This window comes from Vulpes vulpes, chromosome 12, assembly GCF_048418805.1.
Source record: "Vulpes vulpes isolate BD-2025 chromosome 12, VulVul3, whole genome shotgun sequence".
NCBI classification, from domain to species: Eukaryota; Metazoa; Chordata; class Mammalia; order Carnivora; family Canidae; genus Vulpes; species Vulpes vulpes.
The window spans coordinates 54,216,522-54,338,417 of record NC_132791.1 but is presented as its reverse complement, the minus strand read 5'-3'; the positions used below and the strand labels follow the sequence as shown (position 1 = coordinate 54,338,417).

The 121,896-nt window shown below is 42.7% G+C and overlaps 2 protein-coding genes across 16 annotated transcripts; both read right to left on the bottom strand.

The window, feature by feature from the left end:
- Positions 1-3,825: 3,825 nt before the first annotated feature.
- On the bottom strand, positions 3,826-48,181 carry MEIKIN (meiotic kinetochore factor). 3 transcript variants are annotated; one of them, XM_025994961.2, is made up of 11 exons: positions 48,079-48,181; positions 47,644-47,738; positions 46,674-46,791; positions 46,480-46,567; positions 45,836-45,923; positions 43,892-43,949; positions 36,399-36,533; positions 27,140-27,259; positions 18,409-18,448; positions 10,860-10,924; positions 3,826-7,069 (listed from the first exon to the last, which is right to left on the bottom strand). In XM_025994961.2, exons 2-11 carry the CDS (start codon positions 47,674-47,676, stop codon positions 6,978-6,980), a joined length of 837 nt encoding a protein of 278 aa, XP_025850746.2. In that variant the 5' UTR covers positions 47,677-47,738; positions 48,079-48,181; the 3' UTR covers positions 3,826-6,977. The 3 variants fall into 3 exon arrangements, with proteins under 3 accessions (XP_025850746.2, XP_072587937.1, XP_072587936.1); XM_072731836.1 differs by lacking the exons at positions 46,674-46,791; positions 48,079-48,181 and having other exon boundaries at positions 47,644-47,739; XM_072731835.1 differs by lacking the exons at positions 3,826-7,069; positions 10,860-10,924; positions 18,409-18,448 and adding an exon at positions 26,594-26,736.
- Positions 48,079-111,314, bottom strand: ACSL6 (acyl-CoA synthetase long chain family member 6). 13 transcript variants are annotated; one of them, XM_025994959.2, is made up of 22 exons: positions 111,159-111,308; positions 109,764-109,874; positions 93,949-94,169; positions 91,683-91,797; positions 90,932-90,996; positions 90,551-90,652; positions 89,943-90,042; positions 89,184-89,362; positions 88,136-88,168; positions 86,747-86,798; positions 78,481-78,554; positions 76,859-76,936; positions 75,316-75,450; positions 74,773-74,907; positions 73,591-73,686; positions 72,493-72,565; positions 70,430-70,518; positions 69,314-69,430; positions 66,273-66,416; positions 64,976-65,077; positions 63,824-63,895; positions 50,406-54,099 (listed from the first exon to the last, which is right to left on the bottom strand). In XM_025994959.2, the coding sequence occupies exons 3-22, from the start codon at positions 94,141-94,143 to the stop codon at positions 53,962-53,964; spliced, it is 2,094 nt and encodes a 697-aa protein (XP_025850744.1). In that variant the 5' UTR covers positions 94,144-94,169; positions 109,764-109,874; positions 111,159-111,308; the 3' UTR covers positions 50,406-53,961. The 13 variants fall into 13 exon arrangements, with proteins under 13 accessions (XP_072587935.1, XP_072587934.1, XP_025850744.1 ...); XM_072731828.1 differs by lacking the exon at positions 76,859-76,936 and adding an exon at positions 76,724-76,801 and having other exon boundaries at positions 111,159-111,299; XM_072731829.1 differs by having other exon boundaries at positions 93,949-94,214; positions 111,159-111,290.
- Between the last annotated feature and the right edge of the window lie 10,582 nt (positions 111,315-121,896).

The window sequence follows — 121,896 nt, the reverse complement described above, 5'->3', positions numbered from 1 at the left end:
CAATTAGGAATTGGAAGGATTTTAGGAGCCCTGTGTGAGGGATGAGGCAAAAAACACTAAATAATAAAACAAGAGATGCTCCTGGTGTTCTTATCACTTAGGAAATTACAAGTGTTTAAGAGCCCGATGCCAGGAAATGGGGACAGAAACCAATGTATATTTTTTTTCTTATCTCACAGAATTGCTTCATAATTTGTTTCAAATAGTTTCATGCTAGTGTATAGAAACACAACAGATTTTTGTATGTTGATTTTGTATTCTATAACTTTACTAAATTTATTTATTCTGGCAGTTTTTCAGTGAAGCCTTTAGGGTTTTCATTAAATAAGATCATGCCATCTACAAACAGATAATTTTGTTTCTTCCTTTCTTATATGGATGATTTTTATTTCTCTCAGAGCAATCACCTAATTGCTCTGGTTAAACTTGCAGTAAGTACCATGTTGAACAGAAGTGGCAAAAGTGAACATCTTTTCTTATTCCTAACCTTAGGCAAATGGTTTTCAGCTTTTCACTGTAGAGTATGATGTAAGCTGTACACTTGTCATATATAGGCTTTATTATGTTGATGTAATTCCTTCTACACCCAATTTGTTGAACAGTTCTATCATGAAAGGATGAACTTTGTCCAATGTTCTTCTGCACCTATTGAAATGATCATATGATTTTTATCCTTCATTCTGTTAATGTGGGTTATTATATTAATTGATTTTATGTTGAACTATTCTTGAATCTCAGGGATAAATCCTATTTGATCATGGCATATAATCTTTTCATCATGCTCTTGAATTTGGTTTGCTAGTATTTTGTTGAGGATATTTACATCTATTGTTTATTAGGGATATTGGTCTGTGATTTTCTTTTCTTTCAGTGTTTTTTTTTAAATTTTATTTATTTATTCATGAGAGACTCCAAGAGAGAGAGAGAGAGAGAGAGAGAGAGAGGGAGAAGCAGGCTCCATGCAGGGAGCCCGATGCAGGACTCAATCCCAGGACTCAAGGATCATGCCCTGAGCCAAAGGCAGATGCTCAACCACAGAGCCACCCAGGTGTCCCTCTTTCAGTGTTGTTGCCTGGATTTGGCGTCACAGTAATTCTGGCCTTGTAAAATGAGTTTGGAAGGGTTCCTTCCTCTTCAATTTCTTAGAAAAGTTAAAGAAGGATTGGAATTAATTCTTCTTTAAACATTTGGTAGACTTCACCAGCGAAGTCATCTGGTCCCTTTTATTTGCTGGGTGGTTTATTATTACTGATTCAATTTCCTTGCTTTTTATTGTCTGTTCAAATTTTCTATTACTTCATGATTTAGTCTTGGTAAGTTTCTGTTCCTAGGAATTTATCCATATCCTCTAAGTTATCTAATTTGTTGGTATATAATTATTTATAGTAGCCTGATATGTTTCTTTGTATTTCTGTGGTATGAACCATAATGTCTCCTCTTTCATTTATAATTTTGTTAATGAGCCATTTCTTTCTTTTTTAGACTAGATAAAAGTTTTTCAATTGTTTATCTTTTAATAAAACCAACTCTTACTGAGGTGGGCACTTGACGGGATGAGCACTGGGTGTTATTCTATATGTTGGCAAATTGAACACCAATAAAAAATAAATTTATGAATAAAAAAAACCCCAACTCTTAGTTTTGTTAATGATTCTTTTTGTCTTTTTAATCTCTATTTCATTTATTTCTTATTTTTGTTTTCTTCTGCTTTGGACTTTGTTCTTTTTCTAATTCCTTCCCATAGAAGGTTAGGTTGCATGTTTGAGATCCTAATTTTTTCTTAATATGGATATTTGTCACAACAAAGTTCCCTCTTAGGTTACTTTTGCAGCATCCCATAAGTTTTGGTATGTTGTATTTCCATTGTCATTTGTCTCAAGATTTTTTTTTTTGATAGCTCTTGATTTCTTCTTTGACTCATTAGTTGTTCACAAATGTACTGTTTAATTTTCACATATTTGTGAATTTTTCTCCTTTCCTTGTTATAAATTTCTATTAGCACACCATATGTCAGAAAAGATACATGATATAATTTCAATCCTCTTAACTTTGTTAAAACTTGTTTGGTGATGCAACATGTGATCTATCCTGGAGCATGTTCCATGTACACTGACAAGAATGTAGATTCCACTGTTGTTGAATGAAATGTTTGTTATATGTGTGTTAGGTCCACTTGGTCTAAATTGTTCAAATCCATTATCTCCTCGATGATTTTCTGTATGGATATTCTATTTATTGTTGAATACTAGGGTATTAAAGTATTCTACTACTATTGCACTGCTGTCTATTTCTGCCTTCAGACTTTTTAATATGTTTAGGTGCTTTGGTATTGGATGTTTATATATTTACAACTGTTATACCCTCTTGATGAATTGGCCCCTTTATCATTATGTAATAACATTGTCTCTTATTATAGCTTTTAACTTAAAACCTATTTTGTCTGATATATTAAGTATAACTACTCCTGATCTATCTCTTCTATTTTCCACTACCATGGAATAATTTTTTCCATACCTTCACTTTTAGCTTAATTATTTTTAAACCTTAAGCAAATCTATAAGACACCAGGGTGGCTTAGTTGGTTAAGTGTATGATTCTTGATCTCAACATCATGAGTTCAAGGCTCCTGCTCACAAAATAAAACAAAACTTAAATGAATCTCTTGTAGGCAGCATATAGGCATATAGTTGGGCTATTTTCTTATTCTCCCACTTTTTGTCTTTTAAATGGCAAATTTAAATCATTTAACTTAAAGTAGTTCTTGATAGATAATAACTTATTGATAGTAAGGACTATCATCATTTTTTAATTGCTTTCTGGTTGTTCTGTACATGTTTATTCTTATCTTCCTTTCTTGCTGTCTTTGTGAATTGATTTTTTTTTTTGTAGTGGTGTGCTTTGACTTTTTTCTCTTTACCATGTGTACGTCTCTTTAAGACTTGTGCTTTGGATTGCCATAGGGCTTTCAAAATAGTTAGGATGGTCTATTTTAAGCTGATAATTTCATTTGCATAAAAATGTCCTACACATTTACTCCCCATCTCCACATATGTTTTATGCTGTTGGTATCCAAATTTAGTTCTTTTTATATTTTATATTTCCTTCTTTTCTGTTAACTTTTCAATCTATTCCAATCTGGCTTGCCTCTCAGCAGTCCACTAAAATTCTTACTAAAGTCAGTTTCCTTCTTGACTCTGAATGCAACTGACTTTTTAAAATTTAACGAATTTTTTAATAGAAGTTTGAGTTTCACAGCAAAACTGAGCAAAATGTAGAGTTCCCATATAGCCCTTGACCCTACATGTACAACCTCCCTTATTTAACATAATGTACCACAGTGCTACATTTATTAAGATAGTTAAACCTATACTGACATGTTATTTTCCTTCTCCCTGAAAAACTTCCTTTAATATTTTTTAAAGGCAAGCCTACTGGCAACAAATTATAATTTTTGTTCACATTAGAAAGTCATTAATTCTACTTCACAATTTCATGGGTATAGAATTCTATGTTGGTGGGTTCTTCTCTCAGGACTTTAAATATTTCTCTTCACTCTTCTTGCATGATGGTTTCTATGGAGAGATCTGTAATTTTTACCTCTGCTCTATTTCTATAAACAAGGTGTTTTTTTCCCTCTGGCTTCTTTCAAGACTTTTTTCTTTATGTTTGAATATGATAAATCTAGGTATAGTTTTGAAAGCATTTATCCTGCTCGGTGTTCTCTGAATTTCCTGAATCCATTGTTTGGTATCTGACATTAATTTTAGGAAATTCTCAGTCATTATTGCTTCAAACATTGTTTCTGTTCCTTCTCTATTTCTTCTCTTTCTGGAATTTCAATTATGTGTATGTCATACTTTTTGTAGTTGTTCCATATTTTTTTAATATTCTGTTCTTTTTTTTTTCAGTCTTTTTTCTCTTTGCTTTTCAGATTTAGAAGCTTCTAGTGTCATATCCTCAAACTCAGGTATTCTTTCTTCAGCTATGTCCAGTCTACTAATAAATCCATCAAAGGCATTCTTCATTCTTGCTATAGTATTTTTTATCTCTAGCATTTCTTTTTTTTATCTTTCTAAGAATTTTCAATTCTCTGTCTATATTATCTACTTGTTCTTGCATGTTGTCTACTTTTTCCTATAATGCATTTAGCATATTAATAATAGTTATTTAAGGGCACCTGGGTGGCTCAGTTGGTTGAACATCTGCCTTTGGCTCAGGTCATCATCCCAGGGTCCTGGGATAGATCCCTGCATTGGGCTTCCTGGTCAGCAGGGAGTCTGCTTCTCTCTCTCTCCCTATGCCCCTCCCCCTGCTCATGTTCTCTCTCTCTCAAATAAATAATTAAGATCTTTATAAAAAATAATAGTTATTTAAAATTCTGGTTTGATCATTCTAATACTACCACCACATTTGACTCTGGTTCCAATATCTATTCAGTCTCCTCAAACTGTGTTTCTTGCCTTTTAATAAGCCTTGTAATTTTTTACTAAAAGGTAGACAAGATGTACTGGGTAATGGGAACTGTGCTGAACCGGCCATTAGTAATATATTGGCAAGGTGTAAGTCATAGTGCTATGATTAGGTCTTTTTTGTTGAGCCTGTGCCATTGGAAGGTAAAATTCAGCAGTATTTCCTAGTCCACACACCTCCTTAGGTGGGACAGGACAACTAGACAGAGCTGTATATGGGTATTTCCATTCCCCCATGTGGAAAGCTAGAGGGAGCTGGAATCAGAGTATTTTCCTTTCCTCATTTGAAAAAACAGAGGTGGCTGAAGTTGAATATTTCCCTTCCCCAAGGTAGGTTAGACTCTACTAAAACCCCAACAAGTTAGACTCTAGTGAAACATTTTCTTCTGAGGGAAGACTTTGTTAAGAACAGAATATTCTAGTATATTTCAGAACAGTTCTTTTCCCCTTCCCACTACCAAAAGCATAAGGGGATTTTTCTCAGACATGACTGTGAGATCTGGTAAAGGTCCTTCCTAAAGATAAAAAACTCACAAAAGTGTCAAGGCCCCCTGATGACTGTGTCTGTCTTGTTTTTAACCCTGAGTGGTGTCCTCACTGAGCCTCCAGCAACTCATCAAATACACCAGCAACTCATCAAATACACCCAGCGCTGGTTCTCTGGGAGGTTTTTGTTCAAGTGTTTTGGCTCTAATAAGTAATGATTCTCTGCATCCACCTGTCTGTTTTTCCAAGTATTAGTTCAGCACTTTGACCTAAGACCTTTTTTAATCTGACATATCTAGAAAGTCTTGTTGGTTTTTAACTGTGCTCAGGTTTGTTTTTTTTTTAAAGATGTATTCATTTATTTTAGAGAGAGAGTATGCAAACAGAGGGTGGGAGCAGAGGGAGAGAGAATATCAAGCATGGATCCTAGACCCCAAATCAGGGCTGATCGACGATCCCAAGATCACTACCCAAGCTGAAACCAAAAGTCAGACACTCAACCAAGTGTACCACCCAGGTGCCCCTATGTTCAGATTTTTACTTGTTAGGCCAGAGTGGTGACTTCTAAGTTCCTTACATGCTAGACCAGAAACTGGATGCCCTCCAAGTTTGCAAAGTTCTTTATAAGACCGGGATTCCAAGCAACATTCAGGATTGTTAACCACTCCTCCTTTTAGAAGTAAATGTTCTTGTCTCTTGGCTTCTATGATACTGCATTCTGTTTATTTTCCTCCTTTTCTCTGTCCACTCTTTTCTAACTGAATATAGAGTATTCCAAGGAATGATCCTGGACCCTTTTCTCATCCTCACTCTGTAGATACTCATTCTTTCTCTGGTGCTTTCATGTATTTCTATAAACTTAAAAGTATCTGTTAACACTGTATACTCCTCTTCTGCTTTCCTAATTTGCAGATTTTTATTTTAGATTTTATTTATTTATTCACGAGAGACAGCGAGAGAGTGGCAGAGACATAGGCAGAGGGAGAAGCAGGCTCTCTGCAGAAGCCCAATATGGGACTCTATCCCAGACCTAGGGATCACGCCCTAAGTCAAAAGCAGACGCTCAACCACTGAGCCACCCAGGTGTCCTTGATTTGCAGATTTATAGCCAATAGTTCTTCCAACATTTTCATTTTTGTATACCCTCAAACCTCCTGCCTCTCCTATCACTCTAAATAGTACTTTTACCCACCAAAGCTGCTTAAGACAGAAACTCAAAAGTCTTTTTTGACATCTCATTCCTACATCTTCTATCTCTAATTGATGGACTCTACAGGCAAAATTACTTTGAATTCATGCATATTTACCATCTCTCCTACAAAAAATCTTCATCAAAGCCACCACAATCTTGCACCTAAAATATCTGAAACTTCCTACTGGATTCTAGACCTTTTCAATTTTTTTTTTACCCAATGTATATAATGACAGTAAAGTGTAGTGGAAAGAATACAGGCATTTGATCCAGAAACACTGGCCACAAACTCCTCAAATATACTAATTAATATCTAAATCTCATTTTTTTTCAGCTCTAAAGTAGGTGAAAACAAAGCAAAACAAACCAAAAATTCAGCTGGTAGGAATGCTATAAGGAAAAGATATGATTTATAAAAAGTGCTTAGAATAATGGTTAGCATTGACTAGTCACTCAAAGAGTAGCTCCTAGTATGCAAAATAAAGCTCAGTTTTTTCCCCAAAGACCTCTAGATTCTAGGTCTAAAGTAGTAAATCACAAATTCTCCTCAGTATAAAACACTGCTCTGGTTACATAGCAAGTGTCTTATTTTTACCTTAAATTAATGTTTAATAGACATCCAATTATCCAAAAGGAATTTGGAAAAACTGTAAACTTTAATTCTCTTTCATTAAACTTATATAGAGTATATATTCATGCAACAGTAATATAATATAATTACTAAATTGAAAAACTGTTTGAAATTATTGACTCAAATAGCTGGAAAATAATTCCTATAAAATTGTTGGTTAAAATATGTCCTGTATTAATGAAATTTATGATTTATGTAGTTATTCCACTTCAACACTTGCTTTTTTCTTTGTTTTTTCAGGGGCTGAAGGATGAGTTTTCTCAGCAAGTAAAACTTCACAAGCTGCATTATCTGTAAAGAAAAAAGATGTTTCAATATTTTAATTATCTAACCTCCACTAACTACAAGTACAGAAAACAGAACTCAAATTTGGGGAAAAAAAACTCACCCTGATTTTAATGACTGTGTCTTTGAAATAGTTTTAGAAGAAAAACTTATATATGTCTTGAATAACCTGTTGGTATAGACAGAGCTTTACAAGAGCTCCAGGTTTCACAGGAGTAAATAAGCTCTATGTCAAATATTTAGTTTTTAATTAGCACAGATAGTTGCATGTGATTAAAATTCTTCATTAATTATCCTTCCATTTCCACTCTCCTATATTTTCAGGCTCTCTCTTTATACTGCAAAATTTCGATCAGTATATAGAATATAGTCAGAACTCCTTTATCTTATCAAAAACTTTATCTGCATCCCATACTCCTTCCTGCTACATCCTCTCTCCCTCTTCTCCACAGGCATGTTTCTTCAAAGAGCTGTCCACATATACTAACATAACTTCCTCTCCTCCTGTTTATTCCCAGACCCATAGCAATCTAGTTTCAGGTCCCACCATTATGAACAAAACCTTTGTCCTAACTTACTGGACAACAGTACAACAAACATGAACATTTTCCCCTCTGGTCCCTTCTATGGCTCCTCTTCATTCCTGACTTTTTTTTTTTCACTCTCCAGGCTCTATCCAAGCAACTAATATCTAGTCTGCTATGTGCCAATGTTACTAAATACCGCAAATTTGGCTTTTCTTTATTTTTAACACTGGTACCTTGCTTTAAGTCAACATGAGAATTCCCTTTGAATTATTTCAATAGCTTTTCAATTCAGCTATTAATGTTGAAACCAAATTCTCTTAATCATTCTCCCAACTTGCTCTGTACTCCAGTGCTCCTATTGCAAGAAATACCAACATTCTTCCACTTGCTTAAACCAATTATTTTAGACTCATCTTTGACTTCTATGTTTCTCTTTTATCCAATATCCAGCATCATCAGAAAATCCCGGCACATCTGCTTTAAGTTGTATTCCAAATCAGACAACTGCTACCACTTAGTCTCATATACTATTTTCTGACCACCACAATAGTTTAACAGGGTCTCTGCTTTCACTTGCCCTCTTCGTTTATTCTCCATATGGTAGCCACAGTGATAATTCTAAAATATGTATCTAATTAAGTCATCCCTTTGCTCTGAGATGTGTTTCTTGTCACACTTAGAATAAAATCCCTACTTCTTATGATAGCATAGGAGACTACATTATACCACTTGATTACCCCCCTAAACACAAATGTACTCTTTTTTTTTTTTTTTTACTAATTTTGTTCCAGTCATAGTCATACTAATCTCTTTTCTATTCTTCAAACACGCAGAGCTCTTTCCCATCTCCTGGCCTTTTCTCTTGTTGTTCCCTTTGCCCAGCATGGTCTGTCACAGATTTTCACATGACCCACTCTCTCACTTCATTCAAGCTCTATACAAATGTAATCTCAGAAAGGCCTATCCTATTACCTTGTCTAAAATAGCATCCATAGTCACACTCTGTTTTTACCCACTTTACCTTTCTTCAATACTCATATTTCTGATGTTGTTGTATATGTATTTGTTTAACTGTTTAGTGTCTTTCTTTCTCTACTATAACATAACTCTGTTAGGGCAAGGACTCTGTCATTTTCCCCAGCAACTAAAATACTTTATGTCACACTATAGGTGATTAATAAATACTTGTTGAATGAATGGAATTAATGAATGGTGTGATGAGGTGTCTCTGAAACAACCAAGAGGAGATGTTGAGGCAGCAGCTGCATATAAGGGTTGTAGTCTCAGAGAAGAGTCTGCATTGAGAGAAAACTTGGAAACTTTGCTTTTTGTAGGACACTATACATATCAGGGAGTAAATTTTTTTTTAAAGATTTTATCTATTTATTCATGAAAGACACAGAGAGAGAGAGAGAGGCAGAGACACAGGCAGAGAGAGAAGCAGGCTCTATGCAGGGGGCCTGATGTGGGACTCGATCCCGGGACTCCAGGATCACGTCCTGGGCCGAAGGCAGGCGCTAAACCGCTGAGCCACCCAGAGATTCCTGGGAGTAAATTTTAAAAAGATTTATTTATTTATTTATTTTAATTTTTATTTATTTATGATAGTCACAGAGAGAGAGAGAGAGGCAGAGACACAGGCAGAGGGAGAAGCAGGCTCCATGCACCGGGAGCCCGACGTGGGATTCAATCCCAGGTCTCCAGGATCGCGCCCTGGGCCAAAGGCAGGCGCCAAACCGCTGCGCCACCCAGGGATCCCATTTAAAAAGATTTAAATCTAGGAACCAGCCTTGAAGAACTCCCCTATGTAATTGCTAATAGTGGTAGATAAGATTGAAAAGGAGCAGGAGGTACCTGAAAAGTAATTTCTTATTTATTTGTTTGTATGATTAGACTATTTTTTAACATTTAGTAAAGAACGTGACACACAACTGGAATAAAGAGGGATTTGTTGAATTAAGGAGGTAAAAAATACCTCCTGAGCAAGATGTGATTTAATTTTAAATTTCAAGTCAATCAACCGCATAAAAGTAATACAAAAGCATACATAATTCCAGAATCACTATTCTCCCTTACTATCAGGCCTTATAAATAATATTTTCTACAGCCAAAGCAACTTTTTATTGGGCAAGACCTAAGTAAAATCATGATTGTTTTTAGTACCCTTACCACTTTTCTTTTTATAACCTCTCCTTTTGTTCACAAATGCCCTTTACTCTTGCTATAAAACAAATCTCCCTTCTAATGTTCACCCTCCAGAGTAGTAGATGCTAGCCACTCCTTAAAAAGATGTGTGCTTTTACAAGTTTAGTTTTTATCACTTATTTAATTTACCTCAAAATAGCAATTATTTTAATCATTTTTACTTAGAATTCCTAACATGGGATCCCTGGGTGGCGCAGCGGTTTGGCGCCTGCCTTTGGCCCAGGGCGCGATCCTGGAGACCTGGGATCGAATCCCACGTCGGGCTCCCAGTGCATGGAGCCTGCTTCTCCCTCTGCCTGTGTCTCTGCCTCTCTATCTCTCTCTCTCTGTGTGACTATCATAAATACATAAAAATTTTAAAAAATATATTAAAAAAAAAGAATTCCTAACATAAGACCTGGTATGTAGGGAAATACTCATTAAGATAATTTCTTAAAGTGAAGATTATGCAAAAAAAAACTTTTTAAAGTTTATATTAAAATACCTATTAAAAAAATAAAATACCTATTAAGAGTAAAACCAGTCATTCTTCCAGTTTACCCATAAACAGATGCTATAAAACTTGATTTGGGAAATAAAAATAGCAATCTGAGATATAACATGGATTAATAAGGTTGGAAATGTTTGGCTAAGTTATCCTAATAATAAACTAAATTATTGAGTGTCTATAATGCAAGGCATTGTGTTGACCCTTTTATTTTTAATCATTACACATAATTCCAATATATTTATTTATGTATTTTTTTATATTTATTTATTAATTATACTTTTCCCACAACAGAAACTTGGGAGGCAAGGAATTTATATTACTTCTCACCAGTATATATAACAATGCCTAATACAGAGTGTATACTCAGTAAATGTTTATGAAATGAATTAATGATGGGTATTGTAGGGATAGCTAAGACCTGCATCCTACCTTCACATATCTTCAATTCTTAAAATACAACCAAGCTAAAAAGCGCTCAATTTCCCAGGCTACCAATTTTCTCAAAATATACTGCACTGTCACAAAAATAAAGAAATACAGAATTATGAAAATGATTAGTTTCACTATTTATTACCTGATTCTGAATGTGAAGTATTCTTTGGTTTTGGAGAAATATTTTGGCCTGCTAATGTCATCGCTCTATAACAAGAACAAATTAATGGTTATTCTCTTAATCTTCCAGTAACTTTTGGAATCCTCAAATAATACTTATAAAAGCATTTATAAGCTATCAAATATCCTGCAGGAAAAATATAACTCATTAAAAAAGTTTCCATACGTATATGAAAAAATAGTTTAATAATAAAAGGCAATATATTCATACATTTTTCAGTGTGAAACAATACATATAGAGGACAAGGTATATGTTTACAATCAATAAAGTCCAGTTCTGCTACTCACACTTGAGTGGCCTTAGAAGAGTCACTCAACCTGACCTGATTCTTGGTTGCCTCATTCATGTAAAAAGAATGGCAATCTTGTTTCCTAGGGTTGTGGTCATGATTTCAAGTAACATGAGAGATAATACTTTTTAAAAATTAATATCCTTTTCTCTCTTTTTAAAAGATTTTATTTATTTATTTGAGAGAGTGTGAGCATGAGTAGGGGGAGGGGCAGGAAGAGAAAGAGGGGAAGAAGCAGACTCCCTGCTCAGCAGGGAGCCCGACACAGGGCTCAATCTCAGGACACTGGGATCATGACCTGAGCTGAAGGCAGACCCTTAAGCCCTTAACTGACTGAGCCACCCAGACAGCCTTATCCTTTTCTCTTTTACGAATGACACCACCCCCAATTCTACTGAAATGTGTATTAGAGAATTACAAGAATACAAAAGGGTCAAAGCTCAGCCTTTGACAACTAAAATGAGATTTCTGAGTCCTTACCAAGACAATGGTGTTAAAAGTCAAATGTGAGAAGATTTTCTAAATTCCTTTGCTGATTTATTGAACAATTGAATTCAGTAAGCAAAAACCAATTTTATTCTTTCCTAATTCCTCTCTAAATTCGCCCTGCCAAAAATAGTACTCTCTTACCCCTGAATGAACTTTTCGGTGTATTCGATCATTTCTGTTAACAGTCATTTTGGGGTAATAAAGAGCCCAGCGTAATACCACAACACCAAACTCTTATTATCTGATTCAAATTTCTTCCTTTTCTCAACTTAGGACAGAGTTAGACTCAAAAGCTGCAGTGAAGAAATCAGCCATGGTTGGTTTCTTCTTCATTTCTTGTTCTTTTTCCTCCCCAGTTTGATAACTACTCTTTGGGATCTTCTGCCATTGGAATAGGGGAAAGGAATTATAAAAAGGGATAGAAAGAATCTTTCTTTATCTTGACTGATACTATTATAAGATGCCATTGGTTACTTTCTGGGTGTGACAGATAACCAAATGTTGACTTTCAAATCTGAAGTATTTTGAAGGATTCAGTGATAAGGTTTACCTAGGCTTGGGGCTCTCTCACTTGCTGCTATTTATGATCTCAGTTTTTGAATTTGATGATAGAACTTTCAGCCTCTTTCAACTGAGTTTACCTTGTCCTTTGCAAGAAGTCATACTGGGCATGATCCTTTCCAAGATGATCCATAACTGACCCTCTTGTGTGGGATCTATACCTGACCTATAGGTATTATGCACAAATTTTGTTGTCCCAAACTCCAAAAGTACATCTAGCTTCCTGTTTATTCTCCCATTCCAAAGCATCTAACAGACTACTAACAGATCTTGCCTTTAGACTTTTCAGAGTTAGAAACCAAGTTCTAGGAAACATATGTCAAACTTCTCAAATGGTTCTCTTGGAGCTTCCTCTCTTATGTTGAGGTGAAGGAATAAGCCAACCCCTCTCCTTGCATATAATACCAATAATTCTTATCAAAGAAATATATGTTTGGTCATTTCATCCCTTCAGCACATTCTTAGCTATTTCCTAAATAGTTTGGAGCTTGGTGATGAGCAAAACCATGAGGGATTGATTTTTGATCCCACCTTTTACAAACTGCACATAGATAAATCTACACTGATGGGGATGGGAATAATTGTCATTTTATTTTGTTTTCATCTATTTTCATCACAGTTCAAACTCTAAGGCTAGAGTTCAAACTGAAAGGCACATTTAGCATCCTACTACATTCCTAGAGTTCCTCTTAACATGTAGATGAAAAACACAGAGTTTTACTATTAGCTACAGAATGTAGAAAAAATTCAGGATGTGATCAAACATAGATTCCTGCTCCATGCCTTCTATACTAGAGGATTATTACTAAGAAAAGGGGGACAGAGCCTTGGGAAATAAGCAGTTTGACAGAGGGAAGTGACTTCTCTCCATCAAGTCCTAAATCTGGAGGTGGGGGTACTAGGTAGGAAAATGACATTAGAAGAAATGCAGAGAAAGCCAAAAGCAGAGGGGGCATGTGCCAAACTCACTCTAGGTAGAAATATCCACACACGGTGGAAACGCAACATCAAAATAAGAGTCTGGACTACTCAGAGAGGAGACCTCAGTTAGCCCTCCTTGAGAGTCCCTTAATTCCTGTAGATTGTGAATGAGTTCTCAAGGTTCCAAATACCAAGGGCAATGCAGAAGGTGCTCACACTAGAATCAAATACCTGGCATATGCTCTGCTGGTGACTCTACCACAAAGGTTGCAGAAAGATAATCAAGTCAAAGTCTGCATTGAGGACTTCAATGACACTCAAGGAGTTTTGGGTAGCAACAAAAGCTAAGGTGAGAAAAAATCAGCAATGGAGGATCTCGGGCCCTAAATAAGGCTATAAGTTCACCAAAGGCTTTATTAGCAGAGTCCAGCCTAGGTATAGAACCAGTCTTTAAACCTGCAGCATAAATTAGTACAAGTCCAAAGACAACTTTTAGATCCCAGACAAACTCAAAGCCCCAACTTCACCCCTCCCCCAGTTCTAGCTTACTCCTATTACTATACACCTATATTTAGGGTGACCATTTATCCATATAGGCACCTTTCCAAGAATAAAAGGGAGTTCTACTAAAATTTATATCAGAACAATAGACACATACCAGGACTGTCCCAGGCAAATCAAGAGGTATGATAATCTACTTATATGCCATCCTCAGGAATATGAAATGGAGAGAAAAACTATAAAATTTAGCATTCACCCAAAAGAGACTCTGAACTGGAAGTAAATAGATGGCATTAATAAGTTTAACTCATCATTTCCCAGCTAAATAGGAGAGAACAGAGAGGAGACCCTATGAGAAGCTGAGGTCAGTTATTTTGAAAAAATAAATAAATTACACACAAAAGTAATATTACACTCTATGTTCACTAACTGGAATTAATTTTATTTTTTAAAAGATTTTATTTATTTATTCATGAGAGATAGAGAGAGAGAGAGAGAGAGAGAGAGAGAGAGATACAGGCAGAGGCAGAAGCAGGCCCCATGCAGGGAGCCTGATGTAGGACTTGAACCCGGGACTCCAGGATCACGCCCTGGACCGAAGGCATGCGCTAAACCGCTGAGCCACCCAGGGATTCCCCACTAACTGGAATTTAAATAAAAACTGTAAGGGGCACCTGCGTGGCTCAGTCTGTTAAGTGTCCTACCCTTGATTTCAGCCCAGGTCATGATCTTAGGGTCCTGGGATTGAGCGCCATGTCAGGCTCCCCACTCAGTGGAGAATCTGTTTGTTTACCCCTCCCTCTGCTCTTCCCCCTGTTTGTGCTCTCTCTCTTAAATAAATATATCTAAATCAAAACATAAATACTTTTAAAAAGAAAAGAAAAGAAAAGAAAGAAAGAAAGAAATAAAGAAAGAAAGAAGAAAGAAAAGAAAAGAAAAGAAAAGAAAAAAGAAAAGAAAAGAAAAGAAAAGAAAAGAAAGAAAGAAAGAAAGAAAGAAAGAAAGAAAAGAAAAGAAAGAAAGAAAGAAAGAGAGAGAAAGAAAAAGATGAACTATATTTTCTTTGCATATCCAACTGGCACATTTTATTTTTTAAAGATAGGGCAACAATTAAGGGAGACAGGAAATAAGATTAGATACACATAATCAAGTACTGTATTACATTTGCTCCATACAATATATAGGCAATACTCATTGAACAGCGTTTACATGTATCTTTCAACAATATAAACAAAACTCCCTTTCTTTTAGATACTATGTCAAAGTTATAGGATTTTAATTTTGTGAATGTGCTAATTAAAGAGAATGTCAAAAAAGCTAAGAGTTAACAGCTGTTCAAAAATGGTGTCATTATTATCCAAACATTTCTCCTTCCTTCTTAAGAATATATTGCATTGTAGATTGTTAAAGGGATTTAAAAATCATCAATCATCATTTCTCTCTACTGACATTAATTATTTACCTTCAGAATTTTCAGTTACCTTCAATTCGTAAAAAAACAAACAAAACAAAACTCAAAATCAGTGAAGCACAATACAGTAAAGTACAAATAAAACGAGGTATGCCTATAAGAGATTTCTTTTGCTTCAGAAATTTTTTTACCTCTTAGACACAAGCATATTTATAAGGAGGCTTTCACACTAATGCTATTCTTTTCTCACTCTACACATTTCCTAGGGTGACAACTATCCCTTCAGTCCAGGATCTTTCCCTTGCTATCTAGGCTGGAATATCCAACTACCCACCTGATATATCCTCTTCAAAGTGCTGTAGGTATTTCATTGTTTTCCAAACTAAAATTATCTGCCACCCCAACTCACTCCTGCTTTTCTATTTGTACCTTCATCCAACAAATTAGTAATCATTCATCCAGTTTCTCAAATCAGAGGGCTGGGGGCTGAGTTGGACTCTACCTCCCTTAACAAATAAACATGAAAAATTACTGATTATCCCTTCTGAATTGTTCTGAAAGTTTTCCTTTTTGCTGTCCTTGCTGATAAAGTTCAGGTCCTAATTATGCCTCACTTGAAATGCTACAATAGACATTCCTTCAACCTAATCACTTCTTCCAATCCATCTTTTTCTTTGTTGCAAAAGTGATTATTCTAAAAAATATTATCATGTATATGTCTGTGAAGAGGTGGTAACAGGCAAGAATTTTAGTTGGACAATGTATAAGTTCTACAGAAATCTACGTTCGAAAGTATAGCAATCCTTACTCCCACAAACTCATCAGCAAAGAATACCTAAACCATTAATCCCCACCAAGGAAGATAACATATTGTACCATCTACTATTTAACGCTGGTGAGAAAAATCAATTTATAAGAGAGTAAGACTTGCAGATAATTATTTGACAGACAAAAAAATCTATCCTTCTATCTCAAAAAGCTGAGAGCAAAATATTCTTTTACACTCATGGCTTATTTATTTTTGGTCTATTATCTTTCCTGCCTATATTTTCTATTAAAAATTATATTTCTTTGGTTTCCTTAGTCATAACTTTCTTAAGTTTTATTGATATAATTCACATATCACACAATTAACCCATATAAAGTGTACATTAAATGGCTTTTAATATATTCAGAGAGTTGTGTAACTGTCATCACAATTAATTTTAGAACAATTTCATCACCTCAAAAAGAAACCCTGTACCCATCAAGCAGTCAGTTCTTATTTCTCCCCAACCACCCTAGTCTTAAGCAATCATTCACCTGCTGTCTGTTCAGATTTATCTATTCCGGATACCTCATATAGACACAACCATAAAATATGTGATCTTATGTGACCAGCTTCTTTCATTTAGAATATGTCCAGGGTTCATCCACATTGTAGCATGTATCAGAATTTAATTTTTTATTATGGAATAATATTCCATATAGATATACCACATTTTATTTGTCCATTCATTAGTAGATGGACATTTGGACTGTTACTACTTTTTTGGCTATCATGAGTAAAGTTTCAGTCAACATTCATGCACAAGTTTTTGTGTGGACATGCATTTCTATTTTTCTCAGGTATGCATACCCAGGAGTTGATTGCTGGGTCACATGTAACATTATGTGGGACTGCCAAACTATTTTTCAAAGCGCCTTCATTTTAAATTTCCACCAGCAATGTACTGGTTTTCCATGCCTCACACGACATGTTATTACCAGTATTTTTAATTATACAATTTTTCCATGCCTCACACGAAGTTACTACCAGTATTTTTAATTATAGCCATCCTAGTGGGTGTGAAGTGATTCTCATTCAAGTTGACTTGCATTTCCCTAATGGATAATGATATGAGCATTTTTTCATGTGTTCATTGGTCACTTATATATCTTCTATGGAGAAATGCCTGTTTGGATCCTTTGCTCATTTTTAAATTGAATTATTTTTCCTTTTATTATGGGTTGTTAAGAATTCTTTACATATTCTGGATACAAGTCCCTGTCAGATATATAATCTGCAAATATTTTATCCCATTCTATGGATTGTCTTTTCATTTTCTTGATGGTGTCTCCTCACTTTGCTCTTAAACTTGTATGAATTTTTTGCAAATTTCTTTCAAATTTTGAATATTAAAATGTTTTAAATTTTTGTTATATTTTATAGTCCTACTGAAAATCTTTCAAACTCTCATCACATTCAAGAAAATAAAAATGCCAGCCCTTAAGACCATTCATGATCCAGACTGTGACCATCTCCTTCAATTAAGATACTCTCTCTCTCACATATGCCTCAACCTTCAGTCTACATGCCCCAATCCAAATTCTTGATCTTTGCCCCATAATACTTCTCAATTTCTCTCATCTTAATATATGGCAACACCATCCTTCTAGTTGCTCAAGCCAAAACTGTGGAATCAGTCTTGACTACTTTCATGCTCATTCAGTACATCAGTGAATAAGAATCCATCCTGTTAGTCCTGCTTTCAAAATATATCCAAAATCTGATCTCTCTACCTTTACTCTTACCACTCTGGTCCAATATTAGGACAATAGTCTCCTACAATTTCCCTAACGCCTTGTCTCTTCATAATCTATTCTCAACACAGTAGCCAGGGTGATTCTTTTAAAACCTAAGTTATATTGTCACCCTTCTAAATCTTTGAAGGCTTTCCAATCCACTCATATTCACCTGAAATATCTTCTGTGATATGTCCTCTGGTTCTTCTGTCACTTCTCCTTTCTCCTCTTCCCACACTCTACTCCTAGAATCTAGGCCTTCTTGCTTCAGGGCCTTGCTCCAGCCATTCCCTCTACCTGGAATACTTTTTTTTTCTCCTGTGAGTCACATATCTTGCTCTGTCTCCTTCTTTAAGTCTCTGCTCAAATTTCAATTATGACCTCACTGACCACACTACTTAAAATAGTGAACCTCCATTCCAATACTCTCTTGCCCCCATCTTGCTTTTTTCCATACCATTCATTACCATACAGAATACTATAAATTTACTCACTTATTTATTGTCCACCCTTCCAAATGGAATGTGGACTTGATGAAGGCAGAGATTTTGTTTTATTTATTGTCCACCCCTTCCAATTAGAATGTGGACTTGATGAAGGCAGAGATTTTGCTTTTAATCAATTTCGTTATTACAATATATCACTAGCAATTAGAATATGTTGGGCACAAAATGATTCCTCAACCAACAATGAATAAATGAACACATGAATTTGTGGGCTAACAATCATTCTAGCTACATAACTATTAGAACACAGGGTTTTGAAAAGCATAACTTTAAAATGTTAGATCTTACATTTCTCTATGGCATTTTTGAGAGTCTCCTGAAGAGGTACCTAGGAAAGAAAAAAACAATCTATTAGAAATACAATTCAAACACAGACCAGAGGCCAAAATTAGGAAAAAAGAAGTATTTTCCTCTAAAATATGTGGTGATAATGCAGTTTATTTTCTATAATTTTATTATTTTATATTGCTTTTATGTGCCACTTAAATTAGGTAGAAGTATTCTCAAAGTTACCAAAATAAAACAAAATTATTAGGAAATTTTAAGAGATGCAGGAATCTATCAGCCTATATTTATAGTTAGTTATAATTTTTGAAATGCTTTCCAATATTTTACTTGATTCTTAAAACAGGCATGTGAGGTGAATATAACAATTTACTATTCATATGCTACATAGCTACATATGTGAAAAAAATAACTGGTTGAATTATAAAACTAACAGCTGCATACTTGGAACCTAAACTCAGATCTCATGATTCTTAATCCGGTACCAAGTATATAGATATGCATATTAGTAGACTACTTAGCCAAGAAAATTCCTACTAGTTAACATTTGCTGTCTAGGTTCACTATGATATTACTTAAGAACCAAGAGAATAGTCTTCTGAAGAAGTTATGACTCTAATCCCCACAGAACTCTGCTTGTGTTTAATTAGAATTTTACAGTTAAAAAGAAGTGAAGTGAATGGTATCTACTAATCATGGAGAAGCATTTCCCTGAAAAGGAGGTTCCCAAAATATAAAGGAGTGGACAACATCTACTCTCTGCTTTTGCTGATAATAGTCTCTTGCTTTTTCTTCTGATGTAAATTTTTTTTGAATTGAGTATAGGTAACAGACATTAAATTAGTTTTATGTGTACAACATAATGACTTCAGTTCTCTATACATTATATTATGCTCACCACAAGCCTAGCTACCATTTGTCACCACACAATGCTATTACAATACCATTGATTATTATTTCCTATGCTGTGATTTTTATTCCCTTGACTTATTCATTCCATAACTGGAAGCTTGTGTTTCCTACTCCTCTTCACCCATTTTCCCACACCCCTATCCCCTTTCCCTCTGGGAACCATTAGTTTGTTCTCTGTATTTACAGGTCTGCTTCTGTTTTTTGTTTTAAAATTTAAGTTTCATTTATTTAAGTAATCTCTATACCCAACATGGTGCGCAAGCTCAAGACTCTCTGAGATCAAGAGTTGCATGCTCTTCCAACTGAGTCAGCCAGGTGCCCCTGTATTTTGTTTTGTTTTTTTTTTATTTGCTTTTTTTTTTTTTTTAGATTCCACACATGTGAAATCATATTGTTTTTGTCTTTCTCAATCTCACCTATTCCCTCAGCATATGACCTGCTATGTCCATTCATGGTATCGCAAATGGCAAGATCTCAACCTTTCACATGGCTGCATAATATTCGTGTGTGTGTGTGTACACCATATCTTCCTTATCCATTCATCCATCAGTGTATACTTAGATTGCTTCCATATCTTGGCTATTGTAAATATGCTGCAATACATAGGGCTACATATATCTTTTCAAATCAGTGTTTTTATTATCTGTGGGTAAATACCCACTAGGAGAATTATTGGATCATATGGTATTTCTATTTTTAATTTTTTGAGGCATATCCACACTATTTTCCACAGTGGCGATACCAATTCACATTCCCATCAAAAGTGGATAAGAGGGGGCCTGGGTGGCTCAGTGGTTGAGCATCTGCTTTCGGCCCAGGGCATGATCCTGGGGTTCTGAGATCAAGTCCTGTATCAGGCTCCCTAGAGCCTTTTTTTTTTTTTTTTGAAGTTCCAAAACATTCTTTAATGAAAAGATTTTTGGCAAGGGGAGGCCTGGCTGGGTGCCCCAGTGTGGGCTCGGCCTCAGCGGCGGCTGCCACTCACATGGTGGTGATGGAGCAGGTCATCTCCATCCTCATCCTCGTCGTCCTCGACCACGGTCACGGAGCGCACCAGCTTGCGCATGGCTACCTCTTCCCCAGTGGAGTTGATGAGAGCCGTGCACAGGCTGTTTCCGCAGCCCCAAGTGTTCTGTGCCTTCCATACCAAGTCAGTAGGGGGACTATGGCCCAGGGCATGATCCTGGGGTTCTGAGATCAAGTCCTGTATCAGGCTCCCTAGAGGGAGCCTGCTTCTCCTTCTGCCTATGTCTCTGCCTCTTTCTCTCTGTGTCACTCATGAATAAATAAATAAAATCTTTTTTAAAAAATGGATGAGTCATTTTTTAAAAAACAATTTTGTATTTAAGGGGCACCTGAGTGGCTTAGTCAGTTAGCATCTGCCTTCAGCTCCAGTCATAATCCTAGGGTCCTGGGATTGAAGTCCTATGTTGGGTTCCCTGCTCAGTGGAGATCCTGCTACTCCCTCTGCCCCTTGCCCTTGCTTGTGCCTTCTCTCTCTCTTTCTGTCAAATAAAATCTTTAAAAATTTTTGTATTTAAGTTCAATTTAACATATACTGTATTACTAGTTTCAGAGATAGAATTTAGTGATTTGGGCAGCCCAGGTGGCTCAGTGGTTTAGTGCCGCCTTTGGCCCAGGGCGTGACCCTGGAGACCAAGGATCGAGTCCCACATCAGGCTCCCTGCGAGGAGCCTGCTTCTCCCTCTGCCTGTGTCTCTGCCTCTCTTTCTGTCTCTCTGATGAATAAATAAATAAAATCATAAAAAAAAGAATTTAGTGATTCATCAGTTCCATACAATACCCACCCATCCTCCAGCAACCCTCAGTTTGTTTTCTAAACTTTAGATTTTTCCTTCCCTTCCCCTATGTTTACCCGTTTTGTTTCTTAAATTCCACATATAAGTGAAATAATATGGTATTTATCTTTCTCTGACTTATTTTGCTTAGCATTATACTCTCTAGTTCTTTCCACATTGTGGCAAATGGCAAGATTTCATTATTTTTGATGGCTGAATAATATTCCTGTGTGTGTCTGTGTGTGTGTGTGTGAGAGAGAGAGAGACACACACAGAGAGAGAGAGATACCACCTCTCCTTATCCATTCATCTGTCCTTGGACATCTGGGCTCATTCCATAGTTTGGCTATTATGGACATGGCTGCTATAAATATTGTGATTCATGTGCCCCTTTCAATCACGATGTTTGTATCCTTTGGATAAATACCTCGTAGTGCAATTTTTGGGTTGTAGGGTAGCTCTATTTTTAACTTTTTGAAGAACCTCCATACTATCTTCCAGAGTAGCTACACTAGTTTGCATTCCTACCAACAATGTGAGAGGGTTCCCCTTTCTCCACATACTTCCCAACCTCCATTGTTTCCGGAGTTGTTAATTTTGGCCATTCTTTCCAGTGTGAGGTGGTATCACATTGTGGTTTTGATTTGTATTTATGACTGTTCCTTTTTCCCCATATCCTTGGCAACAACTGTTCTTTCTTGTCTTTTTATTTTAGTCATTCTGACAAGATGTGTGCTATTGATTTCCATTTCCCTGATGATTAGTGATGTGGAGCATCTTTTCATTTGTCTGTGGGCCATCTGTATGTCTTCTTTGGAAACATGTCTATTCAGCTACTCTGTCCATTTTTAAAATTGGATTGTTTGGATTTTTAGTGTTGAGTTGTATAAATTCTTTATATATTTTGGATATTAAACCCTTATTAGATATATCATTTGCAAATAGCTTCTCCCATTCAATAGGTTGCCTTTTTGTTTTATTTATGGTTCCCTTCACTGTACAAAAGCTTTTTAATGTAGTTCCAGTAGTTTAATTTTGCTTTTGTTTCCCTTTTCTCAGGGGGCATATCTAGAAAAATGCTGCTATGGCTAAAGTAAGAGAAAGTACTGCCTGTATTCTCTCCTAGGATTTTTATGGTTTCAGGTCTCACATTAGGTCCACAATCCATTTTTTAAAATATTTTATTTATTTATTCATTCATGAAAGACAGAGAGAGAGAGAGAGAGAGAGAGAGGCAGAGACACAGGCAGAGGGAGAAGCAGGCTCCATGCAGGAAGCCTGATGTGGGACTCGATCCCGGGACTCCAGGATCACACCCTGGGCCGAAGGCAGGCACTAAACCGCTGAGCCACCCAGGGACCCCTGGTCCATAATCCATTTTGAGTTTATTTTGTGTATGATATAAGAAAGTGGTTCAGTTTCATTCTTCTGCATGTAGCTGTCCAGTTTTCCCAGCATCATTAATTGAAGAGGTGGTCTTTTCTCTATTGTATATTCTTTCCTCCTCTGTCACAGATTAAGTGACTATATAAGCATGGGTTTATTTCTGGGCTCTTTATTCTGTTCCACTGATCTATGTATCTGTTTTTGTGCCAGAACCATGCCATTTTGACTATAGTTTTGTAGTATATCTTGAAGTCTGGAAGTATAACACCTCCAGCTTTGCTCTTTCTCAATATTGTTTTGGCTATTTGGGGTCTTTTGTGCTTCCACACAAATTTTAGGATTATTTGTTCTAATTCTGTGAAAAATGCTATTGGTATTTTGATAGGGACTGCATTGAATATTTAGATTGTATTTGCAAGTATGGGCATTTTAAAAATATTAATTCTTCCAATCCATGAGCATGGAATATCTTCCCATTTGTTTGTGTCATCTTTTTAATTTTTTTCATCAATGTTTTATAGTTTTCAGAATACATGTCTTTCATCTCCTTGGTTAAGTTTATTCCTGGGTATTTTATTCTTTTTTGTGTGATTATAGAGTTTTTTTTTCTTATTTTCTCTTTCAGCTACTTCATTATCAGTGTATAGAAATGTTATTGGTTTCTGGGTATTAATTTGCATCCTTATACTTTATTGCGTTTATTTATTACTTCTAATAGTTTTTTGGTAAGGTCTTTAGGGTCTTCTATGTACAGTATCATGTCATCTGCAAATAATGACTGTTTAATTTCTTTCTTACTGATATTGATGCCTCATTTATTTTTCTTGTTTGATTGCTGTGGCTAGGATGTCTATCTAGAACTATGCTGTAGTACTAGAAAAGTATTAAGAAAGGACATCCTTGTCTTGTTCCTGGTCTCAGAGGAAAAGCTCTCAGTTTTTCACCATTGAATATGATATTGACTTTTTTTCATAGATGGCCTTTATTATGTTGAGGTATGTTCCCTTTTTAACATGAATTGATGTTGAATTTTGTTAATGCTTTTTCTGCATGTACTGAGGTAATAATCATATTATTTTTATCTTATATTTTGTTGGTATGGTTTATCATGTTGATTGATTTGCAAATACTGAACCATCCTGCATCCCCAGAATAAATCCCATTTGGAAATACTGAGTGATCCTTTCAATGTATTGTTGAACGTGGTTTGCTAATATTTTATTGGTGATTTTTGCAACTATGTTCATCCAGGATTTTGACCTATAGTTTCCATCCTTCTTTTCTTTTCCCTTCTTCCTTTCTTCTTTCCTTCCCTCCTCCCTTCCTTTCTTTTTTGTGTATTTGTCTGGTTTTGGTATCATGGTAATACTGGCCTTGTGGAATGAATTTGGGAGCTTTTCTTCCTCTATTTTTTTGGAATAGTTTGGGAAGAATAAGTATTAACTCTTCTTAAAATGTTGGGTAGAAGTTACCTGTGAATCCATCCAGTCCTAGACTTCTATTTTTTGGTAGTTTAAAGTAATGATTCAATTTTGTTACTAGAAATTGGTCTGTTAAGATTTTCTATTTCTTTCTGATTCACTTTGGAAGATTATATGTTTCTGGCAATTCCATTTCTTCTAGGATGTCCAATATTTTGGCATGATTTTTCACATTGTTCTCTTATAATCTTTAAATTTCTGGTGTCAGTTGTTCTCTTTCATTTCTGGTTTTATTTATGAGTCATTTCTCTTTTTTTCTTGATGAATCTGGCTAAGGGCTTATCAATTTTGTTTCTTTTCAAAGAACCAGCTCCTGCTTTTATTGATCTGTTCTATTGGTTTTATGTTTTTGTTTTCATCTGTATAACATTTATTTCTTCTCTGAACTCCATTTTTTCCTTCTTTCTACTCTCCTTGGGCTTTGTTTATTCTTTTGTTAATTATTTTAGGTTTAAGGTAAGCTAATTTATTGGAGCTTTTTCTTGCTTCTTGAGGTAGATCTGTATCACTATATATTTCCCTCTTAGAACTGCTTGTCTTAAAGGTTTTTGGACGTTTATGTTTTCATTTCTCGTATCTCCATGTAATTTTTGATTTCCCCTTTGACTTCTCTTTGACTCATTGGTTGTTTTGTATTATGCTGTTTAGTCTCCACATGTTTGTCTTTTTCCAGTTTATTTTTCTTGTGATTCATTTCTAGTTTTATATTGTGGTCAGGAAAGACGCATGGTATAATTTCAATCTTCTTAAATTTACTAAGACTTGCTTTCTGATCTACCATGCAATCTATCCCAAAGAACATTCCATGTATACTTCAAAAGAATGCATATTTTGCTGTTTGGATGAAATGTTTTTGTATATATCTGTTATGTCCATCTGGTATAATATGTGTCATTCAAAGACACTGTTTCCTTATTGATTTTCTGCCTGGATGATTTATCCATTGATGTAAGTGGGGTGTTAAAATCCCATACTACTATTGTGTTACCATCAGTTCTCTCTTTATGTCCATTAATATTTGCTTTATGTATTTAGATGTTCCAATACTGGGTGCATGGATATTTACAACTGTTATATTCTCTCATTGGATTGATCCCTTTATCATTATGTAATACCTTTCTTTGTCTCTTATTACAGTCTTTGTTTTATATCTATTTCGTCTGATATAAGCATAGCTACCTCGGCCTTTTTTTTCACTTCTATGTGCATGTAAGTGTTTCTCCATCCTTTCATTTTCAGTCTGTTTGTGTCTTTAGATATGAGATGAGTCTCTTATAGGCAGCATATGGATAGGTCTTTTTTTTAAATTCCATCCTGTCACCCTGTGTCTTTTGATTAGGGCATTTAGGGAAAGGCTAATATTCTTAATATCTAATGAATCTAGAAATGGAGGGTAAAGATGATAAACAGATAAAATTGGGGAAAAAGTATGAAAAGAAAATTCACACACACACACACACACACAGAAAATAAAAAATACATGAGGAAGATCTCTATAAAACCAGCCAGAGTTATTTCTAGCATATACTATTATATTATGTGTAGAAAAACAAAAAGAGTATCTATAAGCAAGAAAGAAGAGGATATAATAAAATATATCATAGAATATAGAAGAAAAAACCATAATCTAAAGAGACTAGTTACTTATAAGAGTTGAGTGGGAAAGGGGTAGAAAAAAGAGGGGAATAAGATCAGGGTACTAGGAAAGAGGAAGTGATTTTTTTAAAAAAACAATGTATTTCTTATAGCTTTGATTCTCAGAACCATAACAATGTTTCACACACCTTCACATAGCACCTTCTCCCTGAATAAAGAAACAAACAAACAAACAAAAATCCAAACAGGTTAGGGAAACAAATATTGAATCCAACACTAACAGATGAATCTGAGTATATTCCAAGTGAACACTAACTGCACTGTAAGGGAAGGGGAAGAAAAGAACTAACCTATATAACTATGAAAAACAGCATTTTGATTGATAATAGTAATAAAAATAGTAATAGTAATAAGCAGAACTGTACATAAATGTAATTTATTTGATAAATGTATTTCTCAAAGGGATCTGAGTTAATAATTCTGCAACTTCTTTTTGTGTATACTAAAGTTATATAAATAAGTAAATAAAAAATGAAAGTATTGGATTTTAACACATAAAATAGATATTCGTGACTTCATACTGATATAAACAACTGAAAAAAATAAGTGGCAGAAACAGGACAGTTCTTTTACAGCCAGCATTCCAATTAGTAAATGTAGCAGCAAAGTATAAAATAGAAAATCATCACTAGGGAAACACCCAGAGTAATAACTGTCAAAGTCAAATCCCTCTGATGACTACCAATGAATGAAAGTTGAGGAGAAACAGGATTTACAGGGTCTCAAACTATCATTCCATATATTTATTAAGACAAGGGGAAACTAGTAACTTAACCATGCAAAAAACCACAGATACCATGTTAATCAAATGACAAAGTTTAATATCACCAGTAATAAGATATACTGACATCAAGAACTTCATACAATGTACTAAAAAGGGCATAACATCATTTCTGCAGCATTCTCAAAAAAATTGAATAAATTCATTCCAATCATGAGAAAACATGAGACAAATTCAAATTGAGGGACATTGTACAAAATAACTGATCAGTAATCTTCAAAAGTATCAAGACTATGAAAGACAAAGAAAGACTGAGAAACTGTTACAGATTATAGTAGATTAAAGGAGAAATAACAATCAAATGCAATGTTGGATCCTGAAATGCAAGATAAGAGACTGGTAGAAAAGCTGGTAAAATGTGAATAAGTTCTGCAATTTAATTAGTAGTTTTATACCATTGTTCATTTTCTGATTCTGATCATTGTACTAATAATGTTATATAAGACAAGCATTAGGGAAGGCTGGGTGAGAGACACATAGGAACTCTCCATACTATTTTTGCATCTTTTATGCAAGTCTAAAATTAGTTCAAAATAAAAGTTTTAAGAAAGGAGACCCATATGTGCTTGAGCTGCTACTAATCAAATATTATTCATAGCCAATGTAATCCTAATTGATGAACTTAGCTTATAAATCATTTTAAAAATTACTTTGTTTTTTTCCAACATAGATGAGGCATTTCCCCTGTGACATGAGAAAAAAAGATTGTGAAAACTCACCTAAAATTGCAGAGAGGTTTGAAAACTGTGGTACCTTCTCTATTGCTACTGCTTTACTGGTATCCAGAAGAGTGGAATTCTTGCATCGCATGTGTTCTTCCAACTTGGGACATTCCCAATCTAAAATAGCAGGGAGGAATGGCACACAACTTTTAATAGCACATAAGTAGGAGGTTACATCCCCCAGGCCCAACTTAAGTCCCCATAACAGCTTAGGTCCTCATACCAAGCTGTAGTAATTAAGGAATTTGGGTAAAACAGATAAAAAAGACAAGACTTGATGGCATTTAGGACAGTAAATAATTTTTGACCTATTTCAGGGCTCTAACCTACTTTCTTTCCTAGATTCTTGCCCCATAAAAATTATTGACCTAAGGGCCAGACAGAATACACAGGAGGTTCCTCTTAATATTTTATGTATAAGTTTTACCTAGATCACATTAATATCATATCACTAAATAAAATACTAGTATTACCTCATGTCGTTTTAAGGTTTCCATTGACTTACCACTATGGAAGAATGAGGTTATTCTTTTTTTTTTAATAATAAATTTATTTTTTATTGGTGTTCAATTTGCCAACATACAGAATAACATCCAGTGCTCATCCCGTCAAGTGCCCCCCTCAGTGCCCATCACCCATTCACCCCCACCCCCTGCCCTCCTCCCCTTCCACCACCCCTAATTCATTTCCCAGAGTTAGGAGTCTTCATGTTCTGTCTCCCTTTCTGATATTTCCTACCCATTTCTTCTTCCTTCCCTTCTATTCCCTTTCACTATTATTTATATTCCCCAAATGAATGAGACCATATAATGTTTGTCCTCCGATTGACTTATTTCACTCAGCATAATACCCTCCAGTTCTATCCACGTTGAAGCAAATGGTGGGTATTTGTCATTTCTAATGGCTGAGTAATATTCCATTGTATACATAAACCACATCTTCTCTATCCATTCATCTTTCGATGGACACCGAGGCTCCTTCCACAGTTTGGCTATTGTGGACATTGCTGCTAGAAACATCGGGGTCCCAGAGTTTCATTGCATCTGTATCTTTGGGGTAAATCCCCAGCAGTGCAATTGCTGGGTCGTAGGGAAGGTCTATTTTTAACTCTTTGAGGAACCTCCACACAGTTTTCCAGAGTGGCCGCACCAGTTCACATTCCCACCAACAGTGCAAGAGGGTTCCCTTTTCTCCGCATCCTCTCCAACATTTGTGGTTTCCTGCCTTGTTAATTTTCCCCATTCTCACTGGTGTGAGGTGGTATCTCATTGTGGTTTTGATTTGTATTTCCCTGATGGCAAGTGATGCAGAGCATTTTCTCATGTGCTTGTTGGCCATGTCTATGTCTTCCTCTGTGAGATTTCTCTTCATGTCTTTTGCCCATTTCATGATTGGATTGTTTGTTTCTTTGCTGTTGAGTTTAATAAGTTCTTTATAGATCTTGGAAACTAGCCCTTTATCTGATACGTCATTTGCAAATATCTTCTCCCATTCTGTAGGTTGTCTTTTAGTTTTGTTGATGGTATCCTTTGCTGTGCAAAAGCTTCTTATCTTGGGGGATCCCTGGGTGGCGCAGCGGTTTAGCGCTTGCCTTTGGTCCAGGGCGCGATCTTGGAGACCCGGGATCGAATCCCACGTCGGGCTCCTGGTGCATGGAGCCTGTTTCTCCTCCTCTGCCTGTGTCTCTGCCTCTCTCTCTCTCTGTGTGACTATCATAAATAAATAAAAATTTAAAAAAAAATTAAAAAAAAAAAAACAAAAGCTTCTTATCTTGATGAAGTCCCAATAGTTCATTTTTGCTTTTGTTTCTTTTGCCTTCGTGGATGTATCTTGCAAGAAGTTACTGTGGCTGAGTTCAAAAAGGGTGTTGCCTGTGTTCTCCTCTAGGATTTTGATGGAATCTTGTCTCACATTTCAATCTTTCATCCATTTTGAGTTTATCGTTGTGTATGGTGAAAGAGAGTGGTCTAGTTTCATTCTTCTGCATGTGGATGTCCAATTTTCCCAGCACCATTTATTGAAGAGACTGTCTTTCTTCCTTTATCGAATATTAGTTGACCATAAAGTTGAGGGTCCACTTCTGGATTCTTTATTCTGTTCCATTGATCTATGTGTCTGTTTTTGTGCCAGTACCACACTGTCTTGATGACCACAGCTTTGTAGTACAACCTGAAATCTGGCATTGTGATGCCCCCAGCTACGATTTTCTTTTTTAATATTCCCCTGGCTATTCGGGGTCTTTTCTGATTCCACACAAATCTTAAAATAATTTGTTCTAACTCTCTGAAGAAAGTCCATGGTATTTTGATAGGGATTGCATTAAACGTGTAAATTGCCCTGGGTAACATTGACATTTTCACAATATTAAGTCTCCTAATCCATGAGCATGGAATATTTTTCCATCTCTTTGTGTCTGCCTCAATTTCTTTCAGAAGTGTTCTATAGTTTTTAGGGTATAGATCCTTTACAATGAGGTTATTCTAACATCTCCATCCCCCTTTCCACAATTCCCATTGGTATGATATTATTATATTGCATATCTAGTTAAATCAATATTCAGTATAGACATTATGATAATAAACTGCTATAAAAAATGCTTTTTACTCTTGTGGTATACCATGACAACCATTTATCCCCCACAAAGTCAGTAAGTCTTTTCTGTTTTAGTTTTCTCTGTATTTTTCACCTATTTAATCCCAAACTCTACCAAATTCTATAAATCCATTCTTTTTTTTTTCTTAATTTTATTTATTTATGATAGTCACACACAGAGAGAGAGAAAGAGAGGCAGAGACACAGGCAGAGGGAGAAGCAGCAGGCTCCATGCACCAGGAGCCCGATGTGGGATTCCATCCCGGGTCTCCAGGATTGCGCCCTGGGCCAAAGGCAGGCGCCAAACCGCTGCGCCACCCAGGGATCCCTAAATCAATTATTTTAATTCCATTCTCCGGTCTTCTAAAGTTGCATAATGCTCTATTTTGGTGTTTTTCATCTACTATGCTAGGCACACTGTGGCCCTTTTAATGCAGAAATCATACTCTTTAGCTCTAGGAAATGTTTTTGAATTATAACATTGATAATTTTCTTCCCTTTGTTTCTTTCATTATCTTTATCTAAAACTCCTTTTATTTAATATTGGATTTCATATACTCCTCCTCTGATTTTTCCCTCAAATTGAAACCGATTTTCTTCATTTTCCTTCTGACTTTTTTCTTCTAAATCCTAACTTCTAATCCTTCTACTGAGTTTTTCACTGCTATTGCATTTGCTATCTGAATATCCCCTTTTTTATAGCATTCTATTTTTTTAACAGATACAATATATATTTTACGTCAGTTAACTATTTTTTCAATTTTTTTCCTCCTTGTGTTTCTATTTCTGCTTGCTTCCTTTTATTTTTTAATTCTATTATGGTAGGAACACTCAACAGGAATCTACCCTCTCAAATTTGTAAGTTTATAATTGAATATTGTTAACTATATAACATAGTGTGTATAGGAAGTTTCTAGAATCTATTCACCTAACAAAACTGACACCTGATACCTGTTGAATAGCAATTCCCATATCCATCTCACCCTAGGTCCTGACAACCAACAGTCTATGAATTTGACTATTTTAGACATCTCATGCAAGTGGAATGGTACAGTGTTTATCTTTCTGTGACTGGCTTATTTCACTTAGCATAACATTCTCAAGATTCGTCCATGTTGCGGCATATGGCAGGATTTCACTTTTTCTGAAGGTTGAATACTATTCCATCATATGTATATACTATATTTACTTTACCCATTCATCACACACTGAACACGTTGATTATTTCCACATTTGGCTACTGTGAATAATGCTGCAATAGACATAGGAGTGCAAACACCTAAGACCCTGATGGCAATTTCTTGGGATAAATAACCAGAAGTGAGATTGGTGTATCATATTGTAGCTCTATTTTTTAAATTTTTTGAGGAACCACCAAACTGTTTTTCATAATAGCTACACCATTTACAATCCCAACAACGGTGTACAAGGTTTCTAATTTCTCCACTTTTGTCAATACTTACCTTTTTTTATTATCATCCTAACAATTGTGAGATCTCATTGTGGTTTTAATTTGCATACTCCAGAAAATTAGTGATGATGAGCATCTTTTCATGTATCTGTTGGCCATTTGTATGTCTCCTTTGGGGGAAATGTCTATTCAAGTCCTTCAGTCCATTATGAAATTGGGTTATTCGTGGTTTTTTCCTACTAAGTTGCAGGAGTTTCTTTTACATTTTGAATATCAATCTTTTATCAGATATGTGGTTTGCAAATATTTCTCCCTTTTTGTACTTTGCCTTTTTGCTCTGTTTTTTTTTTTCTTTCTGTGCAACGTCTTAGTTTTAGGTACTCCCACTTAATGAACTATTTTAGGTTTTGCTGCTTTTGGTGTCATATCCAAGAAATGACTGTCAAGACCACTATCATCAAGATTTCCCCGTTTTCTTCCATGGGTTTTAAGGTTTCTGGTCTTATGTTTAAGTCTTTAATCCATTTAGGTTAGTTTTTCTGTATAATGTAACATAATTGATTTCATCCTTTCATATGTGGAAGTCCAGTTTTCCCACTTTAATTTATTGAAAAGACTACTCCTTCCCCATTGTTTATCCTTGCCACTCTTATCTAAAATCAAGTGACCACATAAGAATGGATTCATTTCTGGGCTCTTCATTCTATTCATCTATAGGTCTATCTTAATGTCAGTACCATATTGTTATAATTACTGTAGCTTTGCAATATATTTTGAAATAAAAAATTGTTGATTTTTTTGTGTGGATGTTCTATTCATTATTGAAAGTGGGAGTAATGAATCCTCCATTACCATATGGATGCCTATTTCTGACTTTAGGTCTATCAGTGTTGATATGTCAGGTACTCTGATGTCAAGTGCATGCTTATTTATTATCATTATATGTTCCAGATTAATTGACCCTTTCATCATTATACGTGTTTGTCTATTATGATGGTTTTTGACTTAAAGTCTGTTTTATCTGATATAAATAGAACCAATTCTGCTCTCTTTTGGTTACCGTTTGCACATAATATCTTTTCCCATTGCTCCATTTTCAGACTACATTTGTCCTGCAATGTAAAAGGAGTCTTTTATAGACAGCATATAGTTGGACCTTGTTTTTTTTAATCCACTCAGCCATTCGTTGTCTTTGGGGAATTTAAACCATTCACATTTAAATTAATTGCTGATAGGGAAAGACTATTACTATTTTGTTAATTATTTCCTATCTTTTAGTTCTATTGCCCCTTTTCCTCTCGTCATCTTCCTTTGTGTTTCATTGATTTCTTTTGATACAGATAGGCTTTTATTCCTATTTCTCTTTTGTGTTTTTTTTTAAATTAATTTATTTTTTAGAGACAGCAGGGGAGAAAGGGCACAGAAAACGGACCCCGTGCTCAGTACAAAGCCCAATGTGGGGCTTGATCTCAGGACCCTGAGATCATGACCTAAGCTGAAATCAAGAGTCAGATGCTTAACCAACTAACTGCACCACCCAGGCACCCCAATCTTTTGTATATCTTCTATAATTATTTTCTATATAGTTACCATGGTGCTTATATAAAATTTTAACAATGTCTTTTAAGCTCATAGAAACTTCAATCATATACAAAAACTCTATACTTTTACTTCTCCCTTTACACACTTTGTTACTGTTATAATTTACATCTTTTTATATTGTGTATCCATTAACATATTTCTATTATAGTTGTTTTAATACTTTAGTCTTTTAACTTTTATTCTGGAATTAAGTGATTTAAATACCACTGTTGCAGTATTAGGTATTTTGTACTTGTCTATAAACTTATTGGTAAGTTTTATACTTTCATGTTTTTGTGTTGCTATTTAGTCCTTTGTTTCAACTTGAAGAACTCCCTTTACCAATTTTTTTTTTGTAAGGTGGGTCTAGTGATTAAATTCTTCACCTTTTGTTTGTCTAGGAAACTCTATCTCTTCATTTATTTTTTTCTTCAAGCTTTTATTTCAAATACCTGGCGCTCATCAGGACAAGTGCACTCCTTAATCCCCATCACCTATTTAACCCATCCACCCACCCACCTTCCCTCTGGTAACCATCAGTTTATTCTCTATAGTTAAGAGTTTGTTTCTGGTTTCTCTCTCTATCTCTCTCTCTCTCTATATATATATATATATCTTTGCTCATTTTTGTTGTTGTTGTTTCTTAAATTCTACATGAGTGAAATCATATGGTATTTGTCTTTCTCAGACTTATTTTACTTACCATTATACTTTCTAGCTCCATTCATGTCTTTGCAAATGGCAAGGTTTTATTATTTTTTATGGCCGAATAATATTCAATTGTTCTTTTTTTTAATGATGGGTTTTTATGATAGTTTTTCTGGTTATAGTATTCTTGGTTGACAGTTTTTCTTTCATCACTTCGACTGGATCATTCTGCTTCCTTTTGGTCTGCAATGTTTCTGCTGAGAAATCTACTGATAGTCTAATGGGAGTTCCCTTGTACACATCAAGTTGCTTTTCTATTGCTGCTTTCAAAATTATTAGACTTTTGCTAATTTGGGGGGGGGGATTGACTTTTTATGATTTCATTATGACGCCTTGTGTGGATTTCTTTGGTTCATCTTATCTAAGATTCATTGGGCCTCCTAGGTCTGGACATGAATTTCACTCCCCACATTTGGGAAGTTTGCAACCATTATTTCTATGAATAAACCTGGCAGGCTCTTTCTCTTTCTCCCTCTCTATCTTTACCCCCTTTTACTTTCCCCTTTCCCCTTTCCTTCTCTTTCCTTTATTCCTCCCTTTCTCTCTCTCCCTTCATCTTTTCTCCCTCTGAGACTCCTATAAAGTATATATTGTTCTGTTTTATTGTCTTCCATGAGTCTCTTAAGCTTTCCCACACCATATTTTTGTTAGTGGCCAACAGTCATCTAGAATATACCAGGTCCCGGGTGAGGGGTGGGGGTGAATGGGTGACGGACACTGAGGGGGGCACTTGATGGGATGAGCACTGGGTGTTATTCTATATGTTGGCAAATTGAACACCAATAAAAAATAAATTTATTAAAAAAATATATATATACCAGGTCCATTAGCACTCTGAGACAGATGAGACAGAAGCCATTCCCCTGGGCAGCACTATGAGACAGGCAAGAGAGTAGCCAATCCTTTGGGAAACTCTCAGCAAATTTACATTTCAGACACAGTTCAGTTCTTTTCTTCCCTCCCCAGGGAGAAGCTCAGACCTGGGGGTTTCCTGCCAATTATGTGGCAATGAGTTATGGGTAGGGATTATGGTGAGAGAGTGTCTTGAATTTTCCTACTGGCTTTGACATCACTAATCTCATACATGCCTGGGTGCAGGAGTTCCTCAAATAGTTTCCAGATTTAGTGGACTATATCACTATTTACTTTATCACTAAAGTAATAAGTCCATGTAGTACTGTTGAATCTGTGTGTCCATGGGGAAGGAGGGAACAGGGCTTCTTATTCCAACATTTTGCTGATGTCACTTCTAGATCTTCATTTGTTCTGATCTCTGTTTTTTATTAGAAGCTTTCCTGAGAGGTCCAGTGATTCTTGGCTTTCTATTCGTATTTAAGAGGGTGCTCTGAAAGGCTACCTGGGATCTCTGTGGCCTAGTTGGGGTCTGTCACAGAGTTGGCTTCATGGTAAGGTGTTACTGTTAGTTTCATTGAAGCACTACTGAGGTCAGTATCATTAGATATTTTCTTTAGGGTTGCTCAAATTTGTTAGGAAAGAATCTTGCATTCTTCTGTGTGGAAGGTTCAAGTCTGGGTGCTAGCATTCTAGAAGCTGAGCAGAAAAACAGAATTTTGGGTTGGGATGGTACAGGCATTAGGTGAGAAGATACCACAATTCAGAATGTACACTTTAATTCCCTCTCTTCTTCATTCAGTACAGTATCTGAAACAGTTGACTTTTTCTATTTGATAAATAATCCCAGAATCTCATTGGCAAAAATGAAAGCATTTATTTCTTATTCCCATGTCTGATGGTTGGCTCAGGCAGGTCTGCTTCAATTTACAGATCTGCTGATTAGCTGGCGCAGCTCTCTGCAATCTGCAGGTTGCCTGTGGCTGTTCTGTTCCATACCTCTCATTCTGGGGTCCCCATGGGAGAGGTAGATGCTAATTAGGATATATTCTTCTCACAATGTTAAAAGTATAAGAGTACAAGCTCAATCATTTAAGCATATTTCAAAGATCTGCTTATGTTTCACTCACCAATAGCCTATTGCTCAAAGCAACTTACATTTCCATTGCTTTTCCAAAGCACTGGACCTACACTGTACCTACTATGAGGATATGGCAAATGTATGGATGTATAATACTACCACAGAGGAATGAGTAATTGGACCAACATTTCAAAATATCACATATCCTTGCTATTAACAGTGCCTAGTATCCTACAGTCCAGAGTTCCTGTGTTTTAAAACATCCCAAAGAATAAATCTCCATGTTTCATTTGAGTAAAAAAGTAGTCACTACATCTTTCACATTTCAGACATATCTTTTTACAAGTATCAGTACAGCCAAATTGTGAGCATCTCTGGGATACTATCATGTAAACTGGCTTGTTTCTGGGGCATTCTCCTAATATCTTCATCCTTTTCTTATCTGGTAGCTTTTATTTATTTTTATTTTTTATTTATTCATGATAGACATAGAGAGAGAGAGAGAGAGAGAGAGGGATCCCTGGGTGGCTTAGCAGTTTAGCGCCTGCCTTGGCCCAGGGTGCGATCCTGGAGACTCGGGATCGAGTCCCACGTCGGGCTCCCTGCATGGAGCCTGCTTCTCCCTCTGCCTGTGTCTCCGCCTCTGTCTCTCTCTCTGTGTGACTATCATAAATAAATAAAAATTTTAAAAAGAGAGAGAGAGAGAGAGAGAGAGAGAGGCGGAGACACAGGCAGAGGGAGAAGCAGGCTCCATGCAGGGAGCCCGACGTGGGACTCGATCCCGAGTCTCCAGGATCGCACCCTGGGCCAAGGCAGGCGCTAAACTGCTAAGCCACCCAGGGATCTCTCTGGTAGCTTTTGATGTATAGTCCTATGTGATTAAGCACAGAGTACAGTAGTGGGCAGGGGAAGGAGGTTTTGGTGAGGAAAACAACCACACCTTCTCAAAAGGAACATTACTCATTGGAGGATTTGTGGAAAAAGGAACAATTTCTTTATGAGTCAGCTTTAGGTTGAAATTATTTTCTTACCTAAATAATCTGATCCTCTGAAGAGTTCAGGTGATGGAAAACTACTTAAGCTCTCTTCAAAACTCTTGTATTCTGTGTAAGAGTCTGTCAATGAATAGCTTGGAAAAGAACTAGAAATATGCTGCGAAGTTAGTCCTATAGAATAAACAAAAAGTACAATGTTTCAATAGTAAACAGATTCAAAATCCTAGAAATTCCTATTTGTAGTAACATACATGCAGTTATATAGAGAGAATGTAAAACTATTTATACAAACAACTGAAAACACATACTACCGTATACCACTGTAACTTCAACCTTAGAAAATAATTCTGATTTTGATGTAAAGGAAGCATTATAATCTTTTTCCATTGCTTTCCTAAGTTTATAATTTATTCCTTCCCGTCTTTGGTTCAATTGTGATTTTTTACCCCCAAACTTAAGTTTTATATATAAGTAACCCACTAATAGTAAACTAACTAGCTAAGAAGAAAAAGTATTCTAGTTATTCCATTTAAAAAACAATGAGTTTTAACATAGACAAATAGATCAAAGGAATTCAAGAGAAAGCCCAGAAATAGCCCTCAAACTTATATGAGCAACTGATTTTTTTACCAAGATGCAAAGACAATTCAGTGGAGAAAGGACACTGTTTTAAACAAATTATCTTGAAGCAACTACGTATCTATTATGCAAACGCAAAACAAAAAATTTGCACTCATATCTTCCATCACATAAAAAATTAACTCTAAATGAGTCATTGACATAAATGTAAATCATAAAACTACAAAGGTCCTAGGAAAAAAAAGGAGAAAATCTTCATGACACTGAGGCAGGCAAAGATTTCTTATAATACTAAGAGGATGATTCATAATATAATAGTAGTGATAATTAGACTTGATCAAATTTTAAAACTTCATTTTGAAAGATACTGTTAAGATGAAAGGATAAGCCATAGATAAAGAGAAAACATTTACAAATGGGTTGGCATCTAGAATATAAATAACCCTGAAATCTCAATAATAATAAAAAAACTTCTCAATAAGAAAAGAGGCAAAATATTTGAACAGAGAATCTCTCAGACTAAGGGGTCTGAAAGTTATCCCTCTGAGAATGAACTACAGTGAAGAACTTTCAAATAAATGACAGGGATAGAAGTTAATACCAAAACTTAAGAAACAGGTTTAATAAGAAAAGGGAAAACATAGTCTGCTCCAGTCAGCATTTATTAAACACTTTCAACTGAAAAAATATATGTTAACACTAAATAAAAATTGACAGGGTGGGGGTTAAGGGATAAAAGGGGAGCATGACTCTGATAAATTTATTTTTCCTGCCAGGAGGCTGACTTAGAGCCTATCTCTCCTCATCCATTACCTACCTGAGGCACAACTCTGTCCTTCTCACTCTGACCTCACCACATCTTTCCACTCCAATCCTATCCTTAAAGTTGACAATGATTTCCTATCTGGCCTCATCTTCTAGCCACCACTCAGCACTTAAATTGATTGACCCAATCTAACCTCCTCTTCACCACATCAGATGTCAGAGGTAGGTTATCCCTCTGAGCTCTTTTCCTTCCCCTTCTCCAAGCACCCTACAGTGTCTTGGCCTTGTCCTTACTTCTTTTTAGTCTTCTCACTGTTTTCATCCTCCCACCACCATGTGTGGTTACATCTCTCTTGCCTTCTAGCTTTCAAAATTCCACGAATACCACACACTACTATAGAGCCATCCCTTACACCAAATCCCAGAGTTCAAGTCAGGCTCAGAAATTAGGAAAATTGGGCAGTCCGGGTGGCTCAGTGGTTTAGCGCTGCCTTCAGCCCAGGGCCTGATCCTGGGGATCCAGGATCGAGTCCCACGTTAAGCTCCTTGCATGGAGCCTGCTTCTCCCTCTGCCTGTGTCTCTGCCTCTCTCTCTCTCTCTCATGACTAAATAAATAAAAAAATTTAAAAAAAAAAAAGGAAATTAGGAAAATCCCATACTCACCATCTGGATAGTAGGGTAGAGAAAAGAATAAATAAATATTCATGATTATAGCAGTGGAAGGTTGTTCTTAGAGCCACAAGTTAGAAATGTAAATGCATTTAAAGTTATATTTATATCACATTATATGGTCTCATTCATTCAGGGCATATAAAAAATAGTGAAAGAGATTAAAGGGGAAAGGAGAGAAAATGAGTGGGAAATATCAGAGAGGGTGACAGAACATGAGAGATTCCTAACTCTGGGAAACAAGCAAGGTGTAGTGGAAGGGGAGGTGGGCGAGGGGGTTAGGGTGACTGGGTGACGGGCACTGAGGGGGGCAATTGACGGGTTGAGCACTGGGTGTTATGCTATATGTTGGCAAATCAAACTCCAATAAAAAATATACAAAAAATAAAGTTATATTTATATCAAATTATACTATATACTTTTATAAAATCAAATTGTTCTACAAGGCTGGTAATAAAAACAGCAACCTCTTGTCTAACACCACCCCAATAATTCCCTAATATACAGAAACAACTACTTTCAACTTTATTGTTTCTTCTAAAACCCCCCTTTATATTTCTAAATTAAAATTTATTCAACAATTCTACTATTATGAATGCTCAAATAATTTATACCTAAGCTATGTACTATGAGCTATATTCAGACCTTTTTGCTACAAGTTGGTTTATTTCAGTTATTGATTATCCAATTTTAAAATTAGTTTTCCAAGTACCTATCAGAATTTTATCCCAAATACTTGCAGAAGTATAAATATCTTCTCAATAAAAATTCCAAGTTATCAGTTCCTTTTTTTTCTTCTTTCTTCAAATTTTCATTCCCTCTTTCTCTTCTTTCCTTCTTTTTTTTTCTAAAGAAGTATTGCTATTGGAGATCTCAATATGCTTGCTCAAATTCAGACTTCTTGTCCTCTAGATGAGCTGCACAAGTGTCTTCTTGGAATTAGCCTAAGAAATTCTTTCACATATTGCTTGTATTAGAGCCTCTGATTTCAAGATACCCTAATTTCTTCTTTATTTATTTCTTCTCTAGTTTTGTTGGAGTATCTCCTTTGTTTCCTGGGAAAAGGTAGACCTGTCTAAAAATGTCTTTATACTATCTTCACACTCGAGTGTTTTGGCAGAGTATTCTAGATTAATATATTAAAACAAATTATCCCATTTTATAATATTTAACAAATTTAAACCTCACTGCCGTCTCTTCCCCTTCTGTCCCACATCTGGGCAAGCTGATAAGAAAGTCCTGATGTTCCATCTTTTGGCAATGGCTACAAGGTAAAAACCATGTCTAGGAAACCTCATTCTGGCTCCACTTAACCCACCCACCCCCACCCCCACCCCCCCCACCCCCCGGTTTCTTCTCCCTGCTCTCTCAAGCCATTTTCAGTCCTATTCAAGAGATGCTCTTCTCTTTAGAAAGCTTCATTATATGAGCAACAAACCTTTCCCTACCCTCTTGCTTATATGGGTGACATCACCAATCTTGAAACCAAATTTTGGCTGAAGATCCATTCTATCTCTGAAATCAGTTTGCTTCAGTTTTAAATGCATTTTCCTACCATGTTCTAGCTTCTGGAGTTGCTTTTAGAAACTCAATGTTATTCATATTGTTCATTGTTTATTTGTAATCAACAATTTTTTTTCTGGAAGACTGAAGGATTTTTCTCTTTATCCTTGAGGATTTTAAGTCACATTGTGTTGTGCCTTGGTATGGGTCTTTTTTCATTCGTTGTAATGGGCAGTTGATAGGTTCTTTTGTTATATATACACATGATCATTTTTTACTCTACAAAAATTTCTAGCTTTATGTGTTTAATAATTTCCTTTCTGTTTATAATGTCTAGAACTACAATTTCTCAGACGTTAGAATGTCTGAAATCATTTTTCTTTTTAAAACAGCATGTAATACATTGCATACAATACAATTCATATTCCATAAATCTCCACCTTTTAAAGTATACAATTTAGCTACTTTTAGTATACTCACAGAATTATGTCACCACTGCCATTATTTTTATCTTTTAATGTTTATTCAATTTTTGGAATATTTCCTTAAATTTATCATTCAATCCTAAACATCCTAGAATGTTTTATTTCTGACTTCGTATTTTTATTTTTTAAGAATACGTTCTGTTCTCTAAGTGCTCCTTTTCATAGTACCTTGTACTCATTTCATGGATACATAGTTTCATTATGTTCAGAATTATTATTATTTCATTATCCCGAGGATAATGAAAACATGGTTTTTAAATTTTTTCATTTCCTTGCAATGTGTATGTCCTTCAAGCTTCTTTTGTTTAGGTTTCATTTATTTAGTGATCATTTAAAAGCTTTCATTAAATGCCCTGTAATTCTTCAATGTTCAAGAATGAGGCACTAAAACAGCAATTAGAAACTCTAAATTCATGAGGGGGGTTTAGGAAGTAGTGGGCTTCACTGATGGGTATTTAGATAGGGAGCAGGGCATTACTGCTAGAATATGGTGTCTTCTCTTTTTCTCTACCTTGTGGTTTCATGCTCTTTTTATCCTTTAATTGATAATTTAGTGAGGTTTCAAAAGGGAGAAGTAAATGTCTATGTTCAATCTTCCATCCTAAATATAAAGTCCTGAATTAATTTTCATCATGTTGCAAAATTATTACATTCCAAGGCAGAATTAAAACAGTTACTTACATATTAAATGGAATTCTGTAGGCTTTTAAAAACCTAATCATCTACATTTTATTATGGGAAAAAAGTATTCCAGGTTTCAAATATCAATCAACAAATGACACCTTAGAATACAACCAGTTTGCAAATTGGACACAGTCCACTTTCTATTTCCTTCTATCTTTTACACATCAACTTGATAAATATAGTAACCAAGGACATATACTGTGTATTTAAACTATAATTTAAGAAAATAATAATTATGGTTAAATAGGTTATTTTCTCTAAACAGCATATAAAACTCATTCAACAAGGATTTGAAATTATATCATGTCCCAAACATGGGCATAAAAGGTAAGGCTTATTCTCAATGGCTGTAGAGCCAAGAGTAACAAAAGCAATAATACTGTTGTTTTGAGTCCTAACAGAAGTATACAGAGAGTACCACAGAATTCCCAGGAAAGAACAAATTCATGTAGGAAGAGAAAACTCTGGTTAGGAGAACTTCCCAGTAGAGACAGCATCTAATTTTTTTTTCTTAAAGAACAAGTAGAAGTTAAACAGGTAAAGAGGGGAGAGGGCAGGAGACACATTTGTTGAGCACATCTCTTATTCTTTTGTACTATATTCTAGGAAATGTTCCTATATTCTATTTTCTAGCTATTTAATTTGATTTTGAGCTGAACTCATTTCAACATTCAGATCATTTAATGAGGTTTTAAATTTAATGATATTTTTAGTTTCTGGGGACTATAATTTTTGTTAAAGCAGACAGTTATATTATAGATCCAATGGCCTCTTGTCTTTAAAGAGATATTTAAAGTTTTTCACTACTTCTCCATTTGTTATTGTTTGCTCCATTTTTTGCCTCTCTTCCATGCCACTGCTTTTATTCAAAGGTTTGGCTGCTCCTGGTTGTTCTCTACTTAAGAATCTTTACTTGTATAGCAGTGCATATAAATTCTGAAACAGCAGCCTACTTCTGGAGATTTTTAGAAGAGTGATGAGACATTCTGAGAACCTATGTTCTACATGATGATATCTTCTTGTATTTTCTGAGTATTGTAGGTTACTTGGGGCACTGTCCTAATTGGTTAATATATATACTACAAGATTCCATTATCAGAAATCCCACTTCAGAGAGCCATACTATATCTCTATCCTGGGGTTAACAAGCATAAGCATAATCTATCTCTTTTACCTTTTTCTCCCTCTGCTACCCTTGTGGCAATCTGTATCTTCTTCAGACTCTCTTCTGGTTCTCACTCCAGCCCCAAAATCGACACATATGAGCCAAACCCTTAGTTCACTTTGTTTAGGAGAAGTTCCCAGGGTTTATCCTGGCAGCAAGTATTGTAGCTGTCAACATTTCCAATGTAAGAAAGGGATGAGGAGGAACCAGGCCACATAGTGGCAGAATGTAGTGTTTAATTCATCACCTTGACAATTCCTTCAGGGTCCTTTTATTATAATAGTTTGTATGTGCATGTGTGTGTGGTGTGTGTGTGTTTGTATTTATTGAACAACTGTTTCAAATGTCTCTAGCGCTATTCTTAACTCAGCAGTGGTTTTTCTCTGCTCTTCAAATATTCAGCAATCTGATCTCATCTGGTTTTTTTTTTTTTTTAAGATTTTATTTATTTATTCATGAGAGACACAGAGAGAGACAGAGATACAGGCAGAGAGAGAAGCAGGCTCCTGGCAGGGAGCCTGATGAGGGACTTGATCCCAAGTCCCCAGGATCACGCCCTGGACCGAAGGCAGCACTAAACCGCCAAGCCACCCAGGGATCCCTGATTTCATCTGGTTTTAAGAATCCCTCAGTATTTCTGGTGTGCTGATGGAATCCTTTCTTGTTTTTAAATATAACTTCAATTACACCAATATGTAAATGGCTCATAAATTTCTATCAGCAGCCCTCCATATCCAACTGCCTATTTGGCATTCTACTTAGTCATCTTAAAAGTACTCATAATATATTAAAAACATAACTTATGATCCTTCCCTCAAGCAATATTTTTTTCAATAAATGATACCACCTTACATCCAGTTACACAAGCCTGAAACAGATCTCTTTGATTTTGATCCCTCCATCTCCTTCATTCTTCATTTGCCATATTCTGGCAGTTTCAGTTCCTAAAATAGTCATGAGCTATGCCCACTTCTTTCCATATATATCCTATATCATATTTTAGTACAAAGTGCCATCAATTCTCCCCTAAACTACTGTAATAACCTCCCATCTGGTCTATTTGCATCCATTCATGCTTCTTTCCACACCACAGCCAAGGTGATCATATATTTTCCTATGTAAAAGACTTCAGTGGCTTCTTGCTGCTCCAAATACAAACAACAATATCTTTGGCATGGCCTACAAGGCTATGCAAGGCCCCTGTCTGTTCAACCTTGTCTTATTATTGCATTTCCCCCTCCTCTCTGTACCACAGCCACACTGGCTTTCTTTCAGTTCACTGAACACATAAGTCTTAGTCCCATATTAGGGTCTTTGCACATGCCGTTCCCTCTGCCTGGATGGTTCTTAACTCAGTTAATTTGCAAGGTATTTTCTCCTTTTCTTCCTATCTCAATTCATTTGCTGTTCTCTCATGGAAGCCTTCTCTAAATTCTCCAATTAAACTCAATTAGTTATACTCAACTCAATCTCTTTTGTAGTATTTATCTCAATTTTGATTTACTGGTGTGTTCTTGAAGGCTTTGAGGATGAGGTCCATTGTAAAGGCAGAAGGATTCACCTTGAACTAGAAGAAAGACACCTCTTCCACTGAAATGGGAAGATGAGGCAAAAATCTAGATGGATGCTTATATTTGTAAGAAACAAAGCTGAGGGAGTTCACATCTGACAGTCTTACCTGATACTAGCTCACTATTGGATGAACTGTCAACCTGGAGGTCATCAGGCACTGACTCCTAAGGGAAATAAGAATTAAAATATAACACAAATTATGGGACTGAATATTTTCATATTATACTATTTTATCATGTTGATTTGGTTATTTTGATAGAGAAAAACTAATATCAACTTTGTGTGTCAGTTTCATATGCAACAGATTCTTTCAGCCTACTGATCACAGACATGATCTGATATTTAATATTAAATTAAAAAGTAGATACTAAAATATAATAATAAGACATATCTACAGAGTCAGCAATATGCTATCAACTACCTACTGTGGGATAAACCAGCAACCAGAAGTTAAAAGTGAATATTCTTCTGAACTCCTAGAGAAAAAGGGCTTTTCTTTCTCTAAATATGAAAGCAAAAGAAATCACAAGACTGATAAGTCTAAAATACCAGAAATATGATCAAAGGCAAACACAAAAATATAAAAATATTTGTTATACATGTGTGTAAAAGAGTAATTATCTTCAACATATAATGAATAAGCAGTTCACAGAAAAAGAAACACAAATGGCTAATAAAATGAGGGAAGGAAGTGTTTACTAACATTCAGAGAAATGAAATATCAAATAACAGGCTACTTTTCATCTTTCAAATATATGTATTTTTTAAGTATCAGGTAAAATGGTGCCAAGTGGCCAACACAAATCAGAAACTTTAAACATGATCCAACCCCTGATTCCCTACAAAGTTATTTGCCTTAGGATAACAATTTTAAGGTACACAAAAACTTCTGTGGTACAATGTCCACTGATATCTAAAATGGCAAAACCTGGGAAACAATCTCAATCCTCCAACCCCAGGAAAATAGTTATATAAATTACTGTACATCTATCTTTAAGACAAAAAGCACTATGCAGACATTAAAAATCACATCTTTGAAGACCATTTAATGTTAGAGGAATATACAATAAAGATAAAATTTTCTAAAGTGAAAAAAAGGCACAGAAAAAAGCAATGTAAAGAAATACATTAAAATTAGAAGAAACTTTTTAAACTTTTTTTTTTTTTTTTGCATATTCTGAATCATCTACAAGGAACACTTAACACTGTTAAAAATCTGGGGTAAAATCCTTTTGAATAAATGCCTTTTGTTGGAACTGCCCACCCCCAAAACACATGTTTTAGAGAGATATGTAAGCTAAAGCACTGGAACACGACTATTTAATGCTAATGATAGATGAGTCACAAGCAATTTTTAAAATCTGAGTTTCGGGGGATCCCTGGGTGGCACAGCGGTTTAGCGCCTGCCTTTGGCCCAGGGCACGATCCTGGAGACCCGGGATTGAATCCCACGTCGGGCTCCCGGTGCATGGAGCCTGCTTCTCCCTCTGCCTATGTCTCTGCCTCTCTCTCTCTGTGTGTGTGTGACTATCATAAATAAAAAAATAAAAAATTAAAATCTGAGTTTCTCCAAACTACTGCTATATACCTTTAAAATATTATATGGAATCCATATTACATACAGTAGACCAGGAAGTTCTATAATATTCTGATGATAATAAACAGTTTCTAGTTGTTAATGGAAAGTCAAATGAGAATGAAAATGGTTTTAAAATGGTTTAAGTGCTATTAAACATTACGGAGTTACCAAGAAAACTTAAATATACCTGTTTCATAGAAAATTAGTCACTAATGGGCATTTCTCAAATTTTTGTCGAGGAAAACTAAAAAAGAAATATATATATATATGTATATATATGGCTATGAATCCACAGAATCAGAAATTCAAGGCCCTATCTAAAGAGAAAACACCAACGTTTATAAAAACGCTAGGAAGCTATGTAGTCTTTACTGAACAAAAACCTTATTGTACTTTAATCTGAAGGCACATTGGTTACCGGTTGGTCTCTGCTTTAAGTATATCAAAGGTCCATTCAAGGAACATACATACACTCAATGGTGCAGTCTTCTCATCCGCGGGCTCTTCATTAGTGATATTTTCTTGCAGGCTTTTCTGTCCTGTAACTCTTAACGGAGTGCTAGGCAAACAAACAACACAATTAATTTTTCATGGTGTGGACTTGGCTCTCCGCGTCTCTGTTCACAGTTCACACTGGAACCTTAAAGGCTATTTGGGGACATCATTAAGGAAAAGTAAAGACCCCAGTGGACTACCTGTACCCAGTACTTGCTGATGGTATGAATGCTTTCCTGAAGGTTTTATCTCACTTGCTTTTAAGTAACTTGGCAAAACTGCTCTTAAGAAAAAGTAATAAATCTTTCCAAGGGCACCTGGGTGGCTCAGTCAGTTGAGCTCCCACTAGAGATTTCCGCTGAGGTCATGATCTCATGGGTCCTGAGATCAAGCCGCATTCCCCAGGGCGTCGGCTTGGGATTCGCTCTCCCTGGGCCTGCTCTCTTGCTCGCCTTCTCTCTCAAATAATTTCTGGGTCTATGCTCTGAGAGGAGCCAATTCGTCAAGAGTATTCCACCTATTTTCTTCCTTGACTCTTAGAATGAGAGGCTCCAGGCAGAAAATGAGGACTAAGTTTCGAGAAGGCAGAAGGCCTGGGCCAGGCACTAGTGGCTACGCACCTCCGCGGCCTAGGGCCGCCACCTCCCCGCCCACTGCACTCGGCCTTCTCCGAGATCTTCTGCAAACGGTGCATTTTCCCTTTCAGGCCTAAGAAAAGACGACATATTTCAGGGCAAAGCCTGGGAGGCGCGCTTGCCGCCCTTGAGTGTCTGTGGGCCAAGACCTCGTCACCGGCCTCCCAGCTGGGGCTTACGGTGCGCGTCGTGCCTTCTGCCTGGAACCAGGGGAGGCTCTGCCTTCGCGGTGGGGCCTTGGTCCGGTGTTGGGGTTAGGTTGAGCCTCTGGCCGGCCCGCTTCTTGCGGGTATAGACCTGCAGCGACCACATTGCCACCTCACCCCCAAGGCCTCGGGGACCTCTTGGCCCCCCACAGCCTGTCCCTTCGCCTTCCTGAGGAAACGAGCTACAGTCAGAGCGCGCCACCGTCCAGGCAGTATGGCTGCCTGCGGAGCAATAGGAGAGGAACGGGGCGCAGAGAAGCAGAAAGCCCACAGCGCCAATGCCCGACTGACTGAAGCCGTTCGCCGGACTCCCGCCCTTTTTTTAATCACTACCAAGCCGCGCGATGGCTTCTGGGAAACGGCGTAAGGAGGCGGAGACTCCGCCCCCCTGGAGGCCGCCCCGCCCCCTTGGAGACGCGGCGTTCGGGGCCTTGAGGGTGGGCTCGAGTGGTTGTAGGACCAGTGGCGCAGGCTCCGTCCTCTCTGTGTGGAAGGGAAGCGTATGCGGAAAAGCCATTCAATTCTCCAGAAGGTTGCTCCTTTCTCATTCTTTCCTTAGTGTGATGGGCCCGTCACGCGTACGCTAGTGGTGGCCCGGCCCCTCGTAACATTGCAGTGAACCCTTGGTAAGGGAGTTCAGGTGTTCAAACGTAGGGCATCGAGCGGAGGGAGAGGGAACTGGGGAGAATGGAGGCTGTCACCGGACTCCGCGCCCAAAGGTCAGCCGGGAACGACAGCACATTAGTCCAATGGGGAATATCCTCCTGAGCAATCAGCTTCAGTCGCAGGGCCACCAATATACGAGGGGAGGGGGGCGCTGAGCATTCAAAGATCTTGGTTCCACGATATTTCTTTTTAAGGAAAGCAGAATCCCTTAGCCCTGCCCAGGAGCTATCTCCTGGACATCGGGGCAGCCTTATAACCAAGGGAGAGAATTTCTTACCTCTTGGGGCTCAGCTAGTTTGCTCTGCCTCATTGCAGGGAAGTAGGAATGACCTCGCTCTCTCCATACACCCTGGATGAACCATCTGGCTGCATCTGATAAACATATTGTGCACATAATAACCATTTTCCTATTTTTAAAAATGACATTTCACAACATTAAAAAGATGCATTTATAGAAATAAAATTACAAAAACTTAAAGGACTTTTTTGTGATATTCCAATATTGTATGTGTGACTATAGCACACATGCAGCCACAATATTTTCATAATGAAATCACTCTGAATTTTTTTTAATTTAAAATATGCTCATAGAAAGTCATGACAGTTGATTCAATATGTAATTAATCATTAAAACTTAGCTTTGTAAAGAGCAGAAGGTGATTATCCTTACCTAATTAAATATAATGCTTTGAATCCCTGAATCAATACTTACCCAGCACCTTACTCTGTATTAGACGTTGTGGTAGGTCCTGGGGATACAGAGGTGTGTTAGAAACAGTCCTTTGGTCTAGGATCTCATAGTGGTGTTGCAGTGCAAAGCAATTATCATATTTCAACCTCCTTTTCTTGAGTCATATCCATAATATGCTCACAGGCAGTCTCTAGTTTACAAGTCAGGTCTCCAGGCTCTCCTTTTTCCCTTTGGGGAGGCTGTTGTGAAAAAAAACTTGGAGTTCTTAAATGACCTGTGGGAGGTCTGGGTCCTTCCATGCCCTACACCTAGAAATGGAAGAAACAATGAAAAAGGAAAGCAGCTTAAAGCAAAAGCTGATCTGTGCTTTGGTGACCCTATGCCCTACAGGTCTGTCTCACTCTGCTGATCTGCATTTACTGAAATGCCATCAAGTAAAGATTTATGGGAGTTGATGCATAGGGTTTCAAAACTGGAAGTAACCTTTGGAATGATTTCTTGAACCAAAAGAGGTCCTTGGAGATAATCTAGTTGCCTCTTCGTTTTGCAGCTGAGGGAACCACAGCCTAGGGAGGAGGCTCCTTATGACAGATGATCGGCATAAGTGGTATGAGTCTCTCCTGGCTTTTGGCTAGTGTGTTTGTCATGACCCTGTTCCTCCTAACACATAGCTGGGGAGTGAGTAGGGAGGACAAGGAAAGGAGTTTGAACCCCTTAGTAGCAAGGAAATGAAAGAGACTACAGACAGACTTGGTCTGTTTAAAGCTTCACCCAGAACCAGCCTATAAAAGGGAAGGAGATGTGTCCCTTACAAAGGATGAGGTAGGGCAGACACATCTCAATTCAGTTATCTCTTTGTCTCCCCACATTCTGTCCCCAAATCCACAAATGCCAGTGCAAGTATCCAGGAGTGTTAAATTGAACCTCTCCCACTTCCCTTGGCACTCCTTCCATATCTACACTCAGAATTCTGTTCACTGTTTCAGTTCAGTCATGTGATTGGTTTGACTAGGTTTGGAACAGTTAACGCAGTTACTAACTTCCATGGGAAAACAAATTCCAAATTTTGAAGAGATTTCTCAAGAAAGTTTTTTTTGAAAACAGCCAGCTTGTGGCTTTAGGATTCCTTGGAGCCCAGAAGAAATCTTTCCGTAGGCTTTCTTATGGAGTGATCCAACCCACTGATCAGTTTTATTTGTGGTACTGTCACAGGTTTCAAGGTGCAATTGAAAAACCAGTTTAGTTTTGCTTATTTGACAAGAATGAAGCAAACAACCACAATGATAGATGAAATGTATTTTCAGGAAGTGCAATCATAATGGACATGAACATTATGCATGAATACATGAAAAAGAGCCAAGTGGATTTTTCATTAAATGGATATTTCTTGAGCATCCACTTATAGACCAGACCTTCTGCGCTGAGGCTACAATCTCAAGCTACTCAGTTGAGTGGGGGTGTGGCAGAGGGAATCTTCTAAGATAAAAGGATAGTTGAGCTCTTATAAGACCGGCATGATAGAAGTTAGCAAGGAGTTAAAAGGCTATGGCATTCTATGAAAAGGGGACCATATGTGCCATGTGGAGGCACAGAAAAGCGTGATGTTTTTAGGGGACTGCATAAAGTAGATGGTATGACTGGAGCCAAGGCTCCATGGGGGAAGGGCAGGAGAAGATGCGAGGCCTTGTGCGCTGAACCAGGGAGTTTGAACTTCATCCTGAGAACTATGGGGAAGTCATTGAAGGAATACTAATCAGGAAAGTGGCATGACCAAATTTTCAATTTAGAAAGATCACACTGACTAAAATGTGGATGGTGAAATTTAAGAAAGCTGCGGTGGAAACGAGAAGACTAATTAAGAAAGAATGGTAATATTCCGGACCAGAGATGAGAGTCGCCCAACTCTACTAACAGCTGTGAGAAAGAAGGCGTGGGTGACAGCAAATATACAAAGAAAGAACCTGCGTCACTTAGCATGGCAGAATGGACCATTTTAAGAAAGTCTGACCATTAGCTTGGATATGGGTAGAAGACATTATAGAAATACTATTTCAGGGGCATCACAATGGAAAATTTGAATACGGTTATTTGTTCTTTCAAAAGTATAAAAATGACTTAAATCCAGGACACGTGATAAAAGCAAATGTGCAAAGCAAAAGAGAGCGTCTCTGGGTGGGGACTGTAAATATTTGGAGTTTGGGGATCCCTACAAAGGATGCAGAGTATGCTGACTAGTGTGAGAAAGCTGGACATAATATTTACCATCGGCACTATGATCAATGATGACTAATATACTAACATCAGGGGATTATGCTATATAAATATATAAAATAGTAATTATAAGCAACTTTGAGAAATGAAAAATCTTTATTTTTTACAAAAGTTTTCATAAATGCATTTTATATTTGATAGGCATGCTATTATAACAAAGCAACTAAAAATATAATTACAGTTAAGATTACTTTAATGCGTATTTAAAAGGTAATATTTTAATCTCCTCAGTTTTTAGAAATTGAAAGTAGGATAAGCAATTCTTCAAAAAATATCAATATCCTTCTCCAACCCCCACCCCATGCCATTGTTGCAATGACTTAATAAGGAAAATTAGTCAAATGAATGTCTAGAAGCCACTGTCAACCTCATCAAAACCTTTTCAGTTTGGGACAAGGTTTAGAAATGCTTATATTCCAGGTATTTATCTATTGCCTCTAGGTTATAACCATTCATTGTTCTAAATCAAGAATTCCTCATTTAGGGCTTTGTCCTCGCTTGAATGTTAATCCCATTCTTCCTGCAGTTAATTGTAGAATCACAGAAAGGACTGTGCGCATACTTAAAAAATTCAGACTATCAGGATTGTTTTCCTTTTCATGTTTATGCTTCCTTAAAATAAAAACAGGCAAGAAAATATAGCAACTTAGTTCAACATATAATTTATCAATTTATCAATATCAATATATCAATCTTATATATGGTTATTCATTCTTTTTTTTCCTGAGATATTAAGCAAGTTTGTAAGCAATCTGTTTTCATGCAAAAAATACATTTTTCCATTGTTTACATTCATTTCATAGTATTTTGTATTCTAAATAACTATATCACCTTTGTGCTTTATACATTTGGAAAATAAAGAATAATTCATTTTCCTTACTGCAGAAAAAATAAAAGATGATCAGTTCATTGATGGGTAATACAACCCAATTAAGCGCTACCTTCAAGTTGCTGAAACATTACCTGACTATAAAAATTGCAATGGGAAGTTCTATTTTTCCTCATGCATCCAGTTTTACTTAAATTTAGAATGAAAGTTTGACTAGCATATATGAGGGAGACATGGTATGTTTATTCCTCGGATTTGTGAGTTTGTGAGTTCCTAAAATGTGGAACTAGACCTCCACACCATACCTCATTTTCTCTCACTGGAGGGGAATCACAATATAAAGATGTCTTTTATGGAAAAGGAAAAAAAATTGGCATATATATTCTATTTTAAAAAATACACAGGATTAGTTTGTAAAATGTGAAAATTCCTAATTTATCTTACTAATTATATTATCAATTTACATTTGAATGAAAAAGATAAAAGGCCAAAGAACATGTTTTCTATAATTGATCTCTGTTATACCTCTAGATTTATATCCAATCTGATGTCTACTGTATATGTGAACATGTTAAGGACATAACCTTTTCCCATATTCATTGAAGAGAAATACAAAAATTTCCCCCCAAAATGAAGTTGAGAAATCTGAAGCAAAATGGATTTTTCCATTAACATATATTGTTTTATTTCTCCTTTATTAAAAAATTCAGCAGAGTTAAACAGAGGAATAGATAAATGTACCTGCAGTATATTTAGCGCCCACTGTCTACTTTTTTCAGCACATCTGCTGTAACCTATTTATTGGCCCAAATGTGATGCTTTTCACACAGATCAGGAAGGCCAGAAGACACATGAAGATCTTTAAAGTGAGAAAAAGAAGAAATGCTTAAGCTGTCTATAATCAATCATATCTAACTACAGACAGTGAGGTATAAATAGAATCAATGTAAGTTTTAAGTTATTTGCTTATGTTACATTGTCCAAAATCCTTTTGGAAATGAACAATTATGAAATTTTGGTTGAGTAGAAAGAAAATGGGAAGCAGCTTCATTTTTTTTCAGATGTGAAGCTATTTGCCTTATTTAAAATAGTATGAGTAATTCAGGTAATGATTTTTAATTAGTCAGACACTAAACATAAAAAATTAGTGCCGTATAGACATGGCCTTGGACATTTTTTTAATTTGTTCTTTTCAGAACTGCCTTTAAAAGTTAATATGCAAAGACTAGCACATATACTCAAAGTCAGATTTATAAGTGTAAGTAGAAGGTCTGCAGAAAGAATATGCCAAAGGAACATGTAAAAATTGGATAAATGCATCAAATGAAGGTGTGATCCATTTTTGCCAAGACTGAAATATAAGTGTATAATCACTTATTCAAATTCACCATCGGCCTGTGTGATAATGCTTTTTATTTTTTTTTAACCAATAGCATTTATTTACAGCTTGGATTTGCTCCAGCAGAGAGGAACTTCTGGACTGTGAACACTACTCCCACGTCTGCTTGCAGAGTCCTGTCTCTATAGAAGAAAACACTTGTCTAGGGATAGTTCCTTCTGCAGATGCACAGTCTATAGCTTGGAACCTAACTGCTGTCCATGCTGGGCTTTAGTTATATGAAACTGTTGGCACTCAGGTGCAAGAAGTATCGAAATACATAATGCAAGAAAGGACGTTTCCATGGTTAAGCTTAGAAGCATTTAAAGATTTTATGAATGGAATTATGCACTATGAGATATTTATCTATCTATGATGAACTTAAGTTTTCTAAGGGTATTTTGAAGAGGTTCTTCAAAATTAAGTTGTTGAAAAACTATTTTCTTTGGAAATAACATCGCCTCTTCCCATTGTTCAGGACTATAGCCATATTGGGTTTTCCAGGCCTGGCATGGACATATTGAGAATGGAAGGCCTGAAGAACCCAGCAAGGAACATAGGTACATTAATTGCTGCCTATCCTGAGAAATACTTCTGGGTTTCTTTTCCCAAGTCTTCCCCAAAGGTCTATTCATTGTACAGTTGACAGACATCTTTTAGAATTCATGTGTAAGAAGTCCATGGATATACACATAGTATCCTTGAAGTCATACTTTTTTTTTTTCTGGGTAGTTCCTGAATATTTTAATGAGCTTAATAAATGAAAAAATGTATTGAAAGATCACTGTAAAATGTTATTGTAAATTAAACATTTGTTTCAAGAATATCTGACTTTGCATTTTTCATGAATAAAAGTATAAATGAGAGGGAAAACTTGTTTACACCAGTAAGAATTGTCATGTATAAGGAATTTGAAGTTATGTAGAATGTGCATTCATTATGTCTCGTTTTAGCATGATTGTGTACACATGGTTTTAATTTTTTAAGTCTGATTTAACTGTGATTCTGACAGTTATTGAATGAGGTAGTCCATATTGCCTAGATAGTTGCTGTATCTGGTTACTATTCCACAAATAATTAAGTACAATATATCAGTTATATTTTTCCTTTATGTTTAATAGGAGTTCTGTGAACATTGAGAATATATTACTTTTAGTGGTACACAGTCCTTGAGAAAAGTCTTGATTTTTACATTGCCATTTGTGATATTTTTAGCAGCTTGTTACAATATCATTTTAATAAAAATAAAGTGTACTCAGTGATGATAGAGAAAATATTGTTAAAGACCTCTTGGGACAGGAAAAGGCTCAATCATAAGGTCACGTGCTTATTCATTTTCGGCTGCATCATTCTTATTCATTACTTTCAAGAGTAACTATAATATTGCTACACAGTCCATTATACTGAGAAGAACTTTCCTTGAACTTCACATGGAGATTGAGTAAAGCTCTTCTATTTGTTTTTTGAAGTACTCTCTCAGCTCAGGTCTCTTAGCCTTTAGTGTTGGTGTCAGCAAGCCATTCTGAACTGAGAACATGTCAGAGTGGATGTGAATGGCTTTAACCTAAAAACCAAATGCAGAATATGTCTTTATCAGGAATATAACATAGCATTTATAGCACACATGATAAAAGTAAACAGGCATACAAGAATAGATATATTGATACAAAAACAGTATGCTCATTTAAAAAGTCAAAATTATGTTAATAACATTTCAACCTATTTATTAACACATCTGCAAGCCACCTCTTTCCCTTCCTATTTCTTCATTTAGCCAGTCAACAGAAATGAACTGGCTGCTTATTCTGTGCCAGGCTGAGGACACAAAGAAGAATCATGAGTGTCCTTGCCCTTAATGGGTGCACACTGGCATCCAGCAGGGCAGGCACAGAGTGACAGGTGCCAAACGCACCAGTGGTATTGAAGGAGGAGCGGTCAGGGAAGCCTTCCCAAAGTAGATGAATGTTAAAGAATGAGTGAGAGTTAACCAGCAAAAGAGGCAAAGTGGGTGGTGGAGGGCATTCTAGGCAGAAGCAACCCTAACAACAAAGCTATGGGAGTGAGAAAGGAAATCTAAGTAGTTTCTGGTTGTAGCTATATGAAGTAGGAGAAAAAGGGGGTAAGAGATACAGCTGAAGTGGGTAATATGACAGTTTATAGAGGAGCTCCAACTTCGTGCTAGAGTCAGTAGGAAGGCACTAAAGGTTTTTAGATATGGCTGAATGATATGGCTGAATATACATTTTAGAAAGACCTCTCCAAGAGAAATGTGAAAATGGTTTTTGAGAACATGAAGGTAAGAAACAGGGAAACCAATCTGAGGGATCTAGTCAATCCATGGGAGACAAGATAAGGACCTAACTATGCTTAGAGCAGTGACAGAGACAGACACAAGCAAGCAGCTCGAAGAACCATTCAGTGGGCAAGAGGTAGTAAAGAGGAAAGCAGCCTCCAGGACGCCCGGATTTCTGATCTGGATGGATACATGAGGGTGATGCAATTCACAGGACGAATATAAAGTCTTGGGGGGGACATGATGAGTCTATACTTAAAAAAAAAAAAAAAAAAAAAAGTCCTGCCATGGCATTTTATCACATCTACTGGGAGGAGGCATGCATGGAGGGATTAGGTTTAGAGTTGCATACTTTCTATTCCTATGAGACAGATCCTAGGCCTCTTTGTGCAAAGTCCCTTTGCAATGCTGAATTAGGGCCAGAGTCAGGTGAACTAACTAGGAGGGCCTGGGTAGACTTGTACCACGTAAGGTTCCATCAGGGGTCACTGACAGTTCCATGATAATTTTATGATCTGGGCTTGAGCTTAATCCTTGAATGATACTGCTTCCAAGAAATTGTGTCCTGACTGATAGCTGGGTCTAAATTAAGTGATTCTTATTAAGATAATAGACCCAAATCATTAGATAGCAAATAGGGTTATGAATTGCTGTGGTAGACTTTCTAATAAGAATTTTTTATCACAGTTCTAAAAAATAAAATTGTCATGGACCTGAAGCACAGACACACAATGTGACTACAAATATCATTTGCTAAACATTCATGTCATTTGTCCTTACATGCATGTTATTCAAAGTCCAAAATGAAATTTTGAAACTGAAACAACAAATCTCTCAGAATCTTGTGGAAGAGAAGCCCAGCAAGAAGTGCACCAAATCCTAAGTGCTCCCTAGGTATGTACCGCTGACCCTTGAACAACAATAGGGTTAGGGTAGCTGACCCCCTGCACAAATGAAAATTCATGTTTAACTTTTGACCCCCCCAAAACCTAACTATTAATAGCCTATACTGATTGGAAGCTTTATCGATGACATAAATGTTTGATTAACACATATTTTATATGTTACACATATTATATACCATATTCTTACAATGAGGTAAGCTAAAGAAAAGAAAATGTTAGAAAGAAAATCATAAGAAAAAAAGAAAAAAAAACATAAGGAAGAGAAAACACATTTACAGTACTATACTATATTTATTGGAAGAAAAAAAAAGCCACATCTAAGTGGACCCCTCCAGTTCAAACTTGTGTTGTTCAATGGTCGACTGTCATAGACATTTAGAAAATTAATTCAAAACATATATGTTAAATACACATATACGTTCATTTGTTGTTTTCTGTAATTGACATTTATTGAGCAACTCCTTTGTATTAGGTCAGGCATTAGGGATAAAAGAATAATAAGACACAGTTACTAACCACATGAATTTATAATCTAATGATAGATACTGCTATATGACATTGTGGTGACAGTATGATATTGCTACTATAGGGACAAGCACAGAGAAGCACCTTTCTCAGGCAGAATCGGTTGCTCTGCCAATACCCAATCTTGACTTTTTCCATGCTAATGAAACTCTAATTTTTTTTAGGGCCAAAAGCATCTAAGTCAACCATGACAATCACCTTCCCTAATTTCCCAGCCACACTGGCATCTAGGGGACAGCCATGAGATCTATTTTTGGCTAGTGAGAAAGGAAACTTTTTGCTTTCTTAATAAAAGATTCAGCCATAGCCATCTCCACCACTCTCCTTTTTTCCTTCCTTAAATATGGACAATGTCTAAAGCTGTAGAATCCACCCTGTGATAAGTCAACATACCAAGAAAGGAGAGTGGGAAGACAGGTAGAGCCTAGGTCTCTGAGGACCTGCACCTTCCTTGGACCACCTGTCATCACACTTATGTGAGAAAAAATACAAAAACACACCCAAGTGTTTAAGACATTGTGGCTTTTCTGTTAGAGCTGAATGCATTTCTGATATAGCACCCAACCCAAACTTGGGAAGGGTTCATTGAAAAGAGATGCCTGAGTTGACTCTGAAGGATAAGTCAGCTTTAGCCCAATGAAGATAGCAAGGGGAAAAAGGAGTGGTTGCTATGTAGCCCAAGGAAAGTAGGGTGCTCTAGGTAGAAGCTACAGATGCCAAAGCACATTTGGGGCATTCCATGTGTAGGCTGAAGCATATGATACAGGTGGAGAAGAAGAAAACAATCGGGCTGGAGAGATACACTGGGGCCAAGTTATAAAGGTTAATACACCAAAGAAGGGAGTTTGGACATGATTCTTTCAACAGTTTTAAGGAGTGAGAGAAAGAATGGCTCTTTAGAAAAACTATTGTGCTAATGGTGGACTGAAGTGAGGTAAAAGTGGAAACTGTAAGACCAGCCAAAAGGCAAGAATAAGAGTGACTTGGGCTATAAAAGTTGGCTGTGGAGATAAAAACAGATTTTGAGGAGAGAAAGGACAGGACTTGCAATTTGCTTGGGTAAGTGGTAAAGAAAGAGAAATAATAAGAATGACTCTAGGTTTCTGCTTGAGAAGAAAAACTGGAGGAATAAGATAATTCTTTGGAGGAGGGAAGATCAAGTATTTGTGTTAAAGTCTGGAATGCTTCTGAGACAACCAAGTGGTTTTTGGATACTGGATATCAGTTATCAGTATGTAGGACAGAGCAGCAGCCTGGGCTTGAGACAGAGGAGTGACATGATGAGTAGAAAGGAATTGGAGTGTGGGTTACAAAAGCCAGGAGAACAAAAAATGAGAGGTCACTCTGTTAGATGCTACTGTCATATAAGAATTGTTCCTAAGGGATGCCTGGGTGGCTCAGGGGTTGAGCTTCTGCCTGCAGCTCAGGGCGTGATCCCAGGTCCAGGGATTGAGTCCCGCATCAGGTTCCTAGCGAGGAGCCTGCTTCTCCCTCTACGTCTCTGCCTCTCTCTCTCTCATGAATAAATAAATTAAATCTTAAAAAAAAAAAAAAAGAACTGTTCATAAAATCAGTGGGCACAATCAGGAAATGACTTATTTCAAAAATCAATTTATGTACCACCTCAATACCCTTAGGATAGCTATTATCCAAAAAAACAGAAAGTAACAGATGTGGAGAAATTTGAACCCTTGCACACCGTTGATGGGAATATAAAATGGTGTGGTCACTGTGGAAAACAATATGGAAGTTGCTCAAAAAATGGAAAATAAAATTACAACATGACCCAGCAATTCCACTCCTGGGTATATACCCAAAAGAATTGAAAGCAAGATATGGAAAAGATACTGGTACATCCACATCCATAGCGGCATGATTCATAGTAGCTAAAACATGGAAGCAATCCAAATGTCCCCTGACAGACAGAGAAGCAAAATGTGGTTATAGGCATACAGTGGAATATTATTTGCTCTAAAAGGGAAGGAAGTTCTGATATGTGCTACAACATTATGCTAAGTGAAATAAGCCAGTCACAAAAAGATAAATATGGTATGATTCCGCTTATATGAAGTACTTAGAATAATCAAAGTCATAGAGACAGAAAGTAAAATGGTGGTTGCCAGAGGCTAGGGTAGTGTGGGGAAACTTGGGAGTTATTGTTTAACAGGCAGTTTCGGTTTTACAAGATGAGAAGAGTTATGGAGATGGATGGTAGTGATGACTGTATATTACAAATATATCTAATAGTACTAGACTTGTACACTTAAAACGGGTAAGCTGCTAAATCTTATGTGTATATTACCACAAAAAAAAAAAAAGAAAAAAAACTTCAGTGTATGCAAATAGTTGCAAAATGTTGAGTATGTCCATGATTGTTTTCAAAATCTCTGATGTTAACAGTCCTGTGTCCTGGGAGGTGGGCTTTTTGAGATGGCAAAGAATTCTTTACTGAGAAAACTGCATTATTCAGATAGAAAACTCTATATACAAGGAAGACTCCTAAAACAGCTGTACTATCAATTTCCGAAAAATCCTTAAAGAAAAATTCTCACAACTTCTGGCATTTTTAAACCCATGCTTGTAATTTAAAAATGTGAAAGTTTTCAAATGAGCACAACATTAATAAATCAGGTTCACTCTGATTCTTAGATTTTGTTCAGATGAAGGACTCACTTTGCTCTAAAAGAACAACACTTTAAGGGATTTGAGTGTGTAAGGGAGAGTTGAGGAGGGAATGTTAGGCTAAAACTAGAGCTAGCATGATAGGTAGCTGCCTCAACTTTACTTCACACACAAGGAATTTCTACTTGGATATCCAATATAAATAGCTGGAAATCTGAGGCTCTTGGCTAAAAAGAGGTACTGTCAAATGTTTCAAAATTAGTTAAGTTTCTTGTAAAAAAATGTTTTGTTTGAAAATTCAGTGTTCTTGATATTCAAAGAAGCAAGGATTTGGTAAGGAATACGACTGCCCTTTTTTGGACCCTCTGAAATATTCTTTCTTTCCTAATTTGTTCTTATTAAACACAAACCATTCTATTTAAACAAAACTCACTGGAAACTGGTCCCAAGGGAGACATTCACAGACACAGTACACTGAGAAGTAGGGGTTCTGTGGAGGCTACTGCTATGGGTGGTGTGGTGGTGGAGGTGGATGTAGATAGGTGGGGATGGGATGAAGTTGGGGAGAAGCAGAGGTGTGTGGAGGTGGAGTGGAGGAGGGATAAAGTGAGGTGGTTGGGTTGGGAGGCAGAGGGAATAGAAGCTCTGGTTCAAGTCCCTATCCGACTGGCACAGCAGTGCTCTGATGTTTGGCATGAGCTGGACTTTTCAGATAAGACACCATCTAAGTTGTGCTGCTTAAAGAAATTTGGAAATCACCACGTGACAACAAACTAATTAGCTTGAAGAAAATATGAACACAATCTGAATCAAACTTAATCTTAGATACTGTGAATTAACTTAGTAACTAACTCATGTTTATTATTGTAGTTTCCTGAACTTTTTTTTTTACGTTCTCTTCTGATAGAAATGGTATCATGTAAAGACTTTGGGTAAGTGCAAATGATCTCTCCAACCTTCTTTTGTAAATGAATAAAACAATATAATTTTAAAAGGAGGAGCAAATGCCAAGATAAATAATATCTGCGGTATCTGTGCAGCCTGGGTTTCAACTCATCTGAGCACCTCACTGCTGGTGCAGAACACAGTAACTGTGATGAGATATATGTTCAGTATAGGGACTTAGGGTGAGCACCTCTGAAAATTTAGAAGCTACTGACAATAAACTACAGGGAAGATAAATCTCATAGGGAGAGCTATGTAATGCTATTTAGATGCTTAGTAGACAATAAAAGAAAATGCCCTGATTTTAGGAATAAGGGACTGAACCAAGGGGTAGATTTCACAGCAAGCCTAAAGGCTGACTGGGGCATTTGCAGTTGGCGTGGCTCACTACAAAATAGTCTCAGTTTGAGGAGAGGGAGCATCAATCCCTAAATACAACTTTACAGGAAGCCAAGGCATTTGGCACCCATCTTATCTTTAACACTCTTAGTGAGTGCATTAGAGTGGCTCTGCTGCCAGGCTGCCAGTCCCTGCTCCAGTCTGACCTACAGCTCTGGGTCTGTTTGAATTCTTCCAGGAAAATACCTATAGATACAGCCTGAGTGGCTAAAAATCTAGTCAGTAAGTGGGGGAAAAATGAGTCAAACCAGTTCTCTAATACCGACCTTAACTGTGGGTCCCAAACTTACAGTTTTTTAAAAAAAGTAAACCAATATTAAAACCAATTTTCATTTCTTTACGTATTTTCTAATAAAAGCAAACTGTCAATTTGTGAAAAAAAAAGAAAAAAGGAATGAGAATCTTTCTTCTCTCTATACATCTAACACAATGTGAAACTCGTTTCCCAATTTGAAATGGGCAAAAAAAAAAAAAAAAGTTTTAATGATTTATCCATTTATTTGAGAGAGAGAGGATGTGCATGTGCACACACGTGAGTGGGGAGAGGGGCAGAGAGAAAGGGAGAGAGTTCCTAAGCAGATTCCTGCTGAGCTCAAGGCTTGATCCCAGGACCCTGAGATCATGATCTGAGCCAAAACCAAGAGTCAGCTGCTCAACTGACTGAGCCACACAGGTGCTCCCATAACCAAACTCTCTGTTAAGGAAAGAAGGAAATGTTAAATGTTAGCTTCCTTTCTGAAACTATACTCTAATCATGGAAAAGTGATTCCAGGGGTTTCTTTTGTTTGTTTGTTTAGAAATACTGTAACATTTAAATATTGTGTTGGAGTAAATTACTTCAAAAGTGTCAATTTATGCCAACTCATTAAAGCACAAAACTCTTCATAATTTTGAAGAAACATAATATTTTAAATTTTCAATGGTATTACTGAATGAAACACAATTGCTTGAAGATAATAAACACAGAAAGAATAATTAGGACATTACAGGTAAAGTAAAAAAAAAAAAAAACACTTGAATTAGGGAAATGCTCAATTTTTTTTTTTTTCCCTTTCTGATTTTAAGGCAAACTGGTTAGGTAAGTATTCATTTCAGTGACAGAAACACAAAAACATTTTTATTGAGAGTTTTGCATCAGAATTTTAAAAATCTATCAAGTGTCAAAATTCACTTTGTATTGTCTATACAAACTAATAAAGCTTATATAAATATCAAGAATATGGCTAAATCATGGCTAAGTATGCTCAAAAACTTCCCAGTACTTACGTATTTTAATTATTGATAGAGTTATTTTAAATGTTTCTTATCTACTCATTCAAATTTACCTTTCAAAGATCTCTATAAATTAACAATGATTGGTTAATGGACATTAAATTACATTAATTTTTTGAAGACTAATTTAAATGTTAATTCAGATTCAACCCTGACCAGTAAACCTGAACTCCTAAAGCTTCTGGTGAATGGTTTAAGCCTCAGGCTTAGATTATCTATTTGTGTTTGCATGGTTTTCAGAAAATTAGTGTTAAACCTTAACTAATGGCTCATTTTTGAGGAAAAGAGAAAAGAACAGGCTGACAATGGATTGTAGATTAATTCAAATATCAGGAAGGGGGACAGAACATAAAGACTCCGAACTCTGGGAAACGAACTAGGGGTGGTGGAGGGGGAGGAGGGCGGGTGTTGGAGGGGAATGGGTGATAGGCACTGAGGCGGACACTTGACGGGATGAGCACTGGGTGTTTTTCTGTATGTTGGTAAATTGAACACCAATAAAAATTAATTAAAAAACAACAACAACAAATAATCTATGTTGATCTTTGGAACACAACCGGGAGCACACCCATCTCAAGGCATGGGGCTCCCTGCTCAGTGGGAACCTGCTGCTCCCTCTCCCTCTGCCTGCTGCTCCCCCTGCCTGTGTGCACTCTCTCTCTCTCAAATAAATAATTTAAATCTTTAAAAAACAACAACAACTCAGTCCTTTGGGATACCTGCATGGCTTCCCTATATTTCAGGTTACCATGGTGAGGGCAGATTATTAGCGCAGAAACTGCTTAAGGGGTATGGGAAGACAAAAACACCTCTCCACTCAGTCAAGGTCTAATCTGAGCACTGGTTAACACCTGAAACTTTACTAAAGGCCCCCTTTCAGAGTAATCTTATGAGTTGATGGTCTTTTCCATGAAGAAGAATCTAAATGTGAAGATTTTCCAGGTTCTGGGGCAGGTCATGCCTCCCCAACCCAGCAGGGGGCGTGCCACCCCTAGGAATCACAAGGTATTGGCTGGAACTAATCGGCTTAAGCAATGCACTTACTGCCCTGATGGCTCCCCATTCAGAGGAACACGCAGGCCCAGAACAAATGTCTTGGACCACTGGGTCTACATCATCATCATATGATCCAGTCACACAGCTCCCCTTAATGGAAGGACAATGAAGTCAGTCCTGGCAAATTTAGAAATTTGAATTATTATGCCAGGAATGACCTTTCATTCAGAAAGATAAATATAATTTGCTTGAATGCCTCTGATTTTATAATTTTTTTATGATGAAGATTTTGTTCATCCAAGCCTTCTGCTGTAGATGCTGGCAGATAAGGGTAAAGCAGTGCTTCTCAAACTAGATTAATATAATCTCAAAATATATCTCAAAATATAATCTCAAAATATGATCTCAAAAGAAAACAATTCTGAAACTATGTTTAGATTTCACCAGTTTGAAACTTAAGAAATTAAAGTCTGAATCTGTGGAAATGGTTTTTAATTGCAAATGCTTTAAGAGTTTAAATTTGAAACTGGTTTTAAAATGTTTTTAGGTTATCATCAAAGTGAACATACAAAATTTAAAATTCTCAGAAACCCTGTAGATCCCTAACACTAACACTATATTTGGGAACCCTATTGGAGAAACGCAATTTTATTAAAAGCCATTAAGTTAAAGACAGGCTGGAAATTTTAGAAAATCAGAGTATTATTATTTCTCTACTTGAAGAATTTTTCTTTTTTTGAGTTTTTGACTAAAGAGGACATATAAATGGTGTAGGTAGGTAGGACCAAGTGTGCTTATGAACTCAATTACAGTAGGAACCCCAAACTTGAAAAGACAAAAAGCCTTAGAGAACTGCTTGCTGTGTCATCTAATACATTCTGTGTTTCCTCCTCTTTGTGGTAGACATGCTGGGCTGACAGATCACTGGCCCAAGGAGCACGATCTTTCCGATGTCCTAGCAAGTAAGCTTGCCTGCTGCAGCCAAGAAGACAGTTCCCATAAAAATAAAAATAAGAGAGGACGCTAGTCTTGAGTATTGCAGGCAGCTTGTGTACATACTCTGCTTGTGACAGCTAGGGTAGTATTTCAGCTTTATGAACGTCTGTGATTACGAGGACAACACAGTCTCACTCAACATACAACCTATTTTAGTTCAGGATACAGGCAGGCTGCTGCAAAGCCAGCTTGGAACAGGCCTTCAGGGGTCTGTCAGTACACAGGCTGTCCGCTGGCCACAGCACGGAGGGTGGAGAATCTAGGTCAGGGTCACCATGGGTGAGTTAATTTTTGTCACAAGGGGTTGTAACAAGTATGGGGAAGGTAATAGTTACCTGTTCAAATGAATGGAGTCCGCTCTCTTTTCCTAACCTCACCATATCTTCCAAAATGGCTTTTTTCAGCTCCTGAATTGAACCATATAGGAAAAATTACAAGGCAAAAACACATTTCAAAATGGAAGTAGAGGAAACAGTGAGTTTTGAGCAAAGTACAACTGGTGGTTGTGCCAACATCAACCCCAACCCCCACTCCCCTTACTGGGGCTGACACTCCCTGGCAGCACACTGTCACCACCTCTCATTAGGTAAGTGTGTGCCAGGAATGGCCAAAGGAGTGACCATGAACAGGTTAAGGGACTATTTCACTTTTTAAAGTGGCTTTCTGATCAGCCTAACACTAACACTATATTTGGGACTCTGGTTAGAGTCCCAGGGACCCTGTCACCCCCAGAGGAGCTAGGGTCCATGGATGCTGCCGAAAAATGAACCATGTGCCTGGAGAAGGTGATGTTGAGCCAGACTGCAGAGATCTGTTCCAAAGGAACCTACACCTGCCTGAAAAGTTTCAGGCAGATGTGAGTGGCTAAAGCTCTAAGTAGGAAGAATTGAGTTATTTTTTTCAATTCCATGACTATTTAAGTCCAGTATACATAAAAGCCACCTCATATTTGGAAAGAGTGAGATCAATGTGTCAGAAGGCCTATACTCGCACCTGACACTGCTGTTAACCAACTGGTGTCAGCCGTGTGGCCTTGGGTATGCCACCACCCTCTCTGGACTCTATAGCAAGCTGTAGAACAGCAGGGCTGGACAAACTTTCTGTGATTCAATAGTTCATCAAACTTCCTAAGAAGATATCTGCATTCCTTCAACAATAATAACAAAAAGACAAATCTCTAGTTCAGGATTTCTACCATTATAAAATAACGTTAGAAATTTCCCTACAGGTATGCCTGGGTGGCTTAGCGGTTGGGCGTCTGCCTTCAGCTCAGGGTGTGATCCCAGGGCCCTGGGATTCAGTTCTGAATCCCCATAGGGAACCTGCTTCTCCCTCTGCCTATGTCTCTGCCTCTCTCTGTGTGTCTCTCATGAATAAATAAAATCTTAAAAAAAAAAATATTTCCCTACATGTTCAAGTTCCACTGCTTTACTGTGTCTCTGCCCTCCCATTACACAGTATCATAGGAAGTCCAGTAACCAAGGTACCTTATTCGCACAGAGCTCTGTGTATGAGCCTTCAATTCCTCTCTTCTGGGCCCATGTGGGCATGACCTCAGGGTCAGGCACAACAATACCCACCAAATAGGCCTGTAATCCCAACCAAAGGAAAACACAGTCAAGACAAAAGCTTTTAAAGTGGTTATTTGTGGTCTAGCATTAAAAATAATCTCCTGGTATTTTCAGACTCCATCCTTTTCTAAAAATAAGTATATGCTTATGTTATGAAACATTTCCATCAATACAGCATACATTCTTGACTGTTTTCTGGTATATTTCCTCAACTTCATAAAAGAAAATTAATAAAGGGTAAGCTTAAGGAAGTAAAGAATCAGTGAAGTTTGGTTCTCATGTCAATCTTAAATGAGTACACCTTTAAGACACTCAATGAACCCAACCACATATATTTCTCAAGGTTTCCCAGACCATTTTGAAATTGCGTATTAAGATGGTCCCCATTCATGAAGAAGTCTATTTAAAAATTTTAAAGCATTTTTAAAAGAAAAATTTAATACGGGATGCGTACGTGGCTCAGTGGTTGAGTGTCTGCCTTTGGCTCAGGGTGTGATCCTGGGATCCGGGATCCCACATCGGGCTCCCTGCAGGGAGCCTGCTTCTCCCTCTGCCTGTGTCTTTGCCTCTCTGTGTCTCTCATGAATAAATAAATATATCTTTAAAAAAATCTAATAATATTTGCTTAATGAGTGCAATGACAGCACAGAATATATTCACAGTGATCTTGCTGACTTCAAGTCTTAATGATGTTGAAAGCAGAATAAATATAAATCCTCTCCAATAATTTAATCCTAAACTATGTTAACATATTAACTTAATATTACTAGTTTAACATATAATATATATATGTTAAGCTATGTTATCATCAGTATCATTACTTGGAATACTGTACCCATTTATCTGTAGAGTTTATTTAAATGTTTCAAAATCCAAATAGCAGAAACCCTGAATCTTGCTTTAGCATCTTACCTCAAATCCCTCTTGGTAGTAGGTACAGCCTAAGTTAAAAGTAGTGAGAATGTTCATTATCACTACTTTAAGCAACTTATTTACCTAACTGCAATTTACCAAACTATAAGCATGTAAGATTTCTCCTTCTAAAGGCATTTTCCCTCATGATCTAATATGCAGACGAATACTGGTGTCTGAATGGAGATTCATTTTTACCACTACAATCAAATACCAAATACTCAGGAAATGATTCCCAAATAACTCTAGATTTTTCAGCAGGCCCAATATGTGCAGAAGGGCTGAAGCACAGGACACTCACCTTTAGGCTGTTCCCATGGACATAGACTTGTGCCACGGGCTCACTCCGTATGTAGATATTTTCAATCTTCTCGGGCGCAATATATTCTCCCTGAGCGAGTTTAAATATGTGCTTTTTCCGATCGATAATTTTAAGAGTTCCTGCCTGTGGAGGGAGACAGCAGCTTCATGAAAAGACCCCTGCCCTGTCCCACTCGGCAAACCCCACCTGGATTTGTTCCTCTGCTGCAGAGGCTGTTCTTAGCCTCTGCATGGCCAGAGCGGGCCTCCCTGCACTGAGGTTGACAGCTCTCAAGATCTGCTAGACCTGGAGTGCCCACTGTCATCTCTCCTTGGCGTTTACCTGCTCCCCCAGCTGACACCCTCATGCCCAGAAACAGGGGTCCTCCTCCTCAGAAGTCCTGGTTCCCCTCTTACCCAGGCCCTTACTCCAGCTGTCCCTTTTCTCACCACCATCTTTAAATTTATTCCGTTAAACAATGCTGAGGCCTCTCTAGCCAGCTACTGCCTCCACTCCCAAAGAGTGGCCTCTCCATCCCCCAGCATACAGCACACCTTGGCAGAGGCCCCCAGTGACGCCCACCTCACAGACCAGATGGCATTAGGAGTCCTCACTGCTCCAGGACCTCTGGGGCAGGCAGGCCACCCCTTGGGCAGTGTGTGCTTGTATTCCTGGCCTCTAGAACCACCCCCACACACATCTCCCTGACTCCCTTCAAGTTTTTTTGAGTTTCTCAGGGGAACTGGTGTGTCTCCTTTGGCTCAACCCTTGAATGTTGCACTTTCTTCACCTCCACTGATAATGTTCCTTGAAATAGCCTCCATTTATTTCTTCATTGGTCACTTCCATGTCTGCCTAAGCTTCCAGCCAAACCTCTTCACTGAATTCCATATTCAGAACCTAACAGTCAGAATGCTTCAGAAACCAGGTTGTTTGCCCTACAGGATGCAACAGGCCACTAAGGAAGCCCATCACAGGCCTCCTCACACCTGTCCCAGCCCCACAAGCCACAAACTTGGAGATGACCTTGCTGTTTTCTTCTCCTGGAACTTCTAGCAGTCAAGCTCATTATCCTCAAACACAAAACCCTCCCACACCCACCTCCTTCAACCATCAAAACCACTTCCTGACCAGGCTTCTGCATACACTCTGTCCCTTCTCCATCTATGTGATTGGCCAAAGCACAGCAAAGTCTCCAGAAAAGAAAAATGAATAGGCCCTGCTTTGTTCAAAACCCAGGCTGGACTTCAGGCACTTTCCCCACACTGGCTTCTTTTTGACCCTCATGGCACCCTCTGAGCTGGGTGTCATCACCTCCATTCCACAGAAGATGAAAATGAGGATTAGAGCATCTGGTTAATTCCTAGAAAGCCACATACTAGAAGGCAGGGGAACCAGGACTTGAATTAGGTGTTTCTAGATCAGAAGTGTATATCTTTTCCTAATCAACCTAATACTATTTCAAAAAATTATCAATTAAAAAAAAATGGATGCCTACAGATCACTTGCCTGCTGTCTTAGGCTCTTAGTGTAAGCACAGCACTACATCTCCATAAGAATTAGTTTACTTGCTTCTCCCAACATCCTGCAAGGTGGCTGGTTGCACTCAAGTTATCAGGATTCAGTACCAGATTGAAGGTTCTATGGAACGTCAAGCTTTTTCAATTTGGAGGCCCTCTCTCTTTAAGAAGAATGAAGCACAGAGGCTTGGAAGGGGCCTACACCAGTGAGGGGCTCTGAGCTTGGGCTTCAGGGGACAATCTGCCTTCTGCCAGCCTGCAGGGCCTGCTGCCTCGCACGCCTCCCTCCTCCACACCTGGGGGCCTCAAGGGAGAACAGCCTACCTCACACCTCTTTCTCTCTACTCAGCATGTGCTATTACTCCTATCCTGACCACACTTCCCACTCTCTCCTCTCCCTTTGGAACATGACTCACATCCTAAGTCTCCTGTAGGTGCCTGTCCTCCTCTGCCTCTCCCCAGGCAAGCGTGGCCCTCCACTTACGCCCATCACATTGGACATCACATTGGTATCTCTTTCCTGAGCAGAGTCCCTGGCCTAGGGCATATACCAGGGATTCCTGCTACAGGAATGAGGGCTTCTCAAGGAGGGACACAGATTCAAGCAGGGGTGAACCAGCTCCCCAGTCCACAGGACCTCTGGAAGTTTCAGCATCATTCACACGCCTAATAAACTCTATATTTCACAACGGCCACCCTAAAACTTAGCAACTTCACAAAGACACAGGGAAGTTCCTGGGGTGGGCTGCATCAGGCAAGGGGCTCTTGGTTCCAGCAACAGAGCCATTTTCTGGTCATAGTTTTTATCTAAGCATATCCCGTGTGCCAGGCATTGTGCCAAGCACTTTACAGGTATAACTCATTTATTCTTCCAAACAACCATAGAGGTAATCAGTGTTATCATCCCCATGTTACAAGTGACAGAGTGAGGCACAATAACACGGTCTGGTTAAAAGCTGGGAGCCACAGCCAAAGGATATCACATAGCCTTACTCTCTTACTCTACAAGAAAGTAAAAACAGAGCCCCAAAGAGGTATGAGGCTTTGGACAAGGACTCAAAGCAACTGCTGGCAGAGCCAAAGGAACTCAGACACCCTCCTAGCTGGCTTCAAGCTTTTCCCACTGCTCAATGCCAACTCTCAGTTAGGGGCCAGTGTCTTTGGGTCCCTAGGCCCTGCCTTTCTCAGATCTCCAAGGCTATGAACTTCCTGCACCCTGCACTCCACCCATTCGATTCCACAGCACTGACAGATCTCTATCGGAAAACAGGTCAGGTCGGGAGTGGGTCTCACACTCCAGCTCTGTCCCTGCATAAAGATCTCTATCACCTTTATCAGAAGGATGGACAAGAACGCTTTGGGGACAAAATAAGGAAGAACCTCCCTATCCCTCTGCAGTTGTTCCTGAATGGCTAATTATCAGGGAAGATAGGGAGGAAAATTTTGCCTCAGAAGTGAGTCAGATTTTACACCCTCCCATCTCGAGAGTGTGTGGAGAGCCACAGCTGCAAACGTACGTACCGGCAGCCACTTGCCAATGTCCCCAGTGTGAAGCCAGCCGTCGCTGTCCAGGGCTTCCTTTGTCCTGTCTGGATCTTTCAAGTAACCTTTGAACACATTTGGTCCTCTCACACATATCTGTAGGGACAAACACCAGGTTTTTGTCAGCCCATAGCATGAGGAATCTCACTCAACAGTAGGGCTGTCATGAGGTTTGTATAGGATAAGGTATTCTATCCCCCAGGAAGTTCACTGTGGAAACAGCAAGGATGGAGAAAGAGCACAGGAACAGCCACCAGCAGACTGAATGGTCTCCCACTTCCCTCAAATAGCATCGTCTGTCTTCCATGTTTTCTCCCTGTCCTGCCCCTCTAACCCCACCTCACCCCCCAGCCTCCTGCCTTCCCCCTCCCTTCAGCGTACGCTGCTTTGTGACACTGGATGGGGTCTCCTAGGTTACTGACGGCTGGTTGATTCCACCAGGGATGCTCGAGCCCCCTGCTTCATGACAGGGCAGTCACTTGCCCATCTATTCTCATGGAGCGAACCGGTATAGGCCAGCTCTATCTCCCCCTTCTGGCCGGGTTGCAAATGGTCCCATTTTTGCTGAGACACAGGAAAGTTAACAGGCCACGTCAGTTAGGGGAAAAAATGGATTTTTTAAATTTAAAGTTTGGAAATTTCTTTTTTTTTTTTTCAAAGATTTATTTATTTTAGAGAGCATGAGTGGGGGTAAGGGCAGACAGAGAGGGAGAGAGAATCTCAAGCAGACTCCCCACTGAGCACAGAGCCCAATTCAGGGCTCAATCTCAGGGCCCTGAGATCATAAACTGAGCCAAAATCAGGAGTTGGACACTTAACTGACAGAGCCACCCAGGTGCCGCTAAAGAAGTTTGGTAACTTCAAATCTTGATTTAGACTAGCCCTGTTCAAACCCTGGGGGTCAGTTGCTTCATAAGCAAGAGAGGAAATTCTGAATTCAATGGAGTCAAATTAATCAGTAATTTAAAGTGACTTTACATGGAGGGTGAAAGGAAAACAATTCCATTTTCTTTCTGTGTTTGTTTGGTTTTTTGTTTTCTTTTACTCACTATATGTGGCATCCAGAGGCATAAATGGCTATGTTCCTAAATTTACCTCTCCCTCTCCTTTGCAGGTCCAATAGTTCAGTTCCTCAACATCGATGAGCTTGATATGATTGCAGGGCAGAGGTGCCCCTACATGCCCTAGAACACCAAAACAATATGGCATTTGTCAGTGTTCAGATCAATTTCAGCACTAAACTGTTCCAGGCCATATAAAAATGGGGGATTACAGAAGGGGAGCAATATACCTTTAGACAGGCATTTGTCACAAGCAAGCACTGATGATTTAAAAAAAAGTTCTGGAGAAAAGACAGGCCAACCTCTGCTGGGCCTTTGTTTTGCATCTGATTCTTTTAAAAGCTAAACAGGCACCCCTGGCCCAGCACCCTGCACAAAGTCTGCAGGAGCTGGGGGGAGGGGTTGGTTCATACCCACATCAATCACAAAATCAGGATTCTTTTTGCAATAGAGTCCATATTAAATGCTTTTCCCCCTCTGTCAGACCCTTGATTTGGATCATAAAATACTGTCATCATTACTTTTCCGCCAGTCACCAGAATGTTGGCTAATGTGCATAGTAACCACCTAGAAATCTTGTTAAGATTTAGATTTCTGATGAGGCCTGAGAGTCTACATGTCTTACAGACACCCAGGAGATACTGATACTTCTGGTCCACATACTATACTTAAGAGTAAAAAAGAAATAGAAGACAAGGATGAGATAACTCGTCCCTGAAAAATATGACCTCATATATTCCTGCTCATATATAATCCAACTGCACACATCTAAGTCATTTTATAGAAATTATGGTTGTTAGCACAATTCACTAGCGAGGTGGAAGATGGTTAAGCAGGTGCTGGCCAAGGTCCTGAAAGAAAAGTGAGCCATGCAGATGAAAACTGAGGTTGTGACACTGGTTTCTTTTTCAACAAGAGGCTGCCAACATTTATAATATTGTACAAAGAAATCTATCCTCTCATATGCAACATATTTTGCAAGTTTGATGATAAGGATGACTTAAAAAGGCAAAATCTCAAAAATCTTACATAGGAAAATGCGGAAGATGACAATAAGAGGGAAGAAAGTACCCAGAAAGATGGGGATACGTATTGAGTGGTCAGTAAATATGATGGCAGCAGTAAGAAAAAAGTTACTGATCCAGGACTTCAGAAGATCATTTTTGTAGTAAATTTCTGAGAGACAGAGACATCAAAGAATCTATATACAAGAGAGGTTTAATTCAGCTAGAATTTGGAGAGATAAACCTCAGAGAAAAATGCTTCTGTCTTTGATGTGATCAAATATGATTCTAATTTGGAATCCACCTATCATGTTTCTGCTGACTGCCTCAAGGTGTTCTGAAAATAGTATTGCATTACTATGCATATTTCTTTTCCACATGCATCACCCTGAGTTTTCTAGTGTGTAGTTGAGCAAATTTGAGGTTGAAGAGTGGCCCCAGACTCACAGAGGAAGTTGGTATCCTGAAGGATTTTGCTCAGTGTTGTTTAGATTCTTCCAGTGCCTGGTCTAAATTTGGTGATGGACAATACAGGGGCTACATATTGCTTCCTCCTTGCCCTGGAAGATGAGTCTGTTCACAATGAGGGCATGGAAAGGAGCTGCTCCTTCCTGAGGATGCTGTTGCCTTCTAGACATTAACATTATAGGAGACCCCAAAGAATCTCAGAAATGGCCCTTTAAGAAATAGTGCTCTGGTCACTATGAACTTGCCCTTCTTTCCTAAATCATATCTAATTCATGGCCTGCTCCCTTTATTCTAAAATAGGTTCCCATCTACAAAATCCAACATGCTGTTATTTACTGGTATTAAAAGCATTTTTCTACCTGGAATTATATACTGTGATCTATTGCTTCTTTTTTTATGACTTCTAGTTATCTATAAAAGAAGTGGGAAAATACTAAATATATTTGGAAAAGAATATGTACCAAAGAGAACAACACCCAGTATGCCACAACCCAGACATAACCACCATCAGTGTTTTTCTTTCTTTTCTGTCACTTTTTTCCTAAGTGCCCATGTAAGTTTGCTTTCTGTAAGGAAGTTTGAGATCAGCATGAGTCTTTCCCACATGATCTCTAGCCCATCCTACCTGAGGTCCAATCCCCAGGTGTGGTGAAGGTACATCCAGCTGTGCACTCAGTTTGGCCATAACCTTCATAAACCTTCAAACAAAAAACAAAACTACACTAAGTATACGTGCTCCTACATCTGACTGGCTGCCCTTTGCAGCCAGCGAACCTCCCATGGAGCATGTGGCTGTTCCACGCTGGGGAGAGTGGTGGGGGTGGCAGGGTGCGGGGAGGGAAGCCCCTCTAGGGGAAATTGAATGCAGACAACAGGTGTGGTTCCTTGGCTTGGAAGAAGGGCTATTTTTTTTTTTTTTTTTTTTTTTTTTTGCAGACACTTAGTAGAGAAGGTTATTTGGTTTGGGGGTGAAGATTTCTGACCTATTTTCAACTACTGACTTTATTTTTCATTTGGATAACAGTATGAAAGACAAGTATTTTAAAACTTACTATACGTTTCCCTTTGGCTCTGTAAAATATTCCTTTCTAGAGCCCCATGTGCTTGTAGGAATACACTATGTGTGAGAGTCTGCCTTTAGGAGTGGTCGGGCTATGTTGGTACAGAATAGGATGACAGTGAAAGGAGCACTGGCTTCTAAGGTATATAAACTTAAGCATGCACATTTATGAAACAGATACAACTACTTTGCATAAAATATATGAGTCATAGCCCTGCGTATGCAGGAATTTAATAAATATTAATTGAGTGGATAAATGAAGGAATGAATATTTTAGAGATGACAAAACCTATTTAACCAAATAACAAAACACCAATGGAGTTCATTCCCCATCTCGACAGCTCCTTTTCTGGGTTGGGAGATATTTTGCAGGTTGGAGAATGCAGAGATGCTGGCTCAAGTGCAGTATGGGTTCTCTAGCACAATGATGATCCATATATAGTTTAACTACCTTTTTTCTCAGAGTGGGTACACTTGGACTTTGCAGAATGTCACAAGAGCATCTTGGCTTTCACTGACTCTGAGCCTTTTTTATCCTCAGAGGAGGGAGCTTTTGTCCCACTCAATTCCTGCCCCCAGAATCTTTCTCCAGTAGAGACTGTAATGGGCTCTGCCCTGACACACATCCCATTGCCCCTAGGGAAAGCCACATGGAGACTTTACCTGGCATCCTAGAGCAGCCCGGAGGAATCCCAGGACTGTCGGTGATGCAGGGGCTGCTCCGGTGACAATCATCCTCACGCATCCACCAAGACTGGCCTGTGGGAAGAGAAAAGAATCTGCCACAGTTTGTGCTGCTGGAGATGGCGTATAGACCATGTAGGCCCTATCCAAGGTCAACATTCAACAGTTGGACTTTACCTGGCCATACGGTAGGGATAAAAGAGAAGGTCTGAGGCTGCATACCACATGAGCTGAAGGAATCTCATCTCCTTTCAAATGAATCAATCCAATCAGCTTTGCAACTTGACCACAATATGGTCAACTCCTCTGTGTCTTTGGAGGTAAGTACCATTAATCTGTGTACTATTCTATAACTTTGGCTTTCCCTTCTTTAAAGTACACAGCTTTTTCCTCACTCTCCCATCATTTGCAAGTAGCCAAAACAATTACTTAGGACAATTTCTTCCCACTTCCATTGTAATGGCACAGCCTTTTCTCATTTTTAAATCAATACCATGCTCTACTCTATTTACTATGCACTGCAGAGGACAACGGATTCTTTAAACACTTTGTTTCTGTAATTTGAGCCAAGAGAGTTTAAATATTAATTGTCTTAGCTAAAAATAGAGTAGTAAGAAAAAAACGAGTAATGCTACTAATTAGCTACAAATTCCTTGGGTATTTGTAGAGCCTGAAAACTTATATGGGGATACAGCAGTGAGTAATTCATGATTGGCCCAGTCCAGGACTAAACAGGCTCTGTTTAAAATATTCCTGGACAACCAGGACAGGGTTGAAGGAATAGGAAATAGGAAAGGAAAGGAAGATTCTTGGACACCTGGGTAGAACCTAGTGCTGTTGGAAAGCCAGCATAGCCAAGGCTACAGGGAGGGGCAAGAGAACCTTCAGGCCATAGGAATACCTGATGGACCTGGCCACCAAAGGGCAAAGTTGCCTGTGGAGGCCAGGGGGCCTACTTTCCAGGAGTCCTTCATGCTGGTTGCCTTTTGGCAAATATCACACACATCCAAATAATAAAAAGGAGTCCTTTAATACTTCAATGGTAGCTTAAGCTTTGATTTCATGAGCAAATGAGTTATTTTATAAGATTACAGGCCAATGGAATAAGCCTCCCAAATTCTTCCTTAAGACCACCTGGGTGTCACTTGTTCATTTTCTTACCTGAATCTTATTAAAGAAGAGTTCATCCCAGATACTATCATTCCTGATGATTCCACTCCGGACCTCAGCCTGCTTACGTTTTGCTGCAAACTCCAGGAGCCAGCGCTTTAGTCGTGTGTCTGCCTGGCTGAAGATCTGAGGAACAGAAATAGGAAGCAGCTGTCAGGCCTGTGTGTACTACCTTTAGACAGACACTCCTCACCCGCCTAACCCACGAAGAAGGCAAGCCTGACCAACAGAGAAGCCATGCTCCATTTTGCCTCTGCGGGAGGTCAGTGGGTATGCGACACCCAGCTAAAGGTTAATCAGCATCTGGTCACATTGTGGGGATAGACATTCCTGAAGAAAAATCTCCTTAAATAAGGTTTTAGAGAATTGGAAGAAAACAGGAGAAGGAAGGTGAGAGTGAAGGAAAGGAGGAGGCAAATTCTAGGACCTCATGCCCCAGGAAGCATGGAAAGCCTGCCTGGGGCTCCAGATCCTGTCCAGACAAGCAGATGCACAGCAGCTTAGTCTGGCCAGAGACTCCCTATAAGGGCTTACCTTGTCATACATCCGGTTCAGCAATCGAGGGACCACAGGGAAGATAGTGGGGCACAGAGCCTTCATGTCATCTGAGAGGAGACGGATGTCTCCCTGGAAGAAGCCGACACGTCCCCCATGGCAGTAGACAACAGACTGGAGGGAGAGGACAGGAAGAGAGAAGTCCCTCAGGGTAGTCACTCCTGGTTGTAGTCCAAAGCTCTGCCCTACATGGAGGGCACCCATGACCCCCTAACCCAGCTCTGGCTGCCGCCATGAGACACTCAAGAATACCATCTGAGATGCTCTCCCTTCCTATTAAGACCCACTCGGCATGGGGGTGAAGTAGCAAGAGACAGAGGGGAATCCTGAGTCTTTGGAAGATGCAGAGCAGCAAGGCTAAGTGGAGCCTACTCCCTCACACTCAATTCCCAAGCCCTGGGCAAGGACCTCCCTGGGAACTCAGGTCTTTCAGCTGTACCGCACCCTATTGATGGGTCCACTCCAGGTCTGTGGATTTCCCTCAGGGATACCTGGAAGGCTGTACAGTGCCCATGAGTACTGTGAGACACTGTTTATGTTGGCTGTGGGTGTTACTTGATGGAGGGCCAAAGGGGGGCCGGGATGATTCTTAGTGGGTTTAGGAATATGCCAGGGGCTGAAAACATGCTCTTTTCTTTAATGTTCACAGCAACTCTACGAGTGAGGCAGCATTTATATCTCCATTTCACAGGCGAAGAATGCAAAACTCAGAGAGGTAAAGGGACTTGCCCAGAGTCACAAAACTAGCTCATAGTAATGAACTATGGCATTCTAATCCAGGTATGAAAAGCTGGAAAGCATGCCCTAATATACCAGCTCTCCTCCAAGTGAGACAGGAGAGGCTTAGAAGACACGGCTCATTCACAGGCTGGTCCCCTGAGTGACACATGCGTGGAAAATTCTTTGTTTCCACAACCTTATGTGGAAGGTACCCCCACCCCCACCCCCACCTCCCACAAGGCTGGTCTCAGGGCCAATCATAACGCCAGTCCCATCGCCGGAGTGAGGGGTCATGACAGTTGGATCCCCCAACTTCACTGTCTTGTTTTCCTCTCCAGGAGTTCATGAGTTTTGGAAGTTATGGTATATAAGTGTCTTGGCCATCATACTGCACAGAGTGTGAATAGTAAATCCTCTCTGAGCAGAGGCCATCTGCTGGGGCCTCTGTCAGCTGAGGCATATCCACAGGTAAGACAAGGCAGGCCTGGGGTCTTCCCTGGAGTCATACCAGAAGGGACAGGTCCGGTGGCCAAGGTCCCCTGACCCCTATGGTACCTTCTGAGGACAGGGCAGTTTAGTTCTACTTCATGGCACCAGTGACAAGTGACACCCTGCTAGGGTCCTGGGTTCTGGGCACAGATTGTGCCTCCCTGGAGCCGGGCCTTACCTGCACCATTCGCTCAAACATGTGTGCTAAAGGCAAATAGGAAATGTGCACATCCGCACAAGTGGGAGCCCACTGACTCTGTAAGAAAACAGAAGGAGCCCAGGCAAGGCCCGGTCAGTCAGGTGGGCGTCTTACCTGGATTACTCTCTCAAACATGTGAGCCAGAGGCAGGAAGGAGATGAGCACATCGTCCTGTCTCGGAAAGATCACTTTCTGCAGGTGACGGGCATGGGAGACAGAAAGGAAAGAAACACTGACAGGAAGACGACAAGAGAGTCATAAAACAATACAGAGAAAATGGTCCTGGAGGGGCAAACAGGAAGGGGGGGGGCAAGGGGGGTGGAGGGAAGGGGGCAGAGAGAGGGGCAAGATGAAAGAGAGAGAAAAAGTGTGTGTGTGAGAGAGAGAGAGAGAGAGAGGGAGAGGTATATGAAAGACGCAGGAAGAAAAGAGGGAGAGAGACAGGGCAGCGTAGGAGGCGGAGTGTTAGGGCGCAGCCAGTAGGTCTAGGTTATCTGCAGAAGCAAAAAGCCCAGTGAAGCACACATAAACCAGCAGAGCCCAGCTCCGCAGGGAAGTCTCCTCGGGGGGCCAGGCCCCACTTCGCCATCTTCCTGGGCCACCTGGGCAGGGAGTTTGAGGGTCTCGGCTTGTTGGCACTTTCTGGTCCTTGTTCCAGAAAAGGGACCCAGGGAACCCTAGGTCTATACCAGTTGTGGCTGGGGTATGAACCCCAGACAAACAGATGGCAGAGCCAGGCCTCACAAGCCATGGCCTGGGGACAGGGCCTGTGGGGGAGGCTCAGAGGAAGGCCTGCTGTGCCCCCCAGCCCACTATACACAGAAGGGACTGACCTCAGGGACAGAGGCTGCTCTGGCCAGGGGGATGTGCACAAGGCCAGCACTCAGGGGCTCTGCATTATGGGACTTCCCTGCCCCTGACCCCTTCACAGAGCCTTCGTCCTCCTGGGCTGGCTTTTGAACGAGCCTGGACAAGCCCCAGGAACCTGGCTCATGGCTCCTGACTAGGTTCAGCCACAACAGTCTCTCAGAGTCTTTTACCAGAATCTACCAGTACTCGGGGGCATATACTCCATAATGTCATCAGGCATGAATGTGGAGGGTGATCTTTCTCCACAGCGGAGAAAAAGCCTAACTTACATGAAAAGGAACATTCTATTCTCCTGAAGGAAACTTGCAGGACTTATGGATACTCACCACTTGAGGAAAAATGTCCTTCCTTCTTAGCCGGTTATAAAATGTTAACATGTTTTTGTCAGGCCAAGATGTCAAGGGGTTTTTGTTTGTTTTTACTTTAGATTTACCTTTTTAAGTACAGTCTTACAAATTAGCAGTTGCCGTTGTTTCTCAGACTCTAGTAGTCCTTAAACACAAAATGAATTAAAGCCTGGCCTATTTGAAAAACAAGTTATTAAGGATCACTTTCTAAATAAAGGTATACATAAAACCACAGAAAGCTCACTTTTTTTGCAGTTAAAAATGAAAAATAGGTTCACATGTTTTCTCTTTCTGGGATCTTAGCACTCTTAAAACTCAAATTGGCTATTTATGAGGTATGGATCATTTCAGAGTTTGGGGGGGTTAAAGTGTTGTTCTAATGACAACAGAAACTCCTGCCTGGGAAAGGCAGCTCAGATTACATCGGGGAGGGGGGATAAAAAGAAAACAAATAAAAAGCCTCTGAGGAGTGAGAGTATCCTCAAGAGACACCTGCTTTAGTGAGTCTACTTTATTCACCTCTGTCACTTTCAGAAAGCCTGAGAAATCAGCCACCACGTTCCCATGGGTAAGCATCGCACCTTTTGGGTTCCCTGAAAAGAGAAAACAAAAAGGCAAATTAGTTGGAAGCTCAAGGGCCACTCCTTGAGAAGACTGTCCAAGTTGACAGTCCCACTCCATACTGCCCATCCAAGCCTCTGGCCTTCGTCTGCAGCCACTTTAGAGTCTTAGACAATGAATGCTGTGTCAGAGACGTTCATCCTATAGACCCTCAAAGCCCACCTTGAGGTCCCAGCAGCTTAGGACCAGAAGACAGGTGACAGTCACACAGCCAGGCTGTCCCAAGGCTTGACAGGCTGGCTACTTGTGGCCTGTGCCTTCCCCTCTCCTGCCTCTTGGGGAAGCACAGGCTCTCAGTTCCTAGTCTCCTCAGATACTGAGTACCCTGTGCTGCTTTCTGAGGTGAGTGGGTCTAGTCCCCAGAATCCAGCAGCCATCTGTGCTGTGCTGGCAGAGGACTTCCTTGCTGCACACAGCACTAGGAAAGGCCCTAGGCTCAGGCCAGGCTAGAGGAGCAGAGCACAGGGGCAGCCCCTCCTGCCAGCTCATCAGCAAAGACAGGACACGGATATTCTCACTTTGTCTTGATAAGACCTTTCAGTACTGCTTGTAGTAACCCCAAGTCTGCTAGAATGACTCAGAAGACAGAGGCTAGATGGGGACCAAGGACACAGTGGGTTGGGAGGGAGGCCAGCTAGTTACCATTTCATGTCACAACATTCATGGACACAACATGTGCTGCTGCTGGACACAACTAACTGGCTTCAACTCCTGGCCTTGCCTGTCACTGCCAGCATAGCACAGGGAAGCCATCTGTCCTCTCTGTTCACTTACCTGTAAAATAAGGACAATGCCTACCTCATTGGCTTTCAGAAGGTCTAAGGATATAATCCATGTGCAAAAGATGTTAAATTAGAAGATTCGACTAAGACAGCAGATAAAACATTTGTGAAACTCCAAACATGAGGAGCCAGGCCATGAGCAGAATTTACCCGGTATATATTAAATACACTAATATGTTAACTTTGCAATCCTTACCCAGAAAGAGGTGATAAAAGGTCTAAGTGAACAGAGATAAAGAGAGTATTGTAGTACATGCTACCACATTGTTCACTTTAAAATGTTTAATTTTATGCCAGGTGAATTTTAGTTCAATGAAGAAGGAGGAGGAGGAGGAGAGGGAAAAGAAGGAGGAAAAGAAGAAGAGGGAGAAGGAGGAAGAGGAGGAGAGGGAGGAGTTGAGGAAGGGGGGGAAGGGAGGGAAAGGGGGATAGGAAGAGGAGGAGAGATGGGGAGAAGTGGATTTGTGAGAAGAATTTCTTCAGAAAGAGCTACACAGTTCTAGACCCTGTCAAAGTGGGGAGGAATGAGGGATCTTCTTTCGGGGCCCAAAACCCAAGCTAACTCAAAGTTTGATCTGTTTCCTGCAGCTGAGGGTCCCAGTGAGAAATGTGAAAACTGTACCTACAAATAAATAATAAATCCCAGGGACTGGATATGGAGTGTGCAGAGGGAATATCAAGCTGAGAGGGTGGTGGTGGGAATAGTGGATTAAAAAAGAGAAAACCATGAGATTCCTAACTCTGGGAAAAAAGGGCTGCAGAAGGGGAGTGGGTTGGAGGGATGGGGTAACTGAGTGATGGGCATTAAGGAAGGCACATAATGAGATGAGCATTGGGTGCTGTACTTTGTGTTGGCAAACTGAATTTAAATAAAATTTAACAGGAAAAAAAAAGGCATCTTGTCCACAGGTCAGTGTCTCCCTGACTCGGGGAAGCAGCTGGGAACACCACAGGCAGAAGCTGAAGGGGAGGAGGGAGCAGATAATCAAGAGAACTCCTGTAAGTGGCCATCTCTCCGTTTCATCTTTCCCACTTCCTTTTTCTCCCTCCCCACTTCCACCTGGTGGGAGTGGACCAAAAGCCTGAGCTGGAGGAGGAGAAACAGCAGAGGGAGAGGGGACAGGCAGGCTGCCCCACCCCGCCGCGCCTGCAGCCAGCCCTAGCTGGGGCCGAAGAAATGGCAGTGAAGTGGACCCACTTGTGCTTTGGACCTGCAGTTCTGAGATCAGGCTGTCTGTGACTTAGGGACGCCTCCCTCCCCCCCAACACACAGCCTGATCCACCCCTAGAGGGGGAATTGACCTGGCAGTGATCAGAAAAGGTAAGTGAGGTGCCTGTTTTCATTCCGGGGCAGAAAAATTCTGTCAGATGCAGGGGTCAGGACGGGCCCATCTCGGTCTGACCCAGGTATGTGATGGGCGGGGGTTTTAACAAGTGCTCTGGCACACACAGCCATACTGCAAACTGCACGGAGGATTTTGGGGACACAGAGGGTTACAGGGTTTGAATAGGTAGCTGTTAAAATATCCTTCTTCTTTTAATGAAGAAGATCCATGGGATCCATTGCACCTCTGCTGGTCATCCTTTCATTCCAGCATCCTTCTTCCTCAAACCCAAGCCCATATTAAGAAGTGTCCCTGAACGATCCCTCATGTATAAGTCCCACAGAGTCTCTGGGCTCATGAACTATCCTGAGAGTATCACCTGGAGATTTTTACCTCTGGATTCTCAAGTTCTGGAAACTTCTAAGGAATACCTCCAAAATGCTAGGTATGAAATCAGAGCTCCTACAAAATATGATCTGATGCTATAGAGCTTTAGATCTGCTAAGCTGGCTGACTTGCTCATGTCTAATACAACCTCAGAGTGGATGGCTGAGAACCTCAAGAGAAAGTTGTCTTCATTAATGAAAATTGTCTGAAGCTTCCATTCAGTTCAGTCCACAACACATATAAGGGTAGCAGTCACTCAGGTCTGCTTTTTCCTCTCCAAAATGATGAGAAAAGTTTATACCTTTTAGAAACAAACCTTTAGCTCCATCTGTGCCTTTAAAGTTGCTCAGTAGGGGGGGTAGTAGCTCTTTTTCTGCCCCCAGGATGAAAACACAGGCACCTCAAGCCTTTTCTAGTCACCACCAGGTGAGTTTCACGGGGGTCATAAGTCACAGACAGCCTGAACTCAGAACTGCAGGTGTAGGTCGAAAGTGCAAATTGGTCCACTTTGCTGTGTCCCCAGCTAGGGCTGGCTGCAGGCCAGGCAGTCTGGCTGTCCCTTCTCGCTCTGCTGGTTTTTGTCCTCCTCCAGCTTTCTTACATGTACGAGTGAGGTTTCATAAACTTCCAATGAGTTACAGAATTTTAAAATGTTCCCAGAAATGTTCAAATGATTTCCTCAAGTCAGCCCTTGATGCAGTCCCAAAGGATGAAGGAGAAGCACACGTGGACAACAAATCCTGGGAGAAGATGCAAGGTCTGAGGTGGGGGGTAAGTAAGCCTTTGGAAAGTTCTGCTTGCTTCTCTGATTCCAGGACAAGTGCAAGCTTCTAGCAGCATTTCTTTCAAATGTGATATGGAAAAATTTCCAAGCTACTCATATGGAGGAACAGGTAAGCATTTCTCACTAGACCCATGGCAAAGTTAAAGAACCAATGTTTGCTCTGGCTTTCTCCTCTTCTGGTGCAACATGGGCTGGAGGTGCAGCTGCCTGGGCCCCGACATCTCAGCAGCATGAAGCCTACTACCTTCTACTCATAGGCTGGCCATCCTCCCATTTGTCCTCCCTCCAGCTGATGAAAGGAAAAAACCTCTTCGTTTCAGATTCTACAACTGTCATTTGGGCTTTAGCCAACATTCCTGGGCTGGCCATCCATGGCTGATGTGCAGAAAGGCATTTCAATGGCTGAAGGTCTACACTGGATGGACACTGGCTCCAAGTGAGAGCAGTTATGGGGGTCAAGCTAAGCTCAAGGTTTCTCCTACAGGGGTGGGTGGGAGTGGAGCTGGGAGCAGTGCCGGGCCCTCTGGCTGGAGGTTCCTCTGGCTGCTTGTTTCCACTTTCACACAAAGATGGGTTACAAAAGATGCCAGTGACAGAAATGCTCTGGGAGCTTTCTAAGGCAGAGTATTCATCTCCCTGCTAGAGCGTCCCAAATCTTCTTTTAGGATTGAGTCTTACTTTCATCAACCCCATATCCACCATTAAAAAAAATTTTTTTTTAAACAATCAGACTTGAGAGCTGGTAGGAATACAAATAATATCTCTAATAGCAGCCAGTTACTGAACACCCACGAATGTGGGCACTGTGCTAGGTGGGCATCTCATGCATGGCAGCTCAGTTATTTCTTAAAATAGCCCATGCTACAGATATCAGCTAGCTTCATCTAATATCCAAGGAAGTGGGGGCTTAAGAGAGGTCAAGAAATTCTCCTAAAGCTGCACAGCAGGAATACTGAGATTATGTCAGTATGATGCATATGGTCGTATAAGTCCTGAACTAAATGGTGTAAAGCAAACACGTCAAGGAGAACATTTTCCCAAGATCCCACCTCTGAGCAGCCACAGACATAAGGCTGATGGGTATCTACATACTCAGCTAATGGATTGCAGATGGCTGAGTTTTGATGGGTGTCCCCAATCAGCAGAGACGAGACGCCTCCCCCTATACTTCCTCCCCTTCTTCTCCAGACAGGACATGTCTCTTTCCTAGCGGTACCTGGAAGCCTCCTCTCTCCTCTAATCTAAACCAAAGCTTTGTAGGACACCTGGGTGGCTCAGAGGTTGAGCGTCTGCCTTTGGCTCAGGTTGTGACACGGGGTCCTGGGATCGAGTCCCACATCAGGCTCCTTGCAGGGAGTCTGTTTCTCCCTCTACCTGTGTCTCTGCCTCTCACTCAGTCTCTCATGAATAAATAAATAAAATCTTAAAATATAAATAAATAAACCAAAGCTTTGGGGGCTTGGCTCCACTGAACAGCACCTCCCTTTCCTCTGTCTCCAGTGGCTTTTTCTCGATGCCACAGAACACTTTCAGGGGTTTCCAGGAAAATAACATGAGCCTCATCCCCTCCAAGCCTCTGTCAGCTCCACTCTTGCTCTGTTGTTTCTTCAGAGCTAATTTGTTTTTTACTTAAACTGTCTCTTACAGCCTAACATACATATAATAAAGTGCCCAAGTGAGTGTCAGCATGTCTTTTGGTGACATGGCCACCAAACTGAAGGAATTGTCCACACCTGTTGAAATCACAACCTCACCTCCCATTCACTGCTCATTCCACTGCATCAGCCTCTGCATCCAGCCTCCACTCTATGATTAGCCTTTGCCAAGAGCACCAGCAACATCCTATGGGCAACAGCTTAGCCACTGGATAATGCTGACAGATTCTATTCTGCTCTAGCATCTATCTCCAGCTGCCTCCATTTGAAACTCCTGCCCCAGCACTCCTCCCCTGCCAGTGTTTCCAGATCCTGTCCCCAGACTACCAGTCCCTCAGTCAGCTCTCTCTCAAAGCAACATTTTCTTTCTTGCAGCCAATCCTCTGCATATGCTGTTCCCCCTGAGAGTGCCCTTCCTTCTATTCTCCTCCAGCTACCACTCTTTCAAGACTCTGCTCAGATGGACTTCCTCTGAGAATCCTTTCTGTTTTGCTCTTCCGACCTCTTGGTGGCCCAGTGCTCCATGCACCCTGGGATGCAGACCCTCGAGACAGTGACCAAATTTTACTGAACTGCTTGGTGATGTGAGCTGTGAGCTCAAGAAAACAGGGCTCTGGCTTATCCATCCTTGTGACCTCAGCCCCCAGCACTAGGTCTGATGCATAGTGGATGCTCCATAAATAAGCTGAATGAGTCAATCTATATAAATAAGAAAAAGAATGCTAAAAACATAGATTGAGACCACTGTATTTTCTTCTCTGGGAAGACAGAGTACATATACTCATAGGACAGGTCTTAATTATCATTCCTGAGGCCAAACTTCCTAAACTGGACTATGTTATACCCACAAGTTGTCTTTTTTGGGAGGAGGGGGTGTCAGACTCCAGTCCAGCTAAATGTCATTTTATGAATTTGGAATAACGAGGGATCCCTGGGTGGCGCAGCGGTTTAGCGCCTGCCTTTGGCCCAGGGCGCGATCCTGGAGGCCCGGGATCGAATCCCACGTCGGGCTCCCGGTGCATGGAGCCTGCTTCTCCCTCTGCCTGTGTCTCTGCCTCTCTCTCTCTCTCTCTCTGTGACTATCATAAATAAATAAAAATTAAAAAAATAAATAAACCTCTAATTTAAAAAAAAATGAATTTGGAATAACGAATTACATAACCATCCAGTAGCCATCCCTGAGTATAGACAAACCCCAAGCTCTCACCTCCTCCAGGACCTTGTTGGCCTGACTATAGGCTCCAAAGCACTGGCTTATTCTAGGAATTTCCACAGATGTTTCCATCACATACCAACAAAAAAAAATCTTCCCAGAATGATTCCACCAGAATCCTGAACCAAATATCAGGTTTAGATCATATTTTCCATCTTTCCTCACTGAAAGAACAGTGTAGCTCTTGATGAGCCAGGACGCTCAGTATGGAAAGGAAGCTGTATGCAGGCTGTGATGCCGAGGACATGCAGGGCTGATGTGCTTGACAACAGGATGGCTACCAGAAGCAAAGCTCAGGCTAATGCCTGGGAAATCCAAGTACAGCCAGGCAGGGTGATAAGAGGTACACTACATCCTCCAGTTCTGCCCTGGCACCAGCAACACCTCTAGAATGGAAAGCTCGGGCACTAAATCACCACTCGTTGGTCAGGTTCTGTACGTCCCACAACTTCCATCACACAGAGCTTGGGCAGGATGGCTTAGCTTCCAATTGTGATTTCATGGTCTGGAAAAGCAGTAGACATGAGGCCTGCCCTCTCCAGCTGGGTGACAGCACATTTTTGCACTGTGAAGTTCTTTTCCAGATATAGGGCAACATCAAGTGACTCGTTAAAAGCCTAGGGGAGCGCTCCAAGGGCACAGGTCCAAAGCTAAAGGCCACAGTAGTAACCTGTTCCCCAGCCTTGGAGAGACAGGTCACCAAAGTTTTACGTCATGAAACTCATGACAAAAACCAATGTTAACCTGAAGGGTATTTCTAAATTCCAGGTTGAATCTAGATGTCAGCTCCTGGGGAGCAAGAGCTATGCTATTTCTTTTCTGACAAAAATTAGCAATGTGGGGGGAAACCCCCAAACCCACTTAGTTAATGGCAAAAATCTATCTTGATCCAATAAGGTCATGTTTATCATGATCCGTCCTCATGGAGAGTCCTGCTTGTGGGGCTGGTCAGGATCTGCCAAATGACTAAGAGGCTAAGTCTGCGGGAAGCATGGAAAGCCCTGGTTTGCTGTAAGCCCCACCAAGAGCTAACATCAAGGCAGGCCAGTCCTCAGTCTGGAAAAAGAAGGCTGGAAATTCCTTGACCAGCAACTTTCCAAGTCAGTAGATGAGATGGAGCATTAGCATGGGAAGAGCACTGGGCTGGGCGTTGTGGGACTAGGGCACAAGTCCCCTACCATCACCTACTAGTGGCATTCACACAGGACCAGCCCCCACATCTGCATGCCTCACAGGTGGTGCTGAGGCCCTAGCAGCTCAGTGAGTGGGTGAGCAGGGCACCGCAGGCTGTGAAGTGCCATGGCCCTGACTGTGTTCCTCGTGTGCTTCTTGCCCCCCAGCCTGCCCCAGGCAGCCTGCCTTGGCTGTCCCTGCAAACATCACTATGTATACTCTGTCAGCACCAGGCACGGGGTGGTGTTATTTCTGCTTATCCCTGTCCTGACAGCCATGTCCATGGCAAACCAGCCCCATGCTGCAGAGCTTTGGCACCGCCTTTTCACACACCATCCCCTCTCCTATTCAGCACTTTTAACCACCCTCATTACAAGGCGAGGAGCTGGGCAGAGTGGGTGGCAGCGAGGTTAAGTGACTGGCTTGTAGCTGCCCAGCTAGTGGTGAAAGTGGGACTTTGAGGCTCTCGGACACCAAATCCCACACCTGTTCCCCAGTCCCTGACACAAAGGCCAGGCAGAGACAGGAAGTGGAGGGGTGAGAGCTGCTTCTCAGAGGGGAGTGATGGGACTCAGCTACCCAGCCCTTCTGTGGCCCCAGCGCCGGGGGATGGCATCCCCATCTTGTACCTCCCGGTCCACACTGTCCATCCATGTCCAGCCACCTGTACTGCCTCCTGCCGAGCACTGGGGGCAGCAGGAGGGGCCCGCCATCTGTAGCCAAGCACAGGACAAGGCTCAGCCCAGGCCATGGAGTGCACCAGAGACCCCTGCATCTGCCCCACCAAGGCTGTGGGGAAAAGGCTGCAGGTGGCCCTGGCTGATGATCTGGGTGCCTGTGCTCACCTGTTGTGCCGCTTGTAAAACACACAATGGAGAGGTCGCTGGGCTTCGGGGGCTGCAGAGTTGAGAAGAAGTGTGCGTTAAATAGACCCAGTATGGCCAGCCAGGGCCCAAGAGCCCTGGGCCCCTCTACTAGCCCCACTGGCCATGTGTAGGTACGGGGTTCTGTGTGGGTACATGTGCACACCCCTGTGTGCTGCAGTCAGAGAGGCAGGCTGGCAAGTCCCCAGGAAAGGGGGAAAGAGGCTGAAGAGACCTACTGGATGCCTGGACATCCATCTGTCCCACTAACCTCTTACCTGGTTCTGCTGCTTCCTCAACTTGAATCTGAGCTGAATTCTAGATGGGATCAGGCTGTGGTGGCCACATTCAGGCCTCTAAAAGAGACCACACCTTTCTAGTGGATGTGATCTGGTTCCACCCTTCCTTCCTACATTCTTCCAAATGTCTGGGGTTAGGCTTGGGAGGAGAACACGTGGCCCAGGAACTGAGCTTCCCACTGTGTCACCAAGACTGCTCTGCGTCAGGCCCTTGCCCCTGGCACTGGACACACAGTCCTGGGGTCACTGGGAGGAACCTATCGTGTCTGCTTATATGCAGAGGAGGTGACGTGAGCTGAGAATGAGGGACAGGCCAGATCTCTCCAGATAAATGGAGGGTGGGCTCCGGGAGAGGAACTAGCCTGGCCATTGGCAGAGGTCAAAGAAGCAAGAGCATGCAAAGGAGTCGGAGAATAGTGCTCTAAGGCCTTGTATGGAGGAGGTGGGTACCTCCCAGGGCTACCCGTGAAGGGCCGGCCTACGTAGGACAAAGCTCAGGGACAGGTAAGAAGAGTGGGAAGAGCTGAGCTGGAGGTGAGAAGCCTTGTAAGCAAGCTTAAAACCCCCACAGGGCCCTCCCAGGGCCAGTGACTGTCACTGGTGACTTAAGCCCAGGCAGTATCACTTTGGGGTGACACACAGAAAAATTCACAGAGCAGAGATGAACAAAGACAGCAGACATCAAAAGGCCACTCAGCCCCAGAGTTCATTTCTGGTTGTGTTGCTGCTTCTGCTCACCCCATCCTGACAGAGTTCACTACCTTCAAAGAAAAAAAGAAGCCTTCCCAAAGAAGCCTTCCTAGAGAACCTAGACTGGCCAGGATTGGCTCCCTTTTTTCTCACTCCTAAATGTCAGACTCTTGTTGTAGGCCCCTTTCTAGACCACTCCCCATACCTCCCCACCCCCGCCCCCCGCAGAAGTCCTGGTACATTTCCCAAGCTGCTCACAGTGGCTGCTTATTAACACAAGGGGGCTGCTCTGACCTCCTATCAAGCCCCTGGCATGGAGTCTATGAGGATAAGCCCTGCTCACCATCTTGCTCAAGAAAGACCCACTGGCAGATGAGCTTACCACAGGAGCATGATGATTCTGTTGGCCACATTCCTGGAAGAGAAAAATCCTATTTTTAAATGCTCAAAAGCTCTTATCAATCAACACAAGCAAAAAACCTAAAAAATCAAAATAAACTCAGCATACTATTCCCTGCCCTTGTACCCAGCCTAGAGTTCAGGAGTCCCTATTCAGACATAGCCCATGTGGAGACCTGAGTGGTCTCCTCAAATACACATCCAGGCCTAGGCCATCCTGCACATTACAGCCAAGGTGCTCAAGGCCCAGGGCAAGGCTAGGCACTGTGCACATGCATAGTTGGGGAGACAGCTTGAGGTGCCCACCTGGACAGAGTGGCTGGGTGACCTGGACTTCTAGATAAATGGTCAGGGCTAGAGGGGCAGATGGGAGTTGCCACTGTATATGTGACCCCAAAAGCCATGAAAGGGTACAAGTGTACAGGCATTACAAGCATAGTTAGAAACGTACAGGCATGCAGGAGGACAAGTGGAGAGCCCAGGGGCCTGCATCCAGTAAGGTATGGTTGGGGTCAACTGCAACTGAGCAGAGTGTGAGTTCTGGGAGGCCAGGATGGCCTGTGTCACTCCAGCAGGCAAGCTGCCATCAAACCCACACCTCCAGAGAGGTCACACACAGAAAAACTGGTTCTGCTGGCCGCTGGGAGTCTCAGACACATTGGAAGAACCTCTCAAAGACTCTGGGACCTCATGTCTATAGTCCCCAGGTTCAGACAGGCTGATGGTTAGATGGAAAAAAGGAAGCCCCAGACACGACATAACTCTGGGGCAGGCTGGTACCGTCACCCACGTGTTGGAGCTGTGTCATTAGCTGGGCCAACAAACTGAGCCTGTGGCTGAGAGGATGCCTATGGGCACCAACTCTACCACCCTCTGCCAGCCCTTGTGAAGCCTGCTCTGTTTTGACCCTGAAGTACTCTGATGGCCTAAGACATCCACCCCAGGGCATGAGAGGGGCAGATAACCAGCAGCTCTGGCTCACTGGCCCAAGTAGCTGTGGCCCAGTAAATAGCCCAGGAGCAGATCCTCACCTCCACAGCTTGCATGGACTTAATGATCACCCCGCACTCCTGCCCTCTTTCTTTCAGAGCCTCCTCGAACGGTTCCATGATGATGATGAGCTTGAGCCCCGGAGTCTCCTTCCTCTCCACATGTTCTAGCAGAAGCACGGCCTTCTGAGGCTTATCCACCACCACGGTGCTGATGTCAGCTGAAGGGACCATCAGGGAAAGTCAGGCTGTGACTGTGGGTACATGTGCCAGGCAACAGAACTATGGACTTTGTGTGCCAAAGCTTGTGTATAAAAATGCATAAGAGAGGCCATGTGGGCCATATAGAGTGCTGTATAGAGAGGAAAGAGCAGGGAACTTGGGAGAAACCAAGGGCAAAAGACCAGGGAATTTCCTAGAGCAGATTCCAAGCATTCCTTTGCTCCAGGATCAGGCTCCGTAATCTCAGATCTGCTTGAGATATTTGCTGCACCCCCACCTCAGGCAACTGCCCCCAGCTATACTAAGCCTCAGAGACTTGGAAGCCCATGTGGGGGCTGACTTGGAAGCCCATGTGGGGGCTGGTAGCCCCTTCATAGTAGCCAGGCCCTGTGTAAGGTGTCTTTCTGGGAAGTCCAACCAGGGAAAGCTACCTCAAGGGCCAAAGTGGAGAACGTTCTTTGAGGATGGAAGTGAAGTACTTACTTACTAGTGTCAGACAATTAGTATAACCTAATGGGGGGAGGGGAGGGGATTCTAGGAGCTGGCTGCCAGTGGCAAGAGGGGGCAGTGGTGGCTCACCTGTGCTGATGATGTAGCGGATAGCACCAGGGCCCAGGGTGTCATAGAGTGGGACCACCACCATAGAATACGTGTAGCAGGCAAGCTCTGCAATGATCCACTGTGGAGACACACAGGTCTGGGGTTGGGAGAGCACAGAGCTGATAGGAGGACTATACTGCCCTTATGCCCAGGCAACCAGGGTACTTGTTCTGGATCCTACTGAGAAGGTTCTGTTCTGGCCCTCTCTATGTGGCAAGGAATCCATGAGGCTAACTAGTTGTGCCTGCTTACCCACAACCTTTGGATCATGCATATCCCCAAGGAATTCTAGGACTCCAAACAGCCCAAGTGTATATAATAGGCTTGCATGGCCTTCTGCCCTGGGTCATTCTTCCCCCATGGCTCAGAACACAGCTTTTTGTGGGACTGGGTGGTATGGATGGAGCTTGGCTGGGATTTCCACTCCTGATTAGGGGCAAAGCCAAGCGAATGAGGGGTGGCATGGACTAACTAGATCCATTTTTCCTCTTATTCCAGGCCCTACAAACAGTGGGAGCAGGGCTGTTGTATGATATTCAATCCCCCTACTCCACTGATTCCTCCAAAACTTTAAGGCAGATGCTTACCTCTGGCCGATTTTGTGCAAAAACGCCAATAAACTGATCCGTACATGGTTTACAATTGTGTTGGAGAAGTCCAGACCCTAGAAATTCAGCCCTGTCGGCCACCTGCACACAGACATGAGGAAGTGATAGAAAGCAAGGACTTTTGGCAGGGGAGGGAGATCCCCAGGTGTGGATTCCTACAGGTCTGAGACCTCCCCAGGTCCCTGCCCAGGTCTGCTGGAAGCCCTATGAGGTTGCTGCCGGGAGTCTGGCAAAGAGGCCAGGCAAAGAAATAAATGACCCTCTGAGACCTCAGGGGGCCCTTGGGGGCTTGTACCCACAAGCCCCCAAGGGCCAGATCTACATGAGTCGACAGGGTGGGGCCTGTCCTCCATCACTCACCTCCTGGTAGGACAGCCACTGATAAGGTTGTTTGGGCTTCCTGAAGCCAAGACAGGGTCCATTCCCTGCAGAGAGATAAGCAAGCCTTGTACCAGGGAGGATGGTAGGGTGGGGTGTCACCTGCACCTGCTCATCAGACTCCTGAATGGACATCCCATGCTGTGGGGTTGCCCATGAGTCAAGTGAACTGCTCCTTAGCTGCCCCTCTAACCTGCAGAAGCCCAAGAAGGCCTAAAGTACACAAGCATGACACATACTCAGGAATTAGGGAGGCCCAGAAATGTGGGAGGACACATTACCAGTTCCCACCATGACCTGTGTGATGCAGCCCCAAGAGGACACAGAGACCTGGCCATGAGGCAGAAGCAGAAAATTGTCTCTCTGGAACCATTTTCTTTTGCCCCATACCCTGTCTCACCCAGACATCTTAGAGGCTCAGGTTCTGAATCATGCCAACCAGTGGCCTGACAGTTTGAGGTTTATCAGGGGCTGCCCACAGGAGATATAAAGTATGGGCTGAGAGACAGCTTAAGGTCAGGCAGTCTGAAGTTCTAGAACAAAGCTGAGGTCAGCCCTTTGGCCACATAATGCAGCTATTTATCTGATGAGAGAAGGGCCAAGAGTGGCTTTTCTCCTCTGATCCTGGGCACCACTCACCTCCCAGGCCCCTGGTACCTTGTTTGCCCACCACAACCTTTGCACCCGATCACTCCCTGCCACAGTGCCTCCACATCCCCACAGTCCCTCTCACCTGAGATGCTAAGCCCACGGCGGAACACCTGGTACATGGTTCTGGCATCATCATAGTAGTGGGTGAGCAATTGAGGGCCATCCCCGATCACAGATCGCCGGGCCCCACCACTGTCCTACGAGCCAAGCACAGGCCAGGGAAGCTGGCTGAGGCAGGCAGAGGCATCAGGAGAGGGCACCAGGGTGCATCAGGCTGCACATAGCTTGGATGCACACCAGGGCCACATGGCTGGGGCTGTGACATGGTCTGTATGCATTCATACACAGCCTATACATAACACCTGGACTGTACACACACAACCTCTACACATGTTCACATACAGCCAGCTTGTCTACACTAGGCCTGTATGCACCCACACTCAAACACAGTTGGCTCACACACATAGCCCAGTACACTGATCTCCCATATAGGCACACAGTACCTCAACACCAGGTTAGCACACACAAAATGTACAGAATTTTAGTTACTGTTCATATACACCTCTGGTTCACTCATTCAATGGAATGGGGAGTGTTGGCTACAGTCAGGCTACCCTCTGGCATCAGGATCAGCCTGCCAAGGTGGCTTTCATCTCATTTGCTGCTGCTGCTGTGCCCCTAGGTTAAGAATCATTTGGGTGCCAACCATCATTCACATAATAGCGTGAATTAGTGTGTGTACTGGCTGAAGATACCTGTCTAGGCACGCTCTTGCCCATGCCACTTGATCCTTCCATAGCACAAATTGGCACTGTGTCTCTATACTACTAAAAACTCAAAATAAATCCATGCTGCCCTTCTCCAGGGTCCTGGCCCATGGACCTTTGTCCTTATTAGCCTCTTCAAGTGAGTTATAATTATAAGTTTACCAAAACAGTCTAGTACTTTCTCTGTGTCATCTTACCAAATCCCTACCACAACCTTAGGAAATGGGTGCTCTTTTTATTACCTGGCAGTTGAGAACAACTGAGGCTCAGAGAGTTAAGAAACTGCCAAGGACCATATAACTGGTAAGAGGCATGGCCAGCCCTTCGGGGCTGCTGGTCACCAAAGGCCATTCTGGAAACCACTCTGCTAGCCCATGGGTATCCCTTCTGCCATCTAGACACCCCATGTGAATCACCATTTCCCAAAGCCACCAGGTACAATTTCACATACCCCCACCTTTGCACACATCATTACTGGAAAAGTGCCCTGAAGATGCTCATCCTATCTAGACCTGCATCCTCTCCTACCAGGCAAAAGTCTGGTATGCTCATGGTTGCCAAGATGCACCACCAATAACAAAAAAACAGGATGCCAAACTGTGTGTGCAGCGTGACAGCATTTAGAAAGAGGGGCAAGGACACCTGGGTAGCTCAGGGGGTTAAGCATCTGACTCTTGATTTGGGCTCAGGTTGTGATCTTGTGAGATCGAGCCCTCCCAAAGGGCTCCATGCTCAGCGGGGAGAATGCTCGAGAGTCTCTTTCCCCATGCCTCTGCCTTGCACCCCTCCCAAAGAAATACATAAAATCTTAAAAAAAAAAAAGAAGAAGAAGAAAAGGGGGGGGGGGGCAGATACTATCCATTTGCTCATGGACGGTTCTCTAGGACGGAAAGCTTGTAGGCAAGGGGAAGAAGGTAGAAGCTTTTCAGTCTGTGACCTTTCATTCTTCTGAAGTGTGCATATATTCGAAATGAATAAAGTTTAAGAAAAAGACAATTTTTAAATTTCATAAGCTTAAGAAAAAAAGAAATCTCACTAGTCCTTCTAGAATTAGCCTGGGATACCCTTGTCCAGGCTGGGCCACAGCACCTCTTCTCCTAGGTTACCCTCCCTGTAAGTCCATGTGCTCTGGGAAGACGGGGCCATGGGGTAGGCTCAGCTCTGAGTCCCAGCTGTAGACCAAGGCTGGGCACAGGATGAGCACAGAGTGGGCACAGGGAGACCAAGAGGGGAGTTATCTGGCAGCCCCCCTGAGAACCTTAGGTTTTCTACTGAGGAACCAATGATCTAAGGCTTCCCACCCAAGAAGCTGGCAAACTAGAGGTCTGGTGTAAGGCCACGGTCAGGCTCTGCCCAGGGCTCAGTTCCTAGGAAAGGCAGAGGAGCATCTTGTAGGAGACCCTGTTCAAGGCCCCTGGTGGCGGTGGTGGTGTGGTGGTGGTGGGGTGCTTACTGCTAGCTGCCAGGGGAAAATGAGTTCTCCGCACCATTTGAGGTCAAATCAGCTACAAGTTTGGCTTCTACCTTCAAGATGCCTCTGTCCACTACGTCCCACAGCCCTGCTGCTTCCACACTGCTCACCTCCACTTCCTCTGACTGCATCAGGAGGTTGCATGGTGGTTGTAAGGCCTTTGGCCGGTGAGTGAACCAGTAGGCGAGGATGGCGGCCAGCGCACCCACACTCACGAGGGTAGTGGCTGAGAGGCTGCGGAAAAATTGGCCCAAGTCACCCAGCTCGGGCAGCCGCAGCAACCTCAAGATCTCCTGTGTCTGCATTTTCTCCAGAAGTGAGAGGATGAACTCTGTAGGAAACAAGAGGCAGGTGAGAGAGAAGAGCTGATGGCAGACTAGGGAGGAGTCCCTCCCCTGTCGTTCCATCTGTCTTGGATCACAAGCGACATCATGACCTTGGCCAACCCCTGGCCAAATACACTGTTTGGCAGGCCCGGAGCTAGTTGGGGTGTACCATCTCCTGGTGCAACACAGCATATCCCAGAAGCTGGCCTCCTAGAAGGGCCTTTCCAGGTGACAGGCCAGAGCCCTTAGGAGTCACATTTGACAGGCAGACATCCAACCAGTTTTCCTGAGACCCACAGGCTCAGGCCCCAGGCCATGACTGACAGATGCTTCCGTATCTTGCAGAGGTCAGCATGCGCTCTGACAGCTCTGTACGTAAAGCTTCCTGAGCCCCAGGGTCAGGGTGCTCTGCCTCTCCTGTGTGGTCATACCATTTGGCTTATCTTTGCTCCCAGAGTATGAAGAGCACAGTGACCAGAATGAGTGGGGTGAAGGGGTGCCTGGTCCCCCCACTCTATCTCAAAGCTCCTGGCCCCAGGCTCCAACCATGAGGGAGACAGAGAAGGGAAGGAGAGTGGAGCCCCCAACCCATCCTGACAGACACCTCTGGCCCTCGTGACATAAGGGCGGTGATCTATCTGGCAAGGGTCCAGTGAGTGATACAGCAGGGGTCCCCCAGGTCCACATCCTGATCTACCACAGGCTCTCCTTAAAGAAAAGTTGGAGCCAAAGTTTTGCCAGGGCCAGAGGTGATGCTGGGGCCAACTTTCTGAGGGAACAGCAGGGTTACCAACAGCAACGGGAGTGAGGTCAAATACAGCTCCCTGGTCCCAGATTGCTGACCGCTGTGCACTGTAGCTCCGCACTGCCACTGACCAAGTACCAAGAAGCACGGGTGGCCCCATCATGAACTGGGCCCTAAGCTGTCTTCCCTGTGAACCCATCTGCTAATGTCCTGAACAAACAGAAGCAGCATAAGGAGCACGTGTTAAACTGATGGGAAGGGAAAGGAACCAAAGTGCAGAGAGAAAGGGCTCAGCAGAGTGCTGTGTGTACTCAGGGTGCCGTGCTTGCCTACCACAGCCCGAGTGGACACAGTGAGCCTATGAGGAGACAGAGTGGATGCCCTGGGGTGGGCAGGGGAAGCATTTCTGTAGGAAGCACTAGTGACTAACTTTGGTTCAGAGAGTAGGTCCCAGGGGCTACCACGTCCTTCCAATGGCCGCTAAGTGAAACAGTGTTAGCAGGGCAGAGAGGGCCAGCTGGGCTCAGGGGTCTGTACTTCTCCCAAGACTGACCAGGCATTGGATGATTTATCCTCACTACGGCTTCCTCAGAGCCACTGCCCACTAGGATCTGAGGCTACCAGTGCCACAAAACATCTCCAGGTCTGCCAGCCTGATGAGGGCTGGGTAGGCTCCCAACTGCCCTGCACTATCTACAGCTGCTCTCCTTACTGGCCTTCTACCTTTGGAAGCATGGTTGTGGTTTCCCTTCTTGGAAACCAGTGAGAATCCCAACAGCAGCCACTCTACAGCCACAGGAGATGAACCAAGCAGCAATTGCCTGACCTCTGAGAGAGGAGACATCTACTGAAATTCTGACAATAATATTTGTACTAAACTGTAATAGCACCACACCAGAGATGAGGTCAGTGATGTGCAACATCATTGCAGAGAAAACAGGCAAATATTGGTTCAAATTCCTTCTCCTTTACCTATAAACTACACAAGGTTGCACATAACCCATCTCTCTGGACCTCCCGTTGTCTATCTTTAGAGTGGGGATAGTATCACTCAGCCATGTACTCATACTGTATCTGGCTGGCACAGAGGCATGCCACGATTAAACAGACAGCTAAGAGGTGCTGTCAGACCGGGGAGGCTGCTCAGTCCAGGCAAGTCTAAGCACCAGGCAAAGGTGATCCCTGCGAGTGGCACAACTTGCTGTCTGAATCCTGGTAACACTCATGAACCACCCATGGACTCTGGGTGCTCCCTGGGGAGCAGAGAAAGTAAGCCCCCAGCCAGCCTGATCATTTTCACTGAGTTCCTGAGCTGGAGACCCAGTTTTACTGGCCGCCTCCTTGAGCTAGATCAGTTTTGAGGCCATCCCATAGGAACAAATCACTCCTGGCATACCGATCACATTAAGGTACCAGCAGAGAAGAGGCCCAACTATGGACCCCAGTGAATTCACCAATGAAAACCACTCTGGGGAAGACCCCCAGCAGACCACCAGCTAGCTTCCTTGGGACATTTATTTCCCTCAGCCGCAGATATGGAGACCAAGTCACTGCTGTGTCTATCAGGTAAATGACTTTGTATACACATAATAGAAAATCCAGATATACTCATCAGTCTTTGGGGTGGGCTCCTGATGTTTCCTCTAATGGGATTAACTGAGTCAATGGGCTGAGAAGCCTCTGACAAGCCCAAGAGCTCGGCTATGTGGTCCCAAAAATTTTAGAGAGAACCCTGGAAAGATAGGTCACTACCAGCAGTCCCTAGCCCTTGGCAGTTGCTCCTGGGTGCTACCCTGCAGCAGAACATGGCCATTTGCAGCCTTTGCTGCAGTGCTGGGTTTTTTACAGAGCACAGCCCAGAAGGGTCAAGCCATCCATCCACTTACCCAAACCCCATTCACTGGGCAAACCGTCACATGGTCGCTGCTCTCGTCTGGCCCAGGGCTGGCCCCTGGGATAAGCCAGATGAGGGTCTGCCCTCAGTCCCATGAAAAAGACACATGAAGGAGGGGGCAGTGCTGTGCTGTGCGGTCTGGGCTGTGATCAAGCATGGGGAGCCAAAGAAGGTACCTGACTCAGGTATGGGGAGTCAGGACAGGCTGCTGGCTGGGAGTCATACTGATGCTGAGACAGAAGACAAAGAGGAAAGGAGTGTCCTGAGCAGAGGGAAGAATCACACAAAGGCTAGAGCTGAGAGAGAGAGAGAGCAGGGAGCACTTCACCAGCTGAATATTCCACTCAGGAAATTAAGTCCGAGCCCAGGAAATCTTGTACAAAGGTCAGTGCCACAAGTCTGAGAGGCTGGCCTACTAGGTACATGAGCTCTCAGAAGTCACCAAAGCATCATAGTGCCCAGGAGAGGGAGGAACAGAACTGGTCCGTCTCAACTTCCTCAATTCCTGGTGTCTGGGAAGCCCTTGCCTAAGGTGGAAACACACAGACTCCACTGAGGAAGGTACCTGCCAGTCACAGGTACACTGGGAGCAAGTCGGAGAGCAGAATCCAGACCCCAGACTGCAGCCTCCCAAACCACTACCTCACCTACTACCTACCACCACCCCACCCCTGCCGACACTGGGCTGTCCACCAGAGCCCATGATGTAGCATCAGGCCTGTCACTTGTTCTTCCCCATGTACATCCTAGGGGTGGGCTCCCTCTCATCAACTTCTCCTGGCTGGCTCCTTCCCTCCAGAAAGCCCACTTGTCTGGCTGGCTCATTCTCTCCAGAAAGGGCTTGACTATTCTTCCCCTCAGGTTGGGCCTGCACCTCTGCCTAGTGGGCAGCAACCAAAGGAATCAGTAGTATGCTGCATCACGCCTCTATCTTGCCAGTCTTCTCAGACATAGTCAGGACTGCCTGCATATACCCCGAGGTTCCCTTCAGACCTGGGAGCCACTGCAGGGCAGAGCTACAAACTCAGGTCTTCTGAGGACATGGGCCTGAGAGCCAACCGAGGCCACCAAACCCTTGGCAAGGGGCAAAGTAGAGCCTAGGCTTGGGAGTCTGGTCTCATTTCATTATTTCCCAGGGCCTTGGCCTACTTTGACCTTCACTCCCTCTCTATTGAACTAGGGTGAGGCTCAGGGGTCCCTGGGGTGCCAGCAATAGCTGCCTCCTCCCAAGCCCCAGGAGGCTCTCCTGGTTGCAGTGGCATGGGACATGGGTGGGGGTGGGGTGGGCAGTGCCCAAGGGGATCAGTGGCGCCCTGTTGCCAAGTGAGCTGCAGTGTTTGTAAATATCCACCTCGAAGGAGGATGCCGCCCTCAGCCGAACTAGTCTCTCCTCTGGCATATCCCTTGCCTTTTTCTCCTCCCGCACAGAACAGTTCAGAATACCACCTGGTGGTACAGGCTAGGAGCTTGGGGTTCCCCCACCATACTATGTCTTCCACTGAATCAGGGCACACAGGGAAGGTAGTTGATGAGAGGCAGAGCTGTCAGAGCGTAAGAAGGGAGAGAATGGGAGGAAAGAGACCCTGGCGGGAAGCTTACTGGCACCACGGTAGCAGGGTGGCAGAGGTAGAGCCCCAGAGCACAGGCCTGGAGCCTGGCTCCAAGAACACTCTGCTGACCCAGCCTCCTAACGCCAGCGCCTTAGACCTTCACAACCTAGCTAGATGGCTCTGCAAGGGCCACCTCCTAAATATCTCTCAAAGGTAACTATTCCTCTTCACCCCCACAGCTCCCAGCCTGGTCCAGCCACCACCAGGTGCAGTCCAATCTCCCACACCCGCCTCCTCACAGGCGTCTCTGCACTAACTGGTGCTTACGCTGATACCAAGGTTATTTTCCTGGCACATAGACATGACCATGTCATGCAACTACACAAAGACCTTATCTAGCTCCGTACTACCTTAGGACAAAAGTCCAACTCATCCTGCTGGTACCAGAAGACTCCACGACCCTCAGATCCTTACCGTCGTTTAAAATCACCCAGGTTCCTTGTATATCAGCCTGGAGCGGGGTGGGGCTTCTTGCAGTGAGGTTCTGAGTCTGAAAATCTCTGAGGAGTTCAGAAATGGTAGGCAGGTGCAAGGCAAGCCACCAGATCATTAAAGACCATTCTCAACTCCCAATGATAAGCTTCAAAAAGAAAATCACCACCTCTCCCAGGGACCAGGGTCCCCAGCAAAGAAGCTAGGGAGAGGGCCCAAAGGTGAGTTCTGGTGCTGCATTGACCTGGTGCCAATCTTGACTCAGACTCTTGATAGCCGTATGACCTTGGACAAGTCACTTTACCCCTCTGGGCCTCTCCTCCAAGAAGCTCATGGACAGAGAACGTGGTGCCAATCACACAGTAAGTGAAACACTCGGTAGGCGGTAGTTAGCTAAAGCAGTTACTCCATCTCTTTGCCAGCCAAAAGGGCTCAAAGTTCACTTGCCAAAGTACATGCAGTGACACCCTACCTTTCCAGAGGGCTCCTGGCACTGGGGAGGCGGCTGAACTGACCCCACCAGTACCAGCCTCCCTTTATAAAGGGCGTGTGGGGCTCAGGGAGAGAGCTTACCACATCTTGAGCAAAGCACAAAAGTGGCGAAGGCCCTGCCCCAAGTCTGCCCCTGGGGACAGCGGATGGCAACAGCCGCCTGCTCCGAGAAGCCGGGTGGCAGTGGAGGCGTTAGCGGAGGTGGCGGAGGCTCCCTGGCGGCCGTGGGAGCAGGTCTGGCCAGGACCTGAGCACAGAACAGCTCTATGAGGAGTTGCTGGCCCCCCCTCCATCTGCACGCGGGGTAGCTCTGGCTCAGATCAGCTTAGAGCCAGCAACCCGCCTTAACCCCCACTCTGCCGGCCGCGGAGCTCCGAGCTCCGTTCGCTGCTTTTCCCCCCACCCCCATCCTGTCTTCATTTCAGGACAGGGTTTGCCAAATGGGTTGCTTAAGGACAAAGCCTCTTTACACGTCCATCTGCAACACCGATGAGAAGCCAGAGCCTCAGGCAGGGGCTGGGGACCTGCAGCAGGCGTGAATGGTGGAAGTGGTAGGAAGTAGTAAGGAGTGGGGGTAGGGATGCCAGCTCTCTGGCTTGAGCAAGGCATTTGGAGGCCCAGGAGACTCCACCTGTACCCCCCTCTCAGGGGCTGCCTCTACCCCTCGACTCCTCATCACAAGGTCACAACCTGTCTACTTGGGGAGAGGAAGGAAACTGGACACAGTCCCCGATAAAACATCTGCTTAGAGATGCTCTGGACACTCCAGAATAAAGATCAGGGTCGGCAGGTGGAAGACATTGGCTTGTCTCCCCTGCAAGTCCCTAGGCTAGCACACCAGCCCGTCCCTAATGTCTGCCCTTAGAGATACTGTTTCCTGGCTTACCAGAGACTGGCCATCTTGAACCCAGAATCCACATCCTGGCCTATTGGGATCAAAGCTGAGCTCTGAACTCTCTTAGCACCTCTGGGAGATATACCAAGATCAGAGGTCCCAGGAACTCCCAGGGCCTCACTCCTGCAAGGTCTGTCTCCAGAGGATAAGGCGTGGGGGTGGGCATCAGATATGGCCATTTCGTACTCCTATTTTTGTGACCAGCATGTGGCTGAGCACACAGTAAGAACATGGTGGCCACTACTGAAGAGTAAAATGCAAATCCAGGCCACAGTAGTCAGCTCACCACCCTCCAGGCCCTACCCACAACTGGTGCTTCCAAGTTGGCCAATACCGGGGCCACCGTCCGCCCAAATCCGACCTACCTCCTCAGCAGCAGGACTGTCCCACACCACAGTCCAGGGCTCTGAGCTCCCTCTTAAGGGGTCATGTGCACAACCTGCTTGGCGAGTCTGGAGCCCAAGAGGCCTTTCAATACTTTCCCTGGGGCTGATGTATGTAGCCTCGCCTGCTCAGCTCCTCACCTGGGGGCAGGCCAGGAGGAGAGCTTCCTGCCTCAGCAGCCCTCTCCTGGAATTTAGCAGGAGCTTACCTGGGCCCCCGGGCCATAGCCTCCTCCAATCCACCCAAGGAGGCTTTAAAATACACAAATGCCTAAGGACCCACCTCCAGCTCACAAAGCTCCTACCTCTTCCTTCTTGGCAGGACCCTTACTTTTCCCTAGGCATCTTCAGAAATGTTTTAAAATAAGACAAAAATCTTCCTTTATTGCTTCTCAGGGCAGCTTTTAGAGCAGGAAATTCAACAGCCACAACCAAGATCCTGGCTGATGGAAAACCACACAGGGTGCCGGGGACACAGAGCCTTAGCAGCCACTCTGTCCCAGGAAGGGTGTGGCTCGGTCCCTAGGTCAAGAAAAGGCCAGCTCTCACCATCATCCCTGTGTGACCCTGACATGCAGACACGCAAACACGGCAGCCCACCACTGGTCCACTATCCACCCCATGCTCACCGATAATCATGCTCGTCTCTACTGTGAGAGAGACGTTTTTTTCCACCGTCCTCTTGGGTTTTAATTAGTCACAGAACCACAGATGATTGGGGCAGACATGGGGCCTAGGGCCTCCCCAACTGGGGAACTGCCAGGTGAGACCCACGGCACATCCCCTGAGAGGCTGGGATGCAGGTTGCTGGGTTACACAGCGACTCACCTGCCGAGCTTCCCCAAGAAGCCTGACGATCGCTCTGAGGGTTCAATTAAGCCTCTTCAATGTGGAAAAGCCCACCTACGGTTGGCTGTGCCTGAACCCTGTACAGGGCCACCTGTACCAACTAGCCTGGACTCACCTTGCACATGGCTCCCTTTAGTAATTCGTTTCATCCAGGAAGCAGCCTCACTGCCCTCTGATACCTCCCTGCTTACCCCCCTACCACACCAGCACCTCTAAAGAACCCTACTCACCCAAAGCCCCAGTCAGGGAACATGGGCCCACACTCCTGATAACACTGGGAAGCCAGGCTCAAAGGACACTTTCAGGAACTTTAAAAATACAAGTAACCTTGAGGACAGAGGAGCAAAAAGAAACACAGTGTCTTTCATAAGCTTGGAGATAAATGTTGTCCTCACCACAAATCAGGCCCAACTAAAATTTCAGAGCAAAGAGGTGCATCAGAGGCAGCACTCCCTTTGGCAATATTTACAGAATGCAACAGCCAGGGTGATGGTGAGGATGAGGCTCATTGTCCTTCCTTTCACCAAGTCCGAGGACAGCAGGAGGACTTGGGGATGCTGGTGAGGGTCACCAGTGCCACAAGAACAGAGGGACACCCCTGGCCAGGCCCCACTGTGCAGGGAGCCAAATCCTGTGGCTGCAACATGATCCTTTCCCCTCCCAGCCAGTATGTTTTAGGACTGTCAGTGTCCTGGCCTTAGAACCAGTGATCTGTTTCCGTCACCAGCTCCAACTGAGAACACACAGCAAAACTTACAGGCTCAAGCCCAAGGGCCTACAGGCCACTCCTGGCAGGACCAGAGTCTTAGAGCTCACTGTGGCGGCTGCTGCACCAGATGTGGGTCCTGCTAAGATATGGTTGTCGTCATGGAGGTAGGGGGAAAAAGAGAGGGTTTTGCTTGCCTGCCTGTTCACTCTGGAGCATCCGAGGACACCTTGCCCAAGAAACACACACACACAAAAGACAGAACCCAAGATGCATCCTGAGACAGGGATGTGGAGCAAGGAGGGAAGCAGAACCAGATGGGAAGGAGTGTTCTGAGAAGGGGACACAGTGATGGAAGTGGGTTGGTAAGCCGTAGGAAGAACTTGTAAGATGTTGAGGCTCCTAGGAAAGAGGCAGGAGTCTGGCTGCATTGAGGAAAGGAGCAGTGAGCTGAGGCTGGAGAGACAGCACGTGGCTGCTGAAGAGAAAAGACTGTCATGGGACTGTGTATAGGCCTTGTGCCTTCGGGGTCACAGCCATAAGCTACAAGAACCCACCAGCTCCTAGCACCTGGGGTTTTAAGATGCAGAAGTGCCCTGGGCAAGCTGTGCCTCTAGATCCCTAACCAAGGGACTGGGGCTACAGCCAGGAGCCCACAAGACTCCCTCCCAACCATTCTAAGTGACACTGTTTGGTTTTTTTTATGTTGTTTTTTTTTTTCCCCCACAGGATAGACAATGAGCAGAGAAGAAAGTTTGGCCTTTGGTTAGAGGTAAATTTTCTGGAAAATTTGATAAACAGCTTAATTTCCTGGCTTCCTTGTACTCTGACAATGTTCCTTTTCTGAATGCCACAAAAAGAAACAAATCTGAGTTTCACTCAGTTCAGCAGAAGGCCATGCTTGTCAGTGGGACCCTGCCACCTCCCGAATCATCCCTCTGGAGGCCAGGGCCACACAGCAGCTGTCTCTTGCTGCCCTGCACCTGCCAAGTCCTGTTCTCTGGCCAATGAGGGGCTATGGTGTCCATAGGGTTAATGCCAGGCTCAAGCAGCCCAGCCCTCAGCTGGGCAGGGAGCATTGAGAACTCAGGCCTCCTTTTCAAGGCCAGGATGAATGGGGAATATGCAAATACCCGCCTCCCGAGGAGTGCAGGGGAGGGCCTGGTGCTGTATCTTTCCACTCTGGGGCTGTCACATGAAAGGGTTTGTATTCCTGCTGCTGGCTCTGGCGCCAGACTGGGGCTGTTCTCACCAGAAAACAAAAATCTCTTTCAGACTCAAGCAAAACGAGGCCCTGGCTGGCCTGGCAAGGCTGTTGGACGTTGTTCACACTGACCCACCGAGAGCACCCATCACTTGGATTCTTACTGAACCCACCACCTTTCCAGAAGGAGCCAGAGGCCTCTGTGGCCCCCAGGAGAACAGTGTGTCAGGTCAGGGTGGGTGGTATCAAGAAGTGGAACTGGTTCATTCTGAGGCTCTGCTGGTTTTTTGCCCGTTGCCAAAATAGAAATGGGTGGGTCTGAGGTCACCATCTTTTAAATATGAGGCAACGCCGCTGGTAATTCTCATGGTGTTGATGGTAGTTAAATATGGAGAAAGAAAAGGGAAGAAAAATGTGATGGTAAACAAAAGACCTTGCAGCATACAGAGAGGGCTTGTAAGAACGGAGACCACGAGCATCCTCAGCCTGGCTTGCAGGGTGCTGGTGCTGGTGCTGCTGCTGCTAAAAGGGCCCTCAAGCTGTAGGTGGGGTTCCTGGTAACCCAGACCCAGTGTGCGAAATCACAAGCTTCTGGGACACTCCAGGGTTTGGATTCCATCCTCAAAGCAGGCCCCACGACAAGATTGGACTTCAATTTTGTTCACACTTCCAGAGACCAGAAATGTTGCTTTTCTGACACCTGAACGTCACCAAGTTGTCTTTTATCTACAGTACAGATCTTGTACCCTATGAAGTATGGATGCTACTCAGACTCCCATTAACTGGAGATAGTGACACTGGGAGATCTCAAACACACACATGATGGTTTAGCCTGAGGAGAAAGTTAGAACAAAACCAGTTCAGGAACTGATTCAGAACCAATCGGAGGTCTAGAGGATGCTCTGCAGATTCCCTGCTATCCAAGGGAAACAGGCCCAGTCAGCTTTTCAGCCCAAAGAAAATGCCCATCTTGGATGAGCATCCACTGCTACTCCCACCACAGGTCTCCCTTCTATAGACTGGGGCCACACGGTGCACCCATGAAGGCAAGAAACCAGGCATATCTGAGAGTGTTTAATGGAGTTCCTCCTGGGAGGAACAGGATGCAGAGGAGGAGGAGGAGGAAGGGGAGGCAAAAGGACACTTCAGTACAGATGGAAAGGGTGCTTCCCGGGTCACAGCCTCCCCTGATATCAGACCTGTGGTAAGGAGATCAGGGACATACATACCCCCACCTCCCACCAGCTCACTGGCCAGAAGGCCTGTCCTCCCTTTATTTCCACCACTCCAGGTACAGCAAGGCTTGTGGAGAGAGCCTGCAGGCAGGGAGGGGTGCTAAGTATGGGTGAGCTGAGGGTGTCCCCTAGAGAGCCACATCCAAATCATCTGCTGGAAGTTACTATCACCATTAACACTGAAGTTTGCCAGACACTAAGCAAGGTCCTGGGGTTTAGGTGGCTTCAGACAGTCCCACTTCTAGGGACCATAGCAGAGGGGCCAGAAGCATGGCTCCTTCCAAAGTTCAGGAGTCAATGCAGGCTAAGATGGGTCTCAGTGAGGCCCTCCTCTCCATGTTGGTAACTGCCTTCCTCTCACTGGCCTCTGGAGCCTCAATATCCAGCCTCTGGCCAGCTAACCTCCCTATCTAATCTCCCTGGGAGGCCCGTATTCCACCCTGCGGCCCCACCTCCAACTACCTTCCCTGACCTCTGACTGTCCTTGCTGTGTCGCCTTGCCATTCAATCTCTGATTGACCTCACTGTCCCTCCCAGTGACCCTTCTACCTACTTGACAGGATCTGCAGTCACAGCCCACAGTGGTCTATAGCCAAGGCTAAGGCAGAGGTCAGGCGTCTGATTGGAGATACTCAGCCCCAACAACAATCCACAAGTTGGAGGGAAACACAGGGCTTTGCATCAGGGCTGAGTCCTTTTGGTTCCTTGAGATCCACCTGCTGTGCTGGTGGTCCAGGCAGATGCTGTGTGCTGGGAACAGGGCAGGGTTCCTGGTGTCGGTTAATGATCTTGGCCCCAGAGCTGCCCATTCCACCTGGGCCTGCCTGTCATCTCCCTTCTCTCCAACAGCCGTCTATCACTGGGTCTGTTCCTGGCTCCAATGGATATCATTCGGATTTGCTTATCCCGGGGTCAGAAAATGGAGATGCTGACTATTCCCTCACTGGCACCATCCTGGCCTCGCTTCTTGCTCTAAAGCCCCCAGAAGATAGCGCTCTCAGAACGCAGGCCTGAATGGGCAGATAGGAAATCAGAGGCTAGCTTTCTCGATTCTCCACAGACACTCCCAGCTAAATGCCTGGACTAGCTGTCGGGAGAGGAAAGATTTCTCCAGGCAGAGCAGGTGAGTAAGCACAGGTGGGACTTCTTGGGATTCAAAATCCTTCAGGCTCTGAGATTACAGGCTCTAGGATAGTAACTTCCCTCAGAACACACAGCTCAGCTTGGTTCAGAATTTGTCCCAACCCACTTCCCATCTTTCTACTTCTGCCTGTCACAAACCCCCAAGCCTCAAATGAATCAGAAGCCACAAAAAGGAACCAATTCTGGGAATGACTCACCCACTACTGGCTTCCAGAGCAGGCAAACAATGGTGGGAGACCAGCCTGGGCATCCTGAAGGACACCCTAACGGCCCAAAGTGGCACCCGTGAGGCTCAATGAGTGAGTAGTGAGGACTCTGGTCAGACCAAGGCAGGAAATGGGGTCATCACACCAGCCCATCCAGTGAGCTGGGGACTCAGGCTGGGACCTGCTCCCTGCTCTGCTAGGCCAGAGCTCCCAGCCTACTGGAGCTCTAAGGATACAAAAGGACCTTGCCCCCAGAATAGAATATCTTCTACAAAACCAATCACCAGTAGTGATGGGTTTCATCTTCTTTCCTTCTTGCTTTCCTTCTTCTTTCAGCAAATACTTTTGGAGTACCTCCTTCTGTTCTGGGGTCTTAGCACTAAGGTTCCCCAGGGAAGGCATAACCTGTCCTGCCTGCAAGGAGTTCACATCTGCTTCCCACCCCACCCCACCCCACTGCATCTACCACATTGCCATCACCCCCAGCTGGCCATAGAGCCTGGCATCTAGTAGGAGCACACTCAAATTCTGTTATTTGCTAATCAATTTGTGATTAGCTTTTTATAAGAAAACAGCTTATAAAACACATCATTATTAAAATAAATTGTTCTCACAGAATTCTTCATTTCATTAATTTATGCAATAAATACTGGTACACACTGTGCCTGGCCTGGACTGGGGAGCACACGGGAGAAACTCTGGTCCCGCCCTCTAGGAGATCACAGTATAGGAAGCCAACAACTGCAGTCAGTGGATAAGGTGCCACTAGGCAATGCATGTGGCATATGGAGCATAGGGGTAGTGTCACCTTGGTCACCCACATGCCCAGTTTGGGCTATGTTTCTTTGACGTAGTCACTAGATAGAACAAAGCTCAGGCTGCCCGGGCTAGTATCCTAGGGCCTGCAGAATCCAGCCCTGGTGACCTCACTGGCCAAGCAGAGTGTCCCTAGATTTCCTTCACTCCTACAACCAACCAATAGTTCCTCATACCGGTCCTTCTGCCTGGAATGCCTTGTTTCCCTACTCCCTTTCTGCATGTCAGAACCCTGAAGCTACTTTAAGGAAAACCTAGCTCAAGTTAACAATTAAGAGGACCCTTCCTGTGTGCTCGCCCTGCCCTTGGCACTTTATGCCTGTCCTCTCTTTAAACCCTCTCCATTTGAAAAGACCACTCCCTTGCTTGTGCCCACTGACAAGCCTGCTGGAGGGCTCAGGCCCTGGCTGCTCATACTGGTGGTCCCTCCCTGGACTGAAAGTCTGAGAGCATGGTCTGGCTCATAACTCTTAGGAGCTGCCTTCCCTCTGAACATCCTTGAGTCTCAATGACTCATCTATTAAATGGGGATCATTAACAGCACCACAGTGTTGTGGGAAAGATTAAATGAAAGCTTAGGGAATTGTAGAATATTGTGCTTGGCCTGGTAGGTGCTCAGAGAAACAGCAGTCAAATCAGTACATTTATAACTAGACTCCTCCCGCCCTTAAAACAACCCCCCTCCCACAGTAGTTCATTCAATGAATATTTGAGTGCCTACTATGTACCAGGCTAATTATATGGCTAATTACAAAGTACAGCTTGTGCTACACAAACACCAGTAATTTTTGCCTTTTTGCAAACAAGTCAGAACCTTAGGCTCACTTATCCTGCTTGCTATGTGTATGGGACAGCCCTGGGTCCCATTGGGGCCTGTAGCCAAGCCCAAGTCAGTCTTCTGAAGGTCAACCTAAGAGCCCTTATAATCATGTGGGACAGAAAACTAGCCAGATAGCTCAATGGCCAGGTTCTGACGCCCTCTGGTGTCTGTGTGCTGTCACTGGTAGGACCCATGTACCCTACCACAGGCTGGGGAAGAAGATAAGGTGCTGAGGTCAGAATTCTCCCATGGGGCAGTGCACTAGGTACAAATCTAAATTTTCTTTTGTAAGGCATGCCCTCAGGCGTTCTGCCTGCAGCTCCACAATGTGTCAGGACCATAAGTGCTTTCCTGGGTCCCCTGAAATGGCTCCAGATCTCACACTAGTCTTCCACCCTAATGGGAGCCTGGAATCAGGTGAAGATTTGACAGGGCTGAACTAAGCCAGGCTGTACAAGTCTGCACGTGTCTCAAGACACTTACAGCCAGATGGCTGCCACACCAGTCTCTGCCACCGGGGCCAGCTCCCATTCCCCAGGGTCACGGCTTGGGCCTCCTACTTTCCCTTCCAGGAGCCCAGCCTCGACCACAGGCACATCTAAATCTTATCCAAAACATCAACAGCCTCTCTGCGCTCTTCCAGTCTCCCCCTGGTGGCGCAGCCTGGCTACTGCAGGTAAACGGAGAGCTCCTCTGCAGAACACCCTTTCCTCCAGAATCCTCTGCTATCCAGACTCCATCCTTCTCCCACAACCTAGGCTCCAGGAGCACAAGACTCTGAAGACCCACTCCCCACAATTCATCCTGTACACCTTTTCTGGCCTGACTTTCTCTACCTGGAGTTTGGCCTATCTGCTCCTGACAAACATCCCTGTAGGCTGCAGAAACCTTATTAAGATGCCACCAATGGTCAGGTATATGGTTGAGCAGAATGGATATTGTCCAAGGTCATGGGGCTGTCCAGCCCTCAAGGAACGACGCCCTTTCAGAAATTCATCCACTAAGGGCAGTGCCTCTTTCTACTTTGCCCAACGGTGCCATATGGCCAGGCAGGAATGCCAGTCCATTGCTCCCACAGTCCTCTGAATGCTCATGGCACTGAGACCAACCATATTTTCCCCAGGCCAGGTTCAGCATCTGACTCAGGCTGGATCTATTTTCTTTGTTCCCTTGCTTACTATGCAGCACACAGGTGGGATCTGGGTTGGCCCAGGATTCAGTGATGGCCTCTTTAGTGGGGAATAGGACAGATGCAGCTCTTGTTCTCCTACGGCTCAGAGCACATGGCTACCTCCCCCAGACAGACAGTTCTTCCTCCAGGTAGCTTCCTCCTACCCTTCACATCAACCTCTCCTGGCAGTCCCTTGCGGGGCAGCCTTTGTCTCCTTAAGGCCAGAATGGGTGGGAAAAGCACATAACTCTACTAAAGAGTGACATCACCTTGAGGGCCATGTCCTGTTTCTAGCTGAGCCAAAGGTATTTATCTGACAGCTGCCTAGGGACCCTGGAAATTACCAGGCCGAATGTGTTGTCAGTCTTAGCCTAGGGTTCTCTTTCTCCCCAGAGAAAGGCTGAGGTCTGGGCAAAGTCCCAAACAAGGTGGACACACAATCTGGGAATGCCCCCATACGTGTATGGGGTATTCCATCAAATGATCACTACTCAGTCTCTAACTCTTGCACCAAGTGTAGCATCTTTGCACTGAGAAGCTTGCCCTGTATGGAAGCAGCTGCCACCTGCACCAAGAGTCTCCTTCCCTGACCACTCCAAGGCCTCTGTACCATCCCATTCGGGGAGGCATATGATCACTTTGGGAATTGTTCCACAAGGAAGCAGGACAGAAGGCCACTTTGAGTCAGGGTCTGCCAAAGTCCAATTTCAGACAAGGACCCAATACTGTGAGAGGCTTTTTCTCAAAGGCTGCTGATTACACCTGGCACATGTGGCCCTGCAGTCCCCAGACAACTAACTTCCTGTAGCTGCAGAAGACCAAGGTTCCAGGGTTCCAGAGAGCTGCCCTTGGACCCATGGCCAGGTGAAGGCTGACTACAGGTAGAGCAAAGGGTCCTGGCACTAGGGAAAGGCCCTGAGACCACCACCCAATAAATGGGGGCTGTTCCTATCACCATCATCAACCTTATCATTATTTTGGTAACTTCTGCCTCTTACCTGTGATCCCAGCTCTAGTCCAGATCTTGCCTGCTGGATGAGCACGTCAGGCCCAGAGTGGCCCTGCACAGCCTGTCCTCAGACACCAGCAGACAGAAGGAGCTTAGGGAGCTGAAGGGATTAGAGAGGCCTCACTCACTCCCCTGCTCAGGGGAAGTGTCCCTGTGGCCCAACTCAGGGCAGTGGGAGGAGGGGGGCAGTGGAGGTAGGGGTGGTGGTGGTGGTGGTAGTGGTGGTGGTGGTGGTGATTACCTGGCCCAACAATTCTCAAGGTTCGGGCCTGATACTCCCATGCACTTAGCAATGACTGATCAATTAAAACCTCACATTAAATCCCACTCTGCCAGATACTACCCATGTCACACTGGGCAAGTCAATTAACCTCTGAACCTCAGTTAGAAAGGGAAAGCACCACGAAACTCCTACTATTTGCTGTGAATTTTGAATAATATATTTAAAGTTTCAGGTAAGGATTTCAAAAGGGTCGGCTTCCCCTCTTTGGCTCAAAAAGAACCCTTATTACTTTCTCTGATGCTGCAGTTTGAATGTGAAATAATTATAAACACTAACATTCATAGAGTGTTTGCTCTGGACTAGGGCCCTTTGGGGGCCAGTTTAAGGTTCCCAAACATTTCACATACCTTATCAGCCTTAAATCTGCACATGGGCAGCCGGAAGTGGAGACCCTTTACTGGTATTATACCCTGGAGGAACCCGAGGCTCTCAGAGGGGACTGGCTGGTGCAGGCAGCAGAACTGGTCGATGAATGGGCCTGTGGTGAGACCCCAGGTGTGTGTGTGTGCGTGCGGCTGGGGAGGAGGAGGGAGGAGTGCTGGGCGGGGATTCAGAGAGGGTCCCCACGGCGCCCTAAGAGAATGCAGGGGCGAGTAGCTGACTGCCGCGAGGGGGAGGGGAGCGGGCTGGGAGCAGTGGGGGCACGAGCACTGTGCAGAGCTAAGGAGTCAGGTGAACAGCTTTTTACAGGGACCTGGTGAACGTTTCTGGCTCAAGGGTGGGCAGTGAGGGGTCTTGAGGAGGCCCCTGACAGGAAGCCCCAGGTCAGTCCTGGTTACGCCTCGGACCCGCAGCAGATCGTCCGGGACCAACACCCCACGTTTCTGGATGCTGGGGATGGATGGGCAAGGATGCACCGTGTCCGTCCTTGGGGGGACGGGTGGGCTCGGCCTAGCCTCGTCGCTGTTGGGACGGTGCTGGCTCCAGGGGCGAGGGTGCGAGAGCCGGAGCTGGGCGGTCGTGGGGTCCTGAGAGCAAGGCCCCTCAACCCGCGCACCCAGCTGCTTCTCCGGGGAGGCCGGGGCTGGAGGCTTGGCGGGGCCGAGACCCCGCAGCGCGCCGGGGATGGGGGTCCGGGACGAGGACAGAGCGGGCACTTACCCGCGAACAGCCAGAGCGATCCCCCGGAGACCAGGAAGAAGGTCAGCATGTCGGTCGGCGGGGCTCGGCCCGGCCCCGCACGGCCTCCCGGCCCGCAGCCGCAGCCGCAGCCCCGCAGCCCCAGCAGCCGCCCCGCAGCCCCGCAGCCCCAGCAGCCGCCCCGCCGCCCCGCCGCCGCCGGGTATTTTTAGCCCCCGCCCGCCCGCCCGCCGGCCGCCGCCGCCGCCGCCCGCTCCGCAGCGCCCCCCGCTCCGCAGCGCCCCCCCGCTCCGCGCCGCTGCGGTCCCGGCAGGAGGGGGAGGGCGCGGCGCGCGCTTCGCACCGCGCAGCCGGCCGAGTCCCGGGCGCCCCCCGCGCTCGCAGCCGCGTCGGAACCGCCGAGGCCGGGGGGAGGGGCCGGCCGCCGCGCAGACCCGCCTCCCGCGGCGCCCCCGCCCCAACGTCAGGGCCCGGCGTTCGGGGGAAACGGGCAGGAGAGGGGCGCACCCGGCCGGGCGCGGGGCCGTGGCGCCGCGCCCACCCCTCCGCTGCGCGACCCTCGCCCCGTGACCCTGCCTTTGACTGCCGGGCGGGGGGGGCGCTGCGATCCCGGTCCAGGAGGCACACGTGTCTGCGGGCCGGTTCTCGGCGACGCGGACACCCCCTGGGACCCAAGTTTGCAGCCACCAGGAGCCTCTGCGTGCCAAGTCCCAGCACAGTGAGGAGAGAAGTGGTGAGGGTCTGTGGAGGCCCTGGCGAGCAAACGGACTACGAGCAGGATTCGTGCCCACATCCCCTGGGGACCCCAGACCTCAGATCTCCCCTTCTGGGAAGGTTGGATCTGAGGCCACCAAGGTCACAGGAGGCTCCCACATGAGGCCACATGGAATCACAGGTGTTTCTTGAGGACACGGGCCACCACGGTCTAGAGGCATAGCTATTTGTAGCACATGAGGCCTTAAGAAGCCCCTCATAGCTACAGTGAATGGCTACGCAGCCACCCACAACCGCATATGGCCACACTGCTGGCTGAGCGGTTGGACACTTTCTGTTTCAGTGTCTGGGATGGAAGGAGAAAGCCCAGTTGTACATTCTTCCAAAAGAATAAGTGTAGAATGAATGTAGATCTCCTGGTGGGCCCTAGTGGGATTTCAAGGTCACTTCCTCCCAACACCCTCGCCTGTGTTGCCTATGTCCCACCAGGCATCCAGCACCGAGGACAGCGCTCAAGCAGCCCGACCAAGAGTCTATGCCACTCTCCCAGGCCAGGCACTAGCAGACCCAGGAAGAAAAGAGTAGGAAACCAGAGAATAGACGTTAGGTGGCAGAGAGTGGAAGAGCCAAAGGTCTATTCAGACCCACCAGAGACCACCTTCCCTTTGTGGACATGTGCTCAACAACTTAGCGGTTAGGGTGTGAGTTTCTGCCGGGGCTTGTGCCTGCAGTACTAGTATATGGCATATGTGTGCCCTGCCCTATCCATATACACCCTGTAGGCCTGTAGGTGCAGACGTGCAGACGTGTGCCTCTGAGACATTTCCCATGTTTACAATAGGGCCTTCCACCTTCTTTCCCATCGCAGGATTTGGACTCTTGGGAGAGATGCTCCTGCCAGAACTCAGGCACAGCCTAGCAGGGACTTTGATGGAATCTCTCATGCTCCAGGCTTGGAAGGCTCCTCCAAAAGGGTGTCACATGTTTGTCTGTCAGAATCCCCCCACCCCCACCCCACCAACTCTCACTGGCAGCAGGTTAACTGAAGACCTACTGGTTCTCAAAAGGAGACCCAGGGGGAACCAGAAGGCTGGGCAGAAAGAAGGTATCTTTCCAGATCAGATTAGTCTAGAGAGATGGGCAGACAATCTCTCCGTAGGGCAGAGGGCCAACAAAGAATTTCTCCATGGAGCAGGTGGCCCAGAAACCATGCTGCTAGCCCCAGGCCCTGCCGTCCTCTATAACACTCAGGTGCAGAAATGCTCTAGGCCCTTGCGTGGCTCCTGGCAGCCTCCTCTCCAGAGTGATGTCATGGGACACATTTAGCCTGGCCTCCTGCAGGATGTTGCATCCAGTTACTCTTCCTACAGATGTCTCTGCTACTTGTGAATAATTCGATTCAAAAAAAAAAAAAAAAGAGCTGTAGCTGTGATAAATTACAGCTTAACTGAGTAGTTTTCTGTTTTCTTTGAGCATGGCTTACTTCCCCCTACTCCCTGAGCATGTGGGCCTGGCTGTGGGATCATGGGCCAGGTATCCTTCCTCTTTGGGCCTATTCCTACCTCTGGCTATAGGGACTTTCTCTTTTCTATCCTTGGCTCCAGAGGTATCTTTCCATCTCTGTGGGTGTCCATTTATGGACCTTCCTTAGGCCTCAGCAATTGTGACTATAAGGCATCCAGACTGCGTGGTTATGGCAGACATGGAACCCAACAGGAGGGGACCCAGGGCCCAGAGATACATAGGCCAGGCCGGAGGGCCCTTGGACTTCTCTCTTAGAGAGATCAGTCACATTAGTGGCCAATTCTGTTCACATCTGTCTCCTCTTGACTCAACACCTCTGAAAGAGCAGGCAGGTAGGATCCTGATCAAGTTTTCAAACCGTGGTCCAGAGAATGCAGAGAACATTATCTTCTTCAATAGACTAGGAGACCTATGACTAGTGAACAGAACATCTGCCTCAGGTCATATAGCAGTTCTTACCTTTAGACTCCCATTCTTTCATTCTTTTTTTTTTTTTTTTTTTTTTTATGATAGTCACAGAGAGAGAGAGAGGCAGAGACACAGGCAGAAGGAGAAGCAGGCTCCATGCACCGGGAGCCCGATGTGGGATTCGATCCTGGGTCTCCAGGATCGCGCCCTGGCCAAAGGCATGCGCCAAACCCCTGCGCCACCCAGGGATCCCCCATTCTTTCATTCTTTCATTCATTCACTCATTCAGCTAATGTTCACTAACATGTTTGGCCCCCTGCTGGGAACCAAGGAGGAAAAAGGCAAATAGGAAACAGGGGTAATAAGCAGTACAGGAGGTGAGTAGCAAGACACACATTTGATCCTAGTCTAACCCAGGGGAGACATCCTGAAGGAGGAATTATTTGAGTGGGGCCTTAAATCTTGCCAGGCACCAAAGTGGAGCAAAAGACACCATTCCCAGTCTTGGCTGTAGTTCTGTCATGCTGTGCAGCCTTGGGCAAGCTTTTGTCCCTCTCTGTGTCCCTTGGCACAAAGAATGGCTTATGTAGAGGTTTCTGAGCTTCAGGACTAACTAGCCATGACTCTGTTGCCTCTTTATCATCACAAATGGCTACCATCTGGTCTGTGAGGCCCAGTGCCCAACAGTCTGTGGCTAGCCTGAAGTGGCCCTAAGAGCAAGTGAAGGATGGGCTCAGCCACTCTGAGCTCAGGTTTTCCTGAAGCCGGGACATCTGAGCCATGCTTCTCTGACAGTAATGGACCCTCTGTTTTTGTTTTTTAATCTCCAACATTTTTTTTAACACTCTCTTTTTATTTTGATAGTCTCCCACATAGTAAGTACCTCTTCCCCAAGGTAGAATCCAAAAAAGGCTCTTTTTCAGCCTCCTTTGCAGGAAAGGGTAGATAAGTGACTTAGACCATGACAATGAGATATATACCCTTGTAAAGCTTTGGATTCAAAAGCCAGCAATAAGCAAGAGGAAGTCCTATATGTGGGCCAATTAAACTGAGGAATCTGACTCTTTTTCTTGAAGCTTCCCCCAAATTCTGTGAGCTACCTAACATTCTTTAATGTGTTCTTTTTCTGCTTAAAATAGTCAATATGGATTTTGTTGCTTGAATAGTCAAGAACTCAGACTGACCTACTGACTATCCCGCTGCTAAAGATCTTTCTAGACCTTACAGCATGATGTTCCCACACTCCTATCCCTGCATACATGAGGAAATGAAAAGCTCTAGCTGGAGGGCCTGTGGGAAGCTGAGCCTGATTTTTGTTTCTCTTCACTCTGACAATCACAATTCTGAAGAGCTGAGCCAGAACTTGAAACCCTATCTGGATCAAAGGCTTGGACTATATGATAAAATAGTTGTAGAACTACAAACAAGCTTCAACCCATGTCTTTTATTGAATAGTAGTATTCCCTCCACCAGATTAATAAAATTGTTCAATGTAGAAATTTTAGAAAATACAGAAAAGAATAAACTAACGTCATTTGTAATCTCATTCCCTGAGGGTAATGACCAATGTGGTTTTGTGTATTTCCTAATAATAATAATAGTAATAATAATATCAAACATTCATATAGTGCTTATTATGTTTCAGGCATTCTTTTTTTGGTTTTTTAAAGATTTTATTTTTAAGTAGTCTACACCCAACGTGGGACTCAAACTCAACCCCGAGATCAAGAGTGCTAAGTTCTACCGAATAAGCCAGTCAGACACCCCCAACCAGGCATTTTTTTTAATAAGTATTTTACATATATGTTACAGGCTGAATTGTATCCTCCAAATACCCAATTTCTATGTTGAAGCCCTAACCTTCAATGTGATTGTATTTGGAGACAGGTCCTTTAAGGAAATAATTAAGGTTAAATGAGGTTATAAGGGTGAAGTTCCGATCTAATAGGTCTAGTGTCCTTATAAGAAGACAAAGAGACATCAGGAGGGAACACACACAGAGAAAGATTGTGTTGAGGATGCAGTAAGAAGAAAGCCATCTACAAGCCAATTAGAGAGGTCTCCTCACCAGATACCAACCCTGCTGACATCATGATCTTGGACTTCCAGCCTCCAGAGCTGTGAGAAAATAAATTTCTGTTGTTTAAGCCACTCAGTTTGTGGTATTTTGTTATGGAATCTCTAGAAGACTGATACAGTATGTTAAGTCACTTAATCTTCATATCAGTCCTGCCTTTTTCCCTCATAGCAGAGGTCAATAAATATTTGTTAAATGAATGAATGATAGACACAGTTTATTCAGTACCATGTGTTTCTTTTTTAAACTTAACCACATGAGTATCTTCTCCATGTTATTCTTTAAATATAAAAAATGGATACATGGTAATCATTCACACATTTATTCAGTTAACAAGTATATGTTGCGCCCCACTATGTGCAAGGCATTGTATAGGTACTGGGGACATAGCAGTAAACAAACAAAAAAGTCCCTGCCCACATGGGGTGCACTTGCACCATGGAAATCCCACTGTCTAGCTTTCAGACATTAATTAACTCGCTTATTTGGGAAGCTTTCTTTTGACTGAAAGTTCTCTGATAAGCCAACTAGACAGACACAAGCAACCAGATTCTTTACTTTTAAAAAGGCAAATTAAATGACTAGAGGGATCCTGGGATTTCCCCAGAGTCATAGAAGGACAAAGATGAGGGCCTTGGAATTTGTCTTGAGTCATACGCCTGGAAGTCAGGGCTAATCAAGCCACTAGCACCAGATCCTGAGGAGACAACTGTGTTTCTCACTCACACAAGGTCAGGATTTGATGGGAAACAAATCACATTTTTAAGATTGAAGATAAAGCAAACAAAAAAATTTGAAGGAAATATAAATGAATGGTTTACACCATTTGGGGGGTAGGAAAAATCTCTTTAAGTACAAGAAAAAAGGCAGAAACCACGAAGGAAAACACTGATAGATTTGAAGATCTGGCTACATGCAAATTTTAAATGTCTGCATCTTAAAAACCACCATTAAAAAATCTAACAGATAAATAGATAACTTGCAAAATAATATTTATACCACAGGCAACAGGAAAAGGTTTTGACATGTTACCCAAATCAAGAAGAAAAAGACAAATAAGCAAAGGACATAGTCAGGGAATTGAAGAAAGAAGAAACACTGCCCTTCTCTGCAGAGCTGGCCATATTAGTGAGCTACTGCCTGAAGGTCACCATCCCTTTTCTTGTGTGCTTCTGCCAAAAACTGGTGGAGTCCCATCACCTAGCCATGTCACAGGGGCTCTCAGAGAACCAGTATTCCATAAGCTCCACCTCACTCATCTGGAAGGATCTCCCCCTGTCCCCTTCACTATTTCCACATAACAAGAATTCAGACCTTTCTTCCTGGTGACTCTCTAGGCAGCTCATCCCACTGGCCACACATGATAATCTCAATAATAAAAAGAAAATAGAGATCAGGAGAAAATATGATCATCTGAAGGTCTGACAGCCTGCAAACTCCTTCTGAAAGGCAGTTTGGCAAGTTGTGTCACAAACCTCAAAAACTCTTAACCTCTGACCACCACCAGCGGGTTGCCTAGGAATTAGGACAAAGGGGAAAAATTAGGAATTATTTGTTCACAAGGATTGTTGTTGCAATATTATTTACAACAGTGCCAGATTGGAAACTGCCCAAGTATTCAATCACAAAGCTGAATTCGTTTGTGTATATCTATAAGATGATATACGCACTGCTGCCCATAAAAATGATAATGCAGAACACTGCACAATGACACAGAGTGATGCTCATGGCATGTGGCCAACTGAAGAATGAAGCTTATAAAAACATTATATTCAGTACAATTCCACTTATGTTTGAAAGCATTTATAAATTCATAGAAAAAATGGAAAAAAAGATTAATAGTTGTTATTGCTGTGTGGTGGGATTATAAGGTCTTTTCTTTGAATTCATCTGTATTTTCCAAATTTTCTACAATGAATAGACATTTTTGTAACAAGGAAAAATCTAATATAAGAAGAAGCCATTGCCAGAGCCCTCTCTCAGTTCAGAAAGGGCTGGGAGACTAGAGAATGAAAGCAGGCCATGGGAAGATCTTTAGATAAATCAGAAGGATGTTCCTCCCAAATGACAGGAACCACAGGATGTGAGGAGAGAGTCAGTGCTATAAGACTCCTCACCTCCTGACCTTGGGGTCAGTAGGCATATGCTCCTGGCTTCCTTTTCTCTGGCAGCCATTAGAAGTCGACACTGAGCTGGGGCAGGGGAGGGAGATCAGGGTTGGAGGTGGCCATGAGGACCTTCAGAGGCTCATATCAGCCCAAGAAGATGTTATAGAGGGAGAGGAGGCAGGCAGAAGCAGACTCTTTTAGAGGTGGTGGAAGGAGGAGATGTCATCAAGGAGGGGCCAGGTACCAGGGAAGTCCAAAGAGATGCAAATTTCCAGAAGAGGATGGTGCACTCCTGGAGGCAAGCAGGATGCTTCCCATCTCAGAGCTCATCATAGGGAACCAAAAAAATCAATGCTTCAGTCATTGACCACGTGAGCTCAGATCCAAGGAAAACAAAAACAGTGCTTTGGCAGGGGTGGGCGGTGGTGGTGGGGTGTGCACTGTCAGGGCCAGGAGAAAACCAAGAACACAACACAAAGCTCTTCAAAGGTGTGAGGAAAACCACTGGCTAGAAATCTGCTAGAGGGTGCCAGAAAGGTGCCAGTGGCCCCTGCCAAAAGAAAACAACCCTCCTCCCAAAAGACAGAAAGGCCAGCTGGGTGAGGGCCCAAGACATTTGAGCCAGCTGTCCTATAGAGGCCCAGGGAGGCACAAGGACTTGCTTACAGTCACACAGAAAATTAAGATGAGGACCAAACCAAACATGAGGCATTCTAACTCTCAGGCTAATGTATCATCCATTACCCACTGGCAAGAATTTTTTTTTAAATTTGATAATATAAGTAATCAGTATATTATATAAATTATTTGGAAATATATAAAAATATTATTTGTCACCCACTTCAATTTATGAGGTAAATATAGACAGAATTCCAAAACCTGATTTTAAACAACTAAAAATAGGTGTGCCTGGGTACCTCACTTTGTTAAGTGTTTGTCTTTGGCTTGGGCCATGATCCAGGGGGCCTCGGATTGAGCCCCACATCAGGCTCCCTGCTCCTTGAGGAGCCTGCTTCTTCCTTTCCCTCTGTTGTTCTCCCACTTGTTCTCTCTCTCTCTCTCTCTGTCATATAAGTAAAATTTTAAAAAATTTTAAACTAAAAACAGGCCACTGTCAGATATAAATATAGGCACAAAAAACCTAGATGAAATTTTAACAGACAGATTAAATACATTATTTAATCTTTCACTAAGATAGACCCTAGCTGCAGGGTGCCAGGCTGATGCGGAACAAGCAGGCAGGGGCAGTACCCAGAGATGTGTTGAGTGTCATCCAGGTGCAATTGCATCATGAGCTCAAGTTCTGCTCCAACTCTAAAATACAAGGATGTTGGGATTATCCCGGCACCAGGTTCTTTAGAAAATGTTGCTCTCATTATATCCTTCATTCCATCTACTACTTTACAACAGGGGCTACCAAGTTCACACAATGTGACTCTATTCCCTGGTCACTGGTAACTGGTCTAATAGCTGGACCCATCCTAGTTCTTCCCTGGGAGTTTGGGATTGGAATTTTAGTCCTTCTCTGCAAAGCCACACATTCTGTAGAGAATGTGAAAAATTAAGCAAATGTGCCCAAAACAGCAGAAAGGAATTCACTGTTGAGTTCTCCGAGGGGCCAGTGAGGGTGGGGAGATTCAGTATAAGATAGCAGACTAGAAGAGCCATCAGGCCCAACTGTGTCGCATCTCAAAACAAATCCCAGGTAAAGATTTCCAGCCTGTCAGTGATGGAGCTGGAGTTTTCAGTGGCCCTAATTTCTGGCTCTACCTGCATCCCTGATTTCAGTGCCCCCTGTGAGCCCAGCTGCACCCCTGCATTTGAAACATGTGAGGCACTTCCCAGTGACCCTTGCAGTCCCCTGTGCTAATACAGTTGGTTTTGTAGATGAAGATATCGAAGCTTAGGGAGCTGAAGTAACTTACCCACAATCCAAGGCAGCCTGAGATTTGAATTCAAAGCCATTCAGCTCCCACACCTGTGTTCTGTACATTATACTTACAAACAGGAAAATTGGCGAAAGTCACCTAAAGAAAGAGGAATCCACAAGAATTCCACATCTTAAAATTAGGAATAGAGGGGTGTTTTTTAATGTAAAAGAAGGAAAAAGGTAATTTCTTGGAAAGAGGAAATTTGAATTCAGGAGTCAATATATTTTTCAGTGGGAAAAGATGGGCAAGTGTAACCTCAGCAACCCCAGTAATCACAGGTGTTGCTCTCACCCCTAAAGCTGTGATGTGGTTTATGTCTGGGCAAACCCCAGATGGAAGGAAAGAGAATATCCCCTACATTGTAGAAATACCAGGACCAACCACTAACTCAGCTCTCCATGATGACAGAGCAGCAGGGAATTCACCCAAAATACCAGGGCATCCTGCATACATGTGCTGTACAATTCCAACCCCATTCAAAATAATTTTTTAAAATATTTTTTTATTCATGTTAAAGATTTTATGTATTTATTTGAAAGAGAGAGAGGGTATGCCTCCATGCACACCAGTAAGGGTGGGATGGGTGGGGAGCAGAGGGAGAGGGAGAAGCAGACTGCTCACTGAGCAGGGAGCCCCATGTAGGGCTCAATCCCAGGACCTTGAGATCATGACTTGAGCTGAAGGCAGACTCTTAACCGACTGAGCCACCCAAGCGCCCCTCAAAAATATTTTAAATTGGGGATCCCTGGGTGGCTCAGCGGTTTAGCGCCTCACATTGGCTCAGGCCATGGTCCTGGGGTCCTGGAATCGAGTCCCGCACTGGACTCCCTGCATGGAGCCTGCTTCTCCCTCTGCCTGTGTCTCTGCCTCTCTCTCTCTCTCTCTCTCTGTGTCTCTCATGAATGAATGAATGAATGAATGAATGAATGAATGAATGAATGAATAAATAAATAAAATCTTTAAAAACTATTTTAAATCTATAGAATGAAAGTTCCCAAAAGAGGAAAAGATAACGAGATGTGAAACACCCAGGATGGAGCTGCTGGGCCAAGCGTGTGATGAAGAGGAGTTTCACAAGGTGAATTCCCACAGACCTTGGGGTAAAGAATGAGGCGGGGGACTCAGCCACCAACACCTGGGGATGTTGCACACTGCCACCCCCTCCACCCAAGTCAGCATCACCCCTTCCCCTTAGCAAGTGTGCTGCCATCATGCTCAGCCATTTGGCATTCAGGAGACACTCAAGGAAAGTTTGGTGGTGTAGAATTTTAGAAAGAGAAATCATTAAGCAGATGTAAACACAGATAGGATGAGTCCTGGTGGAGAATTGGAAACAAGGTACCACAGGGTTTATGTCAGAGTCAGCATGAGCCTTTTGGAAGTAGGGAGGATGGACCTCTAAACTTTGCCTAATTTAGGAAAGATCAGGAAGGATTTCTTCAGGTGGTGAGAGAGCAATTAAAGGGAGACAAGATCATTGGGGAGACAGGCCCTCCTTCCTGGGACCTCTGTTCCCTCTGGACCCATTCCCGGGACCCTGCCCCCAACATACACACACGTTCAGCACCACCCCGCCCTTTTTCCTCAGGTCCTAACATTCTCATTCCCATGTTCCTCACGGGTGAGTCCTCCAGCTAGAGCATGACGTTCAGGGTCTCTACCCAGCTGCAAGCACCCAATGCCTGCTTCTGCTGAGCCTCCTGCCATATTAACTCCCAACTCCCTCCACATGTTCTCTGTTCCACCAGGTTTGTGTTCCTCCCAGGAGACCTGTTTTCATGGTTCTTAGCCAGGAGGTCCTGTCCCTCTTGTTTCACCCTGAACATCAATGCGTTAAGAGCAGACTTGTCTTTCCAAGAGAAGAGCAAATAATCTTGCTGAGGAAGAGCATTCATATCCCTCTGAGGACAGGCATGCATGCTGATCTGTACTCCTGCTTTGGGGTCCTCAAACTTAGTTCTGGAAAGAGTTTAGGACATGGATTTGGATCAGCCTGT

Coding starts and splice junctions, on each gene's coding strand:
- ACSL6 (XM_025994956.2), bottom strand. CDS start 111,207: ATGCTGACCTTCTTCCTGGTCTCCGGGGGATCGCTCTGGCTGTTCGCG. Junction 94,170..111,158: donor ATCGCTCTGGCTGTTCGCGG/GTAAGTGCCCGC, acceptor TGTTTCCTACAG/AGTTCATCCTCTCACTTCTG. Junction 54,100..63,823: donor GACTCCATTCATTTGAACAG/GTAACTATTACC, acceptor TTTGGTTTTTAG/GTTAAAGCCATTCACATCCA.
- MEIKIN (XM_025994961.2), bottom strand. CDS start 47,676: ATGAGGCAGAGCAAACTAGCTGAGCCCCAAGAG. Junction 36,534..43,891: donor CAATAGTGAGCTAGTATCAG/GTAAGACTGTCA, acceptor TTTATTCTATAG/GACTAACTTCGCAGCATATT. Junction 27,260..36,398: donor CAGAGGATCAGATTATTTAG/GTAAGAAAATAA, acceptor CTGCTATTTTAG/ATTGGGAATGTCCCAAGTTG.